The sequence below is a fragment of the Medicago sativa genome, chromosome 1 (assembly GCF_051527215.1).
Source record: "Medicago sativa cultivar Bolivia chromosome 1, Bolivia_mono, whole genome shotgun sequence".
In the NCBI taxonomy this organism is placed as follows: domain Eukaryota; kingdom Viridiplantae; phylum Streptophyta; class Magnoliopsida; order Fabales; family Fabaceae; genus Medicago; species Medicago sativa.
Window position 1 is genome coordinate 28,294,208 of NC_140749.1, and position 144,179 is coordinate 28,438,386.

At 35.4% G+C, this 144,179-nt stretch overlaps 10 protein-coding genes and 1 long non-coding RNA gene across 11 annotated transcripts; 2 read left to right on the forward strand and 9 right to left on the reverse strand.

Annotated features, from left to right (window-relative positions):
- Positions 1-18,211: 18,211 nt before the first annotated feature.
- On the reverse strand, positions 18,212-30,784 carry LOC146953985 (uncharacterized). Its single transcript, XM_085713182.1, has 10 exons — positions 30,662-30,784; positions 26,133-28,094; positions 25,907-26,044; positions 24,436-24,507; positions 22,435-22,476; positions 22,199-22,285; positions 20,890-20,997; positions 20,667-20,759; positions 19,618-19,697; positions 18,212-19,530 (listed from the first exon to the last, which is right to left on the reverse strand). Exons 2-10 carry the CDS (start codon positions 28,092-28,094, stop codon positions 18,786-18,788), a joined length of 3,327 nt encoding a protein of 1,108 aa, XP_085569308.1. The 5' UTR covers positions 30,662-30,784; the 3' UTR covers positions 18,212-18,785.
- Positions 30,785-31,817: 1,033 nt separating this feature from the next.
- Positions 31,818-36,549, reverse strand: LOC146953986 (multiple organellar RNA editing factor 2, chloroplastic-like). Its single transcript, XM_085713194.1, has 4 exons — positions 36,132-36,549; positions 33,634-33,731; positions 33,480-33,545; positions 31,818-32,238 (listed from the first exon to the last, which is right to left on the reverse strand). The coding sequence occupies exons 1-4, from the start codon at positions 36,485-36,487 to the stop codon at positions 32,096-32,098; spliced, it is 663 nt and encodes a 220-aa protein (XP_085569320.1). The 5' UTR covers positions 36,488-36,549; the 3' UTR covers positions 31,818-32,095.
- Positions 36,550-40,307: 3,758 nt separating this feature from the next.
- Positions 40,308-41,042, reverse strand: LOC146953987 (uncharacterized). Its single transcript, XM_085713204.1, has one exon. It carries the CDS (start codon positions 40,920-40,922, stop codon positions 40,326-40,328), a length of 597 nt encoding a protein of 198 aa, XP_085569330.1. The 5' UTR covers positions 40,923-41,042; the 3' UTR covers positions 40,308-40,325.
- Positions 41,043-43,001: 1,959 nt separating this feature from the next.
- Positions 43,002-48,320, reverse strand: CYN (cyanase). The gene is made up of 4 exons (XM_085713212.1): positions 48,030-48,320; positions 46,361-46,432; positions 44,009-44,117; positions 43,002-43,382 (listed from the first exon to the last, which is right to left on the reverse strand). Exons 1-4 carry the CDS (start codon positions 48,296-48,298, stop codon positions 43,335-43,337), a joined length of 498 nt encoding a protein of 165 aa, XP_085569338.1. The 5' UTR covers positions 48,299-48,320; the 3' UTR covers positions 43,002-43,334.
- Positions 48,321-60,799: 12,479 nt separating this feature from the next.
- Positions 60,800-61,246, reverse strand: LOC146953989 (uncharacterized). The gene has a single exon (XM_085743353.1). The coding sequence runs from the start codon at positions 61,244-61,246 to the stop codon at positions 60,800-60,802; it is 447 nt and encodes a 148-aa protein (XP_085599479.1).
- Positions 61,247-65,406: 4,160 nt separating this feature from the next.
- Positions 65,407-67,924, reverse strand: LOC146953990 (uncharacterized). The gene is made up of 2 exons (XR_015011610.1): positions 67,552-67,924; positions 65,407-65,669 (listed from the first exon to the last, which is right to left on the reverse strand). It is a non-coding gene; the product is annotated as an uncharacterized LOC146953990 (long non-coding RNA).
- Positions 67,925-84,986: 17,062 nt separating this feature from the next.
- On the forward strand, positions 84,987-91,535 carry LOC146953991 (protein NRT1/ PTR FAMILY 5.2-like). Its single transcript, XM_085713228.1, has 4 exons — positions 84,987-85,205; positions 88,071-88,288; positions 88,739-89,304; positions 90,508-91,535. The coding sequence occupies exons 1-4, from the start codon at positions 85,091-85,093 to the stop codon at positions 91,388-91,390; spliced, it is 1,782 nt and encodes a 593-aa protein (XP_085569354.1). The 5' UTR covers positions 84,987-85,090; the 3' UTR covers positions 91,391-91,535.
- Positions 91,536-94,207: 2,672 nt separating this feature from the next.
- LOC146953992 (uncharacterized) lies at positions 94,208-96,081 on the reverse strand. The gene is made up of 3 exons (XM_085743370.1): positions 95,743-96,081; positions 94,875-95,268; positions 94,208-94,266 (listed from the first exon to the last, which is right to left on the reverse strand). Exons 1-3 carry the CDS (start codon positions 96,079-96,081, stop codon positions 94,208-94,210), a joined length of 792 nt encoding a protein of 263 aa, XP_085599496.1.
- Positions 96,082-97,869: 1,788 nt separating this feature from the next.
- Positions 97,870-98,754, reverse strand: LOC146953993 (uncharacterized). Its single transcript, XM_085743388.1, has 2 exons — positions 98,214-98,754; positions 97,870-98,126 (listed from the first exon to the last, which is right to left on the reverse strand). The coding sequence occupies exons 1-2, from the start codon at positions 98,752-98,754 to the stop codon at positions 97,870-97,872; spliced, it is 798 nt and encodes a 265-aa protein (XP_085599514.1).
- Positions 98,755-104,399: 5,645 nt separating this feature from the next.
- On the forward strand, positions 104,400-109,103 carry LOC146953994 (protein NRT1/ PTR FAMILY 5.2-like). Its single transcript, XM_085713238.1, has 4 exons — positions 104,400-104,575; positions 106,710-106,927; positions 107,251-107,816; positions 108,119-109,103. The coding sequence occupies exons 1-4, from the start codon at positions 104,461-104,463 to the stop codon at positions 108,999-109,001; spliced, it is 1,782 nt and encodes a 593-aa protein (XP_085569364.1). The 5' UTR covers positions 104,400-104,460; the 3' UTR covers positions 109,002-109,103.
- Positions 109,104-110,941: 1,838 nt separating this feature from the next.
- Positions 110,942-111,683, reverse strand: LOC146953995 (uncharacterized). Its single transcript, XM_085743399.1, has 2 exons — positions 111,513-111,683; positions 110,942-111,397 (listed from the first exon to the last, which is right to left on the reverse strand). The coding sequence occupies exons 1-2, from the start codon at positions 111,681-111,683 to the stop codon at positions 110,942-110,944; spliced, it is 627 nt and encodes a 208-aa protein (XP_085599525.1).
- Between the last annotated feature and the right edge of the window lie 32,496 nt (positions 111,684-144,179).

Sequence of the window (144,179 nt, forward strand, 5' to 3'; positions counted from 1 at the left end):
AACCGAACTAATCAAATACATAAAATCCTTATAGATTCCTTCCTCTCAAGCAAAGAAAGGCCTCCTTCAAATAAACTTCCAAACCCAACAATTATCTACTCTAATCTCCATATCTAAAACCAATTAGTTTTTTTGCTCCAAAATTCTTTTCCAAAGCGACTTCCCCTTCACTAAAAGTCGACATCTCCTATCCTCGTGAGCTTAATTCAGTTGGTAGGGACAATGCATAATATATGCAAGGTTTGGAGTTCAAACTCCGACCACCACAACAGAAAAAAGTCGTCATCCCCAAAACTGAAAATTCATCACGGAATATTTTGATTGATCACTAATTTAAGCATAGATGATGGATGAATTATAATTTGGGATAAGCATAAAAGTTGTAGTTAATTGAAAGATTTCTAAATACCACAATCAAGTTGATTGGATGAGTACAACTCAAGAAATGATATGACTACCACATATAGGTCATTAACGAAATCAAAAAGCGTGGGAAAAAACATTCAAATGTCCCATACAAGATTAATAACTAGATCTCTTCAAAAAAAAAAATTAATAACTAGACTTTTGACCCGTGCGCCGCACGGATCTTGTTCATTATAATAGAGACCAATGAATAATCTTTAACCCGTAAGATTATGGGTCGATCAATAAACACAAATTAGATTATTAGAGATACAATAATACAATTAAATTTGTATTACTATGTCATTCAATGACACTTGAATCTTATCAAATTTTACATTTTAGTTTTGAAAAACTAATCAATTAAAGACTGTTATTTTATTTTATCATAATATATTATTGGGGGATTATCTTCTCATTTTTTTAAAAAAAATTATAAAGAAAAAAGATAAAAAGAATACAATATTATATTGTTGCACGGGTCAATTTTATTTATTACTTTTATAGTTAAAAAAATTATTTAAGTTATTTGATTCTCTTCATTGTCAATTTTATATAGCCGAGTTTGCATGGAAATTAGGGTATTCTGTTTGTAAACGTATTAAATAAGTGTACAACGACTTGTAAAAAAAAAAGTCTACAGAAATAATAGATATATACAAACGATGACTGATAGAGTTCTGGCAAGTGCACCAAATACTATCGAAGTAGTAAAAATATCGATCCCACGAGGACTGTTTTTAACTTCAATAATTCAATTGCGTTATAAAAATAGGATGTATAAAGGTTTATTTTAGTTTGCCACTAGGCAGTAGATTTGGTTTGATTTTAAGAAATCAAATAAAAGAAATAGGTTTGATTAAGAAAATATGGAGAGAGATGAGATCAGGTCTTCGAATCCTCTATGTTTCCCCTAATTGGTTACTGCACCTATTATTACTAATGATTCTCTAGTTTCACGATAGTTAACAAATTAGCCCTAATCAATCGCTTGAGTTAGGACCCTCTTTTTAAACTACAGCCCCTAATTCCTTAGGTGGTCTAATAATCATCAAAGGTTTAAGCACGTTAACCTAATATCACTAACAAACGATTATCCATTCCTAGACTAACCATGTTTATTAGAACAATTCAATTAGGTCTAAGTCGAAAGCTATGGTCAGTAGTCATTCGTTCTCACAAAATCATGTTTATATTTGATCAGGATATAAAAAGCATTAAGAACAATTGAATTGAATGAAAACTAGAATATCATTAATAAGTAATAGAGTTTCACAGCAACATGTATCAATTAGGGTTACATAGATTCATCTCTGACCTAATCTCTGAGAGATTTAGCTACTCATAATCGAGTTTACAAATAGCATAATCAATGAAATAATTAAAACATACATGAATTGGTAAAAGGATGAAGAAATCGCCCTTCTAGCCGTCTCTGATGTCTCAAAATCGCACTTTGCTCTCCAAAATCGTAACCCTTGTTCTTCAGATTGAGTGCAGTATTTATAGAAGTCATGGGCCTGACCCATCAAAATCGCGCCGCGCCATGTATATAGGCGTGCCGCGATTTCCTCTTTACAGGAAGTGTGTAATTTTGCTTCAAAAATCGCAGCACGGCTTGAAATTGGCGTGGCGCGATTTCCTTCGAACAGACTTCAAATTTTAAGCTTTTTGCACTCCAGAACAGTATAAATTGCATGAGAACTCTATCAAAATGTCACAATAAGTCCCTAATATTACGTAATGACAGGATGTCATCACAAACCCAAACTTAAACCATTCCTTGTCCTCAAGGAATTTGCTTGCAACAGTGACAAACGACAGTAAAATAACAGTTACCTGACAAAACGATAGTACCCAAAAGTTCATTCTCCTTCTAGCTAAAGATGAGCTAGTTTGACTTGTTCGCATCCACCAGTTCACAACTCCACGCATCAATATGAAATAGGGTTCTACCAGTCGACATGCAGGTCTACATATTACCATACGCTTGAAAAGTTTCTAAACATCAATCAAAGTCAATATCATTACACACTTTTGAGGTCTTTAGGGTTATAACGGGGCTTAGGTGAAAGGTGGGATATATTTGGATAAGTAGGCTACACAAAATTTGAGTTAGGCATTCCTACGGAAGTTAAAGCACAAAATTCAATCCTTCATTCATTCACCTTGTGGAAATACAATCAATGCAAAGGTACTAGAGAATATTTTTAACATTTAGGGACTCTCGAGTTTGAAGTTACTCGGATTTTCAATGTTTTGTCCCTTTTTCATCATTCAATTTCTCTTTTTTTTTTGATACACCATTTTTGTGTATATTTTGCATGACAATTTCATAATTCTTTTCATTTTTGTTCTCTAATTCTCTAGTACCCCCACCCCAAACTTAGTTGGTTGCAAATTCCAATAGCAACCCCAAACTTAATCTTTAGCAACATACTACAATGCCTTAACTCAGAAAATACATTAAGGGACAAATCCTAAAAGTCTCTAGGCTTGTAATGTAGTTTGTCACCGAACAAAAAGTTCTAATCCTACCGGCTCACAATTGGTTAAGAAAGGATAAATTTAACAAATTAAAACAGGGTAGGCTTCAAAAAGGCTCACAGGACCAAGCACTTTTGCCTCAGTGTGTAATTGACAAAGACCAATCAATAATAGAGAAACAATGCAAGTTCTAGAAATGTAGTTGCATGGAAAACTAATCTAAATATAAGTAAATTGAAAAAAAAATTTGGCAATGAACCTTATGGCTGAGATTTCTGGGAGTATGTGACTACCTAGCAACGCCGTACACTTCGCCTTTGAATCAAGTCACCCCTCCTTTAGAACTTTTGGAATACCGTTTCATCAAACAACTGTTACTAAACTGGAATAGGTCACATGAAACAAAACAAATTCATTAATAATAAACAAGTGCAGGAGCAATTACAATAGGGAAATAAGTTCAATGGACTTCGACATTAAAAAGAAAATAAAGAAAATAAATTGAAAATAAAATAAATGTAGTGGGTTGCCTCCCACCCAGCGCTTCTTTATCGTCACTAGCTTGACTGCTAAGGATTCTCAGAGGTCATTCAGAATGAGTGCCACCCTTCCTTTTGGTAGGTCGCCACCTAGGTATGGTTTAACTCTTTGTCCATTTACTTTGAAACTTCGATCTCCTTCAGGTGTCACTAGTTCAACAGCTCCATATGGTGACACACTTTTGACCAAGAATGGTCCAGACCATTTTGACTTGAGCTTCCCAGGAAACAGCTTCAACCTGGAATTATACAACAAAACTAGTTGTCCACAGTTAATATCCCTAGACACTAAGTTTTTGTCGTGATACCTTTTTGTCCTGGCTTTATAGATGAGTGCATTTTCATACGCTCTAAGCCTCATCTCCTCAAGTTCATTAAGTTTCAAAATTCTTTTCTTACCAGCGGCTATTTGATCAAAATTTAAGGCCTTAATGGTCCAATAAGCTTTATGTTCTAGCTCGACTGGAAGATGACATGCCTTCCCATAGACTAACTGATAGGGTGAGAACCCAAGATGGGTCTTAAAGGCTGTCCTATATGCCCACAGTGCGTCATCTAATTTCCTAGACCAATCTTTCCTATTTGACGCAACTGTCTTCTCCAGAATCTGTTTCAGCTGTCGGTTTGAAACCTCTGCTTGACCACTAGTTTGTGGGTGATAGGGAGTTGCAACTTTGTGCTTAATGTTATACTTTTTGAGCACATTTTCAAGAAAATTATTGCAAAAATGCTTCCCCCCATCACTGATCAATACTCTAGGGGTTCCAAACCTAGTGAAAATATTCTTTTGAAGGAAGTTGACAACCGTTTTGGCATCATTAGCAACACATGGTATCGCTTCAACCCACTTTGTGACATAATCAACACAGACTAGAATATGGAGATAAGAGTAAGAGGAAGGGAATGGTCCCATAAAATCAATACCCCAACAATCAAATGGTTCAACTTCAATGATTCCTTTTAGGGGCATTTCATTCCTCTTTGATATGTTACCTGTCCTTTGGCATTTGTCACATCTTGTGACGAAGTCGTGGCAATCTTTGAAAAGGGTGGGCCACCAGAATCCACTTTGCAAAATTTTTGCAGCTGTTCTTTCTCCACTGTGGTGGCCTCCATAAGCTGAGCTATGGCAGTGCCACATGATACTATGTGCTTCCTCACCTGCAACACAACGTCTAATCAAACCGTCAGTACCTACCTTAAACAGATACGGGTCATCCCACAAGTAGTGGTTTGCATCTTTGAAGAACTTTTTCCTCTGAGGGTAGGTCAGATCATCAGGAACTATGTTGCCGGCCTTAAAGTTTGCCATGTCAGCAAACCAAGGTCTTTCTCCAATAGCAAACAGCTGTTCATCGGGGAACTCGGCCTTGATGGCCTTCTCCTTCTTTGTTACCTCATCATTCTCCAGCCTTGAGAGGTGGTCAGCTACCACGTTCTCGACTCCCTTCTTGTCACGAATTTCAAGATCAAATTCTTGCAATAATAGGATCCACCTCAACAGTCGAGGCTTTGAATCCCCTTTAGTTAAGAGATATTTGAGAGCTGCATGATCTGCAAAAACAATGACTTTGGAGCCTATTAGATAAGAACGAAATTTTTCCAATGCAAAGATTACCGCAAGCAATTCCTTTTCAGTTGTGGAATAGTTAACTTGATTTTCATTTAAAACCTTGCTTGCATAGTAAATTGCATGAAAAAATTTGTTCTTGCGTTGGCCTAGGACTGCACCAACAGCATAATCACTTGCATCACACATAAGTTCAAAAGGTAAATCTCAATCGGGTGCAATGATTATTGGTGCAGTTACCAACTTGTTTTTAATCAAAGAAAAAGCATTTAGACATTCAGAATCAAAATTAAACTCGTTTTCTTTGACCAAGAGGTTACAGAGGGGTTTGGAAATTTTAGAAAAGTCTTTTATGAACCGCCGATAGAAACCGGCATGCCCCAAGAAACTCCTCACTCCTTTAACGTTGACGGGTGGAGGAAGTTTCTCTATAACCTCTATCTTGGCTTGGTCCACCTCAATGCCTTTAGCACTTATTTTATGTCCCAAAACTATACCTTCAGTTACCATAAAATGACATTTTTCCCAATTCAAAACAAGGTTAGTTTCGGTGCATCTTTTAAGTACAACATTTAAATGGAACAAGCATTGATCAAAAGACTTACCAAAAACAGAAAAGTCGTCCATAAATACCTCAATGTTCTTCTCTATCATATCAGAGAAGATGGAAAGCATGCACCTTTGAAAGGTTGCCGGCGCATTACACAGCCCAAAGGGCATCCTTCGATAAGCAAACACTCCAAATGGACAAGTGAAGGCAGTCTTTTCTTGATCCTCCGGAGCTACTGCAATTTGCTTATACCCTGAATACCCATCCAAGAAGCAATAGAAGGCTTGGCCAGCCAATCTCTCAATCATTTGATCCATGAATGGTAATGGAAAGTGGTCCTTTCTTGTTGCAGTCTTCAACCTCCGGTAGTCTATACACATTCTCCAACCAGTGACGGTGCGGGTAGGTATCAATTCATTTTTTTCATTTGCTACCACCGTCATTCCTCCTTTCTTGGGTACCACATGAACTGGACTTACCCATGAGCTATCTGAGATAGGGTAGATCATACCTGCATCTAGTAACTTCAGCACCTCTTTCTTTACCACTTCCTTCATTGTTGGGTTAAGTCTCCTTTGAGGTTGAACCACCGGTTTGTATTCAGCCTCCATGTGTATTTTATGCATGCAATAAGCTGGACTAATACCCTTCAGATCAGAAATGTTCCACCCCAAAGCTCCTTGATTGTCTCTTAACACCCTCATTAATTTTTCTTCTTCTAAAGGTGTCAAGGTATTGCTGATAATTACTGGTTTAGAGGCATCCTTAGTGAGAAAAACATATTTCAAGTGAGAAGGGAGTTCTTTTAATTCTGGATTTTTCTCTCCTTCTCCACTCAAAATAGGAGCATCCATAGAGTGCTTACCCATTAATTCTTCTATTTTTACCAGACCCAACTCTTGCTTGCTTGCTGCTAGTTGCTTCACACAATCACTTACTTCAAGATCTTCATCATCTTCACCTTTTTCTATAGAATTCACAATTGCACGTTCAAGAGGGTATGTTGGTTGATGTTCACAAGAGTCATCTTTAACTATTTCTTCAACAATGTCAATCCGGTAACACTTGGGATTTTCATCTTTGTGCTTCATGGCCTCAAATATATTAAACACTACTTGCTCCTTATGGAATCTCAACATTAGCTCTCCTTTCTCAATGTCAATCAAAGCACGGCCAGTTGCAAGGAAAGGTCTTCCTAGAATGAGTGGCATATCCTCATCTTCAGCCATATCTAAGATCACAAAATCTGCTGTGAACACCAAGTCATTAACCTTGACTAGCACATCTTCAAGCACACCGAAAGGATAAGAGATTGACCGATCAGCTAAAGTAATGGTCATTCTTGTTGGTTTTGGTTCCCCACACTTAAGCTTCTTCATCATTGAAAGAGGCATCAGGTTGATACTTGCTCCCAAGTCACATAAAGCTCTTCCAATGTCTACCGGTCCAATTGAACAAGGGATAGTAAATGCACCAGGATCCTTCAGCTTAGGTGGCAGCTTCTTTTGAAGAATAGCACTACAATTTTCAGAAAGTGCTATGTTCTCATCATCCTTAGGCTTCCTTCGTTTAGTCAACAAGTCTTTCATGAACTTAGCATATAACGGCATTTGATCAAGAGCTTCGCCGAAAGGAATGTTCACCTGAAGTTGTGAGAAAAGTTGCATGAACTTCTTGAATTGACCTTCATCCTTTTCTTTCTTCTTTGAAAGGTGAGGGTATGGAAGCTTCACATATGATGGAATAACCTGTGGTTTGTCTCCATCTTTCAAAATTTGACTCTTCGACTTCCTCAAGATTGAATCTTCATCAATTAACTTCTCACTTTTTTCTCCCTCTATTTTTTTCTTCCTTTCATTTTCAACTACTCCATGATCATTTTCTTTTTCAACTACACCCTCATCATTTTTTTCAACTACATCGTTCTTCTCCACCTCAACTACATCATCAACCTTCTTTGGAGCTTTAGGAACTAAAGGTGTCAAAACCTTTTTGCTCCTCAATTCAATAGCATTACAAGACTCATTCTTAGGGTTATCTTTAGTGTTACCTGAGAATCCGCCTTTGTTTTGTTCAGCCAACTGCTTAGCCAATTGCCCCAGTTGAGTTTCAAGCATCTTCCTAGAAGCTTCATTGTTCTTTCTTTCAGCTTCTTGACTCTTCTTCATCTCTTCAAAGTTGTCTTGAGTCATCTTCATGAAGTTCATCATAGTTTCCTCAAGAGCTGATGGCTTCCTTTGTTGTTGTTGAGGAGGAGTGAGCATCTGAGAGTTCAAAGCATTGTTATTTGAGTAGCTTAGATTTGGATGCTTATTGATGCCTGAATTGTAGTATTGATTCTGCCTTTGATAACCTCCCATGAAGTTAGCTTCTTCACTTGATCCTTCTGGAACACACTCACCGTTGGGATGTTGTTCACCACATAAGTCACATTTGATTGCAGCCACTTGTTGTTGTTGCTTATGAGCCAAAGTGAAGCCTTGAAACTCCTTAGTTAGAGCTTCGATTTGTTTATTCATAGCTGCTTGGTTAGCAAGGATAGCAGTTTGTTCACTCACCCCAAACACTCCTCTTTCTTTCTTTTTAGCTTGATCACGATACTCATTGCCAGCCATGTTTTCAATTAGAGCTTGAACTTCATGATCAGTTTTGCTTTTGAGACTACCTCCCGCGGAAGCATCTAAGAACATTCTAGTGTTTGGAGTCACCCCCTCAGTGAAGATTTGGAGGTATTGTTTCTCGGTGAACTCATGATTTGGGCATCTCTTAAGAAGTAAGTTAAATCGCTCCCAAGCATCATACAATGATTCACCTTCTCCTTGCTTGAAGTTAGAGATCTCCATCTTCTTTTCCCAATATTTAGACATAGGGAAATATTTCTCCAAGAACTTCAGCTCTAACTCTTCCCATGTTTGGACAGTCCCGTTTGGTATTGTTAGCAACCAATCTTTCGCTCTTCCCGTCAAAGTGAAAGGAAACAGCCTTAGCTTCTTTTGTGCTTCAGTCACGGTGGCTGGTTGCACACAAAACTCGCAGGTTTCAGCAAAGCGGCTCAAGTGTTCATGAGGACTCATAGCTTCAGTCCCATCGAATTGCTTGTCCCTCAAACCGTTGAGGACAGTTGTCTTGATGTCGAAAGCTACAGGGTTAGCTGGTTGAAAAGTGTGGGTCAGTTGACCGCGATGAGTGGCTAACCCGTAGTCTCCTAGCTTAGGTCTCGGTGGTACAACTCCTTCTCCTTCCATAGTTGCAGATTTAGGAGAAGAGATCGTTTCAGATTCAGCTGAGAATGGCTCCGGTATTTGTTCTCGAACACCCGGTGGAACGGACTGAGCTAACCTTTGCGATCGGACAGCTTTCCGAAGTGCTCTAGCAGTCCTTTCAATTTCCGGATCGTACTCTAAGTCGTCTGAGCTCTGTTTACCTCGCATAAACAGCAAAATACCTTAGTAGCACTGCACAACGCAAAGTAATCAAGTGAATATGAAAACAGAAAAATAAAAATTAAAAACAGAAAATTAAATTGCAAAAACCCTAAATTATAACGTAATTGCCTTGTTGAAATAATTCAACAGTCCCCGGCAACGGCGCCAAAAACTTGATAGAGTTCTGGCAAGTGCACCAAATACTATCAAAGTAGTAAAAATATCGATCCCACGAGGACTGTTTTTAACTTCAATAATTCAATTGCGTTATAAAAATAGGATGTATAAAGGTTTATTTTAGTTTGCCACTAGGCAATAGATTTGGTTTGATTTTAAGAAATCAAATAAAAGAAATAGGTTTGATTAAGAAAATATGGAGAGAGATGAGATCAGGTCTTCGAATCCTCTATGTTTCCCCTAATTGGTTACTGCACCTATTATTACTAATGATTCTCTAGTTTCACGATAGTTAACAAATTAGCCCTAATCAATCCCTTGAGTTAGGACCCTCTTTTTAAACTACAGCCCCTAATTCCTTAGGTGGTCTAATAATCATCAAAGGTTTAAGCACGTTAACCTAATATCACTAACAAACGATTATCCATTCCTAGACTAACCATGTTTATTAGAACAATTCAATTAGGTCTAAGTCGAAAGCTATGGTCAGTAGTCATTCGTTCTCACAAAATCATGTTTATATTTGATCAGGATATAAAAAGCATTAAGAACAATTGAATTGAATGAAAACTAGAATATCATTAATAAGTAATAGAGTTTCACAGCAACATGTATCAATTAGGGTTACATAGATTCATCTCTGACCTAATCTCTGAGAGATTTAGCTACTCATAATCGAGTTTACAAATAGCATAATCAATGAAATAATTAAAACATACATGAATTGGTAAAAGGATGAAGAAATCGCCCTTCTAGCCGTCTCTGATGTCTCAAAATCGCACTTTGCTCTCCAAAATCGTAACCCTTGTTCTTCAGATTGAGTGCAGTATTTATAGAAGTCATGGGCCTGACCCATCAAAATCGCGCCGCGCCATGTATATAGGCGTGCCGCGATTTCCTCTTTACAGGAAGTGTGTAATTTTGCTTCAAAAATCGCAGCACGGCTTGAAATTGGCGTGGCGCGATTTCCTTCGAACAGACTTCAAATTTTAAGCTTTTTGCACTCCAGAACAGTATAAATTGCATGAGAACTCTATCAAAATGTCACAATAAGTCCCTAATATTACGTAATGACAGGATGTCATCAATGACACAATAGGATAGGAATGAAAAACTCATCAGTGAGGAGAAATATTAAGGATTGTTGCATTTTAGAGGGAATTTATTAGGTTAAATTGGTGAGCTGCATTTTAGATGGAATTTGTTAGGTTAAATTGTTGCTAACCTAATGCAGCATTTCAGAGGGAAATTATTAGGTTAAGTTGCTGCAGACCTAATAAAATTAATAAATAAGGATTAGGGTAGCCGAGTTTGCGTGGAAATTAGGGTATTCTGTTTGTAAACGTATTAAATAAGTGTAAAAAATATTGTAAAAAAAAAAGGCAACAGAATAGGAATGAAATTGGTGCGATGCATTTTTTTAGTATTAAATAAGTGTACAAAATATTGTCAAAAAAAAGGAAAGAAATTGGTGCGATGATTTTTTTTAGTATTAAATAAGAGTATAAAATATTGTCAAAAAAAAAGCATGAAATTGTGCGATGCATTTTTTTAGTATTAAATAAGTGTACAAAATATTGACAAAAAGAAAAAGGCAAGAGGATAGGAATGAAATTGGTGCGAAACATTTTTTAGATGAAATTTGTTAGGTTAAATTACTGCTAATCTAATATTAGGTTAAGTTGCTGCATACCTAATAAAATTAATAAACAAGGATACTTATTTTTAGGTGTTTTAAGACACTTCTCTAACGACTACTTAGACCACAGTGGAATCACGGAAAGAGGGATGTTACGTTTAAAATTCCTCATAGTTATTATCTTTTTTATTAAAAGATGTTAGGTTTTCACTTAAAGGGCAAGGAAAATAATAGGATAAGTGATTCCAATCAAATTTTGATTCATATCTTTGTTACACACCCACCCACCCAAAAGTCCTTTAGCCTACAGCCTTGTATTAAGTTTGGAGAGTGGAGACAGCAAGGCTATATCCCAAAAACTTGGCTGTAAAAGAATGGATAATAGTTCGTATTTTATTTGTTTGACCTCTAAGTTCTTACTATCCATATGTATTTCAAATTATTAACAAAGCACTTGCTTAATTAATTTCATTATATTCGCATGTGCAGTTAGACGACCAATTATTTTGCTAATCATATAACAAGAAATGTGTCATCCTCTTCTCTTTTGTTGTTATTTTAAAATTATTTTACTATAATTCAAGAACACTTGAATGAGATGGTAAGGAATATCATTTAGTTTAACAAGAGGTTTTAGATTTAAATTCAGTCATTTGAGGGAGAGTTTTGTCATCCAATATAATTTTACTCGACTAGAAAGATTAATCTTCATAGTTATGCACATAGATATTTGGTTCACACAAAAAAAATTGTTTACATACATATAAGAAAATCAATAGAGATTTATTACTTTTGATAGAATTATTTGTCTTTTTCTTATAATACTTACGTGGATAGTAAGAACTTGAGCAAGTAATTATTTATGAGACCACTAGGAAATGATATTTTGAGCTTGCCAACCCCACCCAAAATTAGCTAGTAAATATTCATTTTGATTATTAAATGTATGCCACAATAGTTTTTTTTTTAATGTGTCAAAACTACAAAGTCAAAAAATGTACATAAATGTGGTTTTCAATAGTAAGTTTAATCCTTAAACGTGTCTTTCATTAACTAGTTTGGTCTTAAAACGTGTCTTCATTAATCAATTTGGTTTATATAATTACCTAAAAAGACACTTGAGGATGTTTTTGCAAATTTTCAAATATTCAGATGCTATAATTTTAATATATAAATTTTAATATAATTTGATGGGATTAAAATGACTCTTTACTACAAACATGGATTGATTCAAGTGGTAAGGAGCTTGGATCCCTTAAACATTTGGTCAAGGGTCCGATCCTTGACTAATGTGTATGGGAAAAAACCTGGTTAGAAGGGGTGAACTCATCTTGTGTGTCTCAGATTTCCCGACGAATATTAATCATAACTAAGCGACGGTGGAAACTTTGTAACAATATCATCATAACAAAAACAATGACTCTTTACTCAAAATTAGAGGTGTTCAAAACCGAACCAATCTAATAGAAAAACCGCAAACCGAACCAACCCAAACCGAAACCGCATTTGGTTCGGATGTATTCGGATCAATTTTTTACTCAACCGCATGGTTTGGTTCGGTTTGCGGTTTATATCTTACCAACCGAACCAATCCAAACCAAATAGCAACATATGAAAAATACAAATTAAACATATGTTATCTACACCAATACGCAAATAAACTCAGTAGAAAATTTTATAAAATGACATATATTTCTCTCGTTGAGTTTCTTCTTTGCTTTTTATTTCAAAAATGTATTTATATGCTACTTGAACTTTTAGAAAATGATAAAATCTTAGTTTTTTTCACTTATTACAAAATAAGATTACTTTTTGTCCACATTTTTAATTTGATCTATCTAGTTGCGAACATTGTTGGATAAAAATAAAATTGTAATGTTGGATGAAATTTAAAACATTATTGGAAACATTAGTGAAAATATGTTGTGTTTTAACTTTTTAACTTGATTTTAATATCGAAAACAAAAAATTGTATTGTCTCAAAAAAACGCACAAACCGATCCAACCCAAACCGTATTGGTTTGGTTTGGTTTGGTTCGGATCGTATTTTAAAAGTCAACCGAACCAAACCAAACCGCATGCATTTTTATCTTGTGGTTCGGATGATTTTTAGTCTCAAAACCGAACCAAACCGCATCGCGAACACCTCTACTCAAAATCAGCATAGTGTTAGAAATAGAAAAAGAAAAGAGCAATCAAACAAGACATATGTCACTTTTTACCCTAAGACCAAGCACATCTTCAGTGAGGCTGCTGGTACTTGAAGAGCATAGTTTGAAGACTGAATATGACTATAATAAGTACAAAACCATATCTTTCCCTTAAAGTCCTTAAGGTGTTCATAACTATCATCACATAAAATTATCTACTTTTCAAATGAAAAAGACATTTTATATTTTTCCACCATTACATTCCTCATAGGCAATTTTAGTAATCCAACTTGAGAGAAATAATCAGTTTCACACTTTTTAGTCTACTTGTCCTAGCAACATGGGAGCAAATGCACATAGTTGGAATCAATATCAATGGAATGTACCTCTTTGATTCCTTTTAATCCTTTTAACATGAAGATCTTTGCCTGTTACTTTTCTCTTCATTTTTTAAGTCATCTAGCTGTCTTTAAATTTGAGACTTTAGCCATTTATTTCTAGTGTTGAAAGGCTTTACAATTAGAAGTAGTTCTAATTTTCTACATCAATTCAAATTAAATTATTTTTGATTGCATTTCTTTTATTTTTATTTTTTATAAATGGTATATACTTTGTAAAGTATAAAGATAAGTTACATAAAATAAGAACTAGAGTATCTTAGGCTTATCTTTTTTCTTTTTTATAAATGTTAGTTGTTTTTTTTTTGTTTGAATAATATAAATGTTAGTTGTTAAATTGTTAGGTTAGAGAGAGAATTCCTTAGGAGAGATTTTTTAGGAATAGAGATTGAACTCTGAAACTCTTTCGTAATACTCATTTAACGTCTCAACTCGTACCACTAAACTATATTTTTGGAGATCTTTTGGCCTATCTAATATGTGTATGTGGACAAGGGTGAACAAATATACTTCCAAAACAAACTATAGTGGATTTTTATACTTCACATGGATCTCATTTATTATTGGATAAAAATTGTAAAATATATGCTGCATAGCATCCATGGATGAGGACCATATGTTTTTTATGTTTGTTACAGGACCATGTATATATTTGTTACTAAAGGTTTCATCATTGATATATAGGTTTTAATTTCTGGAATCAAGGTGGAATCAACCAAGTTGAATAATGCATAATTTATTATTGAAGGGCTCTCATTTGGGTGGGAAACATTGAATTTAATTTAATGTTTTTGACTAATGAGCAAAGGCCAAAGTTATTCAATCTTTTTAGTGGAGGTTGTATAAAATAGTGATAGGGACATTACCATTAAGGCCAAACCAAAGTGGCCAATTAAAGAAAGTAAATAAAATGATAAAAATAAAAAGAGAAAAATGTACTAGAGATATTTGGCCTATTTTACTCTTATTTGATGAATTATTATAATCAAACCTCTTAACCTAACTCCAATTTCCAATACATGCATTGCTCCCTCAAGGCATTAACCAAGAAAAAATGAATATTTTCTTGGCTATAAAATATGTGATGTAAAATATTCAAAGATTTGGAAAGTTCCTCCAATAATTTGATGTGAAATTGGGTGATGTCATGAAAATTATCAACTAACTTATAATCTGTCAATACATTGATTTAAGGGAAAATTATAAAGACCTCCCTTAAAGTTTGCTAAAATGTCACTCATACCCCCTCTAATTTTTAACATAACACAAACCTCCCCTACTTTATATTTTGGGTGACAAACACCACCCTTCCAATCTAACACCGTCAGTCGTCCGTTAAAATGTCACATACCTCATTTCCAACATCATAGCACATGAATTTGAGTAAAGCCATTGTTCTACATTTCTGAGCTTTATTCTTTAACATAATATGAGATAAAGGAATAAACAATGATTTGTCATGAGAAATAATTCGGATCAAAATTTTAACTTTGAAAAAAATTGATAATTATCTTCTTTAAAAAAAGTGATAATTATCTAAGAATAAGATCTAATTTATTTATCTAATTGTAATGTGAGAAAACTAATGTTTTGCATAGTTATAGAAAACCTTCTTGTGAATAAGTGACACGGTCACAGTAGAAGAAGTGGTTTAACCATAAATTATCGAAACAATTACGCCGAAACCATAAGATTGCAAGGAAAGATGGAATACTGACTGAATAAAATAATAGTAATGGATGAATCGATAGAAACCACACATCAATATAGAGATAACTAGACAATGAGAAAGGAAGAATGACGAGAATCCGTGAACACAAGAACATATAACAGGTTTCGTGTGGTTTCTCTGGAAATTATTCTAAAAAGAAATTAAAGAATATGCAACGGCAGTTTAGTAGATTTAACGCCAGGGGAGGTTGCTGATGTTTATAAAAATAGAGGGGGTGTTAGTTGCATTTAGATAAACCTCAGGGGAGGTTTTTATAATTTTCCCTTGATTTAAAGGTGATACACTAAAACTCCACTATAAAGCTCATAGTGAACATTGATATTTATGACATCATATAAAGTTATAAACATTTTATTTGCACCAATAAATAATTAAAATTTGTTCAAAAAAATCAATAATTAAATAATTTGTATGGAAAGGTCAACGATATTTATATAATGGGACACTGTATCACATTATGAAGAGCTTTGAAAGAATAAAAATATACAGTTCTTCTTCCTTTACTGAAATTGTATATGAAACTAGAATTTAGTTTTCCTACTTGATTTAGTGGTTCATTATGAATCTGAGCTACCAAATCACCATTCACAGGAAATTGACACCATTATGATTTTCATCATGAGATATATATTGATGATTTTCCATCACCAAATTAAGATTCATCAAGTTATTAAAATGTTGTTCAGTCTTAGGCAAAGGTGGTGTTTCCTGTTTAGTTAGATTTTTTGTTTTTACCGACAGTTTTTATATTAAAAAAAATTATAAAAACAAAATCTTATTTTTGTTATTTATTAACTAAGTGTGTTTTTTATTTATTTATTTATTTACAGTGTGTAAGAAATAGGAAACGATGATAGTCAATTAGAAAAAATAAACAGAAAATATTGTTATTAATACTCCCTTCGTTCTTACATACACGTCGTATTTTTATAATGTGCAATATTCAATATTTTTTTAACTAATATATAAAATGTTACTATTATGTAAGACTTCGCTTTGTCATAATAAATATTTTCAAAATATCAAATTTTTATAATTATTTATTATCAATGATTAAAGATATTAATGGTTGAAATTATGAATTGACATACGTACGAGGGTTGATTGCGACATAAATGTAAAAACAGAGAGGACTAAGCAACATGAGACTGCCATAATATGCAAACATGCCCCATTCTATTTTATGCTGAGACTGAAACAATAATGTTTCATAAATTGACAACATTGAAAAATACATTCTCACAAATCGAAGCAGAAGGAGTATTTATGTACCTGATTTTGCTACCAGATTTTCTAGCCTCATCAACTGATTTTGGTGAAAGAGGAGCACCGCTTTGCAGTGGAAAATATCTAAAGTGCTGTACCCCACCTACATTTCCCATTTCCTCCTAAACTCATGTTTATAAAACAAGGAAAATGTTAACCAGTGCCCCCGGGGCACTGGTTAACAAGACCCATAAAACAAATATAGATATAATTTAGTCAATGAGAAATGTTAAAAAAAAAAAATGCTGATTTGGTTCTTCACAAAAATTGAGCATCAACAACACAAATAACACAAGACATGTCACAATGAACAAAGTAAAATATGAGACCACCATTTACAAACATTACATAAGATAGGTAGGGGTGTTCGTGGGTGGGTTTGGGTAGGTTTGACCGGGTTGTCTGGGTTGACTCAATCCATGAGCACCCCTAAAGATAGGGGTCAAAGAAAGATTTACAAGGGTCATGCTAACATTTCCACAAATTAAAAGTATTTATTACTAAAAATTAATTTTTAACTTTTTAATAAATAAATTAACACAATATTCAAAACAAAATTTCACATTGAGTTCCTTATTACAATTCTTGTGGGAGTTTGAAATGTATAAATATAATTTTATTCAAAGTTGCAAGGTGCGGTAGCCTCTTTCCCATGGAGAATTTGAAGCACCCTCACTCTAACTCATATCGCAATTAGAGAGTGACAGAATAAATTGCAATATAAAACTTTGTATCTCTTCAATGGAGAAGCCAACATAACGAGGTATTAAACTATCCGTTTACAATTACAGTTAAAACTCTATAAATTAATAACGTCAGGACCGGAGAAATCTATTAATTTAGAGAGTTATTAATTTATCGATAAATTAATAATTATTAATTTAAAGAGTTTTTAAGTAATTATACTGTGCATACCAAACAAAAAGGAAAATTAGTCTATGCCTCTTAGAATTACGTTGCAGCGAACCTTGAGACTCAACGTAAATTAGTAACTACTGTGTTCTTAGGCATTGGAAATCAATAATGACTTTTGAAGTACAGTAAATGTAAACAAGAGGAACAAATGTGTTCAATGTATTCTTAATATTTTTTTTTCCAGTTTCTATGAATTATTAATTTATGATTTTCTTGGGACCGAAAATTATAAGGGGATCTCCCGAAAAATTATTATCTTATTATTTTATCGAGTTTTTCAATTTTTTACATTGGCCCAAGTCGGGACCGGACAAATTTATTATTTTAGAGAGTTTATTAATTTACCGAGTATTAAATTAAAGAGTTTCTATTGTATTGTCAAGAACCATGTTATCCCTCATTTTTAGTAGCATACATGTATGTGGTAGAATGATGAGCTGGATTAGAAAATTACCTATCAACATAAAATCCAAGTTTATTTGGAAGTTCAGCTTGAGAGACTAGTTTGTTCTAATTTATTTTTCTCACGAACTAAAAATCACAATTTTTATAGATCAAATTAGGTTCCAAATATTTTTGTTATGGGACTACAATGTAGAATGTGTATATTATTAACTCTAAAACAAAGCATTGATCAAAGAAATCGAGCATTTACCACTTCAAGAATCTTATTAGTCTTGGTCTTTTATTCATATTGGTCGATGAATTATCCCATATGTAAGACAGGGAATCATTTATTCTAAGAGTAAATCTTAATTTGTCCAAAAAAAAAAAAAAGAGTAAACCTTAAATGCTTGTTCTATTTAATAAATTCGTAGAATAAAATTTAATAAACGTAATAAATTTGTAGAATAAAATTTAATAAACCTTAAATACTTCCTCAAAAAAGAGTATATATATACTAAAGTATAAATAAACATTCACATGTAAACAAGCATATATAATTAATTTTCACTTCTCAAAAATTTAACGTTCACTTATATTTTATAAGGTATTGGTCATTAAAATGATGTCTAATTTGTACACTAAATATACAGAACTCAAGTCTACAGTTTGAATTCATGTAGAGTGGTGTAAATTTAACAAAAACTCACTCATAGTCGTCCCTATCTATCGAGGTAAAATATTAGAAATCAAGTAATATAAACGATTAAAAAAAGTTGTAATTAAAGACTATACGTTTGGCTAATCTTGAAGAAAAAAAAACATGGCCCTGTTAACTAACATCTAAAACCGAAGTCAAAACATTAGGTGCGAAATGAATTTTTCCAGGTTAAAAATGCAAGTCTTCACAAGTCATCTGCAGCTCCAAACTTGATTATGCTACTACATTTTTATCACATTGGCATTGATCAATCATGCTTTTTTCCGCTCTAAATATTCAAATTTTAGAAAAAAACATTCCTCGCAGATCTTACATGAAAGAAGCATGCTGATATAGCCAATCTGACTAATTAATCTGTTCTTGCACAACCGCATAACACTTTTTATGTTCTTCGTATAATCAAGAGTAGCCACTCAATTTGAAATGCTCATTTTGTAAACCTTTCTCTGTATAGACTCAGAGCAACATACTGAACTGACACCATTCTGCCGTCAAAGAGACGTCTATGCAAACAATGAGCTGCTGATCGACATGCTTCGGATCTTGCGTACTCAACAAGAACGGAACCTTCTTCAAATACATGATTATAAGTATCATCTTCCTCCTCATCTTCTTCCTTAATGTCCTTTCTGGAACCAACTAATTCTAAACTGGCATCACATCCAGAAAAGCCCTCCTGAAATGGACGAACCGTGTTTTCTGAGTCTGTATTGACACCCATTGTCTTTTCAACATCAATATCGTTAGCAACCATGCTATCATGTAACTCTGGATCATCATTAGGTGTATTCCCCTGATCAGGACATCCTTGAATGGTACTACTAGGCAAATCTTCATTGCCAGCATCTATTACTGTTGAATCACTCACAAGATGCTCTTGACATGTGGTATTATCAAAAACTTCAGCATTTTTATCAACATTAACACTAGTACCATCATTATCTTTGTCTTCTTCGAGCACTTTGTCACCATGGAACTCCATTCCACCTGTTCCTTTAGAATTGGAGTAAGTAGCCTCTTCAGAGAAACTAGATTCAGCATCATTAGTAACAGTGTGTGTGTCTGGAGTAGGTTCTTCGGAACCTACTTTCTTTTTAACTTCTTCTGATTTGGTTGCTAAATTATTGTCCTTGCAATGTCTGGCCACATGAATTGATTTAACGGTCCCAAATCTGCAAGAAAATAAAGACTTATGATAAATATTTACAACTTCACAAATTTTGAAAACTGTGGAGAAAAATAGTACAATTCTTAATTACCTTGCACATTCCAATCGTACATCCTCCAAAATTTCTTCGATTCCCGTGTCAGATAAAGATGATAGAGACTCCACTGTGAACTATTCAAATTAAACAAATAGAACTCAAAAGGTAATCACCGAAACATCCAATTTAACTAACGACGGTATTAAAAAGAAACATATGCTTGACCAGAAGCTATTAAGCAAAGGCTCATAAAGATTTGTACAAGTCTAATGCCCTTTTCATACTAAATCCAACCAGAATCCGGCTACAATTATTTCTGCTTGAAACTAAATAACACTGATGTATGGTATGGAGTGTTGGACGGTTAAGAGCCAACACGAGAGTCAAGTAAGTGTAGCGGAGATGAGGATGTTGCATTGGATGAGTGGTAAGACTAGACAAGATAGGATTAAAAATGACACCATTAGAGAGTGGGGGTAGCACACCTATGGTAGAAAAGTTGGTAGAAAATAGGCTTAGATGGTTTGGACATGTAGAGAGAAGACCCGTCGATGCCGTTGTAAGAAGAGTATATCAAATGGAGGAGAGTCAGGTTAAAAGAGGTAGAGGAAGACCTAGGAAAACTATTAGAGAAACCATTAGAAAGGATTTAGAGGTCAATGAGTTGGATCCAAATATGGTTTATGATAGAACACCATGGCGTCATTTGATCCATGTAGCCGACCCCACTTAGTGGGATAAGGCTTGGTTGTTGTTGTTGTTGAAACTAAAGAACACTGAGGAATTGTCAGTAACACAATTTCAGCACACTATTGTTGAAGAGAATTTCATGTGAACCTCACTGAAGTCATGTGTCCCATTCTCAATGTGGTGGGACTCACATGTATTTCACTCTTCAATAGTGTATTGAAAGACGAAAGATAGAGTCTTGCTAACATTTCTCTATTGTAATTACAATTTTAACACTACAAGCAGTCATGATTGGATTTGTATCATGCAAAATAAGCTAATGAAGACTTAAATAGTAGAAAGGGATTATAAAGAATGCTACTGAGAAAGAACGAGAACATAAATAACCTTATAAATAATAAAAAAATTCATACCACATTTTTAATCTCCAGTACTTGTGTTGGCTCTTTGAGCAGTGGCTTTGCATGCTCTGGAATGCCATAAGATGGTGGTTTACTATCATTTTCCTGGAAATATTTTTATTTTAGAAAGTGCCCATATTCAGTTAATGCACCAAAGAAAGTGCCCATATCAAGGTATAGAATCACAACCATGAATTGGAAAGAGACAATAAAAATGAACATGTGGGGAACTTACCACAGGTGATGCATCAGGCATAGCCTGAACAACTGTTAATACTTCCCCTCCCAGGCTCATACCATTCAAACCCGCACAAGCTTTGATAGTAACAGAGTGATCCACATACTAGCAAACGGGGAAATAAAAGAAGAGAATGAATTGGAAAAGATGTTGAAAAGAAAGCATATCGGAAATGCTCAAACTGGATAACTAATTGAAGAAAATTCAAAAATTTTAAACACAATATTATTAAGTTGTTTTACTTTTGCAACTTGCAAGTGAATTTGTCTGCTCTAAAGTAAGAATGCATCTTAAATGAAAATTACATACTTATAATAGATGATAGAAAAACTGACGACAGAGATTGTGATGCATATACATGAATAACGATAATTAAGTTGTTAAAATCTACTCACTCGATTTTCCAATCAATGATTATAAGTTATAACACCTCTATCCAAGGTGCACCCCTCATTTTGATAAATTGATGACCAAGATTGTGATAAAATACACACATGAATAACAAATAATAAAGTCTTTAAATCTACTCACTTGATTTCCCAATCAATCATTTTAACACTTTTTTCTCCAAGGTGCACTCCTCATGGGTCAATTCCTTTGCACCTAATGGGTTATTCCTATGGAAAGTTCTACATAGGACCTCTCAATTACTATTGTTAGAATATATTAAATATATTTCATCACATCATTATTCTAGTATTAAAATATATTTGCTTACATATCATGATTTGCTTTCTTGTTTAATTAAAATTAATAGTCTAGTATTAGAATAAATAGGGACTAGTATTTTAATTTTCAGAACATTACTCGGCAAACAAAAATCAATATAATTTTATTGTGCTATTATCTATTGTTCCTCTCTGTATACTTGAAAGGACAAAACCATATAATTTCAACAATGGGTTCCAGTGTGTAACACAGAAGTAAGCATACAATAAGTTGGCAGCACAGATGATAAATCAACCAAAAGTTGGAAGTTTATGTTGGTTACTTTTGACTATCTAGTTTGTCTTCTGAAATAAAAAGGAATGGCCTAGTTGTTGATTTGAGTTTTCTGTGACCATTCAACTGGCTTAGGCTACGGATGTATGAAATATCATCTTAAATGACTGTGTTACTTACAGAAGACGACTAATTGAAAGGCAGAAAGAAAATAAGAAAAAAACACAAAACTATTCTATTATAGTACTCCCAGTGCAGAAACTATTGAAATAAAATTAAGATGACAGTATTTATCAGAGTACGTCCGGTGTAGAAAATAATACAAAATTACTAGAAGAAAAAGAAGAAAGAAATGCAGCCTTACCTCAACAAAAGCGCATGATCCATTGCTGACCCTTGCCTCAAAGTGGTAAGCCTTCAAAGATCCAAAGACACCAGCAATCTCCATAAGCTAAAAAAGAGATAAAATAAGCGTTAGCCACACAAAAGGTAAGGTAGTTGAGTTGGTTACGAGAAGTTATAATGACAATAAAAAAAAATCTTAAAGGTTATTCAAGGTTAAATTTTTAAAGGATGGAGTTCTTATGTCTTAGTAATTACCATCTCCGAAGAAACGAGATTTGAAATTCCACCAATGAAAATCTGCCACAACAAATAAGACACAATCAGCAGACAAACAATTAATTAACCAAAAAATAGAGAAAAATACACATGATTATAATTAGCAAGAGTACCCAGATCAGAAAAATTAAACAATATGAATGGGTGTCCTTGTTAAAAGTCAAAACACGGAATACAGTTGAAGCTATGAAGTAAGGAAACAATAACCGAAAAAGTCAACATAACAGGCCAATGAGATATTTTAACCTAAAAACATGTTTATCAAGAAAAACTGCTTTAGTTAAAGAAAATAGTCCACAATTAAAACTTTGATGCGAGTCCTAATTACAGCTAAGAAGGTAGTTAATGAAGGAACAAAATGTATGAAGTAAGCCCATTGGCAAATAACCACAACAAAGGAAATAAAACTTGTTGACCAAGATGATCCCGTCCCCTAATTTATGAGGATTAATTCTCAATGAAAAATCAGAAAATGATATATTCATTTTAAAGATGGATGATTGGTATGTAAAAACATGTAATAAGATAGATATTGTAAATGAGATGCTCTGACTTCCTATAGAGCCTCCATATACAAGAGTTAAAATATCTTGTATAATAATAATATAAGAGTATTTAAAGTATGATTTAAAGATATTTCCCCTATTATTTATACTATTCTATATGCATATTTAAGAGTTTTTTTTGAAAATAGTAGATAGAATACACACAATTCCATGATTTACAATTTTATTTCCCCTCCCTGTCTGATTTGAGAAAACCTCGATTTCGACTACCTTTCCTGTTATTGTAACCAAGTGTCTGTTAGTTACTTATAAATGCCGGAGTTAGTTAGACGAATCATGTTAGGATTATGAATGAAGGGTAGTTAGTAACTACTAGTTACAAGTAGTTAGGAATAAATGGGTGGACAACAGAGGCGAGGTACAGAACTCGGAGTTGTAAACAATTGAATGAATAGATGGTGACTCTATTGTGGAAGTGGAAATCCTTGCAGGAGAGTCTTCTCTCCTAGTCTCTTTCTTTCAACAAAATATTGTTCTTTCTATCAGCTTTCCAGTTCTATTTCCGGGTTCCTGACAATTGGTCTGACCTGCTGCTTTTCGAGGGAAAACCAGTGTCGCATCAAAAAATAAATGAAGAACTTTTTTGGCATTCTTGAATGTGTCACCTGTAAGATCAAGAAGAGGATCGAAGCGACTGGAAAAACAAGAGCAAGGTCAAGGGACAAAGAAATTGATATTCGACAGGGGAGACGAATATGGAGGTAAAATATTCTCCAAAGACTGCCTTCTCACAGTAACAACTAAATATTTCTGACAAGACAATGGAGAGTCAGCCACCAAGAATTTGTTCGTAGACAAACACCAAAGAAAAATAAAATTTGGGTTTGGAATTTAGATTGTAGTAATATGTTGGAATGGGTCTCTGGGCCAGCAGGGGAGGTGAATAATGAGAAGGGATGAAGGTATGTGGATTAATGACATTTGTAACAAGCTGAAGGTGGACACAGACTAACTGGATCGGGGAGTAGTGTTCATGGTTACTAGAACAATGGTGCTCTTATGCCTTTGCATCTTACAACTTTTATGTCGATCTTGGTATATGCTATATAAAAGCAATATACCTGTCCAGTTGCAGACTCTGGTTTTCTCATATCTTCCGTGTTTCACTTTTAACGATTTTAGAATTATATAGAATTACATATAAATGATGTTTGGGGTACTATATACTGAATCAAATATGCTATTTGCATATAGCTTTTACAGAATTCATACACAAACACCCATTTACTGCAGTGAAACTTTGCATTCCACTGCATATAAAAAAGATTAAGCCATGTGGTATGAAGAGTTCGGCAATTCAACCATTAATGAAAGACTGTCACAGAAGAGAAAGGTACATGCCCAACATTCGGTTGCTTAACACTTGCACGTATAAATATAAAATTATCAACTGAAGATGGTTTTGCAGGCATACCTTGTTTGGGGAATCAACTACAACATCACTTATTGTGGCAGCAACTTCCACTGATCTCTCTGGTTCACCAGTCTGCATGAAAATAGCAATTGTCTGAAAACCTGTTCATGGATGATAACCACAATATACCTTAGAATTGCAAAGCTTACAAAATAGCATTAGCCTGAAACAAGTTCAAGTAATCGAATAAAATAAAAAGAGAGACCAGTTAACATTAACCTTACTGTAAGATAAAGATTGCAAGCAACAAAGTAACATAGGAAACAAGAATGTAAAAGAACAAAAGATAAGCCACCAATACAAAATCATGTTGATAACTTCACAGTTATACCAACTTACCAACAATGTGTCAAATAAACAATTCCTTACTAAAGCAAGCACTTTTTTTTAATGGCAAATTTTAGCAATTAGTTGTTAGATTAATATTCACTCCTTCATCCGGGTTTGAACCCAGGACCTCCAACCCCCCCACCACACACACACACACACTACAGTAAGCACTGTATTATAAATTTATGAAATTTTTATTCGTTCCAGAAGCTGCTCCACGTGTACATACAATCAATATCCTATCCATCGTAAAAATGACTTAATTTGTTACTAATTTACTAAGCATGATAAGTTCCCTACTCCTATTGTTGATGAGTTCCTTCATGAAATATATGGATCGTGATATCTTTCTTAGATTTAAAATTTGGGTATCACCAAGTTATAATGGAGAACATTTTCAAGATTGTCTCTTCAACTCATGAATCATGATACATCAAAAGCTCCTCCTTTTATGTCTTGGCTTAATAGTTGCACCAGCAACCTTTTAAGCCTTCATGAACCAGATTTTTATGCCTTCCCTTCACAAGTTTGTGTCTGTATTTTTCAATGATATAGTAGTTTAAATTGTGATAGAAGAAGTCATACTAATGTTACATAAACATAGAAATTAAGTCAAACAGATAGAACTTTATATATTTCATTTCCCTTTAATAGGGGCAAATTCTTTTCGCATCAATAATAAACATATCATTCGGTAGAATCCACAAGTAAATTTTAAATGATTAATTATCTACTTTAAAACAATAACATCGCAGATTGATCATGTCATAAAGAAACTACATATATAAACAAGAAAACATGGAAGAATGGAATCCATGAGAATGATAAGTGAAATTCAGCAATTTCATATAGAAACATCACCACCATCATTACATCAATATACAAACTGATTTCCAATTAAGATCATAAAGGATTTGCCAAACTATTGCACCGACAAATTCATTCAAAAATTCCTTATGAATGCCTGCTAAAGTTTTTTGAGAAAATTAAATTTTAATAGTGGAAATAATAGTATGTAGTATTTATAAAAAATAAAAATGAATTGTAAGGGAAAAATATGAAATACTTTTAATAGTTATTGTGTTAATAAGATAAGATATAGATAAAAGAATAAAGGGATATATTAGATTCTCATTCTTACAGCAAATTCAACATAGTCTTTGGGACGTTTAATTTTCACTGTAGAGCCAAATAGTTTACTGCCATCAAAGGAAAGAGCAGCAGATGCATCCTCAGCTGTAAGGAATTCCACAAGCGCTTGGCCCCTATCTTTATGCACCTGCAAGCGAAAATATGCAACAAACAATTCAAACTCATTGGTTCATTGGGGGAAAAACTAAATTTCATATTTTGTGCTACAAACTTACAATGCAGCTGATACATGGCCGAGTTTGTTGGATATGATTTACACCGGAAGAAAGCAAGAGGTTATTGAAACAATCCATCACAACTTTCTCAGAGGCTGAAGCTGGTAAATTCTCAAGATAAACCCTTCTCATAGGGCGGGTAGCATGTGTCAGTTGGACAGAATCAATATTGTCATTCTTCCCTGTTGATACTGCATTAAAAAATGACACTGGTAGAGGCTTCACGATGGATGGATTCAGAGAAGTAGCAGCAGCCAAATCATGCATGCTGGACAACACACTATGATTTGATAATTCAAAACCAGAAGAAATAGGAGCTAGAGTAGGATCTGTCCCTACAGGAGGAAGATCCCATCCAGCACGTTTCTTCTCTGGAGAATGCTTAGATGGTGAAGGTGTCTTTTTATCAGTTTCACTTTTCCTCTTCCTTGGTGAATAGCCACCAAGTCCACTAGCAGGGCTACTATGTCGATATCGTCGATGGTGGCTACTTGAATCATTAGTTGATACTCTAGTTTTATCATCAGAATGCTTTTTTCTAGAACTATCTGACAGAGAAAGCATAGACAGGTCTTTATGCTCTCCATCCTGATAAGTCTTTCTATGTGCCCTTGGTGAAAGAGAGGGGGACCTCCTTCTATCCTCACGCTCCCGACTTCTTGACCTTCTACTTGAACCATTAGTTGATAATCTATTTTTATCAGAGTGCTTTTTTCTAGAACTGTCAGTCAGAGAAAGCATGGACAAGTCTTTACGTTCTCCATCTTGATAAGCTTTTCTGTGTGCCCTTGGTGAAAAAGAAGTAGACCTTCTTCTATCCTCGCGTTCACGACTTCTTGACCTTCTACTTGAACCATTAGTTGATACTCTATTTTTATCATCAGAGTGCTTTTTTCTAGAACTATCTGTCAGAGAAAGCACGGACAAGTCTTTACGCTCTCCATCTTGATAAGTATTTCTGTTTGCCCTTGGTGAAAGAGAACGGGGCTTTCTTCTATCCTCATGATCCCGACTTCTTGACCGTCTCCTCTTCATGGTTGGTTCTTCATAATGTGGCTTCACCTTTTCCTGCCTGTTCTTCCTCTCATAAATGTGTGGGTTATGATGCTTTGCAATATCTTGTTTCCTCATTGCATTCCTGTCCTGAGTTTCATCATCATTTCGATATTTTCTCTTGATTTCTCTTTCATATTTTGCTCTTGTCTCCTTATTGATTTCTCTTCCATATTTTGCTCTACCCTCTGCATGGATATGCTTATCTGAGTCTCTATGATGCTTCTTTTCAGGAACTTCTTCAAAATCATTGCTCATCAACCTTTTTATTTTCCCCCCATCATGTCTATCTTTGCCATGCTTCCTTTCTGTGTAATGCTCATTATGATTCTCTTCCTCTTCATTGTGGTTCTTTTTATTTATTTTCCTTTCAGATTTTGATGTATCTTTTACTGCACAACCATGCTTGTTATCTGAATCTCTTGAATGCTTATTCTCAGCTTTATTGTGACCACGCCCCTCTTCTCTTGTCTTTTCTTCAGTTATCCAGCCTTTATTATTTAATCCAGCACTTGATTTGGTTTCTAAAATATTGTTTGCTCTATCTCTCCCTTCAATTAAATCATCTTTCGTCACGATGGTGCTCTTAACCTTCTTTCTAGAACTTACATTCACTAGTTCCTCTGAAGCATGTTTCTCCATTTTAAAGGATGGAATCTTATGATGTTTATAGATTCTTGGAGACTCAATATGATCAGCAATTTTCTCTAAAGAACCTTCAGGTGATTTATTCCACGCTTCCTTAGCAGGACCTTTTACATTTTCAAGCAACTCTTTGTTTTTTCTTCTAAGCATAATCTCTTCAAAACTAAATGGTCTTGTGCGAGCTGAACTATCTTCATCGTGATTATCCACAGAACGCCAATTACTTCTTTCGTCCCTCTCCTTCAAACAGTCAGGTCTGCTCATCTTGTATGATGTAACAAATTACAACAGCAATTAATCACTTACGTACCAAGAGATTAAAGTGCACATAGGTGAACAGATATGTTGAGTTATTGAAACTAAGAGACAGTGCAAAATAAAATGATATTGATCACAATATGTTTCGATGTTCAGCAATTTATATAACTAAATCCAGAACAGAAGTTCCCTTTGAAGAATATGTTCATCGACTTCTGGAAATGTCATTTAGAAAAGGTTAACAGCAAAAGGAATCCAATAGATAACATTTTTCGTCATATGGCTACATTCTCAGGGAAGTTATACAAATTAGCAACTAAAAGATTAGAAAACCTAAATTCCAGATTACAACTTTGACAATAGTGATGTAAAAAAACATAATAGACATAGACAATTAATAAAATTAAGTTAATTTCATGTGAATTCTTAAATTTGGGTTTGGTCCAACTCAATCCTACAAAACCGGCTTGTAAGATGAGAACAGTCCACCACTTTTTAACACATTTCCAGGTCATATCTCATCCAACGTGGGACTTCTCAACACACATCCCTAATGCCTACGACTCGACATCTGGAGCGTGACCCGTCACCTGAGTGGCCAGATAGTGAGTGGCACATCCAATCATGGATAGGCCGTGAAGCTGTCTTAGAATATGGGTTAGGCCTAACTCAACCCTACAAAACCGACTTGTGGGACTGTCCACCACTTATAAATTGATTTTTCATGACATATATATCATCCAATGCGGACTTCTCAGCATGAGTGAAATCATACAGTAGAAACGTACATTGCACAAGTGTAAATTTTTCAACTTCAGGGGAAAAACACTTCATTTAGTACTTTGCATAAATAATGATGCAACAACCACCAAAGCATTTTTCAGCCAGAGGAGACAAGTGCATGGATCAAGCGACATGATTTAAATTTAGATCCTTTTAATGGTTTCACCTAGACTATTGGTCTTCCTCTATCTTTATTTGTTAAGCACTCCTACTTGCAGCATTGCGAGCCTTATGTTGTACATTAAAATAACAAGTGAAACATTCCTCCATTTCCTCCAATTAAATCTATGATTTACACTGCCCCGATTTTCTCCGTCACTTTGTATGCTAGAACCAAGAGAGTAGAGACCTAAGGTTTGTGGCATGTGGTATAGTATGATATCCTTTATTAAAACCTTCTAATCGAGCTAGTGCATTTACTGTTAAACTTACATTTAATATACTTTGTTTTACTTCTACATAAACATTACGTCATGCTATTCCAAGGCTTTTTTCTTTAACTAGTTTAATATTTATTTTCCTTCTTGGCCTGTTTCCACGTTCATCCACCCTGGCACACATTTTACTACTATATTTAGTGAGAGGCAGGAAATTGTTGTTTCTCGCCAAATGTCCATTTGTTCCAATTCAACCCTGAAACACACTTAGGTGTTGTCCATGTTGAGTAAGGATGTTGAAAACATAAGTAAAAATATAGTTGTCAAGGTTGAACTACAAAAATTCATGTAGACAAACAAGCTGAAAAAATTCCCCTTTCTTTCGACATATTTTGCAAGTGATTCAACAGCTTAAAGAAACTAGCTCTCCAGCCCACCACTGGCCAATTAAACTTGAACCATAAAAATTGATCAAAAAAAAAAACTTGAACCATAAGAGACGGAAATGCTTAGCATACTAAGGGCCTGAATTTGCTTAGCTTATTTGAGATTATCCACTTAAGCATTTACAAGAGTGTTTGGGAGAGCATTTTTTTGAGCTTACGGAATCACCTTATGACACGTCCATAAATTGTTTTCCTATTATTTCATAAGCTCTCTTGCATAGCTTATAGCTTAAACGAAAACAATTGAACTTTATTTATCTTTTGTTATAGAAATAGCTTATACTTAAGCACCTAAGTAAGTTGTTAATCCAAATCGGGCCTAAAGAATAAAGAGGACCGTTACTGGATAAACTTAGAGCATGTTTGTATTGACTTGTTTAAGCCTGTCTTTGTGACACTGTTTGGGAGAACTTACGAAAACAACTTATGACGTTGCTTAAAAGTTATTTTTAGCTCATTTTTGTAAGTTCTCCAAGATAGTTAATGAAAACAGCTTATATCTTATAGATGAAAAAAATTTAACTTAATTTTATCATTTGCTATAGAAATAGTATGATAAGCTCTTGTGCTATAAGCTGTAAATAAGCTTAATTTCCAAACAATAATTATCGTCATCATCATCTGAACAATAAAACATCAAAAAATCATATATAGCACTAATTTCTTCATTGTCATTTCATCCTTTTTTTAATCAATCTGCGGTGGTCTTCAACCACACAAACTGCTAGTATTTTCCATTTAGAAATTGAAGTTACAGAATCATTTGTTTACGATTCTATATTGAATTACCTAAACTATGATATTAATATGCTAAATTGAATCCTCAATCTGTTAAACTAGGGCTTTCGTTTTTCCTCTAAAATGCGTGATACTTTCGAATTTTAAACCCTAAACCTAAGTGTGCTTAACTTTATCGATGAAAGAGAAAAAACCTAACATTGCAGAGAGAGAGAGAGAGAGAGAGAACCTGGAGAGAGAATGACGAGTATGGTGACGGGTGGCAGCGACGAAGAAGATGAGAAGAGCTTCGACGTGGAGCGAGCAGTCGCAACTGGATAGTTCACCTCTTCGTTTCAATGGAAAGACTTGTAGAAAAGAAAATGGTGTGAAAGACACTTTTTTATCACCGGCGGTGTAAAAATTAGAAACAACTTTGAAATTTCTGAAAAAAAATCTAATTTACATACAATTTCGATGTAAAAAAGTCTTTTACACTTTATTGAATGTATTTGGAAAACATTTTACATCGATTAACAATAAATAAATATATATAATCTAATTAATATATTTGTCAGTTGTACGTTCTTTCAAAAAAATTATTGTATGTTGACTAAAACAATTGAAAGGGTCCTCTTGAACTTAACTCAGTTGATATGGACAATGTATAATATATGCAAGTTCGAAGTTCAAACCCCAGCCAAAAAAAAAAAAAACAATCGAGGAGGTATAGAAGTCACATAAGAGTTGCATTTCTTTATCGTAACGAAACTAAATTTTGAAATTTTTGTCAGAACTAGATGTATTTATTTTTACTCTAAAAATAATATTTATTCTCTTACAAAAATAATTTAGTCCAACTTTAACCTCCATTTAAAGACTGGATTTCTGGTGTAAAATATTGGTTTTTTTAAGAACTTTTAGGTTGACGTACAAGGTTTTAATTCATTTCATCATTTCACTATATCATCATATTGGATATGCTTCATGTTACCAAATTAAGAGACAATATCACTGCATGACCCTAATAATAATTTCATAGAAATTTTAATCTTGTAACTAATTTAAAATTCTATGCAGGGTATTCTTCCTCAATATTATTTATAATTTACAAATGAAGAACCTTATACAATAATTGTCATTCACATCCATAAGAACCCATCAAGGGAAACATATGAGATAACACATTTAATCTAAACACAAATGGATTGGTTTTTTCATTTTGTGAAAGATCAATTTGTCACTTTTGTAATTGGTTGTCATATCAATAGAAAATCATCTTTTAGCCTCTTCACAAACACAAAACAAAAAAATCAAATACTTATTTATATTTTTCCCTTAAAAAAAATACTTATTTATATTTTTAATCTTGTTTTATAAATCTGAAAACAATATATCAACAAAAACAACAAAAACAACAAGTAATACAAACATATTTTATGGTATACACTTTTTGTAAGAAAAATGATAAAAGGACAAGACATTAGATACCATAAAAAAGTTTACATTCATTGGTTTCACACTTTAACTACAAACATATCTATTTACCAATAGAACATTAAACAAATATGTTATAGGCATGCAAAAACTGATGGACTAAAATAGTGCAGCCTTCACTCTTTCAAAGCATATCTTTCTCTCACCCTCTTATCTCTCTGTCCCCTTCTTGTTATCAAAATCTCCTTCATCGTGTGTTTTCTTTGCGTCGGACATACCTTGTTCTATCATTGTATCTTGGTCTGTCCTGATGCCTCTGTGGCTGTGGTTCCACCCTTTTCTGTCTTTCAGGTGACCTCTGGACAATCTCTCCATTCACAAATAATTCAGCTGAACCAATACAAAGGGATAGAAATATCATCAAAACCTTAGCCATGCAACAGGAAAACGAAACCATTGATAATAGAAGAATCAATCTTTATATATTCAGAACTCAGCTATGGTATGGTTGCAGAGAAACAAAATACAAATAACATCAGCAGCGAAGAGTTTGGACTGTTTACATAACCAATTATAAGGTTTGGACTGTTTACAAATACATAATTGTGTCGGACTTCTGACTTTTCAAACTAAACAAACACTATTGGTCTCTAAAGGAGTGATTGTGAGTACATGTCACACGATGTATCAAGTCCAATGATTCCGCAGCTACTCCATTTATGAAGCAACAGAGCAGGGGAGGAGAGAGAAATTAGCTTGGCCAATATTGGCTAATGACGATAGAAGAAAGATAGGAAGAGTAGTAATCATGCAAGATCTATTTATCTACAATAGAATGTAAGCCCTGGGTATTATTAAATGATAATGAAAATGAAACAGAGAAAACTTGAAATATCAAGTAGGTATAAATTGAAGAGAGGAACAACCCAAATAACATCAGCGAAGATGAAAATAATGTTGAACTAAGAAATTTTAAATTTGTAAAAAGATATCACTTGACCTCTTATTTATTAAACAGAAAAAAGAACATGCCTAATGACGGATTTATTGCAAGGCAATGTTATCTGGTGAATCAACTCCCATTATTCTGCAACTAAATAATTGATGAGGCAGCAGAACAAGATAGGAGAGAAAATATTCATCAGTCCATCAAGGGAAAACTTTCTCATTACGACTTGATGGGTTATGGGGTAGCTTTCTACGGACATTGATGTGGACAACATTACAAGCTAAAATCTACTTGGTAGACTATAATTGTTGTAATCATACCAAATGACAATGCATATACATATAGTTGAGAATATAAAGACTATAACAGTGTTCTCAATAGCGGATCACAGAAAATAGTGGCTTGTTCAAATTCCGCTATGCAACATTGATATAGTGTTGCTAATATAGCCACTATTTGACAATATTCTGTACTAAATAACGATTCGCAGAACAATAGAGAATTGTTCGCCTAATAGTTTTTTACTTCAATTCCAGCTAGAAAATTTAGGAAGGTAAAAATATATCACCAAACTCGTTATCCTAGTACTGCAAGAAAAACAGTTGATATGCATGAAATAAATGTCAAACGGACAGCAAATCAAATGCACAAGAATTAAACCAAGGCATCGTTAGATTCTCACCACCATAGTCTTTGTTTTCGGGATCAACATATGAATCTGGGAGAACAAACAGAACTCCAGGCAACCCTATTCAAAGAGAAACAAAAATATCAAACACAAATGCAACAAAAAATAAGCACAAACAATAACTAACATAAACACTTCCGTTACAGACCTTCAAGCTTATTAGATGTCTCCTCATCAATCTCACATCCAAATCCAAAGTACCTCTCACATGAAACGTTGTAAATCTTCTTCTTAGCTTCTTCTTCACTGAAAACCAATAAGAAAAATTCAACTCAGAGAAAACTAACACACTAACAAGTAACAACAACCCCCATTATCAAAAACCGCTTTCATGGTTCTAGGAAAAAAACATAACAAAACCCAACAAGCTAAAACAATCTGGAAAGAACCTATAAAATTTAAAATTAGAGTAAGCATCTATTCCAGTCTCTCAGAAAAAAATGGAACACTCATCTTAGTACTTCACGGAAAAAGGAGAAAACAACTTCACATAATGTACTTCAAATCATAGTTGTCAATCCCGAATAGCGAGCAGACACTATTTGATATATTTCGGAATTATTATACAATACTAATTAAAGTTTAAGCATCATGAAATTCTAATTCATGAAGTTCATAATCAGAGGTAAAAGCACAAGTCTTAAGCAAAACATACTGGTAAAATACCAACAAAATTCAAAGAAACGAACACTTTAAGCCTCTAAAGCTTAAAGTAACTAAACATCAAAACTCAAATAAAAGTTTAAGCATCATGAAGATCTAATTATTAATCATCGAAAGTTCCAAACCCAAAATTAACCTTGTAACGGGTCTAAAAATAAGGGTGTAGTCGTGTTTGGCCAATCATGGCTGTAGCGGCCACTCCGCTACCACCGCGAAACGCGGTGTATTTCCTCTCGCTGCTATTGTGGTCGTTATCACCGCTAATCCAATCCAGACACTCTACCGCGTCTGAGGGCAGACGACCACGGCATCGCCCTATCATGGCTGTAGCAGCCTCAATTGACAACAGACCTTAAAATTACAAATTCAGAATACTTTAATCCCTTTAAACACCAGAAACAGTTCCAAAGTGTGTTTGGTAAAATTAAGCTATAAGCTAGCTGATAGCTGAAAAGCTAGCTTATAGCTGAAAAGTTAGCTGATTGAAATTAAAGTGTTTGGTAAAACCAACTTTTTAAGTAATTAATAAATATCAAATGACATAAAAGTACATGTATGTTTAATTTATACTCCCTCCGTTTCAAAATGAGTGTCGCTTTAGCCAAAAAAAATTGTTTCAAAATGAATGTCACTTTCAGTTTCCAATGCAATAATAACTTTTTCTTTTCAATTGCACCCTCCAATTAATACTCTGCACATTACTTCCAAAGTATTACTTTTAAAACTAACCAATAGTTAATAAGGATAATTTGGTAAAATAACCATTCTTTTTCTTTTAATCATTGCATTTCTTAATATGTGTGTAAACACCTAAAACGACACTCATTTTGAAACGGAGGGAGTATAAATTATATGTATAAACATTTTTTCACCTAAAAAAATGTATAAACATTTTTAACTAATATATTTATGTATTTTTCCTCTTGAAAATTATAAATTTGAAATATGAACTTCATTGAAATATTTTTTAACTAAATTTGCTCAACTTCATAATCATATCTTTCAGTTTTTTTATGAAAAATTGTATGTTTTAGTTTTTACTTTTGAAAAATTTGTATGTTTTATTTAAAATGGTAAATATGTGAAAAGAAAAAAGAAAATGCTAAATATGTAATAGGAATATAACAAAACCGTTTCAAACATAAAACAAATACAAAAGAGCAATGAGGTAGTGCAACGGTATCCTTAAACCTTAAACGTGGGTAGTTTATTTTTTAACATGGCTAGTTTTTTGTTTATGAAAAATAAAAAAATAATGTTAAAGGTTAAAAATGGAAGAAAATGTAAAAAGCTAAAAGCTAAAAGCTAAAAGCTAAAAAGCTACTTGAAATAGCTTCTCAAAAAACGCTATAAGCTAATGAAAAAAGCTTTTTACCAAACACATCTCATTTTATCAAAACAAGCTTATAAGCTTGTTCAACAAGCTATAAGATAGCTTTATTGTGTTACCAAACACTGCATGTCACCATTTTGTAATTCCAAGGGAATATTTGTAAATGTGTACATTTTTTGTAAAGGACTAAAACGAGTCTTTTATATATCTACTGCTGTTTAGGGGTAACTAATCTCAATCGGAGAGCCTATCGGGCACACAGGTGGATTTTCCTATCCGAACAAGGTTTTCCCCATATCCAAAAGTCAATGATGAAACCCCTGACCACTTGCTTATGTTTCTTGAATCCCTTAGTCTTACTACTCGTCACTCGAAGAACCGAATGTTGTTAAGTAAAACTAGTCTTTACTCCAACAATAAAACCTCATTTTTTTTCTAACATAAAGCTGACACCCCCATTTACATAAATTTAATTGAACCATCCAAACAAAATTAAAGGGAAAAAAAAATTCTTCCAAATCAACACAGAAAACCAATTAACCAAAACTAATTACAACACAAAATAAAAAAGATTAATTTTTTCAATTCTTCAAACTAAATGAAATTCAGACAAAAACATTAAGAACAAAATCCAATAACTTAACTAGTACCTTCCAAGGACCTTGGCGAGAGTTTGAACATAACAATCAATCATTTGCTGTTTAGTAGCACCTTCACCACCAGGTTTATCCATAACAATCAACCAATGTTCATAATCACACCCAGGGAACAGCGGAGCCATATCCGTAGGCGGACGCTCGCTGAAATTCGAGTTTCCTGAGTTCAGTGGTGAGTAGGTCGAGTTTCCGGCACGGTTGACTCGGCATCTGACGGTGGTGAAGCGGAAGGAATAGGATGGAGTTGCTTGAGAGGGGCGGCGGGTGGAGGATGAGAGGAGACGGTTGGGAGGGAGGAGGAGAGAGGAAGGGAGGGTGGAGAGAGAAAGTGGTTTTGCCATGGTAACCATTGTGTACGGAGGAGGAGGAAGATGAGGTTTTGGAGATTTCAGGGTTTTGGTTTTGAAATTGTGAAAAATGTGGCGATTAGGGGTGTTCGCGGTGCGGTTTGGATCGGTTTTGAGGCAAAATGTCAACCGATCCAAAATAAAAATCACATGCGGTTCGGTTCGGTTTGGATGAGTATTCTAAAAAAATCCGAACCGAACCGATCCAAATATATGCGGTTTAATTTGGATCGGTTTTTGGATGTCCAAAATGCAAAATATATTTTTTTATTTACTCTTTTTTGAAGAATATAATTTTTTTATTAATATTAATATTACACAAACACGGTAAAATAATAGGTTTGATGCAAAATATATTAAAAAAAATAAAATTATAGTATGAAAATTATCGATTATTTTTGAAACATATGAAGTAATAATAATATAGATTAAATTAGTGCAATGTATAAGATTAAAATTTAACAAACAACATAATAATGCAATCTATAATACTAATAAAAGAATAAATAAGTATTAATATTTATTTTTGCGGTTCGGTTCGGTTTGGTTCGGTTTTGAAAAAGTGATCCGAAATCCGATCCGATCTTAGCGGTTTTTACAAAACAACATCCAAACGCATCCAAATATATTCGGTTTTTTGCGGTTTTCGGTTTTTTTGGATCGGTTTGCGGTTTTATTTTGGATCGGTTTGGATTTGAACACCCCTAGTGGCGATGATAAATTTATCTTTAAGATAAGAGTAATGATATTTTTACATCCATTTGATGACAACTTTGTTGACAACCTTGTTTTTCTCACTTCTTATTGGTCAAAAACAATGGAGAGAGAAAAAGGAAGAGAGAGGATAACAACATCATATGAGTATGAGAGAGAAAGTTGTCCAAAAGTTGTCAAAAAATGGTTGTCAATATATCATTTCTCTTAAGATAAAATGACATCTCGAATACGATTAATCTCTCGAGTCGAATAAGATCTTTAAACTAAATGTTGGTTAAGTTGAATACAATGAACTATTGCATTTATACAGTAAGTGATTTTGACCATCAATTTTAAATGAAGGGTCGAAATCACACATTGTATGAAACGATTGAGATATGTATTATGCATTCATAGTCGTTGGAATGTAAATTGATATTCAAGAATCTTTGTAGCGGCAAACTATGTGATTTGCTATTGTAAGGTGCTAAAAAGACACATCTTAAACTTTACGGTCCGCTAATACCCTTGAAGAAATGTAGATGTCAATACATTGGAAGTCTTCACAAGCGTGAAGCGTCCTTAAATATATATGTTTGATTTTGCGCGGGTCGAAATTGATTTTAGTTAAAAGTCTTTTAAAGTGGTAGAGGCCTATCCCCAAAGTATTATAGAATTCAGTTTGGTCACCAAAATAAATATGGGAACCGTTTTTTTTATTTAAAATTTATACACATGTCTATATTTTTACTCATATTTAATACAGAAATAATTTTTTGTACATATGTCTATATTTTTAATCATATATCTACATAGATCCAAAGAGGAATCCCTTGTGCTGACCATTGTGTGTTATGTGAAGAAATGGCGGAAACTCAAATTCATATTTTCTTTGTTTGCCAAACAGCCATCAATTGTTGGAAATTTGTGCAATTCGACCACCTTTTCCCAAACATGCTGCTCTCTGCTAATGACTTTTCGTCACTACTTTTTGCTTTCTTTGACAGGTTAACAGCAGAACAACAATCTGTGGCAACAATGATTCTCTGGAGTTTGTGGAAAAACCGTAACTCTAAGTTATGGGAAAATACAACCTCTCCTCCTCACTTAATTGTGCAACGAGCTAAGAATGTCCTCCATGAATGGCGATATATGCAACATCATAGTAACAGAGATCCGAACCATCAGCTCGTGACTTCTTGGTCCAAGCCGCCACATACCCATTTGAAATGCAATGTCGACTGCGCACTTTTCCAAAATAATTCCATCACAGGTTATGGGTTTTGCTTCCGCAACTCTCTCGGTCACTTAGTGTCGGGAGTGTCGAATTTCATCCACCAGTCATCGCTCCCTACAGAAGCCGAAGCACTTGGTTTGTATGAGGCCATCAAGTTTGCCATAGCTCAGAACATGTCATCTGTAATTTTTGAGTCTGACTGCAAAATTATTGTTGACATTGCTAATTTGCCCCAGGTACCTAATAACGAAATCGGTGACATTCTCGCTAGATGTAAAGATCTCTTGTTATCCCATAATAACTATATTGTTAGTCATGTTAGGAGGCAAACAAATAAGGTTGCTCATACGTTAGCTCGAGCTTCCTTATCTCATCCTAGCCCCTTTATTTTTCATGATGTACCCTCTGACTTGTACTCCTTGATTATCAATGAAATGACATAAGTTTGTTTTTGTTCAAAAAAAACATATATCTACATAGATATATTTTTTTTTATAATTTCTACGCAATTGCGACTTGCTTTCAAAAAAGTGCGCTACACACTCACCCGTCCGTATGCACGAATATCCTGCTAAAGCATTACCTTTATAGAAAGAGATGTTCTTAAAACCTATACAGCGCTATAATTTTGAATTTTAAACTCTATCTCTTACTGTTACAATGTCAAACAACATTTATCACTAAGTTGTCACCTCTTAAATATTATCCAAATCAACTATTAACAATGAACTTTTTTTACTCTGCTTACAAATCTATTAGTAAATTCACAAAAATAGAAGATACTCACAAACTTATGAGTGGACCTCAATCCATGAAACTTTTAAACTGATTTTTCCTCTGACCGACTTAACCTTTAAACCTAGTCCAAATTCCTTGTGATTGAATGCTGAAATCAAAACCCATATGAAATTACTGCAAGGAGTTATAAATTTTGTGAGAAATCAAGATTTTCATCGCATTTTTTTCCAAGAACCCTAAAAAAAACATTATCTGCGATTCGCTTTTTCTTCACTAACATGCGTTGGAACCAAAACCCCACGGCAATAACTCATAGGAACAAGCATACCATGAGATGAGGCCAAAGGGATAACCCTGCTGATTATGTATCCTCGCCAGATTGTCTATATGTCTTTCATTAAAAATATGTATCGCTTTTTCTTCACTAACATGCGTTGGAACCGGAACCCCACGGCAATAACTCATAGGAACAAGCATACCATGAGACGAGGCCAAAGGGATAGCCCTGCTGATTATGTATCCTCGACAGATTGTCTATGTCTTTCATTAAAAATATGTATCGCTTTTTCTTCACTAACATGCGTTGGAACCAGAACCCCACGGCAATAACTCATAGGAACAAGCATACCATGAGACGAGGCCAAAGGGATAGCCCTGCTGATTATGTATCCTTGCCAGATTGTCTATGTCTTTCATTAAAAATATTGTAACAAAATGTTAATAGATAGTAATAAACTATATTTATGACTAGTGACAAAATTGTTTCTTGGATCAATCCAACACATTGCAAATTTCTAAGACAAAATTATGCACACGGTAATTAAATACAGAACAACCTAAATTATTATCCAAATGTTAATATAATATCGCTGTCCCGAAAACAAAACAAATATAATAACCTCTAAAAACAGCAAATATAAATGCTTTGCTCATGTGAACCATGCATAGGCCTAAATTATATGAGAAATGATATTCTAACAACCATTTTGTGACAACCTATGTGACAACTTTATATTTCATACTCACATTATCTTTTTACTTTCTCTCTCTATTGCTTTGGTTTCCGTGTCACTATCTACTTTTCCTTTGAAAATTGGTGGTTGTCACAAAAGTTGTTGATTTTTGGTTGTTAGAATATCAATGCTCAAATTATATATACACATGAACATATTAAATCTTGAGCATTTTTAGTGCCTTCTTCATTTCTGCTTTTGCAAACAATCTTGCATTCTCTGCTTCAGCTTCAGCAGCCTCTGCCTTATAAGTTGCTTCCTCAGCCTTAGTCATGGCAGCTTCTGCCTCCTCCATTGCTTTTGCAGCTTCTTCTATCGCCTGTTGAGGTGTGAGACCCTTAATCATTTTAAAAATCTCTTCATTAATTTCTTCGTATTTTGAAAGGAAGTTGACATCATCATTTCTCCCAGTTGCTTTTGGAGAATCATTTCTTGTTTCCTCGCGTATTTTTGTTGAAGTTGAGGCAATCCTATGATCGAATATTGATATTCCACTTGAATATTGATTATTATTTTCAACTTTAGGCGGAGGTAGAAGCAAAATGTTTTCTGTCTTCTTCCTTGATCTAAATGTTGTCGTCGTAGTTAAGTTCCTCCATTTGTCCTTGAGGTCTACATTTGAACGATTGCGCAAACTAGTGTTGAATTCTGGGTCTTTAAGTATAGCGCGCCATCTTCCAGCTCCGTGTTTGACTACTCCCGCTTTCAGAGCTGCCTCTTCTTCTCCGGTCCATTTTTGCTTAGGAGCACCCATTGAAAGAGGCAAGATCGTCGGCCCAACAAATTTAGAGGCTTAAAGTGAAACTTGAAATGAGGCTATTTAAAAACCAAAAATAACAAAATTAAAGACCTTTCGTAGTTAATTAATTTTTACGATAATAAACAACACACAAGCTTTGGAGCACCCATTAAATCAAGTCCACAATCTCAATAGCTAATTTTTACATCCAATGTTTTACTATAGATCAACTCATAAATGTGCAGCTACCACACAATTGGTCATGTTATTTATCTGGTGACATAAAATTGAGCTGAATTGGACGAAAAGGGTCGAAAATTAAAGAAGAAATTGATAGAATATTTCTATTATACTTTGCATAAGAATAGATAAAATTTAGCATGAAATAATTTGCAATCGTAACACTCTAATAAAAAAATGTGTCCCCGGGCACTAGTTAAGGATTTAAATGGTAATTTTTTTATAAAAGTTTGTGTAATAAAGTGCATTGAAAATTGAACACTTTGGCATTTTTTTAAAAAAAATATTACTTAATTTAGAAAGCTTAAAGAGTGTCTCGGAGACACTCGTTAATAAGACACTAAAAAAATAACTTAAAATAGTGTTTCAATTGTAAACGAGAGTTTTACATAGCATATTTTAGATTCATATCTTGAAAATATATGATTAAAAAAAATGATTCCCAGACTAATTAACATCACATATATGATCATGTCAATAAAAAAAAATCATATATTTACAGATTTTACCGAATAAAATATAAATCCCAAAAATCAGGAATATTTTATGATAATCAATCAAATATTCTTGGATTCTTGGACAAGTCACGTATAAGAATAATTTGAGTATAAAATTATTCTAAATTTATCTCAAAATAATAAAGTAGCAAATTAATGTATTATATGAAATAAATTAATTTACCGTTCATTGAACAACAATTAAATACTTTGATTCAGAATAGTAGTCAATTATCGTTCAACGCTCTTTAAATCGGTCAAATCACTTTTTAATTCCATGTAATAGATTTTAAAAGTTCTATGAACACTAATCATTTGCCGGCAGAGGTATTTTAGTAATTTGAGGTATATATGTCTATTAGATCACTTAACAGTTGAAAATAAATCGATCCAAAGTTACGATTCGGTTAAACAAAAAGATCAATATGTAAGTTTTATGAGATCAAAAGTTACGATTTGATAAATCGATGAGCTCAATCGAGAGACATCTGGAGCAATTATCTAAAAGTAAAACTAGACCTGATTTCATATTCGAATAAATCAAGAACCATATTGGTTTGTCGTTAAAGAAAAACACTTACAAACAATCAACCAATAACAATTTGAAAAGTCTCTAGAATCGTTATAAATAATTTTGGTATGAGATTGTATAGTTTTGTAACGATTTTGATTGTATAGTTTTGTAACGATTTTCCGATTCTACCAAAAATAGAAGTTATATCGAATTTAGCAATATCGATTGATAAATAAATGTGTACCTGAGATATATGATTGACTGAAAGAGACTACTGGTGCAGTGAGAAAGTAAGACAATTATCTGTCTAGGTTTTGCGAGGTATTTGTTAACCGTCTAATGAGACAATGATTAAATAGCTAAATTTTCTGGTATAGATCTCTGGTTGGATATAACAGAATAGCCCAATCCATCACGGCCCATTAATTAAAAAATAAAGGATCAATACATATTTATCAATTAACTAATATTTAATAGTAATTAATCATAATTTATATCAATAATATTTCCAAATAATTAATTATTGTTAATCCATAATTGATATATAAATAAAATCAATCTTATTCTGCTTTTGACCTTGATGAACCAATTTCTTCTAGAAAGATTTTTTTGAACAAGATTTCTTCTAGAAAAATTATTATTAAAAAGGCGCGCTCTTTGCCATTTTACGGCTATAATTTGGAATTTAAACTCTATCTCTTACGGTTACAACGTCAAACAACTCTTATCACTAAGTTGCCACCTCTTAAATATCATCTAAATCAACACTTAACAATGAATTTTTTTTTTATTCTGCATACAAATCTATTAGTAAATTCACAAAAATAGAAGGTACTCACGAACTTATGAGTGGACCTCAATCCATGAAACCTTCAAACCTTGAAGAATGTTTATTATCTTGGTTTGACATAACCAAGCACAATACAAGCTTTCACCATCATAAGTATCTTGCTTTAAAATCACAAAGGTAGTAGAAATGCCATGAAATCCTGAAGCCATAAACAATTGTTTATAAATGGCTATGGTTACTTCTAATTTTTTAAACCTTATTGTTTTATTTTTATTTTTATAGGCAATACCAAAGTAGCAGTAACTAAATACAGCTTGCAGAATTACAAAACTCAGTAATTATACATGTACATGAAGATTTTGGTGTTGAACTAGACCTGGTGATACTCACTTTTTCTCCAGTGGCCTTGTTCTTGAAACCATATGCTCCGTTTTCTGTTCACATAGGAGATTTTTTTACATATCAGATAAAATTTAGGTGACTAATTTCTAGTTACAAGGATTAAGATCATAGTTGCATGAATATAGGTGACAAATTTCTAATTTCTAGAAATATATTTCACATCATTGCGATAACAAAAAAGAACATATAAATCATAATCTCATGTCATGAACAATTAACCCTCCATCATAGTTACATGAATTTGGAACAACATACAAAATAAGAGAGATATTAAAGATAAAGCTATTTATCTCTTGATTATTAAAAAAATTGAATATATCTTTAATTTGATTTTGTGCTCTTGAATGACTTCAATTCCATGATAGATCAATCCCACTAAGTAGGATCGGCCACATGGACCAAACGGTGTCATAATGTTCAATCAAATACCATATTTCTATCCAACCATTAATCTCTAGATCAATGTTTTAAAATTTTATAAGATAATCCACATGTTTGTAGAATGAATGTAGCAATTTGATGTTTCATCCACCTACTGCCAGCAAGTCCTAACAGTGTTTTCCTTTCTATCTATCAATTTTTCATTTTTCATTCTGATTGTTGATTATTGTTATGTGCAGCAAAATGACGTATGGAAAAATAAAAATAATCAACTGACCTGCTCTGAATGTGGTAAATATTTCCCATCCAATGTCAGTACCACACGATCCTTCCCATCGACTCCTTGAACTTTGTCAACTGAGCAGTAGAAATCTATTGCTGACATGCTAAACATAAAATCAACAAATAAATAACAGATAGAAAATCTTTGAAGTTAATATTTAAAGCCAAACACATGTACACATTTTGCTACTCATTAGACATGCTCTATTTTATTACCTGTAACATCAAAAGTATAAGTATCTTTCAGTTTATTAGAAGCATAATATGTTCACTTGGTATGCATAAAATAACTCAGTGTTGTCAATCACAGATTGTGAAAAATAGCAGTTTGTTCAAATTCCGCTACGCTATAGTGTTATGGCACTGCTATAACCATTATTTAATAGCACTTTTTACAAAATCACGTATTTCGAAACAATAGCGGTTTGTTAAAATTCATCTAGCACTATACAGCTACTATACAACCTTGAAATAACCTATTCCTTTTCTAAGAAATTCTATGTTCGTAGATTGACGTGATGATGATCCATTAATATCATTATACAGTTTTGGAAGTTAAGACGGCAAGAGAGAGAGTTGATGCAAGTGGTAAGTTTCTGGGATCTTCCAAAACGAAAGTGAAAAGTCGGAATGTCTTTAGTAAATTTTAGCACAAGGGAAATGACAAAAGGTTCCTTCATACCCACAATATGACCAGTCTACTTCCTAATTAATTTTTTTCTTTCGGACTGAGGTCAAAACTCTCTTGAGCCCTAACTCTATTGTCTTCCTCCTTTGGTTTAACTAGCTGTGGTTGGCTCCCTTTGAAGGTATCAGAGTACATGACATGAAACTTGATTTACTTTTGAATTAGGAATATTTAGTACATGATGAAAAATGAACAAGTCATATTTATACTATAGAAGATGCAATTTCTTTATGCCAACTAATGAGAGATTCCGTGTAAATCCCTATAGTTTAGCCTAGAATAATTTGATATGATTGTATATAATCTTTCCTCTTCTATTTTGCAGATCCGATACAGGCATAAAATTAGGGACTCTTTGTTCCCTTCCACAGCCTGATTTATTTATGGTATCAGACTATACGTGGGTTTGAGAAAGAAATCCTAGTGAAAGCGGAGAAGTTCGTAGACATGGGAGATAGTCCACAAGACAAAAAAAAGGAAGAAAAGAAAGATGGCTTGCCTAAAGGTGAGCAACCAAATAACGGAAGGAGAACTCCATCTCCTTACGATATGAAGTCAAATGATAACCTAGGGAACCTGATCACACAGATTCAGATTCGAGGAGAAAACTACAAAGAATGGGCTCGTACCATGCAAACTTCGTTGCATGTAGGAAAAAAGTGGGGGTTTGTGGAAGGTACAGCCACAATGCTGAAGGAAGATTCCCCTGAAATTGAAGAATGATGGACTGTTCAGTCTATGTTGGTGTCGTGGGTGCTGAACACTGTTGAGCCTACCTTGCGATCCACCATATCATATAGGGAAAATGTACAAGATTTGTGGGAGGACATGAAAGAAAGATTCTTCGTCATGAATGGACCTAGAATTCAACAACTGAAGTCTGATTTGGCAGGACGCATGCAAGGACGGATGATGGTGGTCGCATATTATGGAAAAGCTGAAAATTTTGTGGCACGAATTATAAGCAAACATCTGGCTACAAATTTAATATTGCATTCAAATGGAAAAAACACAAGGAAGAAGAAAAAGTCCACCAATTTCTTGGGTTTGGATGACACAACCAATAAAGCAATCAGTTCAAGTCTGTTGTAAACAGAGTCGTTGCCCTCATTGAATCGAGTTTACTCCACTCTGGTTCAAGAAGAAAAAAGATCACCAGAGGAAAAGATGAAAGTGGTGAAGTGATGGGTTTGACGATTCAAACAGCGGGTAAAGGAGTTAAAGGACGGAGAGATTCTAGAGACATAATTTTGACTTGCACACATTGCAATCGAACGGGGCATGAAGCAGGGAGTTGTTTTCAAATTGTTGGATACCCTGAATAGTTAGGAGATAGTCTAAAGACGGAGGGAAAAGGTAGTGGACGAAGAAAACAGTCACAACATGTCGGGACTAGTCAAGGAAGAGGCGGAACAGCACGTGCAAATGCTGTCCAAAGTGGTGGAATAAGCTCTGGAACAACCGACTCAGATGGAGACATCTTCATTGTTGGTACTTTATACCTTTTCTCATGAATGAACTTTAAAGCAGACCCATGAATGATCAAGCGAAATCGATAGAATCACATGACATTCTCAACATAAGTATATATTGAAACAGCCAAACAAATATATTTTGACCATGTGGGAGAAATTCATCATTATATAAACAAAAACTTACATTCCATCACCAAACTCCTCGTTGATTATTTCTTTGATGCTCTCCCCAAAATGCATAACAGCTTCATTCAACCTATATGAAATACAAGATCAGCATAAAAAAAAAAAAAAAAAAAAAACAGTAGCTGATATCATATGATACATGATGCATAACATATTCCGCACATTAAAATTCTCAAAAACATTACACCATAGCTATTATGTACATGTCAATTATTTCGCATTCATTAGAGTATGACCATGTTTAGATAAACAACTTAATTAAACGCTTATCATATAAGCGTTTACGTATATGCTATTTCTATAACAAATAATAAAATAAAGTCAATCTATTTTCATGTAAAGGATAAGCTGTTTTCATGAGCTATCATAGAAAGCTTATGCAAATAGACTAAAAAACAGCTTATCTACATGTCATAAGCTATTTGCGTAAATTCTCCCAAACAGTCTCAGAAGGGCTTATGTCAGTAGGTAGAATCAAAACAGGTCCTGTCCTCTACTACTTAAATTGAAAAGAACATTTCTACAAAACAGATACATCTAGGCATCCATTACAATAAAAAATGACATTCAACATTTTTCACTAACAAGCATACATCTAAACTATCAAAACAATAATTCATGATGATTTCAAGGACCGCTACCATCCACATTTCACCTTACACAAGACAACACATGCATGTTTAATTCACAAAGCTTGATAATCAGAACTAGTATATGAAGTCTAACACTTCTAATTTCCCAAAATCATATCCTTGCCAATTTCCCACCACTAAAATATTGAATTCCCACGTTTATTTTCGATACACCACACCACCAGCATCAAAGGTTTCAACATATCATACTATCAATCATTATAAAGAACTTTACATGATTGGCAAAATAACCACAAAAGAAAATCTTTATGATCCAAAGACATAACCTGAGAAACTCATCTAACCTCAGACAACAAATGCACGTTTACACCACAATTTCTTTCACATCTAAAAATCCAATCTTTTATATAGAAAATAGCTGCATATTCTTAATAAATCACTAATTTAATCCTTGAACTTATAAATTCAGTGAATTTGGTCTGTAAAATTAACAAAATTCCAACATGATTCAAAAATTAATAGGAAGGAAGCTATGAAGCACACTAAAGTGAATTTGGTCTGTAAAATTAACAAAATTCCAAAATGATTCAAAAATTAATAGGAAGGAAAAAATTAATAGGAAGGAAGCTATGAAGCACACTAACATAGCCATGATACTCACGTACCAAATGTCACGAATTATGGGGCCTAACTCATCCTTACAAAACCGGCTTGCAAGATAAGAGTGTCTCCTCTTTATAAACTCTTCTCAAGAATCATATCTATGCGATATGGGACTAAATCCATTGACTGTTGGCTGCTAACACCAAACACTGACGCATAGACACGGATAATAATTTATAAAAATAAAAGTGATTGGATGTCACTACATCGGCATGATGTATGTATCAAACACAACACAGGACATGTCTTCAATCTAAAGTGTCAATGCTACATCCGAAGTAGGACATAATTTTCAATTTTAGAGATCAACTGTTTAGCCTCAGTTAACAAAAATTAACACTTAACTGTTAATTAAATATTCAATTTAATCTAATAATAATTAAAAAACAAAAGTGGGTTTGTAAAGAGGACCTGTAAACAGTAGGGTCTTGAATGATATTAGGATCATAAGACCTCAGAGGAGGTTTCATCATTTCATGGATAAGTTCTTCGGGCAGTTCGGGCAGTGCTGCCTTGAGTTTAGGGGCTGTTTCAGGTTTGAGCTGAGCTTGTCTTCTCAGAAGCTGAGCAACATACACGTTTGTAAGTCCTGTTTCCTCTGCTAACTGATTATAGGATTTTCCACTCTTGTTCCTCAATCCTTGAAGTTGTGACACTGTGTTTGCTTTGTTCTGCGCCATCCTAAGATTGTTGCTATGGTCCATGATTCATATATCATATCTCATACTCCGTTAAATATAGGATTAATTAAATAAAGACTTCAATATGCAAACCGTTACTGTAATTTGCGCGTGTTTTGATTTTTGTCCTTGTAAAAAAAAAATTTAAAAACATCCCTGTAATTTTTTTTTTTTTGTTTTAAAAAGGTCCCTGGCTCCACTATTCAAGTGAAGTGGCATGGTTTTAGCCACGTGGCGATGACTTGGCATGCCACATAATTAAATTTTTTTTTCAAAATTCTAAAAATTCTTTTTTTAAATTAAAAAATCCGAAAAAAAATTTAAAAATCATAAAAAAAATTAAAAATCAGAAAAAAAACTGAAAATTAAATTTTCGATATTTAATTAAAAAATATTTTTTTTCGAAATTCTGAAAATTCTTTTTTTTTTAAATTTAAAAATCATAAAAAAAACTGAAATTGAATTTTCGAAAATTCATTTTCTTTTAATTTCGAAAATTATATATTACATTTTTTTCGAAAATACTAAAAATTATATTTTCAAAAGTTATAAATTTTGAGATTATATAATTTTTAATTTTATTTTTCAAAAATTTATTTCTAGATTTAAAAAACACTAATTTCCAATTTTTTTCTTCATATTTCAAAAAAAAATTGGAATTTTTTATATTTTTTTATTTATTTTCCGTTTTTTTAATTTTAAAAAATAATTTTCAGATTTTTTTTAAAAAAATTTAAATTTTTAATGACGTGGACTGCCACGTCAGGGCCACGTGGCAAAAGTTGCACAGTCAGCAACTGCCACGTGGCCAAAGTCATCCCATGTCAGCAAAAAAGTGGGGTCAGGGACCTTTTTAAAACAAATTTTTTTTACAGAGATGTTTTTTAATTTTTTTATTTTACAAGGATGAAAATCAAAACACGCCCAAATTACAGGGACGGTTTGCATATTTAAACCTTAAATAAATGGTCTATAAAAATTAATCTGTGTCCGCGGGTATCCACGGATAAAATCCGTAATGGGCACGGGACGGGTAGCTAAATGGGTACCCGCGGGTATAATAAACAGGTATTTAGCTACCCGTTACTTTATGGACACGGACACGGATTTGATGATACTCGTGTCTGCGGGTATCCGTACCCGTTAATAAATTAAGTAAATTACTAAAATATCTATGTGTATATATATAAGAGTTTGGTGTCTCAAATTCTATTAGTGAAGCTTGGAATACATCTGAAATTTTGGATCTTAATTTGGATTTTAGTCTTTTCAAATTTTTATTTGGAGGATTTTATACTTTTTGGATGTTTATTTGGATTTTGGATGTTTTTATCCTTTTATTTTACTTCAAGAATTTGTATAGATTATGTAAGAATCACATGCATTATGGTATGATGAATTTGCTTGGGATTACGTTAGAATCATGATTTTCGTTGGATTATGGTATGAATTATGAAATTTGAATGAAATATATTTTGTATGGATCTTTAAAAGTTGAAGTTTGTAGGTAATTAAAAATGTATTTTTCTTTGTAAAAAAAAAATTAATTCAAAAATCCATGGTTAACCATGAATATCCGTGGGTATCTAAATACCCGTGGATTATCCGTATAGAGATACCCGCACGGATACGGGTACAGACACGTGTACCCTATTTACCCAACAGAATGGGGACGAATATTATAATATCTGTACCCATGGATACCCATTGACATCCCTAATAAAAATATTTGAAATTTCATTTAACATTCCCAAAATAATGCATTTTTTAGTAATATTTTTCGTTTAGCATTTGTTTGGGATCAAAGATGTTTGACAACAAAATTTAAAAAGATAAAAAAAATGCTGGTAGAAAATTTTGGATATTAACATACTTATGGAAAATTTTACAAAACTAAAAAATGTAATTTTTATGTAAGGATTAAAAACAAAATCGCAAAATTATATTATATAAGTCTCTCTGAACTTAACTCAGTTGGTAAGGACAATGCATAATATATGCAAGGTCCGGGGTTCGAATCCCGGACACTACCAAAAAAAAATCTATGTTATATATAAACTAGTCTAAATACCCGGCGTTGCCCGGGTTAATTATTAGTATAAGCAAATTTTTATGTTCGGGCAAACATAAATATATTAGGTTGAAATAATTTAAATTCATAAATAAAATTCATTAAACAGCATAACATATTAATGGTTAAAATCCTTTAACCAACAAATATTGACTTTAGTTTCGCACCTAAATAAGCTATCAATACTTTTTTTTTTTTAAACAAAGAGGTTGTAACCTGAGAGATTACAACCCCAAAATTCATTCAAGCAAAGACAGGAGTACAAAAAAGGATGAGAGTGAGGGGGGACAAAAAACCAAACCCTCTAACAGAGCTAAGAGAACCTATAGGCTGGAAAACCAGTCTTGTTCATAGAGAAATCTGCCAAAATCTGAGGAGGCACCTCAGTGTACCAAAAATAAGAAGACAAATCCAGACCAATGTTAGCTAACTTGTCTGCACAATGATTACCTTCTCTATATATGTGTGATACTTGGAACCTAAAACTATTCAACAAATACAAGCAGTTATCCCATCTATTCCTAAGGTTCCAAGGAACAATATTAGGAGACTTGAAAGCCAAAAAAACTAGCATAGAATCAGTCTCCAACCACAGATTTTTCCATCTATGCACATGAGCCAACTCTATCGCAACCATTGCTCCTATTAGTTCTGCATTCAAGGCTGAGCATTGTCCAATATTAATGGCAAAGGCACCTAGAAATTCAGCTTCTGAATTCCTGAAAATACCACCGCAGGAAGCTTTACCAGCACTAGCAGCACCATCTGTGTTGCACTTGACCCAATTTAAAATGGGAGGGGACCATAAAACCTCTTTTATGATAGTAGGCTTGGGGGGGTTAACCTTAACATCAAAATGCTTGAGAATTACAAATTCAGCAATAGAAGCACTGGCAGGTAGCTTCGTAAGATTACCTGAGAGAGAGGTCCCAGAGATGATCAAGTTGATTGCAGATAGAGAAGATATGGCTTTGTCATTGAACCGCTTTTGGTTTCTGCAGTACCAGATTGTGTTAAGGCTAAAAATGCAAGCAGCTAGAATCACATTTCCACATTGTGGAGACCAACTCCTGTCAGCAATCTTCAAAATGTCCATGAAAGATGAAAAATTACAGCTTAACTGGATGATGGAAGATAACCAGTTCCAAATAGAGACTGCAAAAGGACAGTCCAGAAACAGATGAGGAGTAGATTCTTGAGCAGCACCACAAAGACTACACACAGAAGGAAAATGTAAACCTCTTTTGATGAGATTCTCATCAGTTGGGAGTTTATCATGAAACAATCTCCAAATAAAAAGAGACTTGGAAGGAGGAATAGAATTATGCCAAATAATTTTAGCCCAATGCAAATGTTGAGGTTGTGATATTTGGAACCTATAAGCATCTTTGAAAGTTAAATTTCCATCATGTGAAGGTTTCCAGATGATTTTGTCTTCTTTGTAAGAATTTGGAATGGTGGTCAACAGAAGCTTCTGATGCAGTTGAGGGTAAGCAGTTAATAGAGCCTGTGGAACACTCCATCTGTGATTCATCAAATAATATGAGAGATTTGATTGCAACAGGTGATGAAGATGATCAGGTATGTTTAAAAGTGTGATTAAAGGTTCACCACACCAAGAGTCTAACCAAAATCTGATGGTTTCCCCATTCCCAATTTTCCAGATTACATTGTCTTGAACAATCTGAAACTTATGTTTAGCACCAATCCAGACTGATGATGAAACATGATATTTTATAGGCTTGTTACACCTCAAAACTCTACTTCTAACCAGTTGAGCCCATTGTAAATCTGACTGTAAAATCTCCCAGAAATTCTTCAAGTTGCCTGCTTCATTTATGTCTTATAGCCTTCTGATTCCCAGACCTCCTTCCTTAACAGGTTTACACACTTTGTGCCAAGCTACAGTTACAAGCTTTTTCTGGTTGATGTCCCCGCTCCAGATGAAATTTCTCATCCATTTCTCCAAATCCTTCAACAGTTTAGCTGTCCAGGAATAGTTGGTAAGACAATGAAGGAGCATGCTTTGTATGACACTCTTGATTAATTGCACTCTGCCTGCCATAGAGAGAAGTGATGCTTTCCAAGCTGAGAGCTTCAGTTTGACTTTATCAGCAAGAGGTTGAAAGTAAGCATATTTTGGCTTGCCTTTGAATATTGGAACTCCAAGATATGTAAATGGAAGGGAACCAATTGTAAAACCAATTTGATTGGCAATATGATTTAACCTATGATTAGTTATTGAGCCAGCAAAAATTGATGACTTATGAGGGTTAATAGTTTGTCCAGAAGCTTCTGCATACTCCATGAAAATATGCTTGAGAGCATTAATATTAGAGTTGGTGCCTTTGCAGAATACCATCATGTCATCTGCATACAAGATGTGTGAAGGAATGTGAAGATCTCTGGTACCATGAATGAGCTGAAGCTTTCCTTCTCTAACAAGCTTTGTCAAACCTCTACTGATTACTTCTTCTGCCAGGTAGAAAAGGAGAGGGGATAGAGGATCTCCCTGTCTCACTCCCCTGCTGCAAGAGAAGAAACCATGAAGTTTACCATTAATGGAAATAGATAGCCTAGCAGAGTTTAAGATTGTACTAATCCAGCTGCAAAATTTATCACAAAAACCAAAGCATTTAAGGACCCTGAGCAAAAAACTCCAATCTAAGGTATCAAAGGCCTTAGCAATGTCTATCTTCAATGCTAGGTTCCCTCCAAAAGTCTTTTTGTTAAGAACATTTATGGCTTCTGATGTTAAACAAATACAATCCTTGATGCTCCTTCCTTTGATGAAGCCCCTCTGTTGAGTTGATGTGATTGCAGGCATGAAAACTGAAAGTCTATCAGCCAAAATCTTTGATAAGACTTTGAATTTGAAGTTGGCAATAGCAATTGGTCTATAGTCTGAGATTGTACCTGCATGGTTAGTTTTTGGAATAAGCACTATATTGTTTGAATTAAAATTTGGCAAAATCCAACCAGTTTCAAAAAATTGAATCACAGCTTTTGAAATATCATTTTTAACCAAATCCCAAAAAGTTTGAAAAAAGAGTGCTCCAAATCCATCAGGACCTGGAGCACTATCTTTGTTTAAAGAAAAAACAGCTTGATGAATCTCATCTTCAGATGGAACAGAGGTAAGAATGTTGTTTATCCTATCAGTGATCAAAGATGGTATCACATCTTCCACCATTCCATTATCTATGATATTTGAATTACTATTGAAAAGATGCTTGAAGTGATTGACAATATGCTCAGAGATCTCAGAGGAATTAGTTAACAGTTCATCACCATTGGCCAAAGAGGTTATGAGAGAAGAGGCATTCCTAATTTTGGCAATCCTATGGAAGTAGGATGTATTCCTGTCCCCTTGACTGTGCCAGTTAACTTTGGATTTTTGCTGCCAAAAGGTTTCTTCAATGTCCAAAACCTTTTCTAAGTTGATTTGAGCTGCTTTCTCTTGATCCAATAAATCATCAATGGCACCAGAGTTATCAATTTCATCTTGAATAGCATTTAACTTATCAGTAGCTTCTGTGACCCGAAGGTGAATGTCTCCAAAAGTGGTCTTATTCCAGTCTTTCAGAGCCAATTTCAGATGCTTCAGCTTTTGATTCAGCACAAACATGGGGCAACCAACAAAATTTTGGTCCCAACTTCTCTTAACAGTATTATAGCAATCAGGGTGTGAGGTCCAAACTTTAAGAAATTTAAACTGAGACACAAATTGAATATCATCATTTTAGTACTTCGATAGTATTTGGTGCACTTGCCAAACATCTATCAAGTTTTTGGCGCCGTTGCCGGGGACTGTTGAGTCATTTCAATTTGGCAATTTTGTTTTTTATTTAGGATTTCTGTCATTTATATTTTTGTATATATATTTATAAAAAAAAAAATATTATGCTCTTTGTTTTCTTCTCATTATACTGTGCTACTGAAAAGTTTATCCAAGTTTTGCAGCTATGATAGACAGGGTACTCCTCTATGACACATAAGAGATTGCTAAGTTGCAGTATGAAAAATATATGCTATCTTTTAAGATTAAAATTTTGGACAACAAAATCTCGAGTTGTGGTCATTATGAGGCGAACCAACCAGGTAGTAATGGTGAAAGGAAGAAAGAGGTGATCAACATCGATTACAATACTCAACTTCAGAATATTTTAGATGATTTCTTGGTGTCAAATCAAGTTTTATTTGAAAAGTTTGATGTTCAGTGTGGTGATCTTGTTGAGAAAGCACATGAGTCTCAGAGGAAGCTGGTTCAGATGAAGATTGAGTGTCACAAGGTTGTGGTGGAAGAAAATCCAAAAGTGAGGAGTGCTGACATTTTCCCGAAGTCTGAACAAACAGGGGTTAAGAAAATCACTCGTGTGCAGATGGTTGCATGTCCTTCTCTACGGTGGGAGAGCTTAAATTCCAAATGTTTAACGGTGAGAGCATGGGAGCATCTACTTCTTTGCTACAAATTCATGGAATTCCTACCAAACAAGAGGAAGAAGAAGGATGATGTATTCTTTCTATCATATTTTCCACCCTAACATTAGTTGAAGCGTCAAGCTCAATGACGTAAAATAAAGCGCTTGGTGGGAGGCAACCCATCCTTTTTATTATGTCTTTACTTTCAGTATTTTATTTTTATTGTTGAGTCAGACAATTGTCAGTATGTTTGAATAACTCAGTTGTATCCCCCTGTTATGTGATTGAATCTGAACTTGTTTATTATTGATGAATTTGCTTGTTTGTTGACTTTTTACAGTTTAGTAACAAATAGTTGTTCAAGTGGTATTCCAAAAGTTCAAAAGGAGGAGTGACTTGGTATTTCAAAGGCGAAGTGTACGGCAGTTAAAGACAGGTAGTCACAACTCCCAGATATCTAAACTGTAAGGATTCATGGCCAAATTTTATTTTTCCAATTTACTTATATAGAGTGTTCCATTGATTTACATTTCTAGAACTTGCATTGTTTCTCTACTGTTGATTGATCTTTGTCATTAGCACACTGAGGCAAAAGTGTTTGGTCCTGTGAGCCTTTTGAAGCCTACCCTGATTTTAATTGTTATATTCTATCCTTTTCTTAACCAATTTGAGCCGGTAGGATTAGAACTTTTTGTTCTGTGACAAACTACATTACAAGCTTAGAGACTTTTAGGACTTGTCCCATATTGCTTTTCTGAGTTAGGCATTGTAGAATGTTGCTAAATAATTAAGTTTGGGGTTGCTATTGGAATTTGCAACCAACTAAGTTTGGGGCTGGGGGTACTAGAGAACAAAGAACATTATCATAAAAAAATACACACAAAAATGGTGTATCAAAAAAAAAAAAAGAGAATAGAATGAAAAGGGACAAAACATTGAAAATCCAAGTAACTTTAAACTCGATTGTCCCAATAGTTACAAGTGTTCTCTAGTACCTTTGCAAGAATTGTTGTTCCATAAGGTGAATGAATGATGGATTGAATTTTGTGCTTAACTTCCGTAGGAATGCCTAACTCAAATTTTGTGTAGCCTACTTATCCAAATATTATCCCACCTTCACCTAAGCCCCATTATAACCCTTAAAGACCTCAAAGTGTGCATTGCCATTGATTTTGATTAACGTTTAGAAACTTTTCAAGCGTATGGTAATATGTAGATTTCATGTCGACTGTGTGTGAACCCTTTCATATTTTTGCGTGGAGTTGTGAATTGGTGGATGCGTACAAGTCAAACTAGCTCATCTTTAGCTAGTAAGGTGTTGAACTTTTGGGTACTATCGCTTGATCAGGTAATTGTTATTTTACTGTCGATTGTCAATATTGCAAGTAGATTCCTTGAGGACAAGGAATGGTTCAAGTTTGGGGCTGTGATGACAGTCAATTATTCGCTATTTTTAGTGTCATTTTCATCACATTTTGGAGTTCACAAGCAAGCTTAAGCAGCAAGAAAAGGCAAGAAAAGCAAGAAAAACTGAAGAAACTGAAAAGAAGGGAATCGTGTCACGATTACTGAAAACATGTCACGATTTGGAGCTTTCAAGAAACATGCATTCGACATTGGTGAAAACGTGTCACGATGGCAAAAACGTGACACGATTATGGAAACCCTAATTTTTGTAGTTTGTTACACAAGCAGAAACGTGTCACGATTTACTTAAATCGTGCCACGATTTTAGGAGCAGTTGTTGCCTATTTAAGCTGAAGACTATTCTGAAAACAAAGGTTACGAATTCTGGAGAGAGAAAGTGCGATTTGCAGACCTGGAGACTGAAGAACGGGGCGATTTCCTCCATTCTTTACCAGTTTATGTATGTTTTAATTCTTTCATTGATTATGCTATTTGTAAACTCAATTATGAGTAGCTAAATCTCTTAGCGATTAGGTCTGAGATGATTCCTTGTAACCCTAATTGATACCTTGTGCTGTGAAACTCTATTTATTGTGAATGATATTCTAGTCTTTATTCAATTCAATTGTTCTTAATGCTTTTTATATCCTGATCAAATATAAATATGATTTTGTGAGAATGAATGACTACTGACCATAGCTTTCTACTTAGACCTATTGAATTGTTCTAATAAACATGGTTAGTCTAGGAATGGATAATCGTTTATTAGTGATATTAGGTTAACATGCTTTAAACCTTCAAAGATTATTAGACCACCTAAGGGATTAGGGGCTGTAGTTTAAGAAGAGGGTCCTAACTCAAGGGATTGATTATGACTATTTTGTTAACTATCGTGGGATTAGAAGATCATTCATAAGAATAGGTGCAGTATAACAATTAGGGGAACATAGATGATTCAAAAGACCTGATCTCATCTCTCTACTATTTTCTAACCAAATCTTTATTTTATGTTATTTAATTTTATGCAATCAATTCTACTGCCTAGTGGCAAACCAAAAATAACTTTTACACATCCTAAATATTTTACCTTATTGCTGAATTGAGATTAACACAGTCCTCGTGGGATCGATATTTTTACTACTTCGATAGTATTTGGTGCACTTGCCAAACATCTATCAGGGTTCCTCTATAGTTAACACAAAAAAGTTTCATGCCAAGTTTGTCAATCCAGCTTAAAGAAAACTTAGATACCTTCATCCAAGGTTCAGAAACAAAACACAAATCTGGTTTATGCTTATTAAGTAACTTTTTTAAAGCTAACTTAGTTGGGGAGTTAGCTAGTCCCCTCAAGTTCCAAAACATGCACTTCATTTCAAAGGTCTTGATGTGACAACCTTTGATCTGGTAGAGTATGTGCTTTTCGACATAGCAGCCTTTAGAGGTTTCTTAGATTGCTTTGTAATCACTTGTTGAAAACCCTCATCATCAATTACTGGGCTGAGAACTGGTGAGAGGACAGGCTGGGCAATGTCTTCAGTATTGAAATCTTGAAGAGCAAGAAACCTGTTCTGGGATTCCACTGTAACATCTAAATCAGCTAATTTTGCCCATGATTCTTTCAGGAAATCAATGTCTTTCTGTGCCAAGTTAGCATTAGGAGGAACACTGGTAGGACTCTGAGAACATTCCAAGTCAACCTGACTTTGTGTATTGCCCACAAAATCAGTCTCTCCAACACTGAAAACAGGTTCAATAACTGGTACAACTTGTGAAGCAGACTTGTTAACTGAGTTAGAGGCAAATGCTGCATTGTGTGCTTCAATGGCTACATTTATTTCTTCTTCCAAAGCAACATCCTCTTTGTTTCTCTCAACTGTTTTGGTAGCAGAATTCTCCATGTTGACAGCTACAGGTTTCTTTTGAACATAAATTTTCTCAGGAACCTTAGCTTTGCCCTGCAGCTTCTGGGGTACACCCTGATTCAAATCCTTCAATCTCTTACAAATATCAATGTGGTGACCAGTACATTGGCAATGAGTACAAAAATCAGGGAGATTTTCATACTCAATGTCAACAAAGAAAGCAAATCCCTTCCTTTCAACTAAAATCCTGTGAACCAAATCCTGTGCCAGACTCAAATCTACCAAAACACGTGCGTAATAGCCAAATGCTCTCTCTATTCTAGGTTTGCTCGTAATGGAATCAGTGCAAATGGGAGTGCCAACCCCACTAGCAATAGCAAACAAAATTCTCTGTCTCCAGTATTCTTGAGAAAGGCCAAAAATACGAATCCATACCTGTGCAGTGGTTTGTTGTTGCGTGCTAGGGCTAAAGTCTTTGGTCCAAGCAAAAAGCTTCAACATACCTGGATTAAGAGCCCAAGATCCCACAGATCGCACCCTTCTAAGATCTTCGATGGATGAAAAAGTGAATTCGTAGAATCCCCTTCCAATAAATGAGACTCCCCATTTTCCCAATGTTTTCCACAGAACAGACAGCTTGGCACGCAAGTTATCCAACGAAACCGGAGATGACCCCTTAGGCCAAATCATTCTCCCGTGCAAGTTGTGTTTGCACTCATCTAATCCAGCAAAATACTCCTCTTCCTGAATTTCGATAGCCACACGATTACCCTTTTTGATTGGTTGAGGTAATTGGCTTAAAGGAACATCACAAACATTAGAAAGGGCTTGTGCAAAGGTTTTCTGTTGGTTTTTGGTCACTGTGACACCGTTAGGGTTGGACATGTTGTTAGGTTGATTAACAATTGGTGTGTCTGTGTGGTCAATCATGCAAGGCCAAGGTACGATGAAGTTAGGGATGGTGGTTGTGGTGTTTGTCATGGTTGGTTGGTGGTGGTTTACGGCAGATTAAAGGTTACCTAGGGAGAGGGTTAGGTCATGAACAGTAAATAAATCGCCTAAAAATCTCCAGAGCATATTATCAATCCCTTTTTTCATCCATAAGCTATCAATACTTGGCTTATAGTGGTAGAAAATAATATTCATAGTCTGCATCATAAATAAAATAATATGTTAAAAGGTATAATACTTTGCCATAAAATAAAATTTTAAAGACGTATGAAAATAAAGAAGTATGAGAATATTTTGGTTTAAAATTACTGGACTTCAGGAATATTAACATTAATTATTGTAAAAAAAAAAAGTCTACAGAAACAATAGATATATACAAACGATGACAAAACATGATAGGAATGAAAAGTGAGCAGAAATATTAGGGATTACTGCATTTTAGAGGGAATTTGTTAGGTTAAATTGATGCGCTGCATTTTAGATGGAATTTGTTCGGTTAAATTGCTGCTAACCTAATAAAGCATTTTAGAGGATAAGTGTAGAAAATATTTTCTTAAAAAAAAAAGGCTAGATTTTTGACCCGTGCTCCGCTCGGGTTTATTGTAAAGGGATTGGCATACGAATAATAAAATGCAATATATAATAGGTAACGGTGAAAAAATAACACGTGATAATCCATAGTAGACAAAATAAAACACTTCATAAAATGTATGAAATCTGAAAATATTATAAAAGAAAATTCGGTAATCCTATCAATAATTCAGGTATATATAACCAAGTTTACATGGAAATCAGGGTAGCCAAAAAAAAGTATAAAATAGAAGGCATCAAACGTGATCATTGATATGCTCATAGTTTCTAGAACAAACGTGCAGCATCAAATAAGTGTAGAATATATTTTCTTCAAAAAAAAAGGCAAGAGGATAGGAATGAAATTGGTGCGATTCATTTTTTTGGATGGAATTTGTTAGGTTAAATAATTGCAAACCTAATAAAGCAAATGAGCGGGAAAAATTAGGTTAAATTGCTGCAGACCTAACAAAATTAATAAATAAGGAAAAATTAGGTTAAATTGCTACAGACGTAACAAAATTAATAAATAAGGATAAGTGTAGAAAAAAAGGCAAGAGGATAGAATGAAATTGGTGCGATGCATTTTTTAGATGGAATTTGTTAGGTTAAATAATTGCAAACCTAATAAAGCAAATGAGCGGGAAAAAATTAGGTTAAATTGCTGCAGACGTAACAAAATTAATAAATAAGGATCAATTAGGGGGGTTTGGAGAGATTTTAGGTTGACTTTTTTTATTTCAATAATACACTTAAATAAACTGTTCTATAATAATGTTATATTGTTTGTGTTATTAAAATACATAAGAAATTTTGTTATATTTGTTATATTATTGTTGTCATTAAAAAAGATAAATATGGTTTGTTGAATTTGTTACATTTGAAAGTCACAAATATCTGTACTTATAAATTTTTTTTTGAACAAGCAAAAATGGATTATATTAACACTGATATAGTAGTCTCCTTAGCACAAGGTGTGTCGAAAAAACTACTAAAAAACAAGCAGCACAATCAAGGTACAAAAAGTGGTTATCCAATGCCTAAACACGACAAAGGACTCGACCACCACAAGTGTTCACCAAATACAAAGATAGCCTTTTTGGCTTTCAACCACCACAAAGAATAATATTTTACTTTGTCTAGTAGTTGATCTATAAAGTGATCTGAAATATCTTGATGGTCGACACCATCAAAACCAATCCAAGACTGCAATAAAGGCTACAATGACCCAAAGCAAGTACACGACAAAAACAAGTGATGAGAATCCTCCACCTGACCGCATCCAGAAACACACAAACATGCATCTGAATCAATTACACCTTGTGTCGCCAAATTAGATTTAGTAGGAAGGCAATCACGGAGCAGCCGCCAAGCAAAAATAGACACCTTTAGGGGAATCTGTTTATGCCAAATTAAATTGACATCATGCAAAACCTGTGGATTCTCCTGAGCTGTGAGCATAGCATACACACCACGAACAGAGTAACCTCCAGAAGGGTCCGGAAGCCACTGCCACACATCATAAGAAAGAGGCTGCAAAGAAACATCAAGAAGTAATAACCTACACTCCTTTAGTAACTCCTCCTCCCACACCCACAACCTCCTACGCCACTGCCAAGTCTCACCCCCTTCCCCCCAACCTTGTAAAAACATGTCTTTAACCATTATTGATTTATTCACAGTTAAATCAAATATCCTACTAAAGCGCACCCGAAAAGAAACATCACCACACCAACGATCATGCTAAAAAAGCGTGGCCTCCCCATCATCCACCCGCCACACCACACAATCATTAAACCACTCATTTTCGCCACTACCTACCCCATCTCTAATCTTCACTACCTCCTTCCACCACATAGTGAAATTCTGGCTGGCTAGCAACAGAATGTTCTACGAGATGTTCCAACACTCGGCATAGATTACGGATGTTGAATGAGATGTTTAGAACATCGTGATAGCAGTGGACATAAATAAAACAACAAAATAAAAGACAAGATAGTAAATGGCACAGTGAGTTTGTTAACCTAGTTCAGTGCAACGTCACCTACTCTGGGGGCTACCAAGCCAGGAGGAAATCCACTAGTGTAGTCCTTATTCTCCAGCTCTCAGCAAACTCCTCATTTACACTAAAGACCAAGGACCTACCCGTATTGACTTCAACCTAGGAACTTCTAGATCTGAGATCCCATCTCACTCCCTACAACCAATCACAACCCCTGTGATTATCAGGTTATCAACACAACAAAAGATGAAGTTACCTTCAAACAAAACTACCTATCTCCGTGCTTCACAACTTTGGAGTAGTGAACAAACTATCTACCTCCGTGCTTCACAGCTTTGGAGTAGTACACAACTTACAACTCAATAAAAAACAGTCCTTAACATGTATCAAGGTGATACAAGAAAGGCTCAATAAAACAATGACTCAAAACCCTAAAATAGCACTAATCTTCAATGACGGCTTCGGTGGTGAATTAGGTCTTGTAGTCTTGTATTTATACTGAAGTTGTAACGCCCGTCTTAATTATTTAATTAATTCGATGAAGTTTAGAGTATATTTATAAATATATGCTTATATGATTTATGATTTAAGTGATTGATATATGTGGATTTTATGATTCCTGAAGTTGTTATGTTGGTATGACTTATTTTATTATTAAATAAAATAAGATATGATAAAGAAAATAAAAATATTAAAATTTGGGCTGTGTTGTGAGATGAGTAATTTAGTAGTGAGAAGAGTAAAAAGGAGAGATAAATAGACAGACATAAGGTAGAAAAACGGTACGTACGTTTTTGGAGAAAAAGGGAGAAAAGTCAGAAAAGGAGAACAAGAGAGTGAGGGCTGCGATTTCTGCAATTACCAGGTAAGGGTGAGACTAATTTTCAATATTATTAAGGGTATAATTCTATAGGATGAATTTAGCATGATTAGGTTAAGCTTTGGTGAGAATTGGGAATTAGGTTTAAGATCAATTTTGATGATTGAATCATGAACAGATGTTAGATTGATGCAAAATTAGTGTACAGACCTTAGATATTACTTAAGATGATAATTAGATGCTATTTGGATGAAAGAATCATGAGTATAGGTGAAAAGTTGTGATTTTTAGGTTTCTGGCCGTACTGACATTCATTGCTCGCACCTGCGAGCAAGGACACTCGCAACTGCGAGCTAGAACCCAGAGCTCGCAACTGCGAGCAATGCAACTCGCAACTGCGAGTGACTTGTAAGCTCGCCATTGCGAGCAGAATAACTCGCCACTGCGAGTAAGGACTTAGGAACCCAGAATGCACGCTTTACTCGCCATTGCGAGCAAAGTTACTCGCCACTGCGAGTTAGGCTGATAGTTGCCCAAAATTGTCCTGATGCGATCCTTTCGCACGTGTAGTCTTGAGTTGACCTTAGAAGTAAGTAAGAGAGCTGTTTAGGATACTTTCATAAGCTCCAGAAGTTTGTTCAGGTGACTGAGATTAGTAGTGTTGTTGCATGAATGTTATAATGATGCTTTATGATACTTATGTTGATGTAATTCATTCCTTAGATGATGTTAACGCATTCAAGTGTTATTAAATGATGTATCTTGCTGCTGTTCCCTGCTATTGACTGTTAGTGTCTTGAAGTTGCATGAGTCGGTCTATGTTGTTGGAAGTTTGAGTTCATTGCATGCTCATTAAAGTTGGGGGCTTTAGGCCCGGCAGCCTTTGTGCTCATTAAAGTTGGGGGCTTTAGGCCCGGCAGCCTTTGTGCTCATTAAAGTTGGGGGCTTTAGGCCCGGCAGCCTTTGTGCTCACACGTTGAAGAGCCTATTATGCTCATTTTGTAGTTGATTGGTACCACATGCATTTGCATATCAAGAAGTTTCATGATGGTCTAAGTTGTTAAGCTGTTGTTGAGTTGATAGAGTTGCATGGTCAAAGATGAGTTGTGTCGTCAAGTTGAGTGTTAAGTTGATTATGATTTGAGATGAAAATTAGTAATAGTATTTGATGATTGTATTTGTTATGAAATGAAAAATATGCTAAGTGTTAATTGTTGAGATGTTATTAATGTTTAACTTGTTAAATGCATTTTATTGGATTATATGCTTAATGTATTAATTATGAAATCTCACCCCTTCTGCGTATATGTTGCCTCGACCGTGGGTAATGTGCAGGTAATAAAGATTAGAGGCGTTCGTGAGTGGACTCCTCACTTGGTGTCTAGGTGCTCTGATACGTAACGGGATAAGGGCTTGCTTTTACTTCTATTCCTTACGTGTCTCTTTTATGAACTAATTTATGAGATTTTCCAATCAGGCCTGCGTGCCAAGACTTTTAAATGTTGAACTATTTTCCGCTACAACAGTTTTAAGATTTTCATGATGTTGAATTTGAAGGATTATTATTATTATCCATTTTATGATTTAAATGAAGTATGTGACATTCCGTTTGTATCAAAATAATCTGATTTTAAATGAAATTTTAAGGTTGGGAAAACGGGATGTTACAATTGGTATCAGAGCAGGTCGGTCCGTCCGGCCAAGTAGTGAGTCGAGTTGTGTCTTTAGCAGTTGGAATACCATTATTATGTTATTCTAATTGTTGTGTGTTGTGCAGAGAAGAGACCTGGAGGCTGCGAATTTTATCTGCTATAAGAGGACTAGAATGGCTGGAAGAAATGATGCTGCGATTACTGCTGCTTTGGAAGCTGTAGCCCAAGCTGTGTGACAACATCCAAATGCTGGTGCTGGTGCGAATGCTGATGTGAGAATGTTGGAGACCTTTATGAGAAATCATCCTCCTACTTTCAAAGGAAGGTACGACCCTGATGGAGCACAGACGTGGCTCAAGGAGGTTGAAAGAATTTTCAGAGTTATGCAATGTACTGATGATCAGAAGGTGCGTTTTGGAACGCATATGCTGGCTGAGGAAGCTGATGACTGGTGGGTGAGCCTCCAACCTACCCTAGAGCAGGATGATGCAGTTATTACTTGGGCTGTGTTTAAGAGAGAGTTCCTAAACAGATATTTTCCAGAAGATGTTCGCGGAAGAAAGGAGATCGAGTTCCTAGAGCTGAAGCAAGGAAACATGTCGGTGACAGAGTATGCAACAAAGTTTGTGGAGCTGGCTCAGTTCTATCCACACTACACTGGGGACAATGCTGAGTTCTCTAAGTGTATCAAGTTTGAGAATGGTTTGCGTGCTGATATTAAGCGAGCCATTGGTTACCAACAGATCCGTGACTTTTCTGCTTTGGTGAGCAGATGCAGAATCTATGAAGATGACAGCAAAGCTCATTATAAGATTATGAGTGAGAAGAGGGGTAAGGGCCAACAAAGTCGCCCAAAGCCTTACAGTGCTCCTGCTGACAAAGGAAAAGGAAGAACTAATGATGAGAGGAGGTCAAATAAGAAGGATGTTGGTGCTGAGATTGTTTGTTACACTTGTGGCGAGAAAGGCCATAAGAGTAATGCTTGTACTAAGGATATTAAACGGTGCTTTCGTTGTGGCAGTAAAGGACATACACTTGCAGAGTGTAAGCATGGGGACATTGTGTGTTTTAACTGCAAAGAAGAGGGTCATATTGGGTCTCAGTGTACGAATCCAAAGAAGACTCAGACTAGAGGGAAAATGTTTGCTTTGACTGGTACTCAGACTGAAATGAGGATCGTTTGATCAGAGGTACTTGTTATATTAACAATACTCCTTTAGTTGCTATTATTGATACTGGTGCTACATGTAACACCCTATTTCTATTAAGCAGTAAAACGCGCGAATACATCAGAAATATTCTAGAAATAGATGCTACGTCTCAAAACAAACCCAACAATATCGTGCATATATATAATATCTCAACGATCACAGCGGAATTCAAATCATAAACTTCAACATATACATGCCATGGTCAATAAATCCTCAAATGAAAATACTTCAAATCCGACAAGTGGACAATAGCAACAACATAGCAACAGAATCCAAAACAACAAATAGACGCTAAGTCTAATCAGAGCCTAGATACTACGACACTGACACGACAACGGAGAAAGCTCCCGTCGTCCAAACATCCAACAAGCAAACTCACCAAGCGTCTAGTCCTGCACAACGTCTACCCATCCATACAGACAGGTAGGCGGTCGAAACCACTGGGGGGTAAGTATTACATTAATCATAATCAAACTATAATAGACAGATGTATAATTGTAAAAGAGTTCACAAGTATTTGCATGCATGTTCAACATCAATCATTCAATCATACAAGCAATACAAGTATACACTTACCACCCATCATTAACAATCTCAAAAACAATCATCTGACAATTCAATTTATGCAATGCGCCTAGACTTGACACATATATGCATGTGGTACCAAATCAACAACAATGGATGCAACAAAAACATCCAAGTAAGAGTACACCTCCTCTTACTATGTAAAAGTACACCTCCTTTTACATTTCAACAACAACAACAACATGATATGATGCATGGACATATAGCAATGACTCGATAATGCACAACTCCAACATAACAACTATCAAAACAATGTAAAAGTACACCTCCTTTTACATTTCAACAACTCAACAACATTGCATTATCAAGAATCATGCCCATACATTCAACAATCATAGCTCACATAAGGTTCATCCACATTCATCATCATCAATTTACAATTCGTTTCCATTTACATCACATAAATCAAGTAAAATGGAATAACACAACAATTTATGATAAGCATCATTCTCAACCTTCTACAATCATTCAAACACAATTATTTAATCATATGTGACCATTCACAAAAGATTCATAAGACTTTAGTCCTTCAAGATTCATTTCTACTAAGTTCGTCTCCAAAAGTCACCTTTTAAAAATAATAGAATTTATGAACCAAAACCAACTCTACAAGCTCAATTGCCTATGCCATGTATTCTCACAAGTCGCTTATAGGTGCAGTAGAGGATACATAGGCATTTCATCGGCCAAAAACAACGAATTCATAAAAATCACAAAGTTCGTCTCACTTTTCCACTTTTTACAAAATTTTCCATTTTCAAAGCAAAACAAGTTAGATCCCTCACATCATAGTTTAAATACTACTAAACACCTTAATTGAACTCATAAAATATAAGTTTCGAAGATTGGAAACAATCCATAAGGTTTGGGTCGACTTAGAAATAGTTATGCGGAATTTTCGTAAAATTTCACCAAGACCACCTTGGAGTATTTTCATCATAACTCAAAAACCAAGAATTATTTTCAAGTCAAACCAAAGCCATTGGAAAGCTAACAAAATTCTCTACAACTTTCATGTTTACACCGAAAACCATTTCAAAACAGAAACGTGCGAAAAAGACGCAAGAATGCGAAACAGGGAGTTCTGTCCTGTGCAACTCGCAACTGCGAGTGATTTACTTGCAACTGCGAGTTATGACAGTCCAGTCTCGGGAAAAACCTCATTTTCACCCCAAAACTCCAATTTTGACTTCCCAAAGCTCAAATTTGATCCCAAAGTTTGTTTAAACATTTCTAAACATGAAAAGACACTCAAAATCATATAAAATTTGCAATACAACATCCTCTTAACAAAAATCATCATTTGACCCATTTTTCATCAAAACCACAAAAACAACACAAAGTCATAGTAAACTCTCCAATTATGATTACCCAATGTTTTAATCATCAACAACAACATCTCAGAACAACAACAACAACTAAACATCATGAATTCATCAACAATTCATCACAACAACACTTCATATCATCAATTTTTGATTAAAACACAAAGCATACATATGTACATGATTTAAGCTCTCAAATTCATCATCAACAACTCAATTAACATTTAATTTGCATACCCAAACATGACATCATAACATAAGCACGAATTTCACACTTAATTGCACAAATAATCAATTATTCAAATAAGCACTTATGTAAGAAGTTAGGGTAGAAGCTACAACTAGGTGATTATGAGTAAAGACTAACCCCCTTACCTCTAACACCAAGAATCCTTAATTCAAGCTTCAATTTAGCTCCTAGATGGTGAATCTCCCTCTTGCCTCTAACCCTTGTTCTTGCTCCTCTCTCTAGTTTCTATCTCTTCTCCTCTCCAATGAAATGAAATGAAATGAAATGAAAATGTTGTAACCCTATCTCTTCTCACCAACATTAGTTTATAAAGGCTCACTTAATGGGCTTATCTCACAACCTTAATGGGCCTAACCCATTTCTAATTCAACCTCAAAAATGTTACTACTCACTTACCGGTAAAATACAACACTAACGGTCACTTAACGGTAATTAAAATAATTACTACACCCTCTCTAGTATCTAGGTAAAATAATAACTTCCACTAAACACTAAAAAAACAAATTTCTGCAAAATTACAAAATTGCCACTGCCCTCAAAATGACCAAAATGCCCCTAAGTCCAAAATGACTAAAATACCCTTCTACACCGAATTCTACGAATCCCGACCAAAATACACACAGAGGCAAATAATCACATAAGAGCACATATAACACACATAATAAATAATAAAATAAAACTAGCGAAAATCGGGCTGTTACAACTCTCCCCCACTAAAAGAATTTTCGCCCTCGAAAATTACCTGAAGGAAACAACTCCGGGTACGCAACCCTCATCCTACTCTCCGATTCCCAAGTGGTACTCTCACCCGTCGGTCCAACCCAAATCACTTTAACCAAAACGATCTCCTTGCCACGCAGACGCTTCACTTCACGATCCTCAATCCTAACTGGCCAAGTCTCAACAGTCAAATTATCCCTAACTTCCAAATCATCCACTTGAATCACATGAGACGCATCATACACATATTTTCGCAACTGAGATACATGAAACACATCATGAAGATTCGATAAAGATGGCGGTAACGCAATCCGATACGCTACAACCCCAACCTTCTCAACAATCTCAAAAGGTCCAATAAAACGAGGAGTTAATTTCGACACTTCAAAGCACGTCTAACACCGGTTACAGGATTCACTCTCAAAAACACATGATCTCCAACCTGAAACTCAAGGTCTTTCCTTCTCTTATCATGATAACTCTTCTGCCTACTCTGAGTCGCTCTCATCTTCTCTTGAATCATCTTAACCTTCTTGGTCGTCTCTTGCACAACTTCCGGACCTAACAAGGCACTTTCTCCTGACTCATACCAACACAAAGGAGTTCTACACCTCCGACCATACAAAGCCTCAAATGGTGCCATTCCGATACTAGAATGAAAACTGTTGTTGTAAGTGAACTCAATCAACGGTAAACATTCAATCCAACTGACACCTTGCTCCAACACACAAGCTCTCAACAAATCTTCCAAACTCTGAATAGTCCTCTCCGTCTGACCATCAGTCTGGGGATGATACGCAGAACTCAACCTCAACTTAGTTCCCAAATCATCTTGCAAACTCTCCCAAAACTTAGAAGTAAACCTCGGATCCCGATCCGACACAATACTAGAAGGAACACCGTGCAATCTAACAATCTGCTCAATGTAGACCTCCGCCAACTTAGCCACAGACATACCGGTCTTAATAGGAATAAAATGTGCCGACTTCGTCAACCGATCAACAATCACCCAAATCGAATCAAAACCCTTAACAGTCTTCGGCAACGCTCCAACAAAGTCCATTGAAATACTATCCCACTTCCACTCTGGCACAAACAACGGTTGCATCAAACCTGATGGCTTCTGATGTTCAATCTTAGACTTCTGACACACCAAACAAGCATACACAAACTCTGCGATCTCTTTCTTCATTCCAGGCCACTAAAACAACCTCTTCAGATCCTGATACATCTTAGTCGCTCCTGGATGAATACTCAAACTACTTCTGTGACCTTCTTCCAAAATCTGCCTCTTAAGCTCAAGAACTCTCGGTACACAAATACGATCACGAAACATCAAAACACCGTTCTCACCCAATCTGAAGTCCCCACCTTTACCTTGATTAACCAACACTACACGATCTACAAGTTCCAAATCTTCCTTCTGACCGTCCTTAATCTCTTCCAAAATATTACTTGTCAACTTCAACATTCCCAACCTCACACCATCCGGTGTCAATTCACTAACCAAACTCAAATCTCGGAACTGCTCAATCAACTCCAACTCTTTTACCATCAAAGCAGACATATGCAACGACTTCCTACTCAAAGCATCAACAACAACATTGGCCTTTCCAGGATGATAGCTCAAATGGAAATCAAAATCCTTAAGATACTCCAACCATCTCCTCTGCCTCATATTCAACTCCTTCTGGTCAAACAAATACTTCAAACTCTTATGATCACTGAACACTTCAAACTTAGAACCATACAGATAATGCCTCCAAATTTTCAACACATACACAACGGCCGCCAATTCCAAATCATGAGTCGGATAATTCTTCTCATGCACTTTCAACTGCCTTGAAGCATAAGCCACCACCTGACGATTCTGCATAAGCACACCACCAAGACCCATCTTAGAAGCATCACAATACACAACAAAAGATTCCTTCGGATTCGGCAAAATCAACACTGGAGCTGAAGTCAACCTCTTCTTCAACTCTTGGAAACTCTTCTCACACTTAGCGTCCCAAACATAAGTTTGTCCTTTCCGAGTCAACTGCGTCAATGGCAACGCCAACTTAGAGAATCCTTCAATGAACCTCCGATAATAACCTGCCAATCCAAGAAAGCTTCTAACTTCAAAAACAGACTTAGGTGATTCCCATTGCAACACTGCATCAACCTTCGACGGATCCACCGCAATGCCACCTTTAGAAATCACATGACCAAGGAAACTCACTTCCCGCAACCAAAACTCACACTTTGACAACTTAGCAAACAACTTATTCTCCTTCAAAACTCCCAACACCATCCTCAAATGCTCGGCATGCTCTTCTTCGGACTTAGAATACACCAAAATGTCATCTATAAACACCACCACAAAACGGTCCAGAAAAGGATGAAATATTCTATTCATATATTCCATGAAGACACCTGGCGCATTAGATACTCCAAATGGCATCACAGAATACTCATAGTGCCCATACCTCGTTCTGAACGCAGTTTTGGATATATCTTCCGCCTTCACTCTAATCTGATGATATCCTGATCTCAAATCAATCTTGCTAAACACCTCCGCACCAACCAACTGATCCATCAAATCATCAATCCTCGGAAGCGGATACCGATTCTTGATTGTCACCTTGTTCAACTGCCGATAATCCACACACAACCTCATGCTTCCATCTTTCTTCTTAACCAACAACACAGGAGCTCCCCACGGCGAAACACTTGGCCTGATAAACTGTTTCTCCAACAACTCTTCCAACTGCTTCTTCAACTCTCCCAACTCTGATGCAGACATCCGATACGGCGCAATCGAAATAAGACTCGTTCCAGGCACCAAATCAATTGCAAACTCAACTTCCCTCTCCGGCGGTAACTCGGTAATGTCGTCCGGAAAAACTTCTGGAAACTCTTGCACTACCGGCAAATCACCAACTCCTTTCTCACTACTCTCCTTCAAGGAAGCAAACATCATGAATACACAAGCTTCACCATCCAAAGACTTCTTCACTTGCTCCGCGGTCAAGAACCTTCTACCTTCCTCAGCTACCGACTTAGAAAATGTTACACTCTTGGTCAAACAATTAATGTTAACACCAAAAGTCAACATCCAATCCATACCAAAAATAACGTCCATATGCTTCAACGGAAGACACATAAGATCCAACTCAAAATCAACATTGCCAAAACTAACAGGACACTTAGCACACACTAAAGAAGTAGTCACCGATCCACTAGCTGGGGTATCAATAACCATCCCACGAGGCAACGGAGTCACAATCAAACCCAACCGCTCAACACAACTAACCGCGATAAAAGAATGAGTAGCACCAGTATCAATAATTGCAATCAAAGGAGTACTATTGATAAAACACATACCTCGGATGAGATTATCCGGATGCTCCACCTCTTCCGCGTTCAATGCAAACACCTTGTCTGCAGCCTTCTTCGGTTTGGTACACTTGGTGCTGATATGCCCCTTCTCACCATAATTGTAGCAAGTGATCTCCTTCTCCACATAAGTACAATCATAAGCCTTGTGACCCGCCTTTCCACACTTGTAACAACTATCACCCTTCTTGCAATCATTAGCAAAATGACCCAAAGTGCCACACTTGAAGCACCTCACCTCAGCAACATTCACCTTAGAACCTCCACCACCTTCTCTCTTCTTGCCTTTGTCTTTGTTATACGGCTTCCCAAATCCATGCCCCTTTCCTTTCTTCTCATTCTGAGCCTTGTAGTGATTAACCTTAGCTCTTCCAGCATCATCAAACATGCGACACTTATGCACCAAAGTGTCGAAATCACGGATCTCCTGAACACACATATACTGGTAGATGTCGGGCCTCAAGCCGCTCTCGAACTTCACACACTTGGAAACCATAGCATCCTCCGCATTGATGTACGGACAAAACCTCGAAAGGTCCTCAAACTTTGCCGCATACTCAGCCACTGAACGGTTCTCCTGCTTCAAGTTCAAGAATTCTACTTCCTTCTTAGTCCTCAAATCCTCAGGAAAGTACTTCCTCAAAAACTCAGTCTTGAACCTAGCCCAAGTCACCGCTCCACCAGCCTCAAGCCTCCCCTTAGCATTGGTCCACCAATACTCAGCTTCTTCTGCAAGCATATGAGTAGCCATCCTGACCTTCTGGTCCTCACTAGTCACCATAGCACGAAAAATCCTCTCCATGGCTTGCATCCATGTCTGAGCTCCATCCGGATCATACCTACCCTTGAACGTCGGCGGACTGTTTCGCAAGAAACGATCAAGCCTTCGCTCCTCAGCCTCTCCAGGATCACGATGACCAACCGCCGCCCGCTCGTTAGCCTGAGCCAACACCTGAGCCATCGAAGCCAAAGCCTGCGCAATCGCTCCATCATCTCTACCACCAGCCATCTTACTTCTACACAAAACCAACCAACAGATAAGAACAACAGCACAACAACACAAGAACAAGTACCGAAGGTAACTCATTACCATTCGCATACTAACAGGGCAATTCAACAAACACTAATCTACTAGTCTAGACAAGACTGACCACGGCTCTGATACCAACTTGTAACACCCTATTTCTATTAAGCGGTAAAACGCGCGAATACATCAGAAATATTCTAGAAATAGATGCTACGTCTCAAAACAAACCCAACAATATCGTGCATATATATAATATCTCAACGATCACAGCGGAATTCAAATCATAAACTTCAACATATACATGCCATGGTCAATAAATCCTCAAATGAAAATACTTCAAATCCGACAAGTGGACAATAGCAACAACATAGCAACAGAATCCAAAACAACAAATAGACGCTAAGCCTAATCAGAGCCTAGATACTACGACACTGACACGACAACGGAGAAAGCTCCCGTCGTCCAAACATCCAACAAGCAAACTCACCAAGCGTCTAGTCCTGCACAACGTCTACCCATCCATACAGACAGGTAGGCGGTCGAAACCACTGGGGGGTAAGTATTACATTAATCATAATCAAACTATAATAGACAGATGTATAATTGTAAAAGAGTTCACAAGTATTTGCATGCATGTTCAACATCAATCATTCAATCATACAAGCAATACAAGTATACACTTACCACCCATCATTAACAATCTCAAAAACAATCATCTGACAATTCAATTTATGCAATGCGCCTAGACTTGACACATATATGCATGTGGTACCAAATCAACAACAATGGATGCAACAAAAACATCCAAGTAAGAGTACACCTCCTCTTACTATGTAAAAGTACACCTCCTTTTACATTTCAACAACAACAACAACATGATATGATGCATGGACATATAGCAATGACTCGATAATGCACAACTCCAACATAACAACTATCAAAACAATGTAAAAGTACACCTCCTTTTACATTTCAACAACTCAACAACATTGCATTATCAAGAATCATGCCCATACATTCAACAATCATAGCTCACATAAGGTTCATCCACATTCATCATCATCAATTTACAATTCGTTTCCATTTACATCACATAAATCAAGTAAAATGGAATAACACAACAATTTATGATAAGCATCATTCTCAACCTTCTACAATCATTCAAACACAATTATTTAATCATATGTGACCATTCACAAAAGATTCATAAGACTTTAGTCCTTCAAGATTCATTTCTACTAAGTTCGTCTCCAAAAGTCACCTTTTAAAAATAATAGAATTTATGAACCAAAACCAACTCTACAAGCTCAATTGCCTATGCCATGTATTCTCACAAGTCGCTTATAGGTGCAGTAGAGGATACATAGGCATTTCATCGGCCAAAAACAACGAATTCATAAAAATCACAAAGTTCGTCTCACTTTTCCACTTTTTACAAAATTTTCCATTTTCAAAGCAAAACAAGTTAGATCCCTCACATCATAGTTTAAATACTACTAAACACCTTAATTGAACTCATAAAATATAAGTTTCGAAGATTGGAAACAATCCATAAGGTTTGGGTCGACTTAGAAATAGTTATGCGGAATTTTCGTAAAATTTCACCAAGACCACCTTGGAGTATTTTCATCATAACTCAAAAACCAAGAATTATTTTCAAGTCAAACCAAAGCCATTGGAAAGCTAACAAAATTATCTACAACTTTCATGTTTACACCGAAAACCATTTCAAAACAGAAACGTGCGAAAAAGACGCAAGAATGCGAAACAGGGAGTTCTGTCCTGTGCAACTCGCAACTGCGAGTGATTTACTTGCAACTGCGAGTTATGACAGTCCAGTCTCGGGAAAAACCTCATTTTCACCCCAAAACTCCAATTTTGACTTCCCAAAGCTCAAATTTGATCCCAAAGTTTGTTTAAACATTTCTAAACATGAAAAGACACTCAAAATCATATAAAATTTGCAATACAACATCCTCTTAACAAAAATCATCATTTGACCCATTTTTCATCAAAACCACAAAAACAACACAAAGTCATAGTAAACTCTCCAATTATGATTACCCAATGTTTTAATCATCAACAACAACATCTCAGAACAACAACAACAACTAAACATCATGAATTCATCAACAATTCATCACAACAACACTTCATATCATCAATTTTTGATTAAAACACAAAGCATACATATGTACATGATTTAAGCTCTCAAATTCATCATCAACAACTCAATTAACATTTAATTTGCATACCCAAACATGACATCATAACATAAGCACGAATTTCACACTTAATTGCACAAATAATCAATTATTCAAATAAGCACTTATGTAAGAAGTTAGGGTAGAAGCTACAACTAGGTGATTATGAGTAAAGACTAACCCCCTTACCTCTAACACCAAGAATCCTTAATTCAAGCTTCAATTTAGCTCCTAGATGGTGAATCTCCCTCTTGCCTCTAACCCTTGTTCTTGCTCCTCTCTCTAGTTTCTATCTCTTCTCCTCTCCAATGAAATGAAATGAAAATGTTGTAACCCTATCTCTTCTCACCAACATTAGTTTATAAAGGCTCACTTAATGGGCTTATCTCACAACCTTAATGGGCCTAACCCATTTCTAATTCAACCTCAAAAATGTTACTACTCACTTACCGGTAAAATACAACACTAACGATCACTTAACGGTAATTAAAATAATTACTACACCCTCTCTAGTATCTAGGTAAAATAATAACTTCCACTAAACACTAAAAAAATAACTTTCTGCAAAATTACAAAATTGCCACTGCCCTCAAAATGACCAAAATGCCCCTAAGTCCAAAATGACTAAAATACCCTTCTACACCGAATTCTACGAATCCCGACCAAAATACACACAGAGGCAAATAATCACATAAGAGCACATATAACACACATAATAAATAATAAAATAAAACTAGCGAAAATCGGGCTGTTACACTACACATTGTTTTGTTGCTTTTGATTGTGCTTCTAAGTTGGGTCTTGCTGTGTCTGATATGAGTGGAGAAATGGTTGTCGAAACTCCAGCTAAGGGTTCGGTGACTACTTCTCTTGTTTGTTTACGATGTCCTTTGTCTATGTTTGATCGTGATTTTGAGATTGATTTAGTTTGTCTGCCTCTGAGTGGAATGTATGTAATTCTTGGTATGAACTGGTTAGAGTACAACCATGTTCTCATTAATTGTTTTAGTAAGTCGGTGCGTTTCTCTTCTGCTGAAGAGGAAAGTGGAGCAGAATTTTTGTCTACTAAGCAGCTGAAGCAATTAGAACGCGATGGGATCTTGATGTTTTCCGTGATGGCATCCTTATCTTTGGAGAATCAAGCAGTGATTGATAAGTTGCAAGTGGTGTGTGATTTTCCTGAAGTTTTCCCTGATGAAATTCCTGATGTACCACCAGAGAGAGAAGTTGAATTTTCTATTGATCTTGTTCCAGGAACGAAGCCTGTGTCTATGACACCTTACCGTATGTCAGCTTCTGAGTTGGCTGAGTTGAAGAGACAGTTGGCAGATTTGCTAGAAAAGAAGTTCATAAGACCGAGTGTTTCACCGTGGGGAGCACCGATATTGTTGGTTAAGAAGAAAGATGGAAGTATGAGGTTGTGCATTGATTATCGACAACTGAATAAAGTAACTATAAAGAATAGATATCCACTTCCTAGAATTGATGATTTGATGGACCAGCTGGTGGGTGCACGTGTGTTCAGCAAGATTGATTTGAGGTCGGGTTATCATCAGATTAAAGTAAAAATGAAGATATGCAGAAGACGGCTTTTAGGACGCGATATGGTCATTATGAATATAAGGTGATGCCTTTTGGTGTGAGTAATGCGCCTGACGTGTTTATGGAGTATATGAATCGCATTTTCCATGCATTTTTGGATCGCTTTGTGGTTGTGTTCATCGATGATATTTTGGTTTACTCTAAGACAGAAGAAGAACATGCAGAACATTTGAAAATCGTTTTGCAAGTGCTAAAAGAGAAGAAGTTGTATGCTAAATTGTCTAAGTGTGAATTCTGGTTAAACGAGGTAAGTTTTCTGGGCCATGTTATTTCTGGTAGTGGTATTGCAGTCGATCCATCTAAAGTTGAAGCAGTATCACAATGGGAGACTCCTAAGTCAGTTACAGAGATTAGAAGCTTTTTGGGTTTGGCAGGATACTACCGAAGATTTATAGAAGGATTTTCTAAGTTAGCACTTCCGTTAACACAGTTGACGTGTAAAGGTAAAACCTTTGTGTGGGATGTTCATTGTGAGAACAGTTTTAATGAATTGAAGAAGCGTTTGACGACGGCTCCAGTTTTGATTTTGCCAAAACCTGATGAACCTTTTGCTGTGTATTGTGATGCGTCCAAACTGGGCTTAGACGGTGTGCTTATGCAAGATGGTAAAGTGGTTGCTTATGCCTCAAGACAGTTGAGAACTCATGAACGAAATTATCGTACTCATGATCTGGAGTTAGCTGCAGTCGTATTTGTCCTTAAGATTTGGAGACATTACTTGTATGGTTCGAGATTTGAGGTGTTTAGTGATCACAAGAGCTTGAAGTATTTGATTGATCAGAAAGAATTGAATATGCGACAGCGACGGTGGCTCGAATTGTTGAAGGATTATGACTTTAGTTTGAATTACCATCCGGGTAAAGCTAATGTTGTTGCGGATGCCTTAAGTAGGAAAAGTTTACATATGTCTGCTATGATGGTGAAGGAATTTGAATTGCTTGAACAGTTTAGGGATATGAGCTTGGTTTGTGAAATGTCGTCTCGGAGCGTTAAGTTAGGAATGTTGAAAATTGATAATGATTCCTTAAAAGATATTAAAGATGCGCAGCAAGCTGATGTTAAGTTTGTGGACTTGTTGGTTGCTAGTAATCAAACTGAAGATAATGACTTCAAGGTAGATGATCAAGGTGTGCTGAGATTTCGAGGTAGGATTTGCATTCCAGACAATGATGAGATAAAGAAGATGATTCTTGAAGAGAGTCATAGGAGTAGCTTAAGTATTCATCCGGGAGCTACAAAGATGTATCATGACTTGAAGAAGTTGTTTTGGTGGTCTGGATTGAAACGTGATGTAGCACAATTTGTGTACTCTTGTCTGATTTGTCAGAAGTCGAAGGTAGAGCATCAGAAACCTGCTGGGTTGATGACACCGTTAAATGTACCAGAATGGAAATGGGATAGCATATCCATGGATTTTGTGACGATTTTGCCGAATACTCCTACAGGGAATGACGCTATTTGGGTGATTGTCGATAGATTGACGAAGTCGGCACACTTCATTCCGATCAATATTAGTTTTCCTGTAGCTCAGTTGGCGGAAATTTATATTCGAGACATTGTGAAGCTGCATGGTGTTCCTTCAAGCATTGTGTCAGATAGAGATCCAAGATTTACTTTGAGATTTTGGAAAAGTTTGCAAGAAGCTTTAGGCTCTAAGTTGAGATTGAGTTCGGCTTATCATCCCCAAACAGATGGTCAGTCGGAAAGAACGATTCAGTCACTCGAAGATTTGTTGAGAGTATGTGTACTTGAGCAAGGTGGAACTTGGGATAGTCATCTTCCGTTGATAGAGTTCACTTATAATAACAGCTATCATTCAAGTATTGGGATGGCACCTTTCAAGGCTTTGTATGGTCGGAGGTGTAGGACTCCGTTCTGTTGGTTTGAGACAGGTGAAAGTGTGGTTTTAGGACCAGAAATTGTTCAACAGACTACTGAGAAGGTGAAAATGATTCAAGAGAAGATGAAAGCGTCGCAGAGTCGACAGAAGAGTTACCATGATAAGCGTAAGAAAGACCTTGAGTTTCAAGAGGGAGACCATGTGTTCTTGAGAGTTACTCCAACGACCGGTGTTGGTCGTGCATTGAAGTCAAAGAAGTTGACTCCAAAGTTTATTGGTCCTTATCAGATATCTGAGAGAATTGGCACGGTGGCTTATAGAGTTGGCTTACCACCGCATTTATCGAATTTGCACGATGTGTTTCATGTGTCGCAACTGAGGAAGTATGTTCCAGACCCGTCCCATGTGATTCAGAGTGATGATGTGCAAGTTAGAGACAACCTTACGGTAGAGACCTTATCCTTGAGGATTGATGATCGCAAGATGAAGACGTTGAGAGGCAAGGAGATACCTCTAGTGAGAGTTGTTTGGAGTGGAACGACTGGTGAAAGCTTGACATGGGAGCTAGAGAGTAAGATGATGGAGTCTTATCCAGAGTTGTTTGCTTGAGGTAAATTTTCGAGGACGAAAATTCTATAAGTTGGGGAGAGTTTTAACGCCCGTCTTAATTATTTAATTAATTCGATGAAGTTTAGAGTATATTTATAAATATATGCTTATATGATTTATGATTTAAGTGATTGATATATGTGGATTTTATGATTCCTGAAGTTGTTATGTTGGTATGACTTATTTTATTATTAAATAAAATAAGATATGATAAAGAAAATAAAAATATTAGAATTTGGGCTGTGTTGTGAGATGAGTAATTTAGTAGTGAGAAGAGTAAAAAGGAGAGATAAATAGACAGACATAAGTTAGAAAAACGGTACGTACGTTTTTGGAGAAAAAGGGAGAAAAGTCAGAAGAGGAGAACAAGAGAGTGATGGCTGCGATTTCTGCAATTACCAGGTAAGGGTGAGACTAATTTTCAATATTATTAAGGGTATAATTCTATAGGATGAATTTAGCATGATTAGGTTAAGCTTTGGTGAGAATTGGGAATCAGGTTTAAGATCAATTTTGATGATTGAATCATGAACAGATGTTAGATTGATGCAAAATTAGTGTACAGACCTTAGATATTACTTAAGATGATAATTAGATGCTATTTGGATGAAAGAATCATGAGTATAAGTGAAAAGTTGTGATTTTTAGGTTTCTGGCCGTACTGACATTCATCGCTCGCACCTGCGAGCAAGGACACTCGCAACTGCGAGCTAGAACCCAGAGCTCGCAACTGCGAGCAATGCAACTCGCAACTGCGAGTGACTTGTAAGCTCGCCATTGCGAGCAGAATAACTCGCCACTGCGAGTAAGGACTTAGGAACCCAGAATGCACGCTTTACTCGCCATTGCGAGCAAAGTTACTCGCCACTGCGAGTTAGGCTGATAGTTGCCCAAAATTGTCCCGATGCGATCCTTTCGCACGTGTAGTCTTGAGTTGATCTTAGAAGTAAGTAAGAGAGCTGTTTAGGATACTTTCATAAGCTCCAGAAGTTTGTTCAGGTGACTGAGATTAGTAGTGTTGTTGCATGAATGTTATAATGATGCTTTATGATACTTATGTTGATGTAATTCATTCCTTAGATGATGTTAACGCATTCAAGTGTTATTAAATGCTGTATCTTGCTGCTGTTCCGTGCTATTGACTGTTAGTGTCTTGAAGTTGCATGAGTCGGTCTATGTTGTTGGAAGTTTGAGTTCATTGCATGCTCATTAAAGTTGGGGGCTTTAGGCCCGACAGCCTTTGTGCTCATTAAAGTTGGGGGCTTTAGGCCCGGCAGCCTTTGTGCTCACACGTTGAAGAGCCTATTATGCTCATTTTGTAGTTGATTGGTACCACATGCATTTGCATATCAAGAAGTTTCATGATGGTCTAAGTTGTTAAGCTGTTGTTGAGTTGATAGAGTTGCATGGTCAAAGATGAGTTGTGTCGTCAAGTTGAGTGTTAAGTTGATTATGATTTGAGATGAAAATTAGTAATAGTATTTGATGATTGTATTTGTTATGAAATGAAAAATATGCTAAGTGTTAATTGTTGAGATGTTATTAATGTTTAACTTGTTAAATGCATTTTATTGGATTATATGCTTAATGTATTGATTATGAAATCTCACCCCTTCTGCGTATATGTTGCCTCGACCGTGGGTAATGTGCAGGTAATAAAGATTAGAGGCGTTCGTGAGTGGACTCCTCACTTGGTGTCTAGGTGCTCTGATTCGTAACGGGATGGGGGCTTGCTTTTACTTCTATTCCTTACGTGTCTCTTTTATGAACTAATTTATGAGATTTTCCAATCAGGCCTGCGTGCGAAGACTTTTAAATGTTGAACTATTTTCCGCTGCAACAGTTTTAAGATTTTCATGATGTTGAATTTGAAGGATTATTATTATTATCCATTTTATGATTTAAATGAAGTATGTGACATTCCGTTTGTGATCAAAATACTCTGATTTTAAATGAAATTTTAAGGTTGGGAAAACGGGATGTTACAGAAGCAATACGGGTTATAACATCTTGTTGGGCTTCAGAACAATCCAGATCAAATAGTGATCTGTTACACAAGAATCAGTAACAAATATAGTAACTCCTAAAAAGTAGGAACATCTTTAGGAACAAACCAAACACATCCAAAGTTTCCTAAATAGTTACCACAACTTTAGGAAATAATAAACCATCTGATTCTGTACAAAAAGCACGCAGCTTGGCCAACAAGAAATAAGACGTGGATTCCTTAAAAAGTGCGTAAATCAAGCCACATAAACAGGGCACACTGAACCGTGCTAAGATGTTGGAACATCGTATCCAACATCATACATGAATATTTGTTTTAGCAAAAGTGAAGCCAACACACAAATATCCAACACATAGAACACCCTGACCCCCATCCTCCAACCTCCTATCCTCCTTACCATATCTAGCCACCAACACTCAATACCACAAACCCTCTCTATCAACTAACAATCTCCAACACCACTTTCCCAACAACGCCTCATTCAACTCCCTCAACTGCCTAACTCCCAAACCACCATACTCCTTTCGCATACACACATACCTCCATCCTTCCCAAGAAATTTTCCTATGATCCCGCCCCCCCCCCCCCCCCCCCCCCCCCCCCAAAAAAAAAAAAGGATAATCAAAAGAGATTTTATGGAAGAGATTATACCTGATGGAGTCTTGAAGAAGGAAAGAGCATAGACAGGTAAAGTAGTTAAGACAGACTTTAGAGTAATCAACCTCCGCGGGTTTCCACCAATAGACAATCCCAAGTAAAGGAAAGGAACTTTACCCATTTTACAACTCTATACTTATAATTTTAATCTATATCAAAAAAATTATATAAAATATTGTTTGTAATTTACACGCAATTTTTTTTATAAAATATCATTGATAATCTACACGTATTAATGCCATAAAAAGAGCGGAAAAACGGACACGTGAGAGTATATCTATTCAACTAGTATTTATAAATATCATTTATTTAATTTATGGTTCGATGTCCGGGCATGCATCGAACTGTCATTGCCTTCCTACTACTGTTGACATTAGATTATTGGACAGGTTTCATATTCTCCCTTCCTTGCGGCGCTTCAAGGATATTGAGATGATTGTTTGGAAATCTCCGACTCCTCCATTCATCAAGGTCAACACGGATGGTTCTCTTCGACATTCTAATGCTGTCCAATATATTTTATGAGTGAGCGGTATAGGATTGGAGTTCCCTAGAGGTGTCGACCTAGTCGGGATGTCCAGCGGCTCCTTGATGTCTTCCTCACTCTTGATTCAGCAAAAAAAAAATTATTTAATTAATCCTTAAATATATAAGTGAATTCATATTAGAGTAAAGTTATTTTTTCTACCAAAAAAAAAAAAGAGTAAGGTTATTTTAATTTCTGAAAAAAGAAAGAAAAAAGCCCTTAAATTAATTTTTCTTTTTAAAGCCCTTGAATTAATTTTTTTTTGACAAAAAAGCCTTTGATTTAATGAAAATTATAAAAACTCTTCAATTATTAATTCCACTACGATCCTTAATAAATTATTATTTCCACTAGGTTAGGGGGTTATGTGTCTAATATGCTTTGGGCAACATTGTTTTGGAAGAGCAACGTTGTAGTGGAACATTGTGTATGGACAAGGAAATTTGTGGTTGTGTTCAAATGACATCGTATGGGCTACCATGTGCACGCTTTATTGCTACTAAAATCCGTGACGACAAGCCTATTTTATTGGATGAGATACACTGTCATTGGCATAGGTTATGTATGGTTGAAGAAAGTAATGAAGATGGTTATTCTGTCGAGGAGGAGTGTAATGGTATTCAAGAACGTCTCAAGAAAGTCCCTTATCAAATGAAGCTAGAAATGAAAGAGGTTTTGCGGCAGTTGGCATTTCCAGACACCACAATGTTGTCTCCACCACCACGAAAAGTACCAACCAAGGGAGCCAAGAAAAAAGTGGATATTGTGAGGTCTAGACCAAAAGTGGCATCGACTAGTCGAATCCCTTCTTGGTGGGAGCGTGTTGATTCCCAAAATCCGGATAGTCAACCGTCATCATCACCAACAACGTCATCATTCCTAAAAAGAAAGGTGCTCGTCTTGGTAAAACACCACGTTCCCCACTTCCACCACCTACTCGATTTCCAAAGTCTACACCGGTTCCAAAGCCTATTCCGGTTCCAACGTCTATTCCGGTTTTGAGCCCTATTGATTATATGCCAAAGTTCATGGTTCCATTTATTGAAAAAGTGGCGGATGTTATATGCGATGGACATTGTGGATTTCGAGTATAGCCGAGTTCTTGGGATTGACTGAAGAAAGTCATATCATGATTCATAGACATCTTATTCAAGAGTTGAAAGATCATATAAATAATTTTGTGGAGGTATATGCAGGTGAGAATCGTTATAACTACAGTTTAAATGGCTTACATCTTCCAACAAATAGTGGTGGTATTGCACTTGTTGATAAGTGGTTGACGTTTTCGGACATAGGATACATCGTTGCAAATTATTACAATAGGTGTGTGATCTTGTTGACAAATTATGAAATTGGAACTTCAGAATCTTTTTACCCACTAAGAGGGCTACCACCGACGAAGCAAAAAACCCCCATCATGTGCCATGACTTAATTCCCAATCATTTTGTGCTTCTATTTTTGAAAGATGGTTGTCCACTACCTCCATCATCTACGGAGTGGAACAATCATAGAAGTATTGATGCATCGACTTGGGAATTTAAGTATTTGGATCAACATGCTAGGTCCCAAAATCTCATGATTATTGAAAAGGGATAGAAACCGGCCCAACCAAAAAAGAGAGTCAAATGAAGCAAAACCTATTTTGTGTGACACTCCCGAAAAAGCAAAGGAAGAATTTGAAGTTATTGGAGAAGATGAAGAAGATTCAATTTCACTTGATGCGATATGAGTGATTTTTTGTCGGTGTTAATCATTTTTTTTGGTAGAAATTACACCGACATATTTTTTGGGTCGATACTGTAATGCCAATTTTTTGTGGCCAATATATAACTAACATTATGTAATTTATATAAATATATGAAAATATGAATTTTATGTGGTGGAACTAGTGCAATACTTTTTTATTCGTTATTAATGTTTACGCATTTGATATACTTTTTTTTATTGGTTATTACATTTCATTTAATTTCATTCTAATTACATTCTAATGTATGATTTTTTTTTCATAAAGCTTTTGTCAAGTAAAACATGTCTGAGGTTGCAAAACTTGAAGGTCGTGTTCGGTACCCTTCTTTCAAAAAGACAATTAAGGTTATGATAACTCCGACAGATACTATTGATGATTTGAAGGCACAACTTAACACATATTTTGAGTATCTTGGTGAAAATCAATATACACGTCACATATTTGGTCAAATGCCTTGCATGGACCTCGGAGCAGATAAAGATGAAGACATGTGGAAAACGGCGAGCTATGTGCCTTGACTTATTCGTGACGATAGCGACGTAAGATTTATGTTTAGGAATATGGTTGAAGATAATATATTATATATGTGTGTTCGTTCCATTTGCACATGCGTATAATGTCAATATATATTTTATGTAATGATATGTAATGTGTTGTTTAATTTCAAACACTCTTTAATATTTTGATGAATTCCAAACATTCGTGTAATTTTAACGAAATGGATTGATTTAATTATGGTCAATTGTAAAAGATTATGTATTGTTCTTGTTTATGAGTGATTATGAAGTGTATGAGTTGTATTGCCTCTGAAAATGATGTGGTTGAATTACAGGTAAAAATAGGCTGAAAAATGGCTTGAATCCATTATGCAGAACCTGCTGTCTGCATAATTGAATGTATCGGCAGTTAACTGCCGATCGATCCGACGACAGTTAACTGCCGAGGAATACGTAACCGGCGGCTAACCGACAAAATTACATAAATTTCATAAGATCTACATGATTTTTAAAAAATCAAAGTGTTAAAAATATGCCTTAGAGAATATATTGATCGTGTTTTCTAAACTTTTATGACTAAAATAGATACGATCCAATTAAAAAAATAAAACTGGAAACTAAAAAATAAAAAAATCTGCCAGAATTGGCGGTGTGCCCCAAAAGTGATAAATATTAATAATAGTGGTCCCATGACAGTTACCAGTTAGAGCTACTTTAGTTAGCAATACATTCTATAAAATTGTGGCATTTCTTTAATGGTCACTTCAAAATTAGTTAGTTAGCTAGAAAAACAAGCAATATTGCTTGTTCTTGCTCTTGATTTTTTTCCCCTAAAAAAGGTTAACATGGAAGAGGGAAGGGTAGTGAGTGAGTTCACACAAGATGGAACTGTTGATCTTAAAGGGAAACCTATTCTCAAATCCAAAACCGGTTGTTGGAAAGCTTGTTCCTTCTTTGTTGGTATGCCATTTCCTCTTGCTCTCTCATCTATGGTTATTTTTGTTTGTTGAAATAATAAATGTTGTTAAAAATGGTTTTGATTCGACATTTTTTTTAAACCGTCAATGATATTAATTAGTTGTAATGTTAGTATTTTTATCATTCACCAAAATTGAACTTGAGTTTTCAATGCCTTTTTTATTAAAATTGTTAAAAATGTACGTGGAAGGAGGTACGTAAGAATGCCTTGTGGTATATAAGGATGGTCTATTGGCTGTGTTAATGAGTTAATCAATGAAAATGCCAAAAATTGGATTTCATTATTTTGCAATGGAAAATGCTATTTATCTAGAAAAATAGCATCACGAATTTTTCAAGACACATGTGACAAGTTTTAATTGCATGATTTTGTCCACTTCCTATTTTTCAGCCACACCTCCTTGAATTGTGGCAAATAGTGCATTGTGATTGGTTGCTTTTTATTCTTGAAGAATTCTTGATGTTTTTTTTCTAGAGATATAACATTGCTCTTTTGCAATAACCACAACGATCTAGTAATGGCAAGCCACAGTTTGCAAGATATATTATTATGTACCCACCCGTATCATTTACAATTTTAAGAAAGTAATTGGTTATGTTGGTTTTAATAATAAATGAATTTCATTTACTAAAGTTTTCTTATTAATAACAACTAGTGAAGTAATTAGGTGACTTAAGATAAAATAAATAAGTGTGTATATTTGTGGAAAAAGTTAATAGTATTAAAAATTATAAGTATATATAAGAACCAAGTTGCTTGGGCTCCAGTGGCAAGGAGCTCCTTCCAAGGACGTACCTGGGGAATACCGGGTTCGATTTCCAGGGGGAACAACGTTTGCCCAGTGCGCATGCCTCTATGTACGAGCCGGATTAGTCGCCCACCTTTGGTGGGTTGGAAATCGGTGCGAAAGAAAAAAAAAATTATAAGTATATATACCCTAAAGTGAGGATTTTAGAAATAATATGAGCCAAAAAATATCATCATAAAAAGAACATTTATAATGAGGGAGGGTACTACTCAAAATACTTCGGGTGTTCGATTAAAATACATATTAATGTTTGATGAAGAAAATAAAAGCTTTTCAATTTCAAGTATGAAAAATGAATAATCAAGTATATCAGATCCTTCCTTCAAAAAAATAAAAAAAAGGTATATCAAATCCTATGCCAAAATTCAACTTCATTTTTATATAAAATAACAAGGTTATAACACGACTTGAGACTCTATCTCATAGCATGTTATGGACCTGGATATCTCATTATACATACAGCTGTAAGATGCAGTTGAGATTTGATTTGATTTGTTGCTATACTTTATGACCTCGTTCGAAATTAATAGAAGAGTAAATTCTTGATGGAGAGGTAGGTCATGTAGTAGCTTTGGCGTATAAAGAGATGTACTACCAAGAAAGAATTCCTAATATACCACTATAATATAATTCCTTATAAAATCTTGTTCATCTGGCTTTTCTCACACACACAGACATATATAAGAATGATATTAAAAATTCTATGATTATAATTATTGTTTTATTTTTTTAAGGGATAATTATTCTTTTATATAAACTCTTGTATTTTTTTTTGAAAGGAGTACCCTAAGACACTGTATATGGATCACCTTCTTTTTGAAGAGGCACTCCTTTCAAAAGAAAAGTATCACAGATACTAGTTTTTTTTAATGAAGAGGTCCATGGTACTAGTAAGCATGGCTAAAAAAACCAAACAATAGCATAAAAACATCCACAACAGTGACATTTTTTATAACTTAAATCTCTCGCGTGCACATAATTTATTTATAATTTTAATAGTAGTATCAAATAAATATTAATTCGGCTATCTTTAAAAAAAATTCAATCTGTCAAACTTTAGAATCTCACACAAAGTTCTTAAACGGAGTGCACATAATTTATTTATAATTTTAATAGTAGTATCAAATAAATATTCAATCTGCCTATCTTTAAAAAAAAAAATTCAATCCATCAAACCTTAGGATCTCACACAAATTTCTTAAACGGAACTCGTTAATTATCTATCAACAACTCTATATCATTGCATTTTAATATTCTAATATTAAAAAAAGATATATCCTACTTAAAATTAAAATGCTTAAGTGAGACCCTGTCCCATTAAATACTCAAATTTTCCCCGAATAAAAGTACCACATAGGGACCAACTATCAAATTTTAAATGGTAATTGGTTAGATCGCCATTGGGATGGTCTAAGGAGTGTAAGTGTTATAGATTGGCGGCACAAGAGTACAACTCTAAGATATTAGCAAACTCTTGTCCAACAATTACAGATTTTTTTTTTGCACCCAATCCAGTTATTCTTTTTTGTAAGAACTCAATCCAAATATTGAATCTACATACATAAAAGAACACATATATACAAGAATAGAGTCCTGTGAGCATAGCTCAATTAGTAGGACAATGCATTATTATATGCAGGGGCCGGTGTTCAAACCCCGGACACCCCACTTATTCACCTTATAAGGTGAATTCTAGCCACTAGACTGCCTGACTAAAAAAAAATCGAGTTATAACTGCAAACGAAAAAAACGACTAAAAGTTGACACAATGAATAGATATCAGTATTATAAGTATATCTAGGTCAATTTAAGATCATTTTTGACATGAATTTCCACATTCTTGTTCCAAAAGTCGTCTTAGATTTGGTTAAAATGTCCATGTTGATTCATTTTTATCGTAGTTAAATGTGACATGTTATTAATGTTGATGTCACATCATTAAATATAACAAGTTGTGAAAAAGGAATCATAAACCATTATGTGTTATTGGACCACATTGAATCATATCGTTGACAATGAAATGTGTATTTTGGTGCAGTGTATGAGGTATTTGAGAGAATGGCTTATTATGGGATATCGTCAAATTTGATCTTATATTTAATAAAGAAGCTTCATCAAGGTACTGTGACTTCTTCTACCAATGTCACCAATTGGGTTGGTACCATTTGGATCACTCCAATATTAGGTGCTTATGTTGCTGACGCCTATCTTGGCCGTTATTGGACCTTTGTTACTGCTTCCTTTATCTACCTATTGGTATGTCTTAATTTATTATCTAGTGTTAAATAGGGTTAATTAAGTAAAAATATATAGGAATCACGCGAACTTATAGAGACGATTTACATATTTAAGCCCTCTAAAAAATAAAATCATACTTTTTAGTCTTTGTAAAATTTTTCGCAAGTATGTGTAGTCCTTGTAAAATTTTCCGTATGTATTTTTAGTCCGTAAAATTTTCCGTATGTATTTTTAGTCCTTGTAAAATTTTCCTTCAACATTTTTAATCCCTGTAAAAATTTTCTGTCAAAATTTTGTCCCTAAAATGCTAAAGGAAAATGTTACATGGACTAAAAAATGTGATTTTATTTTGTAAGGATTAAAACAAAATTCTAAATATTTATAGGACCATTTACTTAATTAACCCTTTCAAATATAACCCTATTTTATTGTTGGGCCAATGATTCAAATGTGACCTCAAATTGGCAGGGCATGTCTATGCTCACATTATCAGTTTCTCTTCCAAGCCTAAAACCACCTGAGTGTCATGAAATGGATGTTACAAAATGCAAGGAAGCTTCCACATTACAGCTAGTAGTGTTCTATGGTGCACTCTACACTCTAGCAGTAGGAACAGGTGGAACTAAGCCTAACATTTCCACCATTGGTGCTGATCAATTTGATGAGTTTGACACAAAAGAGAAGAAACATAAACTCTCATTCTTCAATTGGTGGATGTTCAGCATCTTTATTGGGACCCTTTTTGCAAATTCTGTTTTAGTCTATATACAAGATAATGTGGGTTGGACTCTTGGTTATGCACTTCCAACTCTTGGACTTGCAATATCTATCATAATATTTTTGGCAGGCACACCATTCTATAGACATAAAGTACCTACAGGGAGTCCCTTCACTAAAATGGCTAAGGTCATTGTGGCTGCTATGAAGAAATGGAATGTGCCTATTCCTAGTGACCCTAAAGAACTATATGAACTTGATTTGGAAGAGTATGCAAAGAAAGGAAGTGTTAGAATTGATTCCACTCCCACATTGAGGTATAAGTTCCATGTTTGATTTAATACCTATTTTTTTTTCACAAATACATATATGCATATGTTATTTACCAAGTGATTCGACTAAGTTTCAATTAAGGACAAATCATTCAGGAAAACTCGAGTTGAATTTTGATTGTAACAATCCTTAACCAACCTTTACTTACCAACAGAGCAAGCTCCAATTTACTAGAGTCCTCTTTCCCTAGGAATTGGAGGTTTAATAAAAGAAAATGCATGTCATTCGGTATGTCTTGTGTTGTATGCTAGGGGTGTTCAAAACCGAAAAAACCCAAACCGAAACCGCAAAAAATCTCATTTGGTTTGGATGTATTCAGATCAATTTTTTACTCAACCACATGGTTTTGTTTGCGATTTTTATTTTACCAACCAAACCAAACCGCAACTTAAGAAAAATAATAATTAAACCTATATATGTCACGTAGACAAATACTCATAAAAACTTAATGGAAACTTCTATAAAATGAGATATTTTCTCACTTGTTAAGTTTCTTCTTTTCTTTTTTTTTTCTTTCAAAAATGTATTTATGTGCTACTTGAACTTTTAGATAATGATAAAATCTCAGTCTTGTACATTTCTCACATAATATGATTATCTTTTGTCCATATTTTTAATACAGTCTATGTTGTTGGGTGAAAAATGAAATTTTAATATTGGATGAAATATAAAATATTGTTGAAAATATGTTGTGTTTTAACTTTTTAATTTGATTTTAATGTTAAAAACAAAATATTGTACTGTATAAAATAACCGCGCCATACGAACCAATCCAAGTTGCATTGATTTGGTTTGGATGACTTTTTAAAAGTCAATTGAACAAAACCGAACCACATGCTTTTTTATCTCACGATTAGGATGACTTTTATGCACCGAACCAAACCGCACCGCGAACACCCTACTGAATGCAACATGGCAAATAAATATTACTTATTTTTTAATTGTGGACTTATCATGTCAAGTTTGGCATGTTATTTGCAACTAGATAGATGTTATGTTGGTAAATGGTAATGCCTCAAATTTTTTTTTTGGTGGTCGAGGTTTGAACCTCGGACCCTGCATATATTATGCATTGTCCCTACCAACTGAGCTAAGCTCACGAGGACGGTAATGCCTCAAATTTTCCTAAACTTATACTATCATTGTTATAATTTGAATTTTGATCTTAAAAAAAAATATGTATGCAGATTCCTCAACAAGGCATGTGTCAAGACTAATTCAAGTACTAGTGGAGGTGTGTTATGCCCAGTTACACATGTAGAGGAGACCAAACAAATGATAAGAATGATCCCAATCATGGCTACTACATTAATTCCTAGTACAATGATTGCTCAAATAAATACACTATTTGTGAAGCAAGGAACAACACTTGATAGAGGCATTGGGAGTTTCAAAATTCCACCAGCAAGTTTAGGTACATTTGTGACAATATCAATGCTTATAAGTGTTGTGCTCTATGATCGTTTCTTTGTAAAGATTATGCAAAGATGGACTAAAAACCCTAGAGGAATTACTCTCCTTCAAAGGATGGGCATAGGAATCATAATTCATATAGTGATTATGGTAGTTGCAACTTTCACTGAAAGATATAGGCTTAGTGTAGCCAAAGAACATGGAGTAGTTGAAAATGGAGGATTAGTTCCATTGAGCATATTCATTTTACTCCCTCAATTTTTACTTATGGGAACAGCTGATGCATTTTTAGAGGTTGCTAAAATTGAGTTCTTCTATGATCAAGCTCCAGAAAGCATGAAAAGCTTGGGCACTTCTTATTCAATGACTAGCTTAGGCATTGGAAATTTTATTAGTACATTTCTTCTATCAACAGTTTCACACATCACTGAGGAACATGGTCACAAAGGGTGGATTTTGAATAACCTCAATGCTTCTCATCTTGATTACTACTATGCATTTTTGGCAATATTAAACATCTTGAACTTTATCTTCTTTTGTATTGTTACGAAGTATTATGTATATAGAGCTGAAATTTCAGATTCCATAAAAGTGCTTGCAGAAGAATTGAAGGAGAAGAAAAGTGTTGTGTCATACCAAGTGACTCCAAGAGATTAGTTTATTGGTTCTTGGGTAGTATTGTAACATTAAATGTATAACATCCAAATGTATTTTTCAGAACAAAACTCAGACATGGAGAAAGAAGAAGATGAACTGAATGTGCTAAACTGAATTATAATTCATTGTAACAGAAAATTTACAAGTGACAAGCTCTTACACACTTGATCATAACTGTTGTAACTAACTAAATGAGCGCTAAATGAAAATGAAATTACAAGTGAAATGCAACTAACTAAAATGTGACTTGAGTTTCAAGCTAAGTAACTTGTGCTTCACGCTTTGTCTTATCTTCCTCTTCTCTATTTATTGCTAATACCCCCTCGCAAGCTGGAGGTCGGTAGATGTCTAGCATCCCAAGCTTGACAATACGATCGTGAAACTGTTTTGGAAAAAAGGAAATATTGATTGACAATATTAAAGCCTCTTTCAGCCTCCAAGCTGTTATGCACCAACTCATCATAATCTGTTACCCTTTGCTGACTTACTACAACATAAAGTTCTCCCCTCAAAGCATGCTTATATTGATTGACCTTCCACATCTCATTACCCGCATACTCATTGTGAGTAGAGTAATAAGATAATTCCTCAAACTTTTTCGTAAAATCTGTCACCGACATATGACCTTGCCTCAGATGGAGACATTTTTGCTCCTTCCTGACCTTGTATGACAAAGGAAGGTACTTCTCCCTCATCACTTGCTTGAAATTCTCCCAGTTCAACTCCAACCCATTATTCTCCATTCTACGCCGAGCAGTTTCCCACCAATCAAGCGCTGCACCTCGGAATTGATTTGTTGCAAAAACCACCTTATCTTCCTCGGTACAGTGAACCATCAGAAAATCTTTTCCATCTGCTTGATCCACCTCTTAGCTTCAGGTGGCTCACCGCTACCATCGAACTCTGGGGGATGGTTTCGATTGAATTCTCGAAAGATTGGATTTCCCACAACTGGAGGTGGTGGAGGGGGCTGATGACAAACACCCAGACCTTGCTGCATATTCGCAGCCCACTGCTGCTGAGTCTGAGCGTTCTGCTGTATCTGCTGCTGCATCATATGCATCATCTGTTGGTTTTGTTGCATCAACTGTGCCCACATCTGAGCATCAGGATTAACATTCTCCTCCACATACGGATTACCTCTTGGCCGGCCTCGTCCCCTTCGGGCTCCAGACATTTTCGCTCTAACTGTCATATTTAAGTCAAAGTGATCAATTTTAACTAATATAACAACGAGAACAAATATCCTAAACACCAAAAAGAACGACTACTTGAATTGTATTATTAATGACCCAAGGCACAATCTGGATAGACCTGCTCTGATACCAATTGGAACACCCATATTTGAAAATATCTTGAATATTCAAAGGAGTGCTAATATTGATATTGGATACATTAATTATACAATAATATTACAACGTCAAGTCTTGAGTCTAAATACATCAACGTTCCAAAGTTCTTATGTTACATTATTGGACCAAGTATTGTCACAACGTAGTACAAGACAACATATATATAAAATATCACGACTCATAATGTAACATATGCATCCTTAATCTACACCATGATAGCTCCAAGCGAACACGATCATTCCACGACCTTTTCTTTACCCTTACCTTGTAATACCTGTGAACCTGAACAAATAAGGAGTTGGATGAGACATAATGCCTCAGTGAGTTCTTCCTAGCCCTAGGCTGGTGATAACCTTGGGGAAAACCTACGGTTACCACGTGTCTAGAATACAACCTGCCGGTTGATTATATGTGTGTGGGCATTCTTGTCTAGACGGATGTGCACACTAGAATCCGTCTTAGAATCTTCATATCATGTTATAGGCTTACTAATATCATACGTGTCATGGCGGTGAAGGGATCCTAATACCGCTTTGCTAAGATACGTTAAGTGCACGAAGCCTACACTTAATTCATGACACAACCTATACCGGACGAATAGGGAACCTAAGTTCGTCTTCGGCATAACATTCATTCATGTTCTATTTCAATACTTGTTCATGTCTAACATAATCATAATCATGCATGGTCATATTCGTTAAGTCATTATGTTAGCGTGAATCAAACAACATTATCTTGGTTCGTTATACGGAGAGCCCCGGGTGGAGTAACCCCGAGAACTATCCCATACATGACCGATGTACGTACATCGGACTCCCTCGGTGTCGTGCGGGTCCCTTACGGCTTGAATCGTTCCCCTTAGGTCGAGAACCCCTTGTATCCCCCTAACGTGGATATCAAGGGACACGAACACCTACATCTTGTATTATCATGTTCATATGCATACATATTCATACTTGTTCATAAGCGTAGAAATTATTCTTCGCAACATATCATACATAAGTGTTCATAAAATACTTGATACATTCCTATTCATATCTCTAGTAATGCTTCACCTAGAGTTCTTGATAACTATTGAGATTAAGGGTTTCATATAGGAGATAATCTCTATCCTAGGGTTTCACCCCATTGTTTAAAGTTTGTAAGCTCCTTGTATCTTCCCATTTCTCTACATACAAAAGTTATTGATGTTAGGGTTCCATGTTTCTTGTTCAAGCAAGGAGGAAATTCTTTGATTGTTTAAAGAAGTTTAAGTGTAAAAACAAATGTTTGATGTTGCTCCATTAAGAACAAATCAAGTGGCTAAAGTAGAAGAGAAAAGGTTGTTTAGAAAATGTAGGAAAGGGCATGCTTCCAGCAAGCCACGCTAATAACGAAACTGGGAATTTGCTACGCCCCAGCCACGCTATTAGCGTACTTCTCTGCCAATTTCTGCAGATTTTCGCTAATAGCGTGGATTAAGCTATTAGCGTGGTTCATCAGTGCTTTCTGCAGAATTCGAAACTGTAATCCTCTTGCTTGAACCTGTCATCAGCCCTAACCATCCAGTGTTCATAACAGATAAGGGAATTGCAAGGCATCACATACAAAACACTTTAAACAAACATGTTTTCTTGTTCTAATCATAAAAGAAAACTTACATAAAACATCTAACTCAAATCAAGCATGGCTATCATAAACATACACCCCAATAGGATAGAAATCTATCTAAGAACTCACTTGAAGTGTTGAAGTTGGTTACAAGTCCTCCTACTTCAAAACCCTAAACCACTACTCTTGATTGAGAAGGTAAAAAGGTTGAAGATGCTTGCTCCTATACACCCATGATTCACTTGATCACTTGCTCTTAATATTTTGAACAACTTAAGCAAAAGATTGAGGGAATGGATCGGTTCCTAGAGAGAGAAGAGAGAGCAAGAAAAAGTTTGTAACCTAGAGAGAGAAACTTGAATGAAGAATGAAGATTTTGGACCAATTTCCTTTATATAGTCCTTAGACTCAATTGACCAATATACCCTTTCCTTAAACGTGTACATTGGTATCGTTATCAGATATTACGTTAGTTCCTAATACGCGGGATATTACATTCTACCCCCTAAAAAAAAATTTCGTCCTCGAAATTTAGAATATACCTGAAAACAGATGCGGATACTGGTTAAGCATCTCTGATTCAAGTTCCCAGGGAGCTTCTCCGTCTGGCGACCCCTTCCAAACCACTTTCACTATAGGAATCTCCTTGTTCCTAAGAGACTTGACATCACGATCAACTATTCTTTCTGGTTCCGGCTGGAACGTCAAATCTGATCTTAACTCAATAGAGTCTAATTCAATTGGTTGAAAAGGATCCGGAATAAACTTCTTCAATTGAGATACATGAAACACATCATGCAACCCCGACATAGCTGGAGGTAAAGCTAACTGGTAAGCTACTGGTCCAATACGTTTGAGTATCATAAACGGTCCTATATACCTAGGACACAACTTCTTGGTTCTAAAAACACCTCTCAAGCCCAGCTTAGGTGTAACCTTCAAAAACACATGATCACCTTCTTCAAATTCTAAAGGTCTCCGTCTATTGTCCGCATAACTTTTCTAACGACTTTGAGCTATTCGCATCTTCTCTTGTATTGACTTAATCTTCAAAGTCGTTTCTTGAATGATCTCGGGTCCAATGATGCTCTTATCTCCAACCTCGGCCCAACACAACGGGGTTCTACATTTCCTACCATACAACACTTCATATGGTGCCATCCCAATACTTGAGTGATAGCTATTGTTGTAGGAAAATTCTATCAAAGGTAAGTGATGGTTCCAACTCCCTCCATCTTCCAAAACACAAGCACGTAACATATCTTCTAAAGTTTGGATAGTCCTCTCTGACTGTCCATCTATCTGCGAGTGATGCGACGTGCTCAACTTCAAACGAGTCCCTAAGGCCCTTTGAAAAGCCTTCCAAAAATGTGAAGTGAAGATAGGATCTTTGTCTAACACAATGCTCACCGGCACTCCATGTAACTTGACAATTTCTGAAATAAATAACTCGGCATACTGCGATGCTTTGTAGGTAGATTTAACTGGTAAGAAATGAGCTGACTTGGTTAATCTATCTACAATCACCCATATCGAATCATGACCTTTCTGAGTACGAGGTAATCCTCCGGCAAAGTCCATAGGAATGTGTTCCCATTTCCACTGAGGAATCTCTAATGATTGTAGCATACCAGCTGGTCTCTGATGTTCTATTTTGACTTGTTGACAAACACTACACCTCACTACAAATTCTGCAATATCCGTTTTCATGCCAGGCCACCAGTACTCCTTCCTCAAATCTTGATACATCTTGGTAGCACCAGGGTGAATTGAAAAACTACTCTTGTGTGCTTCCTTCAAAATTAATCTTTTAAGCTATTGGTCATTTGGAACACATAACCTTCCTTCAAACAACACTGCTCCATCTGAAGCCATAGAGAATTCTGGGTGAACACTTCTTTTCTGAAGTTCTGAGTCAACAATCTGAGCCTGAATGATTCTTGACCGCAAATCACATGAAACTTCCAACCTGTGCAACCAAATACCATCATCATCTTCTGTGACTCCAAGATTAAGGTCTCGAAACTTCTCATACATGTTACAAGTGTGCATCAACACTTCGGCTTGAGCTATGGCTTTACGACTCAAAGCATCCGCTACAACATTGGCCTTTCCCAGATGATATTTCAAATCAAAGTTGAAGTCTTTCAGATACTCCATCCAACGTCGTTGCCTCATGTTCAAATCCCTTTGATCAAACAAGTACTTTAGACTCTTGTGGTCACTAAACAACTCAAAATGTGCTCCGTACAAATGATGCCTCCATATCTTCAAAACAAAAATTATGGCTGCCAAATCTAAATCATGAGTAGGATAATTTTCTTCATGCGTTTTGAGTTGCCTAGATGCATAAGCTATCACATTATTTTCTTGCATAAGTACACCACCAAGTCCTTTAGACGATGAATCACAAAACACAACATACGTTTTCTCCGGGTCAGGTATGGTTAAGACTGGGGCTTGAGTCAACTTCTTCTTCAGAGTTCTAAAACTCTTCTCACATTCTTCATCCCACACGAATGGCACATCTTTCCTCATAAGTCGGGTTAAGGGTAGAGCAATCTGAGAAAACTTCATGATAAAACGTCGGTAATATCCGGCTAATCCCAAAAAGCTACGAACTTCCGAAACATTCTTTGGCCTTGTCCAATTTTGAACAGCTTCGACTTTTGACTGATCAACTGCCACTCCTCCTTGAGAAATTACATGACCAAGAAACTTGACCTCTGACAACCAAAACTCACACTTGCTAAACTTTGCATATAATTGTTTTTCCCGAAGAATTTCCAACACTATTCTTAAATGTTGTGCATGCTCTTGCGGATTCTTAGAATAAATCAATATGTCATCAATGAAAATAATGACAAATTGATCTAAATAAGGCTGAAAAATCCGATTCATGTAATCCATAAAAACTGCTGGGGCATTGGATACACCAAAAGGCATTACCAAAAATTCATAGTGTCCGTAACGCGTTCTAAAAGCCGTTTTGGACACATCTGAGGATTTGATACGAATCTGATGGTATCCTGACCTGAGATCAATTTTTGAGAACACAGATGCCCCCTTAAGTTGATCAAGTAAATCATCAATCCTTGGCAAAGGATACTTATTCTTGATAGTCACCTTGTTCAGCTGACAATAATCAATACACAGTCGCATGCTGCCATTTTTCTTCTTGACCAACAAAACCGATGCACCCCATGGAGACACACTAGGCCTGATGAAATGCTTCTGAATAAGCTCCTCCAACTGAGTCTTCAATTCCTTGAGTTCTAGGGGAGACATTCTGTAAGGTGCTACTGACACTGGTTCAGCTCCCGGAATCAAATCAATTGAAAACTCAATTTCTCTTTCCGGTGGCAAGTTAGTGATATCCGCAGGAAAAACATCCAGATACTCACTTACAATAGGAATATCACTTGGACTCAAATCAGACTCCGAAGTCACAGTAAGCACAACATAAAATCCCCTATCCTGAGCACAAATAAACTGAGCCATCTGATATGTGTGCTTAATCAATTCTGACAAGGCTACTCATTCCACCGTATTACTAGTTGGCATGTAAATACTCTTTTCTGCACACCCTATATACACATGATTGGCCGACAACCAGTCCATACCTAATATAACATCAAGTTGCTTCATCGGAAGACATACTAAATCTATATAGTACGTCTTACTAGATACGGTGATGGGACAATTTTCACAAACATAATTCGCTACAATACTTCCATTAGTGGTCGTGGTTACTTTCATAGGGGGATTTAATAATGAAACAGACAACTGAAGAGCTTCAACACATTGAAATGAAATGAAAGAACATGATGCACCACAATCAAATAAAACATTTACAGGATTCTGACCAAGAAAACACGTACCACCAATCAAGTCTTCATTTGCCCGCGCCTTCTTACTATCAAAAGAATACACTCTACCTTTACTCATAGTAGTACTCACTCCCTTGCCCTTATTTCCTCTTGTTGGACAATCAGCCACATAGTGCCCTGACTGACCGCATGCAAAACAATTACCAGAACCTGATCTACATTCTCCTTGATGTGCCTTGCCACATTTCCTGCAAGTTGGATAAGTTTTAGGTGGACCTGTGTACTTTCCTCTAGTTGGAGAACCCTTAGGTTTCAGCTTCTCATGATACTTGTCAACAAAGTTACCTCTGTTTCTTCCACTTGCCCCAGAACCTTCTCTAGCTGCCTTATCAAAGCCTCTTTCAGCCTCCAAGCTGTTATGCACCAACTCATCATAATCTGTTACCCTTTGCTGACTTACTACAGCATAAAGTTCTTCCCTCAAAGCATGCTTATATTGATTGACCTTCCACATCTCATTACCCGCATACTCATTGTGAGTAGAGTAATAAGATAATTCCTCAAACTTTTTCGTAAAATCTGTCACCGACATATGACCTTGCCTCAGATGGAGAAATTTTTACTCCTTCCTGACCTTGTATGACAAAGGAAGGTACTTCTCCCTCATCACTTGCTTGAAATTCTCCCAGTTCAACTCCAACCCATTATTCTCCATTCTACGCCGAGCAGTTTCCCACCAATCAAGCGCTGCACCTCGGAATTGATTTGTTGCAAAAACCACCTTATCTTCCTCGGTACAGTGAACCATCAGAAAAATCTTTTCCATCTGCTTGATCCACCTCTTAGCTTCAGGTGGCTCACCGCTACCATCGAACTCTGGGGGATGGTTCCGATTGAATTCTCGAAAGATTGGATTTCCCACAACTGGAGGTGGTCGAGGGGGCTGATGACAAACACCCCGACCTTGCTGCATATTCGCAGCCCACTGCTGCTGAGTCTGAGTGTTCTGCTGTATCTGCTGCTGCATCATATGCATCATCTGTTGGTTTTGTTGCATCAACTGTGCCCACATCTGAGCATCAGGATTAACATTCTCCTCCACATACGGATTACCTCTTGGCCGGCCTCGTCCCCTTCGGGCTCCAGACATTTTCGCTCTAACTGTCATATTTAAGTCAAAGTGATCAATTTTAACCAATATAACAACGAGAACAAATATCCTAAACACCAAAAAGAACGACTACTTGAATTGTATTATTAATGACCCAAGGCACAATCTGGATAGACATGCTCTGATACCAATTGTAACACCCATATTTGAAAATATCTAGAATATTCAAAGGAGTGCTAATATTGATATTGGATACATTAATTATACAATAATATTACAACGTCAAGTCTTGAGTCTAAATAGATCAACGTTCCAAAGTTCTTATGTTACATTATTGGACCAAGTATTGTCACAACGTAGTACAAGACAACATATATATAAAATATCACGACTCATAATGTAACATATGCATCCTTAATCTACACCATGATAGCTCCAAGCGAACACGATCATTCCACGACCTTTTCTTTACCCTTACCTTGTAATACTTGTGAACCTGAACAAATAAGGAGTTGGATGAGACATAATGCCTCAGTGAGTTCTTCCTAGCCCTAGGCTGGTGATAACCTTGGGGAAAACCTACGGTTACCACGTGTCTAGAATACAACCTGCCGGTTGATTATACGTGTGTGGGCATTCTTGTCTAGACGGATGTGCACACTAGAATCCGTCTTAGAATCTTCATATCATGTTATAGGCTTACTAATATCATACATGTCATGGCGGTGAAGGGATCCTAATACCGCTTTGCTAAGATACGTTAAGTGCACAGAAGCCTACACTTAATTCATGACACAACCTATACCGGACGAATAGGGAACCTAAGTTCGTCTTTGGCATAACATTCATTCATGTTCTATTCCAATACTTGTTCATGTCTAACATAATCATAATCATGCATGGTCATATTCGTTAAGTCATTATGTTAGCGTGAATCAAACAACATTATCTTGGTTCGTTTTACGGAGAGCCCCGGGTGGAGTAACCCCGAGAACTATCCCATACATGACCGATGTACATACATCGGACTCCCTCGGTGTCGTGCGGGTCCCCTTGTATCCCCCTAACGTGGATATCAAGGGACACGAACACCTACATCTTGTATTATCATGTTCATATGCATACATATTCATGCTTGTTCATAAGCGTAGAAATTATTCTTCGCAACATATCATACATAAGTGTTCATAAAATACTTGATACATTCTTATTCATATCTCTAGTAATGCTTCACCTAGAGTTCTTGATAACTATTGAGATTAAGGGTTTCATATAGGAGATAATCTCTATCCTATGGTTTCACCCCATTGTTTAAAGTTTGTAAGCTCCTTGTATCTTCCCATTTCTCTACATACAAAAGTTATTGATGTTAGGGTTCCATGTTTCTTGTTCAAGCAAGGAGGAAATTCTTTGATTGTTTAAAGAAGTTTAAGTGTAAAAACAAATGTTTGATGTTGCTCCATTAAGAACAAATCAAGTGGCTAAAGTAGAAGAGAAAATGTTGTTTAGAAAATGAAGGAAAGGGCATGCTTCCAGCAAGCCACGCTAATAGCGAAACTGGGAATTTGCTACGCCCCAGCCACGCTATTAGCGTACTTCTCTGCCAATTTCTGCAGATTTTCGCTAATAGCGTGGATTAAGCTATTAGCGTGGTTCATCAGTGCTTTCTGCAGAATTCGAAACTGTCATCCTCTTGCTTGAACCTGTCATCAGCCCTAACCATCCAGTGTTCATAACAGATAAGGGAATTGCAAGGCATCACATACAAAACACTTTAAACAAACATGTTTTCTTGTTCTAATCATAAAAGAAAACTTACATAAAACATCTAACTCAAATCAAGCATGGCTATCATAAACATACACCCCAATAGGATAGAAATCTATCTAAGAACTCACTTGAAGTGTTGAAGTTGGTTACAAGTCCTCCTACTTCAAAACCCTAAACCACTACTCTTGATTGAGAAGGTAAAAAGGTTGAAGATGCTTGCTCCTATACACCCATGATTCACTTGATCACTTGCTCTTAATATTTTGAACAACTTAAGCAAAAGATTGAGGGAATGGATCAGTTCCTAGAGAGAGAAGAGAGAGCAAGAAAAAGTTTGTAACCTAGAGAGAGAAACTTGAATGAAGAATGAAGATTTTGGACCAATTTCCTTTATATAGTCCTTAGACTCAATTGACCAATATACCCTTTCCTTAAACGTGTACATTGGTATCGTTCTCAGATATTACGTTAGTTCCTAATACGCGGGATATTACACTTAATGGTCAAGTTATCCCTTACTTTCTAATCATCTACTTGAATTACATGAGACAGGTCGTAAACATACTTCCGAAGTTATGACACTTGAAACACACTATGAAGATTCGACAACGACGGTGGTAACACAATTCGATAAGCCACTTCTCCTACCCTCTTTATAATCTGATACAAACCAATAAAACATGGTGTTAACTTCATAGACTTTAATGCACGACCAACACCAATAACTGGGTTAACTCTAAAAACGCATGATCTCCAACCTGAAATTCAATATCATTCCTTCGCTTATTATGATAACTCTTCTATCTACTCTGCGATGCTTTCATCTATTCCTGAATCATCTTAACCTTTTCTGTAGTCTGCTAAACAACTTTCGGTCCAATCATAGAATTTTCTCCCGACTCATACCAACACAACGGTGTTCTACATCTCGGTCCAATCATAGTACCAGTAGTGCTTGTTTTGCATGTTTGATGGAATAGGGTGAAAAATTGCACTGGAGATATATGAAGCTACAATGTGGAGTATGAAGATGTATCACTGAAGATATATGAATATGAAGCGTACCAGATTGCCAGCCGGGCTCGTACAATAGTACGAACTTATGGGACCCTTATTATCATTGCTTTATGAGTAAGTTCTATGAGATGGCGTCAATTATTGGTAGTGTACTTGCAGTGAGTACAATATAGAAAACTAGGGTTTAGTATCTGTTTAGGTCATGCCTCGAGAATTATCACAAAGTGGGTATTTATAGCCTTTTTGGGCTTTATCTTTTCATGACTTAGGCCTAGAGAATTTTACACTTGTGAATTGAGTGGTCAAGTTCCAGCTAGGGTTAGCAGCATTAGAGTTCTCACTCCATCTCATCTTCCCCATAGATGAGCATGAGTGCTAGTTCTTAGTGATTTAGAGTTAGGATTACTTAGATGTTGCTTCAAGCTCACCTTATTCCTTGTTTGATTGTAATTTGTTATTAACTCTATATTATCTATCAATTTAGCTTTTCATTTATGTTTTATTTCATCTTCATCTTTGTGGTTAAGCTCATCATGAGCTAAACCCCTTTTTGGCATTTAGACATGATGAGGTTATAATATTCTTCGCTTAAGATTTATAAAGCTATATTGTTTTTTTGGAAGGATAAAGCTATAGGTTATTGATTCTTTCAAACAAACTATTTTAACTCAAATTTTTGATGTTATAGTTTCCTGAAAAATGTTTGTTTTATATCACATTCAAATAAAATTTAGCAAATATTGTTACTACTGTAATTGAGTTATTAATAGTTTAATTGAATTTAAATAATTTTATTTTAATTAAAGATTTATAAAATATTATAGAAAAATACAAATTGTAATTACAATTTTATAAGTGAAAGGTATAATTGTAAGAGTGCAAAATTCAGCTCAAAATTCTCTATCCCGTTTATATATATTTTTAGACAAATGAAAATAAATATAAATTAATATTTAGGGATTAAAAATTAATTTAATGATACATTAAATTAACTCCCTAAAAAAACAATAAATTAATAAATTTAAATTTTAAAATACTTAAACATTAATTTATCTAAACTTTATTATGAATTAAAAATGTCTTTTATTGTCATTTTTCATTTATCAGTTAGTTGAACTGTTAATTTTACCAAACATTTTAAGTAGTTTATCAATCATCAGCCATAAAACTATCAGCTATAAACTATATGCTATCAACCATTAACTACAAGTTATCAGCCAAATTATCAATCATACATTATTTTTATCAATCAGAGCCTAAATAACTATACGAGTCTTGCATAAATTTAGTGAGATCGTTACTTTTTTAAAAAAAAAAACATTAAAAAACATGTGTTTTATTTATTTTTATTTTTTAAAAAACATGTGTTATAAAATAGCTTTCTAAGTCTTTATTTATGCATAAAAATTTGATACCATCAAATCAATCAAATCAAATCATAATAAAACTGGAAACTGAAAATATAAAATTTGCCAGAAGAAGCTGCTGTGTGCCAAAAGTGATAAGTGGTCCCATGACAGTTACCAGTTAGAGCTAGTTGGTTAGCAATACTACATTCTATAAAGACTATGGCATTTCTTTAATGGTCATGTAAGGTAATGCAAGTATAAATTAGAATTCTTTGTATTGAATGGAATGAAATGAAACAGTACTATAGAGCTTTCAAAGTGCAGAAAAATACTATGCTTGTTATGCAAACAAGTCCATTTTAGTATAATGATAAATTGCTTAAAAAAAGAGATAAACAAATACTGACAAGAAAATATCAGAAAGGAGAAGGGGAATGAACTAAAGATAGAGAGAGAGAGACGGGGGATCTTCGGTAATTTTCCAACAAGATTTCTGTTGGGATATTTCACACGTACTCCTTTACTTCAAGAATAGCCTAACACATTTGAAATAACTCGATGGTGTTGACTTGATACCTTGAAGTGTACTCCTCTTAAAATCATGTTCAATTTTCGCAGATGTCAATTTTAGTGGGTTAAATTCATACAGAGCTATGCTTTAGTTTTAAACCGACCCATAAGTGGACGGTAGAATTGAACATCTTAGATTAGACTGTTCACACCTTCAAAAAAAAAAAAATAGTCTGTTCATGGCTTGATACCAAATTTTTTCTTAGAAAGAAAACCCTAACCACTCCGTTTATGTTACATATCCCTCATGATTTATGTAGGGATATTTCACACGTATTCTTCTCTTTTGTTCCACCATTTGTGGATCATTAGCCATGTTTGCCCTACTTTCACTCATGACAGGTCACTTTAAAACTGAGTCCAAATTAGCTTTAAAACTGAGTCCAAATTGGTTTGGGACAACTACTTAGTTACAGCTAGAAAAACAAGTAATATCACTTGTTCTTACTCTTGATTTTGTTCTCCCTCAAAAAGGGTTAGCATGGAAGAGGGAAGGGTAGTGAGTGAGTTTACACAAGATGGAACTGTTGATCTTAAAGGGAAACCTATTCTCAAATCCAAAACTGGTTGTTGGAAAGCTTGTTCCTTCTTTGTTGGTATGTCATTCCCTCTTGCTCTCTCATCTATGGTCATTTTTGTTTGTTCAATTTTTTTTTTGTTGAAATAATGAATGCTGTTAAAAATGGTTTTTTAACAATGGAGTGATAAGATGAAAAAATAGTAGCCTGAGTTCAATCCTCCCCACTAAAGGAAGCCACCCCATACATACAAGAAACCACTACAATTTAAAACCTCAACTTACAATATGACAGGATACATTTTTATAAACTCTTGCTCTCATCATATCGTTTTGGTATTTCATTTGAATCGTGCACAATTTTTAAGAAAATGATTAGTATATGTCAAACTTTATGATCTCGTTCACAATAGTTTGAAATTAATGGATAAGTCAACAATACTTCGAATTAATGGAGGAGTCAATTCTTGATGTATAGGTAGGGCATGTAGGCACTGTTTGGTAAGGCCACATAACTAGCTTATAGCTTATAGCTTATAAGCTCGTTTGACAAAATAAGTTCTGTTTGGTAACATTTTTTACAACGAGCTTATAGCTTATTTCACGAATTTCCATGAGCTTATAAGCTATTTTTCAGAAGCTACTTCAAGTAGCGTTTGAGCTTATAGCTTATAGCGTCTCACTTTTAATTCCAGTTTTACCCTTATGTTTTTATTTAAAGTCCACTTTTATCCTTTTAACTCAAACTAAAATAGTTATGAAATAATTATCAGTTGCGCTTCCGTCTTTTTTTTCTTTTGAGAAAATGCCTTCCATAGTTTTTTTTTATAGAGTACGTTTCGATTTTTTTTTTCCTATAAGAATGTTACTTTCATTTTTTTTAAAGCTGAATATTACTTTCGTTGTTAAGTCTTATTACGTAACTTCCTTCAAAAAAAGTCTTATTACGTAACTATAACAATTCAGTATAATAAAATTATTCAAGATAATATTATGTAACTATGCATTGTTGGTAAATATTTAATAATACATATACATATAATAATAATAATAATAATAATAATAATAATAATAATAATAATAATAATAATAATAATAATAATAATAATAATAATAATAATAATAGTAATAATGAATTATAGTATGAATAAAAATGTCCTTTTATGTCATTTTACATCTAACAGCTAGTTGAACCGCTATTTTTACCAAACACTTCAATTAGCTTATCAGCTATCAGTCATCAGTCATCAGCTATAAGCTATCAGTTAAAAGCTATCAACTAGCTTATCAGCTAAAAGCTATCAGCTAGCTTATCAGCTATCCGCTAATTTTACCAAACAGAGCCGTAGTAGCTTTGCGTATAAAGAGATGCACTACCAAGAATGCGTTTCCAATTTTTCTTGATAAAAAAAAAAGTTAAATAAGTGTTTTTGGTCTCTGGATTTTTTTTTTTTTAAATTTTCGATTTATTGTCCCCCCAAATTCTTTTATCAAGTTTTTGTCCCTCAAATATTTTCCATCATCACTTTTGACTCATACTTTTAAACAAACCCAATGTCTATAACCATTGTTTTTCACATCTCTTTTCTTTAGCCATCCAGAACATCTCACTATGCAGTGAATAATTAAAGGTAATATTGATAACATAATTAATGTTATATTGAACTTTTAAAAGAAACAAAGGAATAGGTACACATTTTTTTTATTGCAATCACGACAATTAAGAAAGAATAAAGAGAGGCTGTAAGACCTAACTCAACAGACAATGTTAATATTTTTAACTCAACAGACAATGTTAATATTTTTTTTAGGAAGACAATGCTAATATTGTTAAGCTGAACATCTTTATCGAAATCTAGCCCAAAACCTCGCACTTGTGCGTGTGGTTTGCGGATGATGCTTGTCATTTCGTCTATTGACCCGAAAAAAAATAGAGTTTTAACTAGAAAATAATTTCTCTACTCGGCTATTTTCTTTATCTTGCTAGCTAGCCTACAAACAAGATAATCATAATTTCATAATATCCATGATTAAATGAATGTTTTCCATGACGTTTAGTTAACTTCATTGGAAGATCGATTTGCAACTGTACAAATTTAAATCATTTTTTTTCATTTTATGTAAAACATTGGATCACACATTGAATTATATGTTTTTGTTGATGAAATTACATTGAATTATATTGTTGACAATGATATGTATTTGTGATGCAGTGTATGAAGTATTTGAGAGAATGGCTTATTATGGGATATCATCAAATTTGATCTTATATTTGACAAATAAGCTTCATCAAGGAACTGTGACTTCTTCTACCAATGTCACCAATTGGGCTGGCACCATTTGGATCACTCCAATATTTGGTGCTTATGTTGCTGATGCCTACCTTGGCCGTTATTGGACTTTTGTCACTGCCTCTTTCATCTATCTATTGGTATATCTCAATTTATCACCAGCTTCATATCATTATAATTGTAAAATTTATAATTCTTCTTTGTCTCAAATTAATTGTTATATTAAAATATTAAAACTCGAGGTCGATTTTTAGAATAATAAGTTTTGGTCAGACTTTACTCTTCTGGCCAAACTTCATATTACTAAAACTTTTTCGCATAATAATCGGATGATTAACACACAAAAATATCAATAAAAGATCAAAAGAGAAATGTTAACTTATTCCTTGAAAGCACATGTTAATAAATCAAATATAGAGATATTTTTAATGTTGGATCAATGGTTCAAATGTGCAATTGGCAGGGTATGTGTATGCTTACACTATCAGTTTCCCTTCCAAGCCTAAAACCACCTGAGTGCCATGAAATGGATGTGACAAAATGCAAGAAAGCTTCCACATTACAGCTAGTAGTGTTCTATGGTGCACTCTACACTCTAGCAGTGGGAACAGGTGGAACAAAGGCTAACATTTCCACCATTGGTGCTGATCAATTTGATGAGTTTGACACAAAAGAGAAGAAATATAAACTCTCATTCTTCAATTGGTGGATGTTCAGCATCGTCTTTGGGACTCTTCTTGCAAATTCTGTCTTAGTCTACATACAAGATAATGTGGGTTGGACTCTTGGATATGCACTTCCAACTCTTGGACTTGGAATATCTGTCATAATATTTTTGGTAGGCACACCATTCTATAGACATAAATTACCTACAGGGAGTCCCTTCACTAAAATGGCTAAGGTCATTGTGGCTGCAATAAAGAAATGGAATGTGCATATTCCTAGTGATCCTAAAGAACTTTATGAGCTAGATTTGGAAGAGTATGCAAAGAAAGGAAATGTTAGAATTGATTCCACTCCCACATTGAGGTATAAGTTCCTTCAGTATTTTTCCTTAAATATGGATTTTTTTTGTTCGCAAATAAATATATTTATATGTCGTTTACCAGTTGATTGAGCTCAAATATTTAATGAGTTTTAGTTAAGGATGAAATCGTTCATGAAAACTCAAGTTTGAATCTTGACGGGAACAATCCTTAACTAGACTTTACATACTTCAGGACCAAACTCCAGATTACTAGAGTCCTCTTTCCCTAATGCCTCAAATTTGCAAGACTTATATTCACATTGTAATAATTTGAATTTTGGTGTAAAAAAATATATATATGCAGGTTCCTCAACAAGGCATGTGTCAAGACTAATTCAAGTACTAGTGCAGGGAAATTGTGCCCCATTACACATGTAGAGGAGACCAAACAAATGCTAAGAATGATCCCAATTTTGGCTACAACATTAATTCCTAGTACAATGGTTGCCCAAATAAATACACTATTTGTGAAGCAAGGAACAACACTTGATAGAGGAATTGGGAGTTTCCAAATTCCTTCCGCAAGTTTAGGTACATTTGTGACACTATCAATGCTCATAAGTGTTATACTTTATGACCGTTTCTTTGTCAAGATTATGCAAAGATGGACTAAGAACCCTAGAGGAATTACTCTCCTTCAAAGGATGGGCATAGGTATGATAATTCACATAATGATTATGGTAGTTGCATCTTTCACTGAAAGATATAGGCTTAGTGTAGCCAAAGAACATGGAGTAGTTGAAAATGGAGGATTAGTTCCATTGAGCATATTCATTTTGCTTCCACAATTTATACTTATGGGAACAGCTGAAGCATTCGTAGAGGTTGCTAAAATCGAGTTCTTTTATGACCAAGCTCCAGAAAGCATGAAGAGCCTTGGCACTTCTTATTCATTGACTAGCTTAGGCATTGGAAGTTTTATTAGTACTTTCCTTCTATCAACAGTTTCACACATCACTGAGGAACATGGTCACAAAGGGTGGATTTTGAATAACCTCAATGCTTCTCATCTTGATTACTACTATGCATTTTTGGCAATATTAAACATCTTGAACTTCATCTTCTTTTGTATTGTTACAAAGTTCTATGTATATAGAGCTGAAATTTCAGATTCCATAAAAGTGCTTGCAGTAGAATTGAAGGAGAAGACAAGTGTTGTGTCATACCAAGTGACTCGAAGAGATTAGTTTATTGGTTCTTGGGTAGTGTTGTAACATTAAATTAAATGTATAATAACATCCAAATGTATTTTTAAAATTAGTTATTGGATCCATCATTTTCTTTTGGGATTGCTGAGCATTGAGTAATTTTATTTCTTGACTTAACTTCTTTTGTGTTTAGAAACTACACCTAACCAAAGGAGAAAAAAGTTAATATTTGAAGTCTTATCATTAATCCTTATTTATTAATTTTGTTAGGTTTGCAGCAATTTAACCTAATATTTTCCCGCTCATTTGCTGTATTAGGTTAGCAGTAATTTAATCTAACAAATGCATCGCACCAATTTCATTCCAATCTTCTTGCCTTTTTTTTTTGTACACTTATTTAATATTAAAAAAATGCATCGCACCAATTTCATTCCTATCCTATTGGATATATCCTTATTCGTATGTCAATCCCTTTACAATAAACATGTGCGGAGCACGGGTCAAATATCTAGTACTAGCGAAAAGACGGGCACTCACGTGCCTGTCTTTCCGCTCTTTTTATTGCGCTAACGTTTAAAAATTATGAACAGTGTTTTTTTTATGAAATTTTGATTTTTATTAAAACTTAAAAAAATTTAAATGTTTGATGTTTTTAAGTTATAAAAAATCAAACTAACCAAGATTATCTATTTCAACGACACCGACAATTTTTTTTTTAAGAACGACACCGACAATAATACGATATAACAAAAAAAAATATAATCTAAATTCTTTTTTTAAAGACACCAACAACAATTTTATTATAGAAAAATTTGTTTGAGAGTATAATTGGAATGATGAAAAAGTAAGTATAAATATACCCATCTAGTTTGTTACACTTTTTAAATAATAAAGGAAAAAAACAAAAAATATATATTTATATCGTGTTTGTTACATTTGTTTTAATATTTAAATGTATTCTTATCTATTTGTTACATGTGCTATTTGTATTGAAAATTGAGGGTATTTTTGGAAGAAAAAAAAATCAAACCCAAAAGTGCTGAAAGGGGTAGTTTTCTTTATATATAGTATAGATAGATACAAGTAAATGTATAAATGAAAAGGTACTCCATCCCTTTCATACGACTTTGCAACAAAAAATCACGGAGGTTAAGAAAAATTGTTAGAGTTATAATTTTTTTTCAAATGTGTGAGGTTACTACTCCTCCGTCTCATTTTAATTGTGACGTTTGTATTTTTGGCTCTGTTACAAAATAATTTTCACTTTAGAATATGAATGTAACATTTATTATGTTTTTTCACTAATATACTCTTATCTATTGGATTATATTCCACTAATAAAGGTGTTATGTAAACGATAATCATTTTTCCATTGAAATCAATTCAACTAATGATTTTTTTAAAACCGCGTACAATTTAAACACGACAATTAAAATGAGACGAAGTGAGTACTAAATTACTCTTTGTTATTAAATGTTAATATTTCATATATCAAGACAAATTGATACTAGTAATAAGAGATAATTTTGAAAAAAGAGTAATAAATGCACCTTAAAATTTATACATAGTTTTATTTTTATGGATAAATTTTAACTTTTTTCGGAAAAGATCTTATAATCAGGAATGGATGAATAAATATCTAATGTTTTTGAGTCTTTTTTTTTTGAACAAACAAAAATGAGATATATTATAAACAAAGTTGGATTACCCTGCACAAGACATGCAAAAGGGAAACCAACCAAAAGTATATACAACAACCAGGTGCTGGTAAACTGAAAGCACCAGCAAAAATCTAAAGCAAGTTAGACAGAAACTCCCATAAACAGCAGGTGTTTCCACCAATGATGAAAACTATAGCTAAAGGTTGTCTATTTAGATTTCAGCCACTAGAAAGAGTTCAACTTAACCTTTTCAACTAAAATAGAAGAAGCTGAGACCGTATTTTGGAATACACGGTTGTTCCTTTCCTTCCAAATAGCCTAAACAGTAGAAAACCAAATAATTGTCAAGAAGGAGTGAGTGACTCTAGGCAGTCCTGCCATTTTAGTAAATTGAGTAAAATGATGTTGAATGCCACCTGAGGGAACCGAAGAAATACCCAACCAGTGCATCACATGACCCCAAAGAGAACTGAAAGTGTCACATCCTAAAAACAAATGAGTAGCAGATTTTGTTGCACCACAACCAGACACACAAACCGAATCTTGTAACTGGATGACACGCCGCTGCACCAAATTGTCTCTAGTAGGAAGTCTATTGCGAAGGAAGCGCCACACAAACAGAGATACCTTTGAAGGAATATGCTTATGCCAGACGTCATCAACTAAAGTCCTATCCACTTGATTACCATTGTTAGTGAGAAAGCGGTATGCTTCCCGCACCGTGTAACCATGAGAGGGATCTAGCAACCAACGCCAAGTATCATGAGCATTATCCTGCAAAACATCATTATGAAGTAACACATAACACTCCCTCACACTCTCCTCCTCCCAAGCCAGTAACCTGCGCCGCCACTCCCACCCCCTCCCAGTAACATGGGGATTCCCCTACCCATGTATCATGCCAAAATAGAGTATTCCTACCATCACCCACTACCCTTCGGATGTTCTCATCAAACCACCTCCCTACACCCTCCCCTAATCCCTCACGAATACTACACGCACCCTGCCACCACGAAGAACAATGGCTGCCCCCTCCTTCAACCGCCCCCTTCCTCACCATAACGGGCTTTCAGGACTCTATACCACAACCCCTCCTTATCAATCATCATCCTCCAACACCATTTACCCAACAAAGCAAGATTAAAAACTCCCACCCTCCTAACCCCCAAACCACCATCCTCCTTAGGAGTACAAATAGACTCCCATTTTATCCAGGCAATTTTCCTAATATCCTCACCCCCACCCCAGAAAAAAATTAAAAATAGATTCAATAGAAGAAATTATACCTGCAGGGGTTTTGAAAAAGGAAAGAAAGTAACCCGGATGGAGGACAGGACAGACTTCAGAAGAACCAGATGACCGCTAAAAGAAAGGAACTTATTGTTCCACGACGACAAGCGCAAGACAATGCGATCGACAACAGGTTTCCAAAAGCAAAGTTTCTTAGAGTCACCACCAACAGGCAAGCCCAAATAAACAAATGGTATAGTTCCTCTACGATTTAATTGCTATGTTAAAATGTTTATTTTAATTATTGTTTTTTATACGATTCCATTGCTATGTTAAAATGTCTATTTAAATTATTGTTTTTTTAACGATTCAATTGTTATGTGAAAATGTTTATTTTTTTAATTATTCAAATGTTTATATTTTTAACGGTTTGTTGTTTGTATTCTTTTTTGTATTTCAGTTTTGGAGGACGCATTGGGTGAAGCCTTCCTCGCATTGAAGGAAGCTTAAGGATGGCCAATTGACAGTCATGGGAGAGAGTGCAGATTGGTTCTTGGATAGAGTTAATGGATCCGGTTTTGCCCCGCTTCTTCAGACTAGGTTTGTTAGCATCAACAGGGCCCTCATCACCGCATTGGCAGAGAGGTGGCACGAGGAGATTATCAACTTTTTTTTCTTTTCAAAAGGTGTGTCTAGTGTAGACATGGACTTAAATATATTAAACTGAAAAGTGGGATACAAAGAGGGGGGCCAGACCTAACCCTTAAATGGAGACCAGCAGCTTCCATCTACTTGTTGGGGAGATGACCGTCACACTCAATGATATGACATGTCTTCTACACATCCCCATCGAAGGGAGGCTCATGGAGTACGGCGACTGCAGTTACGAACTAGGTATTGAGTTGATGACTACTCTGTTGCGTGTACCTAATGGCGAGGATGTTGTGGAGACAGACACATAGTGAGGTGGAGATGTGGCTATTCCTTGGTTGAAGAAGTTGTATGAGAGATACCTTAGTAGGTGTAATGAGTTGGAGGACCCGACTGATCCAGAGGTGGAGGTGGAGGTGGAGAGAGACCAGACTCAGGAGTATTGTTTGAGGGCTTTTTTGTTGTTCTTGGTCGGTGTCACCATTTTCACCAACAAGAGCAACAAACACATTAGTTTGATATGGATCGAAAGGATGAGGAATTTGTATAGGGTGCACGAATGGTCTTAGGGTGGGATGGCATTAGCTTATATCTACACCCAGCTTTCTGAAGCAACGGTCCCAACGATTGGCTCCATTGTCGGATACATGTCTCTACTTGAGGTAGTAATTTAATCTGTTGCATAACATATTATAAATGTGTTGATGTGATTGTGTTTATATATAGTTATGATGATGAAATATTTGTTTGTTTGTATTTGTAGGCATAAGCTCAGGAGATCTTCACCAAATTATATTCATGGCAACTGTAACGCCACACTAAACGTATCTAGAAAGTTTAGCATGTACATTATCTTTAGTACTGGATACATTAAAATTTACAACTTAAATACTTTGAATGAATAATTATATACAACAATACGCCTTCGTACAATCAATGATACAACATTATCTATCCAAACATAGTAAAACACTCTCAATCCATGAGATCATCCTGCAGCGGATACGAACGAGTCCTTGTTGATTATCCATTCAGCCATAAGCTTGCCACATCCTGCTAAACCAACCTACTGATCTGAAACAAAAAGGATTGGGATGAGACATAATGTCTCAGTGAGTTCTACCTAATCCTAGGCTATAGATAACCTCGGGGAAAACCGAGGGTCACCACGTGTCTACAATACAACCTATCGGTTGATTATACGTTTGTGGATCATGTTTACCTAGACGGTCGTGCATCCTAGATCCATCATAGGTTCTTCGTATCTTAGCTCATAAGTCTTGTCTTGTGCTCTACATGTCATGGCGGTCAAGGGAACCTAGGACTGCTATGTCGAGGTACGATAAACACATCATGACTTAAACAAAAGTCGTTCATGACATGTTCCTAAACTGGACGATAGGGGAGCTACTGAGATCATCGACAGTGTATCTTCATAATCTTATCTTGATGCATAAGCCTACACATATCTTATATCATATCATAAACGTAATCATATCATAAACATGCTCATTCATTATGTTAGGGGTTAGCGTTGAACAAACATAGTTATCTTGATTCATTTTACGGAGAGTATCGGGTGGAGTAACCCCGAGTACAATCCCATACATGACCGATGAAAACCTAGCTAAGGTACATCAGACTCCCTCAGTGTCGTGTGGGCCCCCCTTGTGGAGCTTGTCCCGTTCCCCTGGCGTGAACCTCTTGTATCCCCCTGGCGTGGATAGCAAGAGACACGACACCTACATCTTGCTTAAAGTCTTGTTCATGCATAAAGGTCTTATAACTTATACTTGCTTGCTTGTTTACCACGGGTCTGTAACCTACCCGATTAGCGGTAAAATACTTACTTGCTTAATTTTAATCATGCATACTTATACCTAATGAACTTAGGTTACATACTAGCTTGTTGTTCTCGACTATCTAGGTCGAGGCTCTACAGTTCCCCGATGCCTAGAAATCATATGCTACCCAAGCGTATCACATGTCATCTAAATCTCGTGTGTCATGCTTCACCAATCTATCTTAATGCTTGCTTCCTAATTCTTTATAAAATGGCTTGAAACATTGGCAATGAATCATTGGACTAGAGGGGTTTATATTTATGAGTAATCTTTGAAAGATGAAACCGAAAATTGTCGCCGTTTTCCCGGAACAATTCAATTTCACTTCTCTGCATTGTCATTCCTGCCCTGGCGACGCACCAGCAGGAAAACATGCTTTTTGTTTACAACTTCTCGCCATGGCGACAAATGGCGTGCCCAGCGAGCCATGACAGAACAGAACGTGTAAAACAACAATTTTCTCTAAAAACCTCCAAATCAAAGGACCCAATGCGTATTTCAAGCCTAAAAATCATATAGACACTAACAATAACATTAAGATGGCAAGTATTAACAAGATTGATGAGCATGGCATGTAAAAGGGGAAAATTTCATAACCTAGACTTCATACTTTCTTACATGAATAATCACACAATCCCAATGGTGGGTTCTATCTGAGAACTCACCTAAGAACAACTGGTTTCATAATAAGCTTCAAGCTTTGAGTTCCAAGTCTCCAAGCCAAAACCCTAACTTGCTTGATTCTTGTACAACATAGCTTCTACATGCTCCAATTGCAAGTTCATCAATCTTTAAAGTATACCATTTATCCGACTCCATCTTGAACACCCAACCCTAGCTAAGAAATCTCTTATTGTGAAGAAAGGAAGATGAATCCAAGTTTCTAGTTGTCTCTTGGTCATGAAGGAAGCCATGTTGCATGTTTAATCACCAACAATTTGATCTTTGGAAGGATTGGTGGATTTGAGAGGGAGATGGGCGATATACTTAGAGAGAAAGGAGAGCGGTTTCTGATTTTACTTTTAGAGAGAGAAATGTCATCTTGAAATGGAGGAAAAATGACCCTTGTGGTCTTATATAGCCCTCGTAGCTATTTACCAATTTTCCCCTCGTCTTAAACGTGTATGGATCGATACTGATAGCTGAACCTGCTTGTCTGACATTGCTCTGACAATAACCTTCGTTACAATTGAATTCCAAGAATACTTGATCTCTGATACATTCAACTGATAAAACTCCCATAGCTGACGAGTGGGATATTACAGCAACCGCTTTGTTCCGACAAGGGGCCATGCTTCTGCGAGTCACTATCGAGGCTACCTAGATCAGCTGGCGGTGGAGAATGTCATATTCAGCCCGCACGTTGATCACCTGGATGTTGTGCCTTTTTTGGATATATTTTGGTACTTAGGTTGGATCTTGGCCAACCCTAGGACAAAGTGTCATAACTTGAGTGGGTGATGAGGCACTACAAGCGTGTGCAGAATGTTCTAAGACCTCATACGGACGTGGCACCTCTTGACCAACCCATGTTATCCTAGACCATCAGAGATTTTATAATTCTTGTCATAACTTTTCCTGATCGGGGTTTGGCGGCAAGGAATGCATGGAGGACTAGAGGCAAGTAAATATCTTGGTTCTACCATGTCTCTCATCAGCTGATGAGCCATCCAGCAGAGGTTTTTTAGGATCCACCTCCTAGGCCTCCTAATCGAGAAAGCGTCCCGACCCAATCCAGGTTATGCAAGACATCTACGGCATTACAGAGGAGGCGTTGCGTGAAGGCAAACCACATCCATACTATCATAAATTGTTTATCAGGATCGAGGAGGAGATGCACCCAGTGACCAAGCTAGATATTGTCCAGAGGTGGAGGATGAGGGAAAGGAGGAGGGTGAGCTTGTGTCGGTAGGAGGAGGGATATTAGTTGGTCGTTTTTTTGGTTTTTGTTAATTGTATATTTTTAGTTTTTAATGACATTTTGGATGTTAATGTAAACTAATGACATTTACGTATTCCAATTTTTATATATGACATAAGTACAAAGATTCGGCCATGATTGGTTGCACACTGCTCTATCTAATCTCCTTTTTGTGTGAGCTCTACCACCTCTTCCATTATGCCAAGTGAAACTTGCTCCTCTGGTTGGTAAATGTACAAGATCATAAAGTTACCATAAGTGTTTATATTCCTTCTCGTAGCCTATATGCAAGGTAACATGACATTATGGTGTATTGCAAAGGAAAGCAGTCTTGCTTGTTAGCCCTCAAAGATTTATTTACAACATATGTTGTGGCTTATGGTAGTTTGATAGGGGATGCAGAAAATAACTGAATATATCATCTGCTAATTTGATAGGTTTCCTTTGCAAACATAGATGGCTCCACATCTGCTATATCATCTTCATGTGGAATCGTTTTTAAAAATTATGAAGCAAACTGCTTACTTTGCATTACTGAAAATCTTGGCATAGTCACTGCTTTTCAAGCTAAGCTTATTGGTGCAATGAAGGCTATAGAAACAACTTATCATAGAGGGTGGCTCAACCTTTGGTTGGAATCAGATTCAAAGTTAGTGGTCATGGTCTTTTCTAATGAGTCCACTGTGCCTTGGCGTTTAAGTAACATATAGTTTAATTGTAAAAATCTCATATCTAGTATGAATTTCATTGTGACCCACATTTTCAGATATGGGAATCAATGTGCAGATTTGCTTGCAAATATGGGTTTGTCCATTCAAGGATCATCGTCTTGGGATTTAGCTCTAGCTGCTCTATGTAGACTGGTTGTCCAAAATAAGCTTGGCATGCTAAGTTATAGATTTGTTTCGTTTTGATGGTTTTGGCCTATAGTCCCCCCTCATTGTTTATGTTCCTTTTGCTTTTAATGATATCATAGTGGGTAGCAGTGTTTTATTGCTTCCTCTTTTGGTTAAAAAAGAAAAGAAAAGAAAGGCATATGTATAATTAATATTTTTCATATATACTCTTATATATAGGGGGAAAACGATGGTTTAAATAGACAAACAAACTCTGCAAATATTAAGAATTTTGGTTTTTGTCTGTATTTTTTTTTAATTCTCGCAAATGTAACATTTTTTTGCTTTTATTCTTTGCTGTTTTATTTTAATTCTTGCAAAATACATTAATATTGTAATTCGTCTTTCTAATATGTAAAATATTTGATTTTAGTTGCTCAAAATAAGGACTAAAATAAATTTTAGAGAAACTAATTTCAATACGAGCAAAAAGTGGCATATTTGGAGGGACTATAATAAAAAACAACAAAATATTTATATGGACTAAAATATAAATCATTGATATTTACAAGGGTCATTTGCATATTTAAACTAAAAACCGAATACAATTTAATATATAATAAAAAGTATAATAAGAATATTTAAAATTCAATGTTTATGAATTTATTATTAATACGTGTTCAACGGTTCTTCTTTAATCAATTAACATAGTGGCTAGAAATTGAACTCTAATTAAGGTAAGTACGTGTCCAACAACTTCTATAATACATTCATAAATTACATAAGTTAAAGAATTTTGGGACATTTGCTTTTGAAACTAATGAATTAACGATCATTTTTTCGTTCAAAAAAAAATTAACGATCATTTTTATGAATAATAAATTATTTGTCGACTTTTTGATTGTCAGAAAATCATTTCGTAAAGAAAACACTATTTCAATTGTGTACTAGCATTACACTAAGTTTCTATATTTTATCATCAAAAATATTTAATATTCACTGATATGACTATGAGTAATAAAAATAAAAAAATTAATTTATGTTGCTTACACTTTTGGGTAAATAACATTTAGTTGTTATAATTTTTTTCAATGATAGGAAATAGTTTTTTTATAAAAAAATAAAATAAAATAATTTATCTATTAATTTAACAACCAACTGGGGTGAGTAGCTAACTTGATTGAATTAAAAGTTTAAAATAGTATAATGTTATTTCTCAAAGGTGTAAACCCTTAAAATGTTAACATAATAATAACATTAATATTTATTATTAAAAAAATTAATAATTGTTCACCCTCTGTGTCAACTAATTCAATTTCATTTAGAGTTCATAAAATATATTTGGATGAGACTAGTTCACCCTCCTCAAAAAAACTTAATCGGACTCCTCACCACCACATACCAACCCAGTCTTATTTTCTACCAAAAAAAAAAACCAATCCAGTCTTATTAGTCATCGTCGTATAATCATAGAGTCTACCTACAGTCTAGCAACGATTACGTGAAAGATAAGATAGTGGTATTATTATTAGGGAAATGATAGATACAGTGACAAAATTTATCAAGAAAATTTAAAGACGGTGTATTTGCTAACACTTTTCTTAATTACACACCATTATCTCTCTTGATTTCCGTCAAATGACAAATTTAATTGGTTGAGACCTTTTCTTGATAAATTCTTGATAAAAACTTTAGATAAATAGCAATGCTCTTATTATTGTTAGAAAGGGGGAGGGATCGATGGGTGATGATATATTTGGAAAATGCTAATAAATGTGGACAAATATTCTTCTAATTAAGCGTTGGCATTGAAAATGATGGAAACGGGAAAGAACCGTAGGAGGATGTTTCCTTTGACACACTAGTACTCCTTTGTTCCAAATTATACTATGTTTAGCATTTCCCTTTTATAAATTAAGAAATGTAATTAATGTTTTATGAAAAGAAATTATAAGTAATTTTATAAAAGAGATTTTCTATCATGTGCAAATTTAAGAAAGTTAAAATAGCTAGTAACTAGTAAGTTTGTATTGCAAAGTACCCATTTTATATTAATAATATAACTTTTTAATTGCTTTAACATGTGATATTGCACATGTTAAACAAACCCTTAATAAAATTATCCTTCATTGATGGTATAAGAAATATAAATTAAAGAATTGAAAGAAGTGAGAGTATTAAATATTTGACGGTATAGTAGGATAAATAGTATTTAATGTTTCATTGATATTGTAAACCGACTTATAATTTGAGACAAATTTTTTCTCCCGAACGATATATAATTTGGTACTGAGGGAGTATTATTTGTAGCCTAAATACTGTATATTTTGGTCCCCTATTTTGATAAAACCACAATTTTGATCGCTTTATTTTCAATTGCATAATTTTAATTTGGTCTCCAATTTCAATTTTTTAACTAATCCACGATTTTGACAATGCAATTTGACAAGGTACGTAATAATAAATTGTTCACTCTCAACTCCTATCATTTGTAACCATAAAAACTCCTATCATTTTAATCGACATTCTTTTAACTTTGTATGCTTGGCCACAACTCAATTTAACACCTAATATTTTGCTTCGTAATCAAATTATTTGATCAAAATTATGGATTGATCAATTTTTTTTTAAATATGAGACTAATATTGCGCAATTAAAAATATGGGGACAAATTTACGATTTTGGCAAAATTAAGGACCAAACTCGTGAGTCAATATTGCGTAGACATAGGAGCTAGATTGGTTTTTTTTCTTTCTGAAATATAAGAATATTTACATTTAGTATCGTGGGATGTATTCTCCTCAGTCAAAAGTGCAATTTGTTTGTCTGGTTTATAATAATATATCACGGGGTGCTTTTGAATTTTCTACTTGTGACACAGTTGAAGTTGCTAGCTACCAAGAAAACTCAGTCAACCAAGTCAATATTCTACAAGACTAAGACTAGTACAAAATTCCACAAGTAGAAAATGATATTGGTTAACGGAACAGAAGAAGATTTGTCAATTGAAATAGAAATACTTTTAGAGTTTTGGAAGGAACTTTAGATACATAAAAAGTCTTATTCTGTATTATTGTGTGGAATTTTTTTTATAACGTAACTCTGAAAATTGTCTTTTGATTTGTTTTATTAGCATTAATGGAGACAAACTTGACAAACTATCTAGCCGTGTATTTACAACGATAACCATTGATACATAATACATTTATTTATTTTTTGACAAGATAATGCATTTATTTTGGTCCCTAAGAAATACTCCCACAATTCTTTTGATTTTTAAAAGATGAAAAATACCCCTTAAGAAAGAAAAAAAAATGCAAACAAGTAGAAGACTTAGGACGTCACAAAAAAGAAAACTAAGGCGACGACAAAAGAAAAAAAGAGAAGACTTATAGTCTAAAATAAAATAAAAAATACACGGAAATGCAAAAGGGAGAAACACATAATAATAGCAGCAGTTCCTCAAAAAAAAAAATAATAATCTAGCAGCAGGAAAATTAACAAAGATTAAACACGATACACACGTATCATCCATTTGAGCTGCAAAAGAGCAAGTATTTGATTAACAATGGACAACACAAACAAAATAAGGTGGATTTAGAACCGCCTTTATTATTCTAAAAGTTAATATAAGAGAGGTAGGAGAGAGAGAGTGCAATGAGCGGGAGAGGAGAGAGAGATATAAAATATAGAAGACAATAGGAGTTAGGTCAATAACGACCATGGACACATCCCTTGTTGTTTTTGGATTTCCAAACTGTTAAATTTGAATCTCCAAATTCTATCATCTACCGAAGTTGTTACTAGGTTGAGTCACGACCAGGTCGCTCTCTTTAAGACGTTTCGTGGCACTACCCAAAGTTGTACAAGGTAGACTATCAACCACGCCGCCTCCAGGATAAAACAAGCCCAGCTACAACTGTTCGATTAACTACTGCACTGTAGATAAATCGTTCGAGAATTACACCCTCAAAATATGGCTCAATCGTTTGATCGAAGCCACTCGATACGGTACGTATAACCGCTCTATTCGAAACCGTTCAAATTAATATGGTATTATTACCATTCTATTATGGTGCTGAGACCACTCAAATATGGTGTTACCACCATTCTAACTTCTCCAAAACATGAATATGGCACTACGACCACTCAAATATGGTGATACCACCATTTCTCCTTAAAATTATTAAAATAATATATATACTGTTAAGATCATTCTTTAATATGATCTTAATAGCACTCTATATTCCGAAGAATCATATATTATCGAAGGGAATATGAACCTAAGACCAAGGGACTATGGTCTTAAGAACACTCTTAATACCGAAGGGACAGAAAGGAGTAGAAGAAGAAGAACGATTTGTTAAAATCGAAAGGGAGAAGAGAGAAAACCGCACAGGAAGCATCAACTGTGAGATTTTGGTGTGAAGAATGAGTGGGGCGAGCTCTCCTTTTATAGGCAGAGTTACTTGGGGATTAAGTTTGCTTAATCCTTAAGCAAACGCGTTTTACGCGTGACTTGGGGATTAAGTTTGCTTAATCCTCAAGCAAACGCGTTTTCTTAATTGGAAATATCCGGAAGCTTCTGGATACGGGTTTGGATCGGGTCGGAATGTAACACATCAATTTGTTACGCGTAACGCTTTCGTATAATGAAAAATTAATTAATTAATTTAACATTTTCAAGTGACAAAAAATATATATCAATTTTTCTAACCCACGACCCAAGCCCAAGCCCGGTCCGGCCGGTCGGACGGACGGCGGCGTCGTCGTCGCGCGTGTGATATATACATTTTTGTAAGCGTTCACCCGTTCACAAAAATGGGTACCCCAAGGGCACACCCTTGGAGGTCACCCCACCCTTATATAAACACTTACTAGTTGGGGTGACTCTCCAATGTGGGACATTTTTAAGTCACATACCCACACACTAGTTTCTCATAGTGTTTTCTTTCTTTCCAATTTTCTCACTAGACTTTAACTAGTGTTCCAACATCCCTTGACTGCGTTGGCTTGTAAGAAGAAAGTTGACTTGAGTGTTGGAGTGTCCTTATATGTACCACTCCCGTCATCCAAGAAGAAGGTTGTTTATGAAAGTTCTCCTTTCAAAGGTTATTCAACACCACCATTAAGAGATCTCATGCCCGATATGATTAATGGCAACTTCAGTGGGGATTGAAACTCAAACTAAACTTTCCATTCCTTTTCAAACGAGATTCATGGTTAAAACAAGCCTTTATTCAACAGCCACTCGCAACCACCCCTTCCCTAATACCAATATGAGGGATGGAACTAGCACATCCCCCTCTCCGCCTGTTCCAAATCAGTGAAATCCTAGAAACATTATGGTGTTCCAACCGCATCGCTCATTCCTAATCTTCGCCTGAACATCTGTGATACCCCCACAAATTTTTCTTTATGTCCATAATGCCAAATCATGTAAACTCGATGACAACTCCCACCACCCCGAATTCGAACGCGGGAAGAGCAACGGGTGACCTCCTTTGTAACTTGATCGTTGTGTTCAAGAATCTGTCAGAACTCAACGTGACCCAAGGCAAGCACATATCCCATGTTGAATCCGGTCAGTCCAAATTTAACCACCTGAGAGATTCAAAACAACGGTCTCCTTCAGAACACATCCCTCGGGAGGAAAACTCAACCACCCTAATCCCCCTTAAGTTTGGGATCCATGCCTCGCTACATCATGATAAAGAAAATTTACACTTTCAAAGGCCCCCCTTCAGATCTAGTGGGAGAATATGAAACTAGGGAAATGGAGGTTGTGGGGGGAAATGGAGGCCATGGGGGACATGGTTTAGGACACAACCGCGAATTTTCCTCTCCTTTACCGCATATAGAAATGAGTTGGAACAATGGATCCCCCGTGTAACGACGTCACTGTTCACCATCCTCGTCATGTGCCGTGTATAACGATGAAGTAGTCCCAAGGAACTCATTCATGATGAGGATCAACAATTATATTGTATCTCGGTCCCTCCAGAAGTCGTTAGTTTTCCAAATTTGACAAAACATCAGACCCCGATGATTACCATAAAAAGGTCGACGCCCTACTCTCCTTTAGGGATGCTTGTGTTGACACTACCTTAAAAAGTCATGAAGTGGTACAAAAACCTAAGGCTCGTATCCATTGATTCTTGGACTGGAATTTGCACGAATGAGGTTCACATCCCACTTCACAACTTCTTGGAAACAACCCAACTTCGTTAACAACCTTGGAGCTTTTTGGCAAGGGAAGGGGAAAACAGAGAAGCAATCTAGGTGAAGGGGGAAGATAAAAAAATGAATACGTATTTGCTAAGGAAACAGTTGGAAAAGGGGACCAAGTTCGCAAAGTATCGAGCTGAAAAGTCTGTTAGGACTTCATCCACTCATTAAGAGGGCCGAGATATATATCCAATACGAAAAGAGGTTGGAGGCCGACAAAATCATGATTCCTAACCTAGAAAAAGAGATCGGGAAGAAGCTTGGACGGGAAAATAAATCCACTAGATGCGCCGCTAAATACCAACACTACACCTCTCTTAATATCTCTTGGGACCATATACTGCAAGAATGCATCAACGTGGAATTTAGGAGGAAGGTATCGAGTATCCATGAAAAGGCCACGATCGCCCCCAAAGTTACAAGATTTTTTTTTTGTTGCTCCCACTGTTGCCATTGGAACGTTACTGAATAATGTATCCATCTAAACGTTGAGAAGATTTGAGTCATGTGATAATTAGCGAGGAACACGAGAAAAGAGACCATACCATAAATCCCTTCCACCAAAGCAATTGGCCCGACAGAAAATGTCGAGACTTCCATCGACAAAAAATAATCCCTTTCAGCTGTTGTGATAGACCAATGGGAAGATGTGCCTAAGGCAACGATCATAGCAAAAGAACTATACCCAACATGCGAAAAGCTATCGACGGTGTCCACGACCATTGAGGCAATCGTCTCAAAATGGGATAATTTCTTGGTTGTAACTCCATCATTGGGAGTTTCCTTAAATTTGAAGGACCCACATCAAACTCTATCAAGAGGAAGTTGAAGGAGATATTGGGCCCAACAGAGTCTAGCTCCGTGAACATCATCAAAAGAAGAACTTTATTCTCACATCCCTACATATCATCTAACATCAATGTTAATCAATCATAGCTTATTCACTTCACAAGGTTCATTCATTTCTCAAAATTTGTAAAGTTCGTCTCATTTTTACTTCATTTTCTAAACCAATTCATATTCAAAGTAAAACCATATTAAATCACTCTTAAAAGTCCAATTACACTCTATCTAATGAGGTTTAGGTGTTTGGGAACCATTGGTATACTTAAAAGTACTCAAAACATGAAAAATCAGAGTTGCCGGACATAGAGGGGCTAGCACGGCTGTGCCAACGGAGCACACGGTCATGCCACCCAACCACGTGAAAACATGCATGGCCGTGCCATAGGGGCGCATGCTCGTGCCACTCTAACATGCACAAAATTCTGATTTTTCGTTTTTCGTGTTTTCGTGCATACAATTCCAATTTTTGATCCGTTTTCGTCAAACGTTTCCCAATCACTTAGAACATTGATACACACTCAAAAACATAGTTTTACAACCCAAACCAACTTAATTTAACTCACCCCAAAAACTTATTTCAAAAAAGTGCTTAAAACGACTTTTGACACAAAAACTCAGATTTTCTCCCAAACGATTTCTCACCAAAACACATTGATTGAAAACATAAATTCCTCTCAATTCAATTCATCATAACAACTTCATTAATCCATTCAAAATCATCAAAATCAAACTTCTCCACTTTTAACCCTTTTTCACAAAAGTGATAAAAATACAACAACTTAACCACAACAACACATTTATCATCACCCAATGCATGAATTATCATTGCCAACATATACCCAACAATATTCATAACTTATAATCATGAATTCATCAACAATTAACAATAACATTAAGCATCAACAACAAGTTTACCACAAATTTCACATACCCAAAATCATTCATTTGTGAGCACGAAAATTAACATTTCAAATCATAAAAATCATAATTTATTCAATTCAAATCAATTATGACCCATAAGTGAAAAGTAGATTATAGCTTATTTAGTAGCGCAAACCTAACCTAACCTAATTCTTCAAGAATCTTCACCATTTCCAAGAATCCTAGCTTCCTCTTCAATTTTCTTCAAATGGGTTCTCCCTCTTCTATTCTATTCTTCTCCTCTCTCTCAAATATATCTAGCCTCTCTATTGTGAAAGTGAGAAATGTTCTAACTCTAATTTCCTCTCATGATTTATCTATTTATACTTCAATAATAGGCTAGGGTAACTATATTCATAATGGGCTTAACAATTCTCACCATTTAATTATAAAAAGTTACTACACACGTAATCTTTAAAACAACCCATTCTTTTACCATCTCAAAATAATTACCACTAGTTACCTCTAACTTAGTAAAAATGAATATTCTCCCAACATACTAAAAATAATCTTCCTACTAAAATTTCTAATTTACTCTTGCTCACCAAATGACCAAAATACCCTTAGTCCTAAAATGACTAAAATATATTTCTAGGCTAAAAATCCACGAATCTCAAATCAAATACACCAACAAGCAATTAAACAGGATGTTACAACTAACTCGACTCTATACGCATGTGGTACCAGTTTTTTGGATATTAGAGTTATGTTGTTGATTAATCCCACATCGTCATATTAAATTGGGTATCAGAAGTATGTTACTGATTTTTGTCCCCGTTGTCAAATCAGACTAACCATGAATGCATGGACACCAAGTAAAACTCGACAATTCACATTCACATATGACTCGATAATCACACATCTTTAGATAATCCATCGTCATATCATCATATTGTTATATCATCACATATTTATAACAACCCATTTTCATATCAACACATTGTCATATCAACACATCTTTATATCTACATGTCTTCATATATCACAATTTCATATATCACAACTTTACAGACACATTTCCAATTTTCACATCTTACAACTATCCATCATATTCACATCATTAAATATACATCATCAAATAACCATCACAATCCATCATTTACTGATTCGCCAATTCAATTCCTCATCTAATTTCCAACATTCACATTTGTCAAGTTTCCATGTTCACACATACCCATTAACCATATACAAGGTTCATATATCCATTATCTTACTAGTTTTTCAATCACTATTATCAATCAAAAACCTTCCATGTTTATTCAACTTGATGTACTAGTTTAATCTAACAATTCAAGTCCATTTTCAAGTTTCATACCAACCTCAAAGTAACTATATATGATCAATTCATTGCAAGCCCTCATCACTCATTATTAAATAATAAAAAAAGCGACAAAACAATGTCAAAGGAAGCCCAAGAATGCTTGAAACCCACCCCTAAGCATCAAAACACACAGAACAACTTAAGTTGTTACTCCCTTGGGCGCTAGGCTCCAGGAATTGACATCCTGGGGGGCCAGCTCACTATAAGCAGGGAGTTGGGCGCCCCAGTTGCAGCGTAGCGTTGCGACTGTCACTAAAACCATGATTTTGGCCTCGGGAACACTCCAAAATCACCCCAAAATCCCAATTTTTGACCTCTTTCAACCTAAAAATGATAGATGAGCATTACTCAATAGTTATTACACTTTAATTAAGCACTTATAACACATCAAAACATCAATCATGCATCAAATTTCATGAATTCCACTCATTTTAACATAAAACTCAAAAACACAACATCGACACAATTAAATCATGGATTTAGCATATTAACATCATGGATTCACAAATAATTACATACCCAACATCACACAATAAAATAGAGCACGAATTCAACATTAATTCATCATAAGAACATGAAAATAAGAAGAAGTACACAAACTCTTTTACTACCCATTTGATCATAACCCATATGTGAATAGAAACTCAAACCTTTTGAGACACACACATAATGAATGGGTGAAATATCGTGTTAGGACGGAACATGCACAACCTAAACATCACCATCAAACGACACCATCCTTCAACGTCCATCTCACATCACAAAATAAAAGAATACAGATTAGGCCCCATGATGAAAGTATATTTTGCATCAAACAGGATAAGTATTTTTGTATCGTCTCCACAGGGAATAGTGCGTTATCAATGACAGTTTAACATCGACTATCATTCCAAGTATTAAGAGTACTTGTTTGTTTGAAATGAAATGTGATTATCTAAACTAATTTGCAAAAAGTAAAAGATGAGATAAATAAGGATTGAAACTTGTTAGGAGTAGCGTTCCTTAACCAAGCGTCACACGTAACCTAATGATCCATACGAATTCTAGCTTCATAAGCAACATTATCACAATCAATTCTAAACTACCCTTCGTGTCCAAAGTGATATAATTATTTCTAAGTTATCGTTTAAACATTCGTGTCCAAATTCCTTAAACGATAACAAAGTCGATCGAATAACCTAATCGACCGTGTCCAGCCTGGTTGAGTTATACGAAAGCATTTAGCTCTTGATTATGGTGATTATCACAAGATTAACAAAGATGTCAAGTAAGTTAACCTAAGATATATTGCTATTCTAGCTCAAGATTCAAGAGTTTGTGTCCAAATCATCTTTGAATCTCATTGAAAGCATTAACACAAGAATAACAACAATATTGAATATAAATTGCTAGAAACATATTTTGCAAGATCAAAAGATTACATGTTAAGCAAAGATCAAGTACCTCTCATCCCAACAAAGGGTATTTAGCTACACATCATCATGGAAGCCATGCAAGGATGGATTGAAAAAGAAGGATTCATTACACTTGTGATGTCTCAACAAAGTATTAAGATCCAACTTCCAAAACCAATCTCACTCTATGAAGAACTACCTTACTTCTCTCTATGAAAATATCTAAACTAAAACCTAAGAGAAGCTAAGAAAATATCAAGCTAAGATATGATAAGATCCTCTCCAAAGAGTAGCAAGAGGCTATATAAAGACTTCTGCCCTGCCTCAACTCGCAGATGCGAGCTACACCACTCGCAGATGCGAGTTGCTTCTCTGGCCCAATAATAAGCTGCCACGTCATAAATGAAGGGATCAAACCGCCCTAACTCGCAGTTGCGAGTTAGGGAACTCGCAGTTGCGAGTTACTCGCATTTGGAACTCGCAGATGCGAGTTTGGGTGCGAGCTGCTTGCTTCCAGGGACAGCTTCTGCCCAAATAGTACTTTTTCATGATTTTGCTTCTTTGATCAATGTCTTGGGCTAATTCCTGCACAAAAGGATAGAGTAATGATAAGTAAAGCGTAATAAGGCATTTAACGCTTATTTCTCGGCTTTTCCTTCGATATCTTGTAAAACAAGTAACAAAAAGTGTATGAAATATAAAATGAAAATAACACTTTTTAGCACTTATCAAACTCTCCCCAACGGCGCCATTTTGATGAAAGTATATTTTGCATCAAACAGGATAAGTATTTTTGTATCGTCTCCACAGGGAATAGTGCGTTATCAATGACAGTTTAACATCGACTATCATTCCAAGTATTAAGAGTACTTGTTTGTTTGAAATGAAATGTGATTATCTAAACTAATTTGCAAAAAGTAAAAGATGAGATAAATAAGGATTGAAACTTGTTAGGAGTAGCGTTCCTTAACCAAGCGTCACACGTAACCTAATGATCCATACGAATTCTAGCTTCATAAGCAACATTATCACAATCAATTCTAAACTACCCTTCGTGTCCAAAGTGATATAATTATTTCTAAGTTATCGTTTAAACATTCGTGTCCAAATTCCTTAAACGATAACAAAGTCGATCGAATAACCTAATCGACCGTGTCCAGCCTGGTTGAGTTATACGAAAGCATTTAGCTCTTGATTATGGTGATTATCACAAGATTAACAAAGATGTCAAGTAAGTTAACCTAAGATATATTGCTATTCTAGCTCAAGATTCAAGAGTTTGTGTCCAAATCATCTTTGAATCTCATTGAAAGCATTAACACAAGAATAACAACAATATTGAATATAAATTGCTAGAAACATATTTTGCAAGATCAAAAGATTACATGTTAAGCAAAGATCAAGTACCTCTCATCCCAACAAAGGGTATTTAGCTACACATCATCATGGAAGCCATGCAAGGATGGATTGAAAAAGAAGGATTCATTACACTTGTGATGTCTCAACAAAGTATTAAGATCCAACTTCCAAAACCAATCTCACTCTATGAAGAACTACCTTACTTCTCTCTATGAAAATATCTAAACTAAAACCTAAGAGAAGCTAAGAAAATATCAAGCTAAGATATGATAAGATCCTCTCCAAAGAGTAGCAAGAGGCTATATAAAGACTTCTGCCCTGCCTCAACTCGCAGATGCGAGCTACACCACTCGCAGATGCGAGTTGCTTCTCTGGCCCAATAATAAGCTGCCACGTCATAAATGAAGGGATCAAACCGCCCTAACTCGCAGTTGCGAGTTAGGGAACTCGCAGTTGCGAGTTACTCGCATTTGGAACTCGCAGATGCGAGTTTGGGTGCGAGCTGCTTGCTTCCAGGGACAGCTTCTGCCCAAATAGTACTTTTTCATGATTTTGCTTCTTTGATCAATGTCTTGGGCTAATTCCTGCACAAAAGGATAGAGTAATGATAAGTAAAGCGTAATAAGGCATTTAACGCTTATTTCTCGGCTTTTCCTTCGATATCTTGTAAAACAAGTAACAAAAAGTGTATGAAATATAACATGAAAATAACACTTTTTAGCACTTATCAAACTCTCCCCAACTTAACTCTTTGTTTGTCCTCAAACAAAATGAAAATCAAACAAGTTAATAACAAGACACAAGTACAAAAGGCTTTGAAAACATCTTCAGATGAATGATTTAAAAGTGAATGCGCGGGCAAGTCTAAGTTTCCAACTAATCTAAAATTCTACTACTAACATGAGATGAGTCCTAAGTACAAAGTTCATGTCAAACATTTCAAAACAATAATATATTTATTTACGAACCACACCTAACACACTTCTATGAAAGTAGATAAACAATTGAAATCAAATGAATGAGGGTTATGAACACACATCCGGCAATCAAGTTAACATTCCAATCAAGTTATGTGTCCATCCAAAAATCGTTTCAAAAGGCATAAAAACATGGATCAAAAGGTCTTTGATGGTTATAACTTGGCTTGGCTACAAAAGAAATGTCATATGTGGGGCAATTGAAATCAAAAAGCCTATCAAAGAGGAGCATTCCTTGTATCAACCATTAAAATTCACAATCTTTCCTACCAATCATTACAAACCCTTGGTGCTTTAACATGAAGCACTTTGATCTTGACAACTTATTTTCTTTTTGGATTTTTCTTTCTTTTTCTCTTTTTCTTTTTCTTTTCATGTACACATTGTTTTTCTTTTCTTTTGTATTTACAACAACATGTTGTCTTGATCAAAGATAAATTTACACCATAGTACTTGACATAAGATTTACATCTACCTTCTCTCCCCAACTTGAATCAACAAATACCCTAATTGAATGTTCCTCTACTCTAAGGCAAAAGGGACAAATAACATTGAAATTTAAGGGCTCAACAATTAAAAACATATCAGAGTCCTAAAGTGCGTCAAGAATGAACTGAATTTTGAAAAATTTAAAGGCAACTTCATCAAGCATTGTGCTTATGAATTGACAGTTCATAATTGATGACTCCGATTCATTTGGCTCAAGTGGGTTAGCAAATACTCGCTCTTCTCACAAGGTAGGCTATTTGTGGTCAAGTAAGTTTCACTCAATAACAAAAAATGTGCCTTGATCACTTCCATGCCTTCACACAATTTAAAACAATTATTGGATTTAACATAAAACAACCGAGTTAATCAATGAAAGCCGGTCTCCTTGCATATGTACAAATATTTGAGGTTTCCTCACTTTAGGCTAGTACTACGTGGTTCACAAACAAAAAAAAAAAAAAAAAAAAAAAAAATTATTGTAAAGAACTAAATGAAATGAAATTTGTGCAAAGTACTCGTTCCATATTCGAGTAAAAACCTAGAAAAACTGGAAACTTGTACCTTGGCTTTGCGCTTTAATCACAACTATGAATTGTTATCAATCATCTGAGATTTGAAATTAAGCAAGAGTGATACGCAAGAAACTTCCACAATTTTTAAATTAAAACCAAATGAAGTACTCGAAACATGCTAACACATTATTATTCTACAAAATAAAATTAAACCATACTAATATAAATACGAACTTAATAATACTAATTAAAACGAAATAAAAGTTACCAAACATCAATAACCGAAATACTTAACAAAGTAGCAAAATACGAGTACATGTGCTAAAATAAAAACCAACAGAATATTGTTCACAAAGTAGCAAAAGAGAAAAGAAATAACAACTAAGGAAGACAGCAAGAATTGACTGAAAGCTTGATATAAAAAAAATCATTCAAAAAGAACTAGCTTTCAAGTCTTTTCTTCCTCCTCAAGACTGCATGCCATCATCATCAGACCCATGGGGGGTTGAAGTAGCACTGTGGACCATCTCTGGATCATCCTGCTCATTATCACCACCTAGATCATCAACATGCATATCTGAAGAACCACCCCCTCCATAGACAAATGGCCTGTCCCCAGGCCAAGCACAATAAGCCTGAAAAGCCTCTGGCAAAGGGACCTGATGGTCTGCTAACTGCGGGTAACCGGCATGTAGCTGCATCCGGTACAAAGAATCATGCAATGAAGTCATCGCCCTCTTGTTAGCATCGAGGTAGTCCCATGTGTAAGTAAAGCACTGCCTCTGGGCTGGGTCCATGCGTGAGAAATCATCAGCTGATGTTGGAGCTTGAGGTTGGTGTGATGATGAGGAAGCTCCCGTACCTTTCTTACCCTTACCCTTTTTCGATTCACCCATGATGTAACGGGTAATGAAGGCATCATCAATGGGGTTTTTTATGATTTCATGATAATCAGTGGGCATCCGCATGTGGGTGTCTTTGATCAACCCCATGATTAACCCCGGAAATGATAGACGGGTTTTTGGTTCCCCATGGCCTTGGAGTACCACCTTTCTCAGCTGCCAAGCAATAGTGCGTGCTATATCCACCTTGATGCCTTTAAGAATGTAAAAGATTAAAGGGCAGACATCAATGGTGCAATCAAGCATATGACTATTAGGCTTGACATTATGGAGGATAAATCTAAACATCAGTTTGGCTGGCGGTGTCATCTTTTTATATTGGGCAATGTGTTCTCTACCCGCACCACTCTTGTCATAGTTTTCCCCCTCTAGCATAATGAACTTTTTAATTTCTTCGTGTTGCTCGTCAAGGAGAAAATGACCTAGATTTTGCTTGTTGTGAAAGTCATCAATCCCATTCTCAGTTTCCACATCTAGGTCAAAAGGATTTCCTAGGAATGTGTTAATGGCATCACGGTCAAACTTGATTGTCCTACCCCTCACAAAAGTTTGAAAAGTGAATGGATCGGTTTGGGGGTTTTGAGGAAGAGCATTGGCATAGAACTCACGAACCAACTCTTCGTTGATTTTGGTTATGGGGTTTAGGAGTCTAGTCCACCCTTGGTCAAGGAAAAGTTTGTGAAAGTGGCCATAAGGTCCCTCGGGTTTTATTTGAACAACTCTTTCAGTCCATAAGGACTGTTTAAGCAAGGTGTTGTACCTATTTTGGTGGTACCTAGTCCTAAATCTCTCTTGATCATAAGACTGGTTTCTAAGTGGGGGTTGGGGTACGGATGTTTCACCTTGCTTTCGTTTACCGGAGTTAACTCTCTTAGATGCCATGCCTGCAAAACAACCAGAAAAATACCACACCACAATGGAATATACAATTAATACCAGTATGGAATAAAATTACACAAATTACAGGTTGAATCACAGAAACATGCAGCAAGTTCTGCTGCAACTCGCAGATGCGAGCAGAAGCACTCGCAGTTGCGAGCTATATGAAGATACTCGCAGATGCGAGTTGGTTTACTCGCAGATGCGAGTTGCCCAGAATTTGGCAAAAACGCATCTTTTTCAACTCTTCTCAGTACCAATGTGTTCTAATCATTAACAAAGCATTTTCAACCCTTGAATTGATAGAGAGATGCGAAAAATCATGCATTAAGCTTGTAATTCGAATTGGTCCACAAACCCTAATTTTATTTGAAAATTTTTACAAAATGGGTAATCAAAAATTGTGGATGCAACTGAAAGTATAATGATTCTGTGCATGATTTTTGTTCCTCTCCTTCATGTGGGTATCAATTTTACAGATTAAAAATCAATAGAACAATCAACTACCCTAGGGTTTCACATGCATTCAAAAATCATATCATAAAGCTTTAAGAACAATGAATAACATGGATCACAAACCTGAATGAATTGAGATGCAAGTGCAGAAAGAATAAAAAGAACAATGTGACTTGCTTTGACTTGAATGAAACTTTGAATGATTTAGGGTTTGTGTTGCCAAAGGTGTATGATGAGAGAAGAAAGTTTTGGAATTTTTTTGTGGTGAGAGAAACAAAACCGAAAAATGAAGGAGATAATGAGTGGGTGAGGAGAGTTAGTGGCATTGATTTTCGTAACTGCCCAAAAACTGCTGCTACTCGCAGATGCGAGCACCCTTACTCGCAGATGCGAGTGAATTGGCAGTCAACATGGTCAAAGGCCATTAGCTCGCAGTTGCGAGCTATTTACTCGCAGTTGCGAGTGCTTTTGGTTCAAACTTTTGCTCTCTGTTTGAATTCTGTTTTTGGATGGTGTAATGCATGCACATGACTCTAATATCTAATTATGCATTAAAACACTAAATGGACTTACAAAATTGGGTTGCCTCCCAACAAGCGCTTGTTTAACGTCGTTAGCTCGACGCCTTTTTCGTTAGGGTGGCCAAAATGAAACGGATAGCACATCATCTTTCGACACCCTACGTTTTGGTAGGAATTCCATGAACTTTAGGAACAAATGATTTGGAGTCCATGACCTCCCTAGCTTTGGTTTGAACAAGGCGTTAATTTCATCAATGATTCGATCGATTTCAACCTTGTTCATCTTCTTCCCTCTTGTTACCATTAAATCTTCCTTGATTAGTAACCGTTCCTTTTTCTCAACCACCATTGCTTCTTCAATATCAACAGCTGTAACTACCTCATTGTGAACAACAATTTCTTCAACAATCTCTCCGACTCTCTCTAACATGTTTGGATTATTTTCTTGTTCTCTAAGAGTGGATTGATTGTTGGCTTGATTATCCATGATTTGTGCTTGAATCAACCCAATTTGAAGTGATAAAGTCTTCAATCTTTGGTTGGTATCTTGCATGTTTATCATGGATTGTTGCATGAAGACATTCAAAGTATTTTCAATCACCTTGTATCTCTCATCTTCATAAGAATGTTGCTGATACTGAGGATAGGATTCATACTCGGGTGGAGTATAGAAGTTGAAGTAACCATGATCAGCCATGATTTTGGCTAGGTGGTGATCCTAAAACGGAAACAACTAACAAGAAACTTTTCTTTGTTTATCAACAAGGGGTTAGCACAAACAACGATCAAATAAAGAAAACTATTTACGGATTATATACAAATACTTAAAACGATAAATCAATCGTACTATCTATGATAACTAAACACCATTCCCCGGCAACGGCGCCATTTTGATGAAAGTATATTTTGCATCAAACAGGATAAGTATTTTTGTATCGTCTCCACAGGGAATAGTGCGTTATCAATGACAGTTTAACATCGACTATCATTCCAAGTATTAAGAGTACTTGTTTGTTTGAAATGAAATGTGATTATCTAAACTAATTTGCAAAAAGTAAAAGATGAGATAAATAAGGATTGAAACTTGTTAGGAGTAGCGTTCCTTAACCAAGCGTCACACGTAACCTAATGATCCATACGAATTCTAGCTTCATAAGCAACATTATCACAATCAATTCTAAACTACCCTTCGTGTCCAAAGTGATATAATTATTTCTAAGTTATCGTTTAAACATTCGTGTCCAAATTCCTTAAACGATAACAAAGTCGATCGAATAACCTAATCGACCGTGTCCAGCCTGGTTGAGTTATACGAAAGCATTTAGCTCTTGATTATGGTGATTATCACAAGATTAACAAAGATGTCAAGTAAGTTAACCTAAGATATATTGCTATTCTAGCTCAAGATTCAAGAGTTTGTGTCCAAATCATCTTTGAATCTCATTGAAAGCATTAACACAAGAATAACAACAATATTGAATATAAATTGCTAGAAACATATTTTGCAAGATCAAAAGATTACATGTTAAGCAAAGATCAAGTACCTCTCATCCCAACAAAGGGTATTTAGCTACACATCATCATGGAAGCCATGCAAGGATGGATTGAAAAAGAAGGATTCATTACACTTGTGATGTCTCAACAAAGTATTAAGATCCAACTTCCAAAACCAATCTCACTCTATGAAGAACTACCTTACTTCTCTCTATGAAAATATCTAAACTAAAACCTAAGAGAAGCTAAGAAAATATCAAGCTAAGATATGATAAGATCCTCTCCAAAGAGTAGCAAGAGGCTATATAAAGACTTCTGCCCTGCCTCAACTCGCAGATGCGAGCTACACCACTCGCAGATGCGAGTTGCTTCTCTGGCCCAATAATAAGCTGCCACGTCATAAATGAAGGGATCAAACCGCCCTAACTCGCAGTTGCGAGTTAGGGAACTCGCAGTTGCGAGTTACTCGCATTTGGAACTCGCAGATGCGAGTTTGGGTGCGAGCTGCTTGCTTCCAGGGACAGCTTCTGCCCAAATAGTACTTTTTCATGATTTTGCTTCTTTGATCAATGTCTTGGGCTAATTCCTGCACAAAAGGATAGAGTAATGATAAGTAAAGCGTAATAAGGCATTTAACGCTTATTTCTCGGCTTTTCCTTCGATATCTTGTAAAACAAGTAACAAAAAGTGTATGAAATATAACATGAAAATAACACTTTTTAGCACTTATCAAACTCTCCCCAACTTAACTCTTTGTTTGTCCTCAAACAAAATGAAAATCAAACAAGTTAATAACAAGACACAAGTACAAAAGGCTTTGAAAACATCTTCAGATGAATGATTTAAAAGTGAATGCGCGGGCAAGTCTAAGTTTCCAACTAATCTAAAATTCTACTACTAACATGAGATGAGTCCTAAGTACAAAGTTCATGTCAAACATTTCAAAACAATAATATATTTATTTACGAACCACACCTAACACACTTCTATGAAAGTAGATAAACAATTGAAATCAAATGAATGAGGGTTATGAACACACATCCGGCAATCAAGTTAACATTCCAATCAAGTTATGTGTCCATCCAAAAATCGTTTCAAAAGGCATAAAAACATGGATCAAAAGGTCTTTGATGGTTATAACTTGGCTTGGCTACAAAAGAAATGTCATATGTGGGGCAATTGAAATCAAAAAGCCTATCAAAGAGGAGCATTCCTTGTATCAACCATTAAAATTCACAATCTTTCCTACCAATCATTACAAACCCTTGGTGCTTTAACATGAAGCACTTTGATCTTGACAACTTATTTTCTTTTTGGATTTTTCTTTCTTTTTCTCTTTTTCTTTTTCTTTTCATGTACACATTGTTTTTCTTTTCTTTTGTATTTACAACAACATGTTGTCTTGATCAAAGATAAATTTACACCATAGTACTTGACATAAGATTTACATCTACCTTCTCTCCCCAACTTGAATCAACAAATACCCTAATTGAATGTTCCTCTACTCTAAGGCAAAAGGGACAAATAACATTGAAATTTAAGGGCTCAACAATTAAAAACATATCAGAGTCCTAAAGTGCGTCAAGAATGAACTGAATTTTGAAAAATTTAAAGGCAACTTCATCAAGCATTGTGCTTATGAATTGACAGTTCATAATTGATGACTCCGATTCATTTGGCTCAAGTGGGTTAGCAAATACTCGCTCTTCTCACAAGGTAGGCTATTTGTGGTCAAGTAAGTTTCACTCAATAACAAAAAATGTGCCTTGATCACTTCCATGCCTTCACACAATTTAAAACAATTATTGGATTTAACATAAAACAACCGAGTTAATCAATGAAAGCCGGTCTCCTTGCATATGTACAAATATTTGAGGTTTCCTCACTTTAGGCTAGTACTACGTGGTTCACAAACAAAAAAAAAAAAAAAAAAAAAAAAAAAAAAAATTATTGTAAAGAACTAAATGAAATGAAATTTGTGCAAAGTACTCGTTCCATATTCGAGTAAAAACCTAGAAAAACTGGAAACTTGTACCTTGGCTTTGCGCTTTAATCACAACTATGAATTGTTATCAATCATCTGAGATTTGAAATTAAGCAAGAGTGATACGCAAGAAACTTCCACAATTTTTAAATTAAAACCAAATGAAGTACTCGAAACATGCTAACACATTATTATTCTACAAAATAAAATTAAACCATACTAATATAAATACGAACTTAATAATACTAATTAAAACGAAATAAAAGTTACCAAACATCAATAACCGAAATACTTAACAAAGTAGCAAAATACGAGTACATGTGCTAAAATAAAAACCAACAGAATATTGTTCACAAAGTAGCAAAAGAGAAAAGAAATAACAACTAAGGAAGACAGCAAGAATTGACTGAAAGCTTGATATAAAAAAAATCATTCAAAAAGAACTAGCTTTCAAGTCTTTTCTTCCTCCTCAAGACTGCATGCCATCATCATCAGACCCATGGGGGGTTGAAGTAGCACTGTGGACCATCTCTGGATCATCCTGCTCATTATCACCACCTAGATCATCAACATGCATATCTGAAGAACCACCCCCTCCATAGACAAATGGCCTGTCCCCAGGCCAAGCACAATAAGCCTGAAAAGCCTCTGGCAAAGGGACCTGATGGTCTGCTAACTGCGGGTAACCGGCATGTAGCTGCATCCGGTACAAAGAATCATGCAATGAAGTCATCGCCCTCTTGTTAGCATCGAGGTAGTCCCATGTGTAAGTAAAGCACTGCCTCTGGGCTGGGTTCATGCGTGAGAAATCATCAGCTGATGTTGGAGCTTGAGGTTGGTGTGATGATGAGGAAGCTCCCGTACCTTTCTTACCCTTACCCTTTTTCGATTCACCCATGATGTAACGGGTAATGAAGGCATCATCAATGGGGTTTTTTATGATTTCATGATAATCAGTGGGCATCCGCATGTGGGTGTCTTTGATCAACCCCATGATTAACCCCGGAAATGATAGACGGGTTTTTGGTTCCCCATGGCCTTGGAGTACCACCTTTCTCAGCTGCCAAGCAATAGTGCGTGCTATATCCACCTTGATGCCTTTAAGAATGTAAAAGATTAAAGGGCAGACATCAATGGTGCAATCAAGCATATGACTATTAGGCTTGACATTATGGAGGATAAATCTAAACATCAGTTTGGCTGGCGGTGTCATCTTTTTATATTGGGCAATGTGTTCTCTACCCGCACCACTCTTGTCATAGTTTTCCCCCTCTAGCATAATGAACTTTTTAATTTCTTCGTGTTGCTCGTCAAGGAGAAAATGACCTAGGTTTTGCTTGTTGTGAAAGTCATCAATCCCATTCTCAGTTTCCACATCTAGGTCAAAAGGATTTCCTAGGAATGTGTTAATGGCATCACGGTCAAACTTGATTGTCCTACCCCTCACAAAAGTTTGAAAAGTGAATGGATCGGTTTGGGGGTTTTGAGGAAGAGCATTGGCATAGAACTCACGAACCAACTCTTCGTTGATTTTGGTTATGGGGTTTAGGAGTCTAGTCCACCCTTGGTCAAGGAAAAGTTTGTGAAAGTGGCCATAAGGTCCCTCGGGTTTTATTTGAACAACTCTTTCAGTCCATAAGGACTGTTTAAGCAAGGTGTTGTACCTATTTTGGTGGTACCTAGTCCTAAATCTCTCTTGATCATAAGACTGGTTTCTAAGTGGGGGTTGGGGTACGGATGTTTCACCTTGCTTTCGTTTACCGGAGTTAACTCTCTTAGATGCCATGCCTGCAAAACAACCAGAAAAATACCACACCACAATGGAATATACAATTAATACCAGTATGGAATAAAATTACACAAATTACAGGTTGAATCACAGAAACATGCAGCAAGTTCTGCTGCAACTCGCAGATGCGAGCAGAAGCACTCGCAGTTGCGAGCTATATGAAGATACTCGCAGATGCGAGTTGGTTTACTCGCAGATGCGAGTTGCCCAGAATTTGGCAAAAACGCATCTTTTTCAACTCTTCTCAGTACCAATGTGTTCTAATCATTAACAAAGCATTTTCAACCCTTGAATTGATAGAGAGATGCGAAAAATCATGCATTAAGCTTGTAATTCGAATTGGTCCACAAACCCTAATTTTATTTGAAAATTTTTACAAAATGGGTAATCAAAAATTGTGGATGCAACTGAAAGTATAATGATTCTGTGCATGATTTTTGTTCCTCTCCTTCATGTGGGTATCAATTTTACAGATTAAAAATCAATAGAACAATCAACTACCCTAGGGTTTCACATGCATTCAAAAATCATATCATAAAGCTTTAAGAACAATGAATAACATGGATCACAAACCTGAATGAATTGAGATGCAAGTGCAGAAAGAATAAAAAGAACAATGTGACTTGCTTTGACTTGAATGAAACTTTGAATGATTTAGGGTTTGTGTTGCCAAAGGTGTATGATGAGAGAAGAAAGTTTTGGAATTTTTTTGTGGTGAGAGAAACAAAACCGAAAAATGAAGGAGATAATGAGTGGGTGAGGAGAGTTAGTGGCATTGATTTTCGTAACTGCCCAAAAACTGCTGCTACTCGCAGATGCGAGCACCCTTACTCGCAGATGCGAGTGAATTGGCAGTCAACATGGTCAAAGGCCATTAGCTCGCAGTTGCGAGCTATTTACTCGCAGTTGCGAGTGCTTTTGGTTCAAACTTTTGCTCTCTGTTTGAATTCTGTTTTTGGATGGTGTAATGCATGCACATGACTCTAATATCTAATTATGCATTAAAACACTAAATGGACTTACAAAATTGGGTTGCCTCCCAACAAGCGCTTGTTTAACGTCGTTAGCTCGACGCCTTTTTCGTTAGGGTGGCCAAAATGAAACGGATAGCACATCATCTTTCGACACCCTACGTTTTGGTAGGAATTCCATGAACTTTAGGAACAAATGATTTGGAGTCCATGACCTCCCTAGCTTTGGTTTGAACAAGGCGTTAATTTCATCAATGATTCGATCGATTTCAACCTTGTTCATCTTCTTCCCTCTTGTTACCATTAAATCTTCCTTGATTAGTAACCGTTCCTTTTTCTCAACCACCATTGCTTCTTCAATATCAACAGCTGTAACTACCTCATTGTGAACAACAATTTCTTCAACAATCTCTCCGACTCTCTCTAACATGTTTGGATTATTTTCTTGTTCTCTAAGAGTGGATTGATTGTTGGCTTGATTATCCATGATTTGTGCTTGAATCAACCCAATTTGAAGTGATAAAGTCTTCAATCTTTGGTTGGTATCTTGCATGTTTATCATGGATTGTTGCATGAAGACATTCAAAGTATTTTCAATCACCTTGTATCTCTCATCTTCATAAGAATGTTGCTGATACTGAGGATAGGATTCATACTCGGGTGGAGTATAGAAGTTGAAGTAACCATGATCAGCCATGATTTTGGCTAGGTGGTGATCCTAAAACGGAAACAACTAACAAGAAACTTTTCTTTGTTTATCAACAAGGGGTTAGCACAAACAACGATCAAATAAAGAAAACTATTTACGGATTATATACAAATACTTAAAACGATAAATCAATCGTACTATCTATGATAACTAAACACCATTCCCCGGCAACGGCGCCATTTTGATGAAAGTATATTTTGCATCAAACAGGATAAGTATTTTTGTATCGTCTCCACAGGGAATAGTGCGTTATCAATGACAGTTTAACATCGACTATCATTCCAAGTATTAAGAGTACTTGTTTGTTTGAAATGAAATGTGATTATCTAAACTAATTTGCAAAAAGTAAAAGATGAGATAAATAAGGATTGAAACTTGTTAGGAGTAGCGTTCCTTAACCAAGCGTCACACGTAACCTAATGATCCATACGAATTCTAGCTTCATAAGCAACATTATCACAATCAATTCTAAACTACCCTTCGTGTCCAAAGTGATATAATTATTTCTAAGTTATCGTTTAAACATTCGTGTCCAAATTCCTTAAACGATAACAAAGTCGATCGAATAACCTAATCGACCGTGTCCAGCCTGGTTGAGTTATACGAAAGCATTTAGCTCTTGATTATGGTGATTATCACAAGATTAACAAAGATGTCAAGTAAGTTAACCTAAGATATATTGCTATTCTAGCTCAAGATTCAAGAGTTTGTGTCCAAATCATCTTTGAATCTCATTGAAAGCATTAACACAAGAATAACAACAATATTGAATATAAATTGCTAGAAACATATTTTGCAAGATCAAAAGATTACATGTTAAGCAAAGATCAAGTACCTCTCATCCCAACAAAGGGTATTTAGCTACACATCATCATGGAAGCCATGCAAGGATGGATTGAAAAAGAAGGATTCATTACACTTGTGATGTCTCAACAAAGTATTAAGATCCAACTTCCAAAACCAATCTCACTCTATGAAGAACTACCTTACTTCTCTCTATGAAAATATCTAAACTAAAACCTAAGAGAAGCTAAGAAAATATCAAGCTAAGATATGATAAGATCCTCTCCAAAGAGTAGCAAGAGGCTATATAAAGACTTCTGCCCTGCCTCAACTCGCAGATGCGAGCTACACCACTCGCAGATGCGAGTTGCTTCTCTGGCCCAATAATAAGCTGCCACGTCATAAATGAAGGGATCAAACCGCCCTAACTCGCAGTTGCGAGTTAGGGAACTCGCAGTTGCGAGTTACTCGCATTTGGAACTCGCAGATGCGAGTTTGGGTGCGAGCTGCTTGCTTCCAGGGACAGCTTCTGCCCAAATAGTACTTTTTCATGATTTTGCTTCTTTGATCAATGTCTTGGGCTAATTCCTGCACAAAAGGATAGAGTAATGATAAGTAAAGCGTAATAAGGCATTTAACGCTTATTTCTCGGCTTTTCCTTCGATATCTTGTAAAACAAGTAACAAAAAGTGTATGAAATATAACATGAAAATAACACTTTTTAGCACTTATCACCCCACCACGTGGATGTTAAGTCTACAAAAAAAAATCATACGCTCGAATTTCCTTTGAGTCCCCAATTTTACTTAGTGATCTTTTGACAAGGGCAGGACAAGGGTAAATATGATATATCGCATCTGGAGAAATGTGAACGGGACATAGCGCACAAAATCAAGCTATCACGCAAGCCAAACATCCTCTGGATACGCAAGTTGATCTCGTACGGTCTCTTAAACGGGCCACAACTCCTTAACGAATCCAATTGCATTTAAGCTACGTAAAGGTCAGATCTCACATCATGGACCCATGCCGCACGGACCAACGATACCGAGATCACAACACAAATTTAAAGGCTTGATGATTAGAACAACACTTGGACCGCTTATACAAGCTGCACCTCATATACTGAAAGCTCTGGAAGAAAGCTATTGCTTGACTACATCAACTAATAGCTTAGAGGCAACGACTCCAGTCTATGCAAAGACCTAAACCAAGGTTGATTCCAAATTTCCATCATCATAGGTCCAGAAGAACCCTGAAATGGACATCTCCCTTGACCGCACTGGGATATTGATCCCTTGGAACAATCTGGGTCGTCCAAAATGGATTCAAAGATGTCTCTTGTGATCTTATTATAGTTGTCCTTCAGGTAAAGGTTCATGGGGCCAAGACTCTAAACCTACACTATAAATACTAACTTAGGAGCATTGGTCCAATTACACACACATTTTATCCTAAAACTAATTAATATATGCACGACGCTTACTCCCTTGAGCCTTGGAGTGTCTTTACACGTACCACCCTCCTTCGTCCAAGAAGAAGGTTGTTGACGAAGGTCCACAACTTAAAGGCCACTCAAGACCACCATCCAGAGATATCAGGTCTAACATGATCAATTAGGTTGCACATCTACACGACCCGAACTTTTGAAATTTACACCTATTATTAAATTTTATTCTATGTTGCACATCGTAAAAATTTTAAGAAGTCAAGTTTTGCATTAAAATTAACACTTTTTTAACTTTTAAAAACTAGAATACACAATTTTCAAGAGAATATTTCCTTTTATAATTACTTAACAAATGCCCCAGGGGCACTCTTTAACATTTCCCAAATTTTAATGAGAAATGTCAACATAATCTTAAAAGGCACATGTTAAAAAACTAAAAAATAATTTCTCTAAAAATTTGAATATTTATTTTTAAAAAATTTTAAAATTGTTTCTTCAATATTTCGTCTTTCCCTTATTATTAAAACCTTCAACAAAAATTATGGTATGGTGAAAAATAATTGTTATAATAAATTTGTTAAAAAACTATGTTACTTTTGCATATTTATCCATAAAATTATTTATAGCATGAGAGAAACACAATATACGTTTTTTTAAATGAATACTTCAAAAAGTTTTAGAAATAGTTTGATATCTTTATACTAACAATTTAGAGTTCTTAGAAATAGCCTATTTCAAAATCCTCTCCTCTAAAATGTCCACCTCAACAAAATCCTAATTGGCATTAGTTCCAAAAATTTCTCCTTATTTTTAATACAAGCTTAATAGTTATAATTATTGTTAAAAACCGTTTTTTATTTAACATTAAACTGTACATAAAATACATAATTGGTTACAAACAAATAATTATTAATATAATTATTGTTTTGATTAAAATTTATATGTTAGATTAAAAAATTGGTACGTTACAATCAAATAATTATTGATATAATTATTGTTTTGATTAAAATTTATATGTTACATTAAAAATATGTACGTTACAATCAAATAGTTATTAATATAATTAGTATTCGATTAACATTTATACGT

Coding starts and splice junctions, on each gene's coding strand:
- LOC146953985 (XM_085713182.1), bottom strand. CDS start 28,094: ATGAGCAGACCTGACTGTTTGAAGGAGAGGGACGAAAGAAGTAATTGG. Junction 20,998..22,198: donor GATCATGCGCTTTTGTTGAG/GTAAGGCTGCAT, acceptor CCCGTTTGCTAG/TATGTGGATCACTCTGTTAC. Junction 19,531..19,617: donor GTACGATTGGAATGTGCAAG/GTAATTAAGAAT, acceptor ATTTTCTTGCAG/ATTTGGGACCGTTAAATCAA.
- LOC146953994 (XM_085713238.1), top strand. CDS start 104,461: ATGGAAGAGGGAAGGGTAGTGAGTGAGTTTACACAAGATGGAACTGTT. Junction 106,928..107,250: donor CCTCTTTCATCTATCTATTG/GTATATCTCAAT, acceptor TGCAATTGGCAG/GGTATGTGTATGCTTACACT. Junction 107,817..108,118: donor GATTCCACTCCCACATTGAG/GTATAAGTTCCT, acceptor ATATATATGCAG/GTTCCTCAACAAGGCATGTG.
- LOC146953987 (XM_085713204.1), bottom strand. CDS start 40,922: ATGGGTGCTCCTAAGCAAAAATGGACCGGAGAAGAAGAGGCAGCTCTG.
- LOC146953995 (XM_085743399.1), bottom strand. CDS start 111,683: ATGGTGAGGAAGGGGGCGGTTGAAGGAGGGGGCAGCCATTGTTCTTCG. Junction 111,398..111,512: donor TATTTTGGCATGATACATGG/GTAGGGGAATCC, acceptor GATGTTTTGCAG/GATAATGCTCATGATACTTG.
- CYN (XM_085713212.1), bottom strand. CDS start 48,298: ATGGCGCAGAACAAAGCAAACACAGTGTCACAACTTCAAGGATTGAGG. Junction 46,433..48,029: donor CAAGACCCTACTGTTTACAG/GTCCTCTTTACA, acceptor TATTTCATATAG/GTTGAATGAAGCTGTTATGC. Junction 44,118..46,360: donor GAGGAGTTTGGTGATGGAAT/GTAAGTTTTTGT, acceptor TTTTATGTTTAG/CATGTCAGCAATAGATTTCT.
- LOC146953986 (XM_085713194.1), bottom strand. CDS start 36,487: ATGGTTACCATGGCAAAACCACTTTCTCTCTCCACCCTCCCTTCCTCT. Junction 33,732..36,131: donor CTCGCCAAGGTCCTTGGAAG/GTACTAGTTAAG, acceptor ATTGGTTTTCAG/TGAAGAAGAAGCTAAGAAGA. Junction 33,546..33,633: donor GACATCTAATAAGCTTGAAG/GTCTGTAACGGA, acceptor CTCTTTGAATAG/GGTTGCCTGGAGTTCTGTTT.
- LOC146953989 (XM_085743353.1), bottom strand. CDS start 61,246: ATGGTTAAAGACATGTTTTTACAAGGTTGGGGGGAAGGGGGTGAGACT.
- LOC146953991 (XM_085713228.1), top strand. CDS start 85,091: ATGGAAGAGGGAAGGGTAGTGAGTGAGTTCACACAAGATGGAACTGTT. Junction 88,289..88,738: donor CTTCCTTTATCTACCTATTG/GTATGTCTTAAT, acceptor TCAAATTGGCAG/GGCATGTCTATGCTCACATT. Junction 89,305..90,507: donor GATTCCACTCCCACATTGAG/GTATAAGTTCCA, acceptor ATATGTATGCAG/ATTCCTCAACAAGGCATGTG.
- LOC146953993 (XM_085743388.1), bottom strand. CDS start 98,754: ATGTCGGTGACAGATTTTACGAAAAAGTTTGAGGAATTATCTTATTAC. Junction 98,127..98,213: donor AAATGAAGACTTGATTGGTG/GTACGTGTTTTC, acceptor AATGTGTTGAAG/CTCTTCAGTTGTCTGTTTCA.
- LOC146953992 (XM_085743370.1), bottom strand. CDS start 96,081: ATGTATCAAGATTTGAGGAAGGAGTACTGGTGGCCTGGCATGAAAACG. Junction 95,269..95,742: donor TCAAGTTACATGGAGTGCCG/GTGAGCATTGTG, acceptor GTGTTTTTGAAG/GTTACACCTAAGCTGGGCTT. Junction 94,267..94,874: donor GTATCCGCATCTGTTTTCAG/GTATATTCTAAA, acceptor GGCTGATGACAG/GTTCAAGCAAGAGGATTACA.